This window comes from Pelodiscus sinensis, chromosome 14 (genome assembly GCF_052426305.1).
Source record: "Pelodiscus sinensis isolate ZL-2025 chromosome 14, ASM5242630v1, whole genome shotgun sequence".
In the NCBI taxonomy this organism is placed as follows: domain Eukaryota; kingdom Metazoa; phylum Chordata; order Testudines; family Trionychidae; genus Pelodiscus; species Pelodiscus sinensis.
The window spans coordinates 25,355,623-25,498,344 of NC_143065.1; the positions used below are offsets into that span (position 1 = coordinate 25,355,623).

At 44.8% G+C, this 142,722-nt stretch overlaps 4 protein-coding genes across 16 annotated transcripts; 2 read left to right on the forward strand and 2 right to left on the reverse strand.

Annotated features, from left to right (window-relative positions):
- Nucleotides 1–5,469: 5,469 nt before the first annotated feature.
- Nucleotides 5,470–58,764, reverse strand: SLC30A4 (solute carrier family 30 member 4). 2 transcript variants are annotated; one of them, XM_075897167.2, is made up of 8 exons: nt 58,366–58,764; nt 57,170–57,683; nt 42,643–42,789; nt 21,245–21,398; nt 20,776–20,977; nt 20,361–20,466; nt 10,920–11,054; nt 5,470–8,211 (listed from the first exon to the last, which is right to left on the reverse strand). In XM_075897167.2, the coding sequence occupies exons 2-8, from the start codon at nt 57,564–57,566 to the stop codon at nt 8,057–8,059; spliced, it is 1,296 nt and encodes a 431-aa protein (XP_075753282.1). In that variant the 5' UTR covers nt 57,567–57,683; nt 58,366–58,764; the 3' UTR covers nt 5,470–8,056. The 2 variants fall into 2 exon arrangements, with proteins under 2 accessions (XP_075753282.1, XP_075753281.1); XM_075897166.2 differs by having other exon boundaries at nt 58,119–58,764.
- Nucleotides 58,765–81,948: 23,184 nt separating this feature from the next.
- BLOC1S6 (biogenesis of lysosomal organelles complex 1 subunit 6) lies at nt 81,949–93,666 on the forward strand. 5 transcript variants are annotated; one of them, XR_012895752.2, is made up of 8 exons: nt 82,154–82,310; nt 82,427–82,500; nt 83,041–83,185; nt 84,449–84,536; nt 86,085–86,168; nt 88,372–88,458; nt 89,177–89,376; nt 93,348–93,666. XR_012895752.2 is itself a non-coding variant. In XM_075897163.2 (7 exons), exons 2-7 carry the CDS (start codon nt 82,437–82,439, stop codon nt 89,294–89,296), a joined length of 588 nt encoding a protein of 195 aa, XP_075753278.1. In that variant the 5' UTR covers nt 81,949–82,054; nt 82,427–82,436; the 3' UTR covers nt 89,297–93,666. The 5 variants fall into 5 exon arrangements, 4 of the variants coding, with proteins under 4 accessions (XP_075753278.1, XP_089638174.1, XP_075753277.1 ...); XM_075897163.2 differs by lacking the exon at nt 82,154–82,310 and adding an exon at nt 81,949–82,054 and having other exon boundaries at nt 89,177–93,666; XM_089782048.1 differs by lacking the exon at nt 82,154–82,310 and adding an exon at nt 81,952–81,989 and having other exon boundaries at nt 89,177–93,666.
- A 10,651-nt stretch (nt 93,667–104,317) lies between these two features.
- SQOR (sulfide quinone oxidoreductase) lies at nt 104,318–126,894 on the forward strand. Of its 6 annotated transcripts, XM_006135041.5 has the most exons (11): nt 104,964–105,146; nt 110,003–110,044; nt 111,264–111,514; nt 114,495–114,665; nt 115,161–115,214; nt 118,240–118,434; nt 121,453–121,662; nt 122,154–122,337; nt 123,313–123,380; nt 125,970–126,148; nt 126,657–126,894. In XM_006135041.5, exons 3-11 carry the CDS (start codon nt 111,281–111,283, stop codon nt 126,712–126,714), a joined length of 1,353 nt encoding a protein of 450 aa, XP_006135103.2. In that variant the 5' UTR covers nt 104,964–105,146; nt 110,003–110,044; nt 111,264–111,280; the 3' UTR covers nt 126,715–126,894. The 6 variants fall into 6 exon arrangements, with proteins under 6 accessions (XP_075753275.2, XP_014434995.2, XP_006135103.2 ...); XM_075897160.2 differs by lacking the exons at nt 104,964–105,146; nt 110,003–110,044 and adding an exon at nt 104,318–104,339; XM_014579509.4 differs by lacking the exon at nt 110,003–110,044 and having other exon boundaries at nt 104,963–105,251.
- A 4,221-nt stretch (nt 126,895–131,115) lies between these two features.
- LOC102462063 (nicotinamide riboside kinase 2-like) lies at nt 131,116–135,826 on the reverse strand. 3 transcript variants are annotated; one of them, XR_012895751.2, is made up of 8 exons: nt 135,579–135,822; nt 135,273–135,363; nt 134,848–134,893; nt 134,512–134,698; nt 133,183–133,254; nt 131,911–132,017; nt 131,559–131,645; nt 131,116–131,320 (listed from the first exon to the last, which is right to left on the reverse strand). XR_012895751.2 is itself a non-coding variant. In XM_075897161.2 (8 exons), exons 1-8 carry the CDS (start codon nt 135,602–135,604, stop codon nt 131,315–131,317), a joined length of 627 nt encoding a protein of 208 aa, XP_075753276.1. In that variant the 5' UTR covers nt 135,605–135,821; the 3' UTR covers nt 131,116–131,314. The 3 variants fall into 3 exon arrangements, 2 of the variants coding, with proteins under 2 accessions (XP_075753276.1, XP_089638175.1); XM_075897161.2 differs by having other exon boundaries at nt 131,559–131,650; nt 135,579–135,821; XM_089782049.1 differs by lacking the exon at nt 131,559–131,645 and having other exon boundaries at nt 135,579–135,826.
- Nucleotides 135,827–142,722: the final 6,896 nt, after the last annotated feature.

Here is a 142,722-nt window from a genome sequence, read left to right on the forward strand (position 1 = left end):
GATCAGCTGTTTGTCGGCTCAGCACGGCAGCCATGTACATTTAAATGAAGCCGCGATTATTTAAATCGCCGCTTCATTTCCCTTTGCCTACAAACCTAATCTACATGGCTCCGTCGATGGAGCCATGTAGTCTAGACACAGCCTTACTCTGAAGCCACATAACTAAAATAGGCATTTCATTCAGCACTTAAGTGACTTGGTCTTGTACCGCTATCACCAGCTGTTTTCCAAAGAGCAAACTGCCTGGGTTCTTTTGCCCTTTCATTGCAGTGCTTAACAGAACAGAATGGAGAGAAAGAGGAAACATATAGTAGTAACATGACAGGAAAAGGGAACAAAGTGTTCTCTAGTGTAGGAGACTTGAGATCCAGATTGGTAGTGATTTTTTATTTAGGGCCCTCTTTCTAGTGGCTTTATCGTTATATAAATAACAAAACACAAAGGGTCACTGTTATCTTTAGCATCTCCCAAAAGTGTGGAAGACCCCTCTCAAATTAAATTAGTCTATGATTCCTGCACTGAGGAGTCTACAAGCTGTGGAGCAATTAGAGTAGAAAGACAGTAGGGGGAGCAAGCCATTTTAGTAAGTGTCTCCTTAAAATCTAGGGTGGTGCTCTAGGAAAGCTGCTTTCTCCTGATTTGCTTTAGAAAAGTAAACAGGAAGGAAATTTTCAAATGGTATTAGATGCTACTGACTTTCTATGGGAAGTGGGTATCTCAGCTCTTTTCAGAGGAGTAGCCGTGTTAGTCTGTTTCAGCAAAAACAACGAGGAGTCCTGTGGCACCTTAAAGACTAACACATTTATTTGGGCATAAGCTTTTGTGGGCTGGAGGGAGCCCACTTTGTCAGATGCTTTCAAACTGACTGTGTGACCATGGTGGCACGGGCACTGGTAGAGATCTCTCCCAGCGCTCTGTGTAAACCACCTCCACGAGGGGAGTAGCTAACAGCACAAGGAGCGTAGCTCCCAGCACTGTAGCCAGAGCCAGTCTGTCCATAGGATGATAAAGGGTGGCCACCCTTTACCATCCTGCGCTTTGGGGGCCCTCTGGTGGCTGCCTCAATTATCCTATGGACAGGTCTGGTGCTGGGCAGCAGAGGGGTCCCCTCCCCCACATTAACCAGGGTGGCAGAAGCCGTAGCAACCTGCTCCATCCCACCCCACCATGCCACCCTCTCGTGGCCCACTGCACTTGGCTTCTCCACGGCAGCAGGAAGCAGAGTGCCTGAGTGCCATGGTGCTCCACTTCCTGCTGCCGCAGAGAAGCAAGGTACAGGTGGCTGGGAAGGAGGGCACCATGGTGGAGCATGCTCTGGCTGCCAGGTTGTTCTGCTCTGGCCACCATGGTAAGTGTGCAGGGAAATCCTGCTGTTGCTTGGGCCTGGTAATCCCATAGCTCGGGAGAGGGGTAGGGGCTGAAGGCGTGTGGTGGGGGTGGAGCAGGGCCAGGAATGGGAAAAGAGGTGAAGTGGGGACAGAGAGTGGGCAGAGCAGGGCTGGAACAGGGGAGTTGCCCCTGGCACCTGGCCACAGGCCCCCCTGGAGATGGCCCTGGTTATAGCTTGGTTCACATTGGAACTTGCTGCACTTTGGGGGGAGGGGAGTTCACACCCCCTCAGCCAGTAATTAACAGTGCTGTAAGAGCCAGTGTAGACTTAGCCTTAAAAGTAAAAACAGAACAGAAAAGAATAAAGATCACCTGCCTCTGAGAATTTTTTATGGCACGCTGACCAAACATAAAGACATAACAAAGTAGATGTTAACCACTGCCAAGTAGGAGGTCAGACACACCTACCTGAATTATCAGGCAATCTGACTGTAAAAATAGACAATGATTAACTGACACATACAGGAAATAACTTCCCAGAATTGATTGTAAACTAAATTAACCTCTTTTGCAACAAAGTATGTCATGTCTCACTAGTCTTCATTTATGTAGTAGTTAGTTCTTTAAGTATTTGGGTCAGAATAATGGTCCAGTACCCAGTGCCCAGTTGGATCATAGAGGCCCCCATTGGTGTTGCCACCTGGTGTGCTGGTCATACCACATAGCCCGCCTGCCTGCCTGCTCTCTGGTCTGCCCCACAACCCTGTCCTTCTGAGTCAGAAGCTCTGGTCTCCCCCAGCCAAGGCACAGAGTTGTGGTAACAGTCCCCCCATCAGAATAACACAGATGCTAAACTAGCTTGGCTGTCGGAGGGCTCAGACATAAGGTCATTGACAGCAACCATGAACACAGCCCCGAAGAGGACCAAAACCCAAATAAATCTGACTCGCTCTATGTACAAGTTTTACAAAATGTGCCCTCTTTATCAATGCAAGAGAGATATGCACAGTGGTTGCTTCCCCAAGATAACAATTATTTACACTGGGTTTGATGATAAACAAAAGTGTTTTTATTAAGTATAAAAAGCAGGATTTTAAGTGATTGCAAGTGAAAACGGACAGATCTAAGTAAATTACTAAGCCAAAATAAACAAAACATGCCAATTAAGTCTAATACACTAAGGCCTGGTCCATTCTACAGTGGAAGGTTGAATTAAGATATGCAACTCATGAGGATCATGAGTACCAGTGCTGATGGAGATGTCCTCTGAGTTTGATTTAGCAGGTCTTCGCTACACCTACTAAATTGAACCCCAGAAGATCAACTGCCGCAGTGTTGATCTTCTGCATAGTGTTGATACAACCTAAGAGAAATTGTTTCAAAGTATGTTCCTCGCTCCTTGTCCTTGATTAAGGTAAAATCTATCAAGACAGAGTTTTTTCTTTCTCTCTGGCCTAGGTCTACAGTTCTTTAGAGTTTTTGTTTTGAGGTTTCTTCACGTGTTAAATTGAGAAGACAGTTTTAAAAGCCAGATAAAGAAAAAAAGCCTGATTGCTTTCAATTCCTTAAACAGACTTTCCTCTCAGCATGGAACCCTTTGTTAGTCTCCCATCCTCAAGGAAAAAAATACCAAATTCAAGATGGATTCTAGTGTCAGATGGCATGATCACATGTCTTTCTAGGACCAACCACAGTTTGGGCTTACAAGAAAAACAAAACTATTTACAGATCCAGCTCATCTGAAGAAATGGATCTTACCCATGAAAGCTCATGATTCTGTGTATTTTTATTAGCCTCAAAGGTGTCCAGGACTACTTGTTGCATTTACAGATCATTATCTAGAATACTAACCTCTTATGTTTCCAGAGTATCAATAATGGCCTCATTACCACATTTGAACTTATAAATAGATCTATGCTTCATATTTCTAACCTCACATATAAGAATGATATATGCACAGAAATAGAATATACACATTCAGCAGGCTGTAACTTTTAAAATGACATGTCTTATGATGCATTTTGCCTAAAGTGTCTTTGAATTATGCATCTTCATATTCACAAGCCAATTTTCATAAAGCCCCATGGTTCAGAGTGAATAAACAGAACAGCCTTTGATCCACTCCCCTCAACTCTTCTCCCCCCCCCTTCTCTGAGTGATGCAAACTGAAGGACTGGTGGAGGGGGGTCTCAGTCCCTCTCGCACTCACCAGCAGCAGTGGGGAAGCAGAGCAATGTGGCCCCAGCTTGCTCTGCTCCTCCAGCCGCATCGCTCCGCTTTTCCCTCCAATGTTGGTAAGCACAGAGAGGGGTGGACCCCTGTAGTGGGAGCCAGCCCCTCCTGCTCTGGTTAGTCCCCCAGGCTACCCGGCAACTCTTGCCTTGCTGGCTGCTGGCCATCCCTTACCCCTCCTGCACCTGGCATTTGAGGAGGGGGCATGTGTCCCCTAATGTCCCCACAACGTTGCTCCTGAAGAAGGTGGTTAGGGAAAGTGTGGAACCCTTACTGACTGGGGATGGCAACCTAGCAACAGATTATGTGGAAAAAAGCTGAAGCACTCAATGCTTTTTTTGCCTCAGATTTCACAGACAAGATCAACTCCCAGACTGCTGCGAGAGTGGCACAGTATGGGGAGGCGAGCAGCCATCAGTAGTGAAAGAACAGGTTAAGGACAATTTAGAAAATCTGCACGTGCACAAGTCCATGGTGCTGGATCTAATTCATCTGAGGGTTCTGAGAGAGTTGGCTAATGTGATTGCAGAGCCTTTGGCCATTATCTTTGAAAAAAATGTTAGTGGTCAAGGGAGATCCTGGATGATTGGAAAAAGCCAAATGTAATGTCCATCTTTTTTAAAAAGGATCTGGGAAACTACAGACCAGCCAGCCTCAGTCCCTGGAAAAATCAATGAGCAGGTCCTCGAGGAATCCATTTTGAAACACTTGGGGTACGTCGAGACTACATCCCTTTTTCGGTAAAGGGATGTAAATTAGGCACGTCGATATTGAAAATGAAGCCAGGATTTGAATTTCCCGTGCTTCATTTGCATTATGGCAGCCGCCACTTTTTTCGAAACGGGACTTTTTTGAAAAAAACAGCAGTATTTTCTATTTTTGCTAGATCAGACAAATCCTTGCTTTCTCTCTAATTCAAAGTGTTACATGTGAAGCCGACCTGTGTCCTGAGGTGAGACGGATAAGCCGGTGTGTGTTCTGCCCTTGGCAATAGCAGATCTGTGAATTCTGTGTGTCCAGTAGAACAGGGGCTGGGCACCCCAAAGGGATGCTTGAGAGTTAATTTGTGAAGAGACAGCAGGGCCTGCATGGATTGAGAGGGGAGTATTTAAGCTTTCTGCAGCCAAGGTTGTTAGGGAACTGACCCTCGAGAAAATAAGACAGATCTTTCTAATGCAAAGGGTGTAGGGTACCCAGGAGTGCGACATACCTCACTATCTCCAGGAAACATCCCAATTACCTTCTGTAATACACATTCCTACTTTAGTGTTTTTATACCTTTATTCCGATTAATTTATTTCATTGTTCTGAGCATTAAAAACAGCAACAAATATATTACTGCATTGCTATTACCTTGGGGTTATTATGTTATAAAGGCTAATAATGAACTGCCCTCAATACAGTGCTCACTCAAGTAAAATACAAAGGGATAAAAGAAAACCCTTTACCCTGACTATTTTGTAAAGACATAGTAAAAGTCTGGAGGCAGGACAATCAAATATAAATTTTCATTCAGTGATCCACACTCAGTTATTACAGTTGAGTGTAATTAGAAGGAGCTACAAGAATTATCTGTATTTGAGAGGTATCTATGAGATGGGACAATGGAATCAGCAGTCTAGGATGTCTCCAGCCTTTTGTTGCTCTTTTCTGTATCTCTTTCCCAAACACAGTGTTCCAAGAATGGTCTTGCTTGGTACTTAAAAGAAAGAACAACCTTTAACATGTGTGTATATCTTTAGAAGCATAAGCACTATGAGGAAGACAAAAGACTGATGACCCTCTACACAGAGGTGAGCCAGAGATCTAACTATAGTACCTCAAACTGAGTTAACCTAAGACTTCATGAAAGGAATACTATAAAACATATTTGAAAGAGGAATCAAAAGAAATAGGCTGGAGCCAGCATTATAAATAAATATTTTATAAGACAGGAATGTGTAGTTTAATAACTGGTTTAATATATCCAACGTAAAGCAACGTATGTTTGTTTGTTTTTAAACAAATGTATAGTACATCATACAATAAAAAACTCCAAATACAATACAAGTTTATCATACTCCAAGTTCTAACTACATTGACTGTAAACCACAACTTCATAAAATCCTACTTGACTAGCCAATATGTGCAAAATACCTGGTTTTCAGAAAGTTCATATGGAAAGGATACACCAATTTTTCATAAACTGTGATATGGCTTAATTGGTGATACACGGTATGAACTGAAACATTAGCTTCCCAAAGACACTGGTACTCTACCTCTTAGTGGAAGGTGCTGGCATACTGTATTGTCATGTTCCCCTTCTTTATTGGAAGAAATACAAACATAATCCAGTGTTATGTGCGCTTTGTCCAAACTAATACTGTGCTGTTAATTAGTATCTCTGAAATTTTACAATGGGAGTCTCTACCTCAAGAGAAAGCAAACAAGCCGTGTTTTAGTCCTAACTGCAACTACAAATCAGTTTGATGAAAATATGGAACAACAGCAAGTCTCAAAACAGTTGGTTGCCTTGGTATATACAGCTGAACAGCAAAGCTGTCAATGTACGGCAAAAGTTATCTTTTTTGATTCATGCACAGAACTGTTGTTGATGGGAATGAAAGTTCTGGATAGAGCTCAAAGTGCAACAAAAATATGAGGCCAAATTCTGGTTTTATTTTCAGCTTTTGCATCCTAATTTTCTTTAGCCTTTAGTGAGGAGGATACATGGTGGTTATAACCACAGGCAGATCTGAATCAGAGTTTAAATTTGCTCCCTATAAAGTGAAAGTGCAGAGGATCTATAGACTGTGGGCACATCTACAGAGCAAGGCAAAAGTGCAACTTCCATGATAGTCTACTTTGAAAGTCAGTGTGTATCTTAACTAGAAACAATTAATTTTCTCTCTCAATTGCAGAACTGAAATTGAAATACCTTAATTCGGCTTTTGGTGCTATACACACAGCAGGAAATGGAAGGAAGAACACTTTCCCTTCAACTTCCCTTACGTCTTGTGAAATGAGAGTTACAGGAATCGGAATGAGTAGTCCTCTAGCTTGCCATTATTTCAAAATAATGGCTTGCTGTGTAGATGTGCTCTTTGTTATTTCAGAATAACGTTGACATGCCCCTCGAGATTCAGTTTTATGGGTTTTGTAGTACCATGAAACACAACTAGGATGTCCTACCATTCCCATTCCTGATTGCATCTTCCATATACCAATGCAAAAAAAGGCCCACCAGAGTGTGATCCATGCAGAGGAGCTAGCGGCTCTCTACCCAACACAGATCAGGAAGGAGGATTCTGGCAGAAGATTGGTAAAAATAAAAAAAGAAAAATGAATTATAGAGGTCATGGGTTTTTTAATAAAATGAGGCTCCATGGTATAGTTGATCACTAACATTTCACTGGAATTCTCAACATCATATATCATGTACAGAATGGTTTTCTCTAGAGGAAATGCAAAGATGAAATTAAAAGATTATTACATTTCTAGGTTTGTGGAACATAATGTATCTGAAATCTCTCCTCCCTACTTTCCTCTTAGAATATCTATAGAATGTTGCACATCTGATTATACGAGAGTATATTCATACTTAACGTGGTTTTATAATTTTCTTTTCATAATGCAAAATAATCATGAAAAATGTTTCCTACAGCTCATTTATTTGTTCTAATTAGAATTAATGCTAATTAAGTGGCCTCTGAATCAAGTTAAAATATTTTAAATATTTAATTTCACTAATAATGAAATCATTTTAAGAGTCAAAACTTTGTAAAATAAATAAGTGCTTGTAAGGTATAAATGCCATACTAAAATAAGTGGAAGGTAACTGATCAGTTAAAACATTTTCAGTCCAGTCCTGAAGTCTCTAATTTGGCATTTGAAATTTTGCCTGGATAAGGACCTCTTGATTTAGACCTTTGAATTCCAGCATTAAATCTAAATTTCTGGTATGAGTACAGTAAATTCTATATTTGGCAATTTTTCAGAAGAGAGTTTATCAAATAGTTTAGCTAGCACTGCATACATTATCTTCCAAGATAATATATTAAAAACTGCATTATAAAAATACTGTATAACCATTTTAGGGATCTTTATGTGTTATGGTCCCCTGACAATCAACTTTTTCAAAGTTTTAAACTCCAATACTGAATTCTTTATGCTCCATTTGGAACATTAGTGGTACATAATTGACAAAGGACAATATTGAAGTGAAATTCATGAGGTATTTGCAGAGCCATATCACAGTCTGTAAACAATACTGTGGAAATACCTTTGTCTGAAAATCATATCAAACTGACAATAAGTTGGTAAGAACGAGAGAGAGCAAATACATTTCTCTATAGGGCACCTCCTGCACTTTTTGCTGTACCAATTCTGGCATCAAATACTGGTACAACTCCACACCTTAGGGATTCCAGGCAATCATTTTAGTTTTGCATTTATTGCTCTTTAGTCTTTGACTACAAGATAAAGAATAAGGCAGCAGTTCCCAAAATGTATGAAATTAGGCACTGGAACTCTGACAACCTGTACAAGTCTTGTTTACTTCTTGCTTGTAACTCTGAAGCTGGACAGAACATTTATACATTCCAAATGTGTGCAGCAGCAAGTGTCTGGCCTTAGACTGAACCTCCTCCCATTTAAGTGAACTACCTGGAACTGGAAAAATGAAGAAAATTATCAATATTTCAAAAATCTTACAGTTCATTGGTTTCACTGTGTATTGCAGTTGCCATGTCTGCCCCCTCTTCTTCATTTGCCTCCAGTATCTGTTCATTTACTATCAGATTGTATTATTATGGGCTGTTAAGGATCTGATTGCAGAATCAGGGCCTAACACAGATAAAACTAAGACTCCAATAGCCAAAAGAGATCAAGAATTTTTGTTTCATGTTTTCCAAGGATAATACAAAAAGGGATTAGTATGATAAATACATTACTGTGTTACATAATAACATTGTACATAGTTGCTAAACATAAACCTTCATGCATTATAGGGGACAGATATCTACTGTTTTAATTTAGATGGAATATATGAGCCCAACAATCAGTGGTGTTGACATAACCCAGTCACTCCAACATTAAACAGATTTAAACCAGCTTCATAGTGTGGTATTCAGGCTACACCTACATAGCATGTTTCTTGCGCAAGAAGCTTTTTGTGGAAGAGATCTTCCGTGAAAACTTTTTGCGCAAAAGTGCATCCACACTACAAAAGTGTATTGCAAAAGCAATGCGCTTCAGCGCAAGAGAGCGCCCAGACTTCATGGATGCTCTCTCGCAAGAAAGCTCTGATTGCTATAAACAGAATGGCTACCAGGGCACCTGTGCTTCTTTCAATAGGCTGTTTTTGCGCAAAAAAACCCTGTTTTCTGTCCACACACACCTTTTTGCGCAAGAGCTTTTGCGCAAAAAGGCTTATTCCTCGTAGAAAGAAGAAAACCTATACTGCAAAAGGCCCTCTGTTCTGTCGATTCACTGTAAATTTACTTGTGCAAAAACATGCTTGAGGTGTGGACGCGTTGTAGATTTTTGTGCAAAAACGACTGTTTTTGTGCCAAAACCTGTAGTGTAGACATAGCCACAGAGACCACAGCCTGCTTATCATGTATCATGGGAAAAACACCATTAAAAATCCTTTTAACTTTTTTATGAGCAACATAAAAAAAACAACCCTGAAAACAATTAAAGCATTTGAAAGGTAAAATGTTAAATAAGGTTTTCATTTTAACAACATTCCTTTTCCCTTTAGCTGTATAAGTTTTTAGAAGGAAAAAGACCCTTGTCTGATAGTCTTTAAGATAGTTTCAAAGAGAGTCAGAACTGTTCCTTTTGAGGAAAAGAAATTAGTTGAGATGGGCTGGGGCTGTCATTGCTGCTGCTGTTAGTCTGTTTCCTAAAGACCAAACAAAACAAACACATACCAAAGGGAAGAGAAAAGAACATACCAGATTCAGCTCCTGTCTCTGGTGTGACTTTCACTTGCAAGCTCACCATTGCGAAAACACAGGCACAGCACACGATCTTACCAGCCACTCCAAGACTTAGCAAACTTATACCAACATTGGGCTATTTAGGGCACTGAATTTCTGGTTTTAGGCTTACAATTATGTTGCACAGAGATGCTGAGATCAATGTTCCCTCTTATTTTTTCGATCCATGTGTTCCCATCCATGTGCAGAATAATTTTATATGCACTGAGACATGTGTGAATGTGCACCATCAGTAGAAACAACAAACCTAGCTGTGGGTGCTCTGCTAATCAGTTGGGTGGCATCTGAATCTCTCCAGAGCAACCGCACAAGCATCCTGCTTATAGGGAACACTGGCTGAAATTTTCTTTTCCCTGGGGATGCTCCCCTCTCGCTCTGCCCTGAGCCTCCACCCCACCTCTTTGGCCTCACTCTCGCTCCACCACTTCCCTGCCCAGTCCTCCCTCTTCCTGAGGCCCTCACCCACTCACTGCTCAACCCTTCCCCTCCAAACTCCTTCTCCAGCCACCAAACAGTGGTGGCAACTTCAAACATATGTGGCCTAGAACCAGCAGGAACTTTTCAGAATAAATCTGGAAAAATCAGGCCAGTTAGCTGAGCACCCACTATTTTTTTCCATGGGTGCAATATCAGAATTGGGTGGTTAGCATAGAAAAGACTGTGTTGGTCTTTATTCAAAGGATTTTATTTTGCTTTATCACCTACATTTTTTTTGTGACAGAAAAAAACCCACTGCAAAACCAACTTTTCTTTTTTTAGCAATCTGATCAAATGGTATTTGCTCCTGATCTTGTGAGCAGTTAGTTTTCTTGCAAGGCTCTCTATAGTATATCTATGATAGGAGAAGATTTGTATATAGGCAGTCCCCGGGTTACGTACAAGATAGGGACTGTAGGTTTGTTCTTAAGTTGAATTTGTATGTAAGTCGGAACTAGTACATATTGTAGGGGAAACTCTAGCCAAACATTTCTCCAGAGCTCAGTTTTATTCTCCCACACCTCACTTCCCTCAGTCCTTTATTCTCAAGCTGAGGTGTCTGCTGAGAAAAGCCGCTCCACATCTCCCTGGTCTGCTGTGGGGGGCGCTAGCTTCACGTCTCCCTGGTCTGCTGGGGGGAAGCAGCTAGTGCGGGGTTGCCTCACCCCGTTTGTAAGTAGGGATCCGATGTAAGTCGGATCCATGTAACCCGGGGACTGCCCGTATTTTAAAAGCAAGCCATTTTCTATGCAAAGGATAGTTAAAGCATTCTTCCCGAAATGGATACATTATGGCTCAATTTAATCAGAAGCATAAAGACAGAGTCAAAGTCCTTAGTGCAGCTAAGGCTTATCTATAACTGTATCACAGTAGTAGGCATAATATGAAGTAATTTACCTAATTGCAAGTGGACTATGGCAATAGTTTTTCCTGCAGTGAGAGACCAAATATTTAAATCCTCTATTGAATAAACATCTTCAATTTTCATTAAGTCTTCTTTAATGCGGTCCACATTCAAATGCTTTGGAACCCCTACAATATTAGAATGAGAGAAAATTAATTGTTTCTAGTTAAGATATACACTGACTTTTAAAGTAGACTATTATGAAAGATCACAAAAAGACAAACAAATAGTTCTTGTAACATTTAAAGTGCCTAGTTGTATCTAATTATCAGTGAAGAACATAGGAATTGCCATACTGAATCAGAACAAACTTAAAAAACAAGTAATAGTCTTGCAGCACCTTAAAGACCAACAAAACATGTAGATGGTATCATGAGCTTTTGTGGGCACAACCCACTTCTTCAGATGACTAGAATTATTAAACGTCAAGTTTCTAAATAAATAGGGGATGTGGGGAGAAAGAGAGAAGGAAAAAGAAGGGAAAAAAGGAGAAAGAAATAGGCAGAGTGTCCATGCTACATTATTTCAAAATAATGTCAAAATGCTGTCAACCTGGAGGACTTCTTATTCCAACTCCTGTAGCCCTCATTGTACATGTAAAGGAAGTCGGAGGACGAGTGCTCTAATTCGAAATAAGTGCTGAGTAGACACTCCCAATTTTGAAATAAGCTACATAATTGATGTAGCTCAATTTGCATAGCTTATTTCAAGTTAAGCCCTGCTGTGTAGACTCATCCTAATTGACTATATCTTTCCCCTTTTTTTCCTTCTCTCTTCCCCCCTAGTCCCCTATTTATTTAGAAACTGGACCTTTAATAACTCCATTCGTCTGAAGGATTGGGTTGTGCCCACAAAAGCTCATGATAACATCTATATGTTTTGTTACTCTTTAAGGTGCTGCAAGACTATTGGTTGTTTTTGGTTGTTTTTCCAGTTAGAGACTAACAGAGGCTATCCCTCTGAAGCTTTTGAATCAGAACAGTAATCCTTCCAGTCCAATAACATAGGAACTGCCCTGTTATCTCAGACCTGGGTCCAATTAGTCCAGAATCCTGTCTCCAAGAATTGCTTGCACCTGTTATCCCTAACAATCTCATCCTACCTCCTGTTAGCTTACATCTTGAAGTACATACCTCCCAAAATTATATTTTGTGTGAGTGTGAGAGAGAGAGAGAGAGAGAGAGAGAGAGAGAGAGAGCGCAAAAGCTGGATATTCTTGTTCACTATACAACTGTCCCCACCATCTCTGAATCTTCCATGTGACAGTGCTGTATACAGATTAGGGATGTAAGTGACTTGTTGACTAGTCCCTCGACTAATTGCTCCCCTTCCCCTTCCTGCCTTTATTAGAAGGAGCAGGAGCCGGTGCTGGGGGAGCCGGCTTAAAAGCTGGTTCCCCCCAGCACCATCTCTGAGTGGGGAAAGGGAGGCAGGGGGGTAGCAGGGACTGGGCGTGTGTCGAGAATTAGCTTATTCCCAGCTTGCACCCAGTTCCAGACACTGTGCCTCTGGAACCTGATGGCTCTTAATACGTTTAAAAATCAGAAGCACAGCGGGGGGACTAGGCACAAGCCGGGACAACTGATCCTTGGTTCATGCTGGGTTCCCCTGCTATGCTTCAACCTTATAAATGTATTAAGAGCCTACATTTAAAAGGCAGAGCCACAGCGGGGTTAGCTCCTGGGGCCGGGAGCTAACCCTGCTGAGGCTTCTCTGCTTATTGACTAATCGAAATTTCACATCCCTATACCAGATACTTCAAAGAAAGATATAAAACCCCCTCATGATGGACAATTATGCAATAACATGTGTCTGGGGAAAGTTTCTTCTATAGCCAGGTAGTCGATGAATATCACTTATAAATTGATATAACTTATAATTATTTATTTTAGCTAATGTAACTGCAAATATTATTCATGCAACTTTTTCATCCTTTTTAAAAATATTCCTAACGTGTTCTTTGCCACAGTGAGTTTCACAAGTTAATTATATGTGGTATAAAAAGTTTTTTTCTTTTATCAGTTTTTGAAATTTGCTACCTTTTTAATTTCATTGTGTCATGAGGGGAAAAAAAGAAGCACCAAATGACATACCTACACCAGTCACTAAGTAATATATACATCCAACATGCCACATCTTAATATCCTTTCTAAATACTCTTAAACCAGTGTTTCTTAAACTGTATTCCGCGGCATGAGGCTCTCGGAGGTGTTCTGCAGAGAATAGAATTCAAAATGGTGCCCTTAAAGGAACAGGCAACCTTTTTTTGGGGGGGAGGGCTCAATAACTGCCCCTGACTCCCCCCCCCCCCAACAAAAAATCCTTGGTGTTTCTCATTAAAAAAATTATTGTTTGGTGTTTCTCGGTCTTAAAAAGTTTAAGAAAACTGTCTTAAACCTTTTAAACATACTATGGAAGCTTTTTGGTCACCCTTTATATTGAGCATAAATCATTTATAAAGATTAATATATGACTACTAAAACTCTATGAACATGAACATTCCAGTCAGAAACTGGAATTTTTGCCTCATGGTAAGTCTCAATATTTCAAAATTTAGTTTCTGTTCTGAAGCAGAATGGAAAAGCAAATTATTGAAAAAATACATGGAATAAACAATTCCAAAACATTTCAAACTGTAAATGGCAACATGAAAAATGTTGGCAACTTTTATCAAAATAATTCTACGTTAAGACATGTTTTCCTCTTGAAATGACATTTTTTTCTTTTCAAATAACACTTTAAAATGAAAAAATGTTTCCAATTCACAATTTGGAACAAAAAACATTGCTTCATTTCAAAACATCAACTTGATACAAATTCTTTAATATGATTCTCACAACTAGAAAAAGTTTTAAACATTTCCATAATGAACAATATCTCAATTTTCACTCTCAATTTTCACAAAAACTTCATTTTCCACCAGTAAATTTGGCTAGCTCTATATGTTACAGTCATTAGGCATGTATGTTATATGTTATAGATGGTTTTAAGATCATCATTAGCAACTGTTATAGATGATTACCAGACATGGTTTAAAAACCTTCTCATCTATGAGAATCTATAACAACCAATTTAATCATTTAGTAAAACATCTATTAATCAAGCTATAAATGGAAACTTAATATAAAGTGTGACCAGTTTGTCAATAAATCTCACTTATTTTCATTCCTCTTCTCTGGACCTTTTTTTATTTCTGCTCTATCTTTTTAGAAACAGGATGACAAGGACCGAGCAATGTTTTCATTGATCTATTTCCATTGACTCCTCTGTCTTTCAAGGGTTACAATTAATTGAGAACACATCAATATGTAGAAATAATCCACTATTTTGTTGCTGCTCTCTTGTTCATTTACTGTAGATGGTTATAAATATATTTTTCCAATGCTATTTTTACAGTTTTCCAATTAATAATTTTACTACAATATTAAAATAATCCCCATAATCATCCCTAACATATTTTAAAAATATTATACATATAGGTACTCTCCAGTCTTATGGTACAGTAGATTATTTTAATTACCATATATACTCAAACATAAGTCAATTCATTCATAAGCCGACCTCTCCCAACTCACAGACAAAAATGTTAGAAAGTCAATGACCCATTTGTAAGCTGACTCTGTATCGGCATTGTACAAACTTCCAGTCCCAGCTTGTCGGCGTCAATGCAGGCTGAGGGACACACTGGCTGCAGGCACTGAGCCTTTCAGCTCCCATTGGCTACTCTTTGCCATTCCCAGCCAATGGAAGCTGAAAAGCTCCATGCCTGCAGCCAGCATGTCCCTCAGATTCTGCAAGCAAATAAATCTCCCAGCGTGCCAGCAGCTTGCCCTAGCAGGCTGGGAGCCAAAGTTTGCTGACCCCTGTTGTAGACGCAATTCAGGACTCGCTTCTTTTTTAAAAAGAGCTACGGTTTTACTTTTATTGAAATTATATCCACATGAAATGTGACCCTTCCACTTCACAACGTGCTAGACCTTACTAAGGAGATTAAATTTCGATGAATTAACTAATCAAATAGCCAATGGGATTTCCATCGACTATTCGATTAGTCCATAAGGACTTCCGTGTTCCGCCTTTGAAATGTACAAGACTGAAACGCTGCACAGAGTCTGGGGTCAGTGGGGGACTCAGAGTTCCACACTGGCCCCAGGCTCCACACTGCACTTCCTCTTTGAAATACACAAGAGCCTCTATTGGGGACCCTTGTACATTTCAAAGTTGGTACGTCCCATGGAGCCCAGGGCCAGTGGGGAGTCACCTGCTGGCCCCAGGCTCCATGCGGCGCTTCTGCTTTGAAATGTACAAGAGCCCCAGTGAAGGAGCTTTTAAGCTGGCTCCCTCCAGCACCACCTCCTCTTTCCCCACCTTGCTGCCTTTTTGTGACAGAGGCAGCAAGGAGGGGAAGCAACTAGTCAATTAGTGTGTCGACTATCCAATAAGCATTTGCTTATCGGATAGTTGACTAGTCGATTAGTCGTTTACATCCCTAGACCTTACAAGACAATCAAAAAATACAATGAATGACAGTACTATGGCACTGTTGTCAGTCTGTTCTTGAATAATTTGAGCTCTTTGTGCATGTTGACCACAGGACCCCCTCTAAGTCTCTAGGCAATCTGAAAATAAAATATGCAGAACTGAAATCTTTAATAAAATGTAAATAGTCTGTTATCACCCCCGACATGCCAGTCTGCAGAGCTTCTTTGAAATAAACAATGAACAATTGTAATCTGACAGTGGTAAAGTAGGTAACATTCCTCTCTAAAGTTCTACAAAATGTGTAAATTATTTTCTAAGATTTTCATGCTAGAATTTAACATGAACAACAGTGAAATAAAAAGAAAATGGTCTGCTTATGATGAAGCATTTAAACTTAAAGTTGTTGAATATGCAGAAGCAAACAATAATTGGGCTGCTGCCCGTGAATTCTGCATCCATGAAACAAGTTGGAGAATGGCAAAAAAATAAAGCAACACTAAAAGACATGCCAAGAAGCAACAAAAAATGTCCAACAAGGTGCGCTTCATTTCCTGGGCTGGAGAAAGATCTCAATGATTGGGTCGTTGAATGTCGACAAAATGGGTACCTTGTCACTAGAACTGGAATTCGTCTGCCTGCTTTGCAAATGTAAAAAGACAACAAATACAAGTCAGAAAAGCCATTAGTGTTTATAGTATCAGCAGGTTGGTGTACTCGTTTCATGAACTGCCATGGTCTCTGTTATAGGCAGTGAACAAGGATAGCACAAAAGCTGCCAAGAGATCTTGAAGAAAAAAAGTGAATTTTTCCAAAAGTTTATAATAAAACCTCAAAAGGAATATGCATTTGAGCTGTCACAAATAGGAAATATGGATGAAACACCAATGACATTTATCTCCTGAGCAACAGAACAGTAATTGGTGTCAGTGAAAAACGGGTTTAATTAAAACCACTGGTTATGAAAAAATCCATTTTACAGAGGTTTTATCATGTTTGGCCAATGGATCAAAGCTCCACCCTGTTATTATTTTCAAAAGAAAAGCCTTGCCTAAAACCATAACATTTCCTGGAGGTGTCATCATGCGTGCACATGACAAGGGATGGATGGATGAAAGTGGTATTGCTGAATGGCTGGAAAAAGTATGGATAGGAGTCCAGGAGCACTTCTCAAGAAACCTTCTTTGCTTGTTCAAGGCGCACAGGATGGATGAGCTGAAACATGTGGCCAAAAAAATGAAAATCGCTTTGATCATAATACCTGGTGCAGGGGTGGGCAATAATTTTTTGGTGTGGGAGGGACATTCCAAGATTTTGGAAAGTGGTCAAAGGCCACACTTTTCTGTGGAGGGGTACAGGGTCTAGGATGGAAGTTGGATATAGAAGGGTTGGATACAGGGTAAGGGAGACAGTGTGAGGACTGAGAGGGTATTTGGGTGCAGGAGGGGGCTGTGACCTGGGTCAGAGGGTACAGGTGCAGGGTCAGGGAGGGAGTGTGGGTGCAGGAGAGGATTCTGGCCTTGGGGAAGGATTTAGGAGGGGGTATAGGGTCTGGGAGGGAATTGTGACCTTGTGCAGAGGGTTTGGATGGTGTCCTGGGGGAGGGAGTTGGGATGCAAGAGGGGCAGGAGTGCCAGAGGCAAACTCTGGCTGGGAGGCACTTACCTAAGCTCTCCTGGCCTGCAGCACCTCCAAGGCAGGCTGGGTTCCCTGCCTGCTGCAGCCTCAGATCGCTTAAAACTGCAGACAACTCTCTCCATGTGGCTCTCAGCTCCAGGAGGGGGAAAAGGCTTGCGCTATCCCCATCACCCAAGCTAATCTCTCAGCTCTTATTGGCTGGTTGTTTCTGGCCAATAAGAGCTGAGAGATTGGGTAGAGTCAGTTGTTTCTGGCCAACAGGAGCTGAGGCTTGGGCTGGGGGCAGGGAGGTCACTTGAAGTCTCCCCCTCCCTCCAGAGCAGAGAGGCATGAGGAGCAGCCCTGTGCTTAAGTCATTGGCCATTGCGGGCCTGAGGGTCCTGGCAGGGTGTCTGCGGGCAGGATCCAGTGGCTTGGCAGGCCGGATCTGGCCCATGAGAGGTATCTTGTCCACCCCTGACCTGGAGGCTTAACTTCTGTTTTATAACCACTTGATGTCTGTCTGGAAAAAAGTGTTTAAGGACAGGCGACACAAAATGTGGTCTAACTGGATGTGCTCAGGCATGACGAAGTTGACAAAAGCTGGGAATTATATGAAGTCCGAAATCAATCTGGTTGCCCAGTGGGTCAAGGATGCGTAGGAGACCATTCCCTTGGAAATGATAGAAAAATCATTTAGGAAATGCTGTATCAGCAATGCACTTGGTGGAGCAGAAGACGACGCCATATTTGCTGATGACACAATGGAGGCTGATGATAAGGAATCGGAGGATGACATTGCTGCCATCAATGACGACAATGCAGGAGCAGCTATGACTGAAACTGAGTTTAATGAACTAGTGAACTGGAGACGGATTCAGCATTTGAAGGATTTTAAGACTTTAAATAAGTGCATTAGAATGATATGAGACTCAAACATGGATTGTAATTTTGATGACTTGTGAATACATATTTGTTCAGTTATTGCAGCAGGTTTTTTGTTAGATTGCATTAAAATAAATCTATTAAAACTTCTGTGTTTTTCTTCTGACTCCAACTTTTAGAAACAGCAGAATCCACAGCATGGTCACTTCTCAAGCCAGTGGGACAAACAGCTGGCATGCCAAGACATTAGAGTACTTGGAGCATCTGCAGGCAAGGAGCCTGTCAGCTGCCATTCATCATTCTGGGTCAACAGGAGCAGCGGAAAGAGGTAGCAAGCACGTCCCCTGGCCTGCGCTGCTTCCTCAGCTCCCATTGGCTGTTGTTCACGGTTTCCAACCAATAGGAGCTAAGGAAGTAGCGTGGGCCAAAGGATGTGCTGATCTCTGCTTCCCACTGCTCCCGATGACCCAGAATGGCAAACGGAAGCGATTGGGAGATGCTTCACCTATATAAAACCTCCTGGCGCACCAGTGGTTTGCCCTGCTAGGCTGGAAATTGAAGTTCCTGACTCCTCCCCACACTGGAAAAAATATGTGAAGCGCAATAACCTGATCATAAGCCCACCCCCACTCTTTGCATAGGGAATTTTTACAAAAAAAATCTGGTTTATGAACGAGTATATACTGTATATATATTTAGCAGTCTAGCCTATATGAATTATCTCCGGAACGGCTGTCTTGTCACAACTTAAATGACTAGTTTGTTCCAGTATCTCTTCTTGAACTCAGTATTTGAGACTGTCTCAGATTTATTAATTGCAAAGAGCAACTCTAGGATAAGCAACTACCCATTGTCCATTCTGGTGAAGGCTGTTGCAAAGTTACTTACCTGTTAAATAAGCAAGTGCCTGATGGCTGTTTCTGCTGCATTTCTTACCCCAAGGAATCTGGACCTAAATGCTAATCTCACACAATGAGTTGCCACTAGTCCACTGTGCCAGCTTTTAAAATGCATACAAAAAATAGAATCTAGCTGCTAATATTATGCAATCAAGTTTTAAAATTTAGTATTCCCACTTTAACAGTGTGGCTTAGGTTAAATGCATTTTGAAAACCTACTGAGCCCCATAGACACTGATGTTGAACAATGATCTCTGACAAAACAAACCAATGCATATTTACTTTTTTGGAGCTGCTAAAACTGAGTTGAAAAAGTTCCCAAAAGTACATGATATCTAAGAACTACCTTTCATCGCTTATAGTTAATTCAGGAAGACTATGCAAATCACTAGAATTCAAATATGAAATCTGGTGCATCTGTTAGTTGTCTTATCTGTTTTCTTAGGTAAAATCTAAATACCATTACCCTGGAACTAATTGAAATGTCTTAATTGTAGGCACAGTCATTGTTTTTGCCCTCTCAATGAACTTTTTATTTTATTTATTAAGATAAAAATTGACTATCAACATTGGTGAGGCCCTGTTCAGAGTTTTTGAAATGAACCATAATTCAACAAAGCAGAGTGTTAGATACCCAACAACTTTAGGGTGATAGCTGCATTAGTCCTTTCTCCCTAACATACCCGCTTCCCCACACACACACACTATCATAGTTGCATTTCCACTAGGGGTAGTAACATTTAGACTGCTAGTTAAAAGAATGCACTGGAGGCTGCTAACATTTTAACCCCAATGTTGTCTAGCTCTGCTCTGCATAGGGTAAGATGACATAACAGTTGAAAAACAATGACGAATCTGAACCCGTGCTTCTACTGTTGATACCACCAATAGAATTGCAACAATGGTGCAAAAATAATGGTGGAAAATTTGAGGAGTAAAAGCCTGTGTGCGCAGCTTTTTGATCCAGATTTGCCTATTTATAAGAATTTTAATGTTCTAGATAAAGTAAAATGTGAAATCAGGTGCTTGGCTGTGGCAGAGAAGCATATAGTAGGTAGGGGGTGGAGAAGGGAGAATATCGGAGTGCTGTGAATTTCACTTTTGCCTTCCAAATTCTGCACAAGCTGTGTGCCAGGTACGCATCTAGCAACTTGGCACAAGTTAAAGTAGCCTGAACACTGCTCTAAGATATACCAGCTCCCAGTGACCCAACAGTGGGGCAAAGGGAAGCCCCAGCCCTGCCAGAGTACGAGGAAGGCACCAGGACCCTTATAACACACTTGGACACCCCTACACTGGGGCAATCCTCTGATGGCTGGATAAATCAGCCCTATAGCCAAGTTCTGCTTGATGCCATGTAAAAGTTTGTAACCCATCCAAGAATCTTGAACTATGATGTCTGTGATCACTTATTCAATATAATTTAAATATTCTTAGTGAACATTTTGTACAACAGATAAATAAAGAATTAGCCATTGCCACAAATTTTTACTTTAACTGCTAGCTGAGATGTAAAATTAAAGAAGACTATCACAGAATTCATAAAGATCTTACCTTCCAGTATAATAATGCCTGTATCCCTGATGATCCGGACTGTCGTAAAAACCACAAGTATTGAGAATATGTAAGTACATATGGGGTCAGCAATCTTGTATTCTGGCTGCAAGACACAGATTAAGAGTTTGTAAGGAAACAGGCTTCTTGTAAAGATTTTAAAAAGACTAGGTCCAGTAAGAGTCAGCTACTTTTATCTCACACTTTATTTTATATTTAGTTCCATTGAAGAATATTTTAAAAATATGTGCATGATAGAGGTCTAATCTGAACTCATGTTCTGAAAATTAACTGAATACTGAATATTTCTGTTTCTTACATAATGGCTCTTTACAACTAGTATGAGAGTTAACATTAGAAATGTCCATAGTCAGAAAAGACTAGTCCACAGTTACAAATACTAGCAACATCCTACCTTGAAGCGGACGATGTATGCAGCTACAAGCACACCAATACTTTGTACCAAGTCCCCCAGGGCATGTACAAATGCTGCTCTCACTGCAAGGCTGCCGTGTCCCTGGCTATGCCCATGGGCTGTGTTAGGAGTGTTTGATGGAGGTACTTGGGAGTGTGAATGGGAATGAAGGTGACCTGACTGATTCAGTAGAAATCCCATTCTGAAAATGAGAGGAAAAGGAATCAGAGCAGAGGGATTATTAAGTATTTTGATCAAAGGATGGAGAAAATATTCTGATTCATTACTACTGCATGTCTCATTTTTAGAACATGAAGAGACCCCAAAAAAACCACACTAGCATACAAATAAAATTCCAAGGTGATTGAAACTGATTCAATACAAATTAAATTACAGACTGTGAATAAATTTATGTATTGCATTTTGTAAATGTATACAAGGAATCTTAATGTAGGGAAACGGAGCTTACATCAAGTTTACTGCAACACCAACGGCTGCTGTAATAAGCATTATATCTCCATTAATTTCATAGTCCATATGGATAGTTCTTTGAACAGCTTCATATAAGAACACCACCATTAGGATATATACCAGCAAAACACTAATGATGGCTGACAACACCTCTGCAAACAAAAAGGAAACAACATTACAAGAGTGATCTATAGATCTACTATATTCTATTTAAAATTTCATTTGTTGTTTTTTAACCATGCAATAATTGATTTTCAGTAGATTGTTATGCCTTGAAATATGTTGTGCATCAAGTCATATTCAGAAGATACTGTTAGCAAACAGAACAATTTGTGCTAATTAGATAATACACACACTCATGTCAGTTTTGTTCCTGGAAATATATTTACTCTGTTGAAGTCAAGATACCTAAGTGGGTTCAGGAGATGCCCATTCTAGATAGAAGCTTTGCCTAATGAAGTTGCACATAAAGGACAGATCAAATATGGCCAAAGGCACTCTGAAAGGACTAACCTTTTGTAAACTAGACACAGTTACTTTTTAAATGTACGCTATAGCAATCTCATTTTTTTTTTGCATAAACTATTAATTAATGCTGTATTTTTTAAGCTTTCTATATTCACTGTTTTGTGCCTTAGATGGAGACAAAGACACGAGAAGGTGATAATCACTGTACTATACAGTACAAAATCAGAATACACAATGACAGCAAAACTCTTTAGGTATGTGTGTATATACAATGTTTTGTATAGTATTATTAAAAAGTGTGACCTAATTTCTAAATAAATCTATTGTATTTGCTATTATATGCTGTTACCTAATGACTAACAAATCTCTGCTTTCAAAGAGATGAGAGTATTGTTAGCACTGACGGCATTGCATTTTGGTTTTGTAATTTTAAATAGCTTGCAGGGCCTATAGAACCAGTTTATGGGTGCTTTTCATTTATTCTACATCAAACGAAAAAAATTTAAATGAATAAACATAGCAATCAAAGGGCCTGATTCTGCAGCGCTTGGCAGCTTTTGTAAAGCTACGTCTACACTGGCATGAATTTCCGGAAATGCTTAAAATGGAATACTATTCCGTTTTCAGCTTTTCCGGAAAAGGAGCGTCTACATTGGCCACGGAGTTTCCGTGATAACGATGCGCTTTTCCGGAAAAACACATCTACATTGGCGGCGCGCTTTTCCAGAAAAGCAAAAGCCTGGAACCATTTTGAAAAGGGCAAAGGCCGCCAGACCTTTCCGGGGGTGGGGCCGGAGCTCCGTCCAGACGCATGGTTAAAGGGGTCTCGCCGGGCAGCCGTTGGTCTCGTGCTCCTGTGCCTTGTGACCTCTGCCAGGGACTGGCACCCTTCACAGGGTCGGTGGTTGCCCTGTGAGTTTTGGGGACACCACCCTTTGGCCCCCAACAGCTTTTCCCAGCGTCTTCTTTTTTCTGCCCTGCAGCCGTGGGTGGCCATGTATCTGCTCAGGCCCCTGTTGGACCTGTACAGGTGCCTGGAGCTCGTGCTGCAGGCTGGTGCCCTGGCGTTCATATACCAGGAGGCAGAGATCGCCTTGGACTCCCTCACCAGGGAGGTCCTGGCAACCGCGTGGCATCAGCACCCTACCATAGACCGGCCCATCTGGACTTTGGAGACGAGCACCGACTGGTGGGACCGTGTGGTCCTCGGACAATGGGACGACCACCAGTGGATCCGGAATTTTCAGATGAGGAAGCGAACCTTCATGACGCTGTGCACCTGGCTCACCCCCGCGCTGCAGAGAACCGCCACCCGGCTACAGGCACCCATCCCCGTCAACAAGAGGGTTGCCATCGCGCTGTGGAAGCTGGCCACACCGGACAGCTACCGCTCGGTGGCACACCAGTTCGGGGTGGGAAGATCCACCGTTGGAGTGATCGTCATCCAGGTAAGTCCCAGGGGGAGTGGGATGGGGGGAGGGTGCTCCACTCCAGGCCCAGGGACACCCAAGACTCCAGGCTGGGTTGCCCAGGGGTTTCGGCCGTCCCTCCCTTGCACAGGCCCGCTGGTGGGGGGGGGCGTGGGGTAAGGGGGGCCCTGGGGTGTGTGTGTCTGTGTGTGTGTGTGTGTGAGGACAGAGGGAATCAAGGGGGGGGACCCAAGGGAGTGCACAGTCACCCCTGGCTGTATGTAATGTGTTCCCTTGTGTTTCTCTGCACCCTTCTGCAGGTTGTCCACGCCATCAATGACGTCCTGGTCCCGAGAATCATCCGCCTGCGCGACGTCAATGAGACTATGGCCGGCTTCGCTGCCCTCGGGTTCCCCAACTGTGGGGGAGCCCTGGACGCCACCCACATCGCCATCCGGGCCCCGGAGCATCGAGCAGCCCACTTTATGAACAGAAAGGGGTACTGCTCCATCGTCCTGCAGGCCCTCGTGGATCACCGGGGCCGCTTCCTGGACATCTACGGCGGCTGGTCCGGCCGGGCACACGACGCCCGCATCCTCCGGAACTCAGGACTGTTTCAGAGGTTGGAGGCGGGAACCTACTTCCCGCGGCGGGACTTGACTGTCAGGGATGTGCCGATGCCCATCTGCATCGTCGGGGACGCGGCCTACCCCCTGATGCCCTGGCTCATGCGGCCCTACACGGGGCAGCTGGACCAGAACCGGGCCCGGTTCAACGACCGCCTCAACCGGGCCCGAAACCCAGTGGAGCTGGCGTTTGGACGCTTAAAAGCCCGCTTCCATTGTTTGCTCACCTGTCTCGACATGGGTGAGCAGAATGCAACAGAGGTGCTGACCGCGTGCTGCGTGCTTGGAGCGCAGTGGGGAGGCCTTCCTCCCTGCATGGGTGGCAGCTGAGGCACAGACCTTGGACCAGCCTGCCACAGCTGCCATCCGCCAGGCGCGCCAGGAGGCGGTGCGCATTAGAGAGGCCCTGGTGGACATGTTTGCCCAAGCCCCGTGGCAGGGTCGCTTGGGTCACCCCAGAGTACTCCGTCCCAGCTCCTACCCTTCCCCACCTCCTCCCCTTATCTCCCCCCCCCCCCCCAATAGTATAGTAAAGCGTCGGGTCACAGCACATTGGCCATCATTGAGTCTGTTCGTCGGGTGCGTCGGGCGTAGTTAGGGTTTTTCTTTTAAGTTAGGCTAGGGTTTCGGCCACCATCGCCGTCCTGAAGAACAGCCAACAGGATTTGGGACTTGTGCGGAAGGCTCACATCAGTGCCATCTTCGATGGATCTCCTGGCTCTTCCTCACCTGAGGCCCGGAAGGCCCAAAGGATTGACATGGCCAGCTTCTCTGTCATCATCCGTTGAGGGATCTCCTGGCTCTTCCTCTCCTGAGGCCCGGAAGGACCAAAGGATTGAGGTGGCCAGCAACACCACAATCGTCCTCCCTGCGCCTAGACTATGTTTTAGAATCTGTACTGTACTGCATCTTTTAACCATTTCTGCTTGTTTGTTGCTATGTAAATATAGTTTGTGGTTTACATCTTTACTGAAAAGTCTCAGTATTTCTTTATGCGCCGCAAACCAATGACCACTGAAAAAGGGCCACCCCCCGGTGACAGAGTCATGAATTTGTTGTCCACAGTTTGTAACCCTGTTAAGTTGAAGTGGCTAATTGGCATCTCACATAATTTCTGTACAGTTACTAGAGGAACACAATAACCACACAAGATTCAAGTGAAAACAGAACTTTTTATTTACAAAGGAGGGGGGGGGGACCTTTAACTGGGAGAAGGAGGGGGGGCAGTTAATGGGACGGGTGGCCCCTGCAAGCGCCCCTGTGGGGGCGGACCTGCCCACGCTGGGCAGACCGCATCGGGGCAGCCTGCACGCTGAGGTGCCCACGAGTAGGAGCACGAGAAGGAGCACGAGCAGGAGCACGAGCAGGGTCAGGTTCAAGAGCAGAAGCACGGTCAGGGTCAGGAGCAGGGGCAGGGGCAGGGGCAGGGGGGGGGGGCATGGGCTGTGCTCCGGGAGGGATGGCGGGGGCATGCGGTCCAGCCATGCCGTAGTGGATGGCATGTATTAAATGTGCCGTCAGGGTGCCCATTGTGGCGCGCATCTCGCGGCATTCCTCCAGGAACGCAGCCCATCCCTCCTGCCACCACTCCTGGTCCCTCTGCACATGCTCCGCAATGGAGGTCTGGATCCCCTCCACCGCGGTGACATGACGCCGAAGCAGCTAGTCCCGGTGTCGGAGCCTGTGCCTCCAGGCTTGGGCAGCTGGGGGTGCCACTGCTGCTGGAGTCGCGGGTCTGGTGCTGGGTCCCGCTGCAGGGAAGAGAAGAAAGGACAGGTCAGTCAGGCAGGCCGTCCACTGTCCCCACACCTCATGCCCTCCACCCCGGAGCCCAGGTGACCGCACAGTTGTGGCTTGGGCCCACTCGGTTCCCCTCCTGCTCCCGTGTTGTATGTTGGCAAGGAGGACCGCCCCTGGGAGTAGGGTCCTCCCTCCAGTATTGTAAGCACCGGTCTGTATCCTGGCCCCGTGCAGGGCGGGAGGGTGCTTGTGCTGCGTTCACCTGTGGAACTCCCTGCCAGTGGACACTGTGAAAAGCTTAGGGCTAATCAGTGGTGTTTGACAGGGAGCGAGATGCATCCCCACGGCAGTGCCTGGGAGCACACCTGTCAGTGGCAGTCTGGGCTCTCAGATCTCCTCGCGTGGGATATCTCCTGGACAGAACCAGAAGGGTGACTGGGTGGGGGGATGTCCCATCCTTGCAGCAAAACTCAGGGGCCCTTCTCCCTCCCACTATCCCTCCCGCAAGCCTGGTAGCCCAGGGACAGGTCTGGCCACAGTGGGGACTTCCCTCGGGGAACCCGCCAAGGCACTGGGAGCAGGTGAGGGGCTCAGTGGGGGTCCACGGTCACAGGACTGTGACGCTGCGCTTATCCCAGGAGCAGCTGGCTGTGCCTCACAGCCAGGCATGGGACAGTGTGCCGTTCTCTGGGCTGCACCCCTTGGTGAAGCTGCGGGCTCTGGGCTGAGTCCCTGGGGCCCTGGCCGGTTCCAGCCGGCATCCACCCTTCCCCCGGTCCCGCCGAATGTGTGCGAGGAGCACGGTCCCAGGCGTGCCCTGCAGCTGCCTGCCACTGCCACCTGCCGCTTGGTCACCAGGCTGCACGTGGTTGCACGTGCTGCTAACTGCCTCATGCTACGCAGCGTGCAGCTCACGTGGCCTGAGTGACATGCTGTCCCCCTCCCCTCTCCGGGCACCTGGCTCTCCCTCCCCCCCGCCCTCCGCCCCCCACCCTTTGGGAGTGTAAACTGCAAAGACTCACCAGTGGGTTCCTCCCCGGCCACAGAGGAGCTGCTGGAGGGGGCCTGCTGGGTGGCAACGCTGGCCTCCTCTCCCGACGCGCCGCCACTGTCGTCTCCCTCCTCTGGCTCGGTGGGAGGGTTGATGGAGGGGTGCTGGCAGGTGTCTACAGAGACAGCTGGGGCTTACGGGGCTGGCTCACCCAGAAAAGACTGCATCCTCTCAAAATAGGGGCAGGCATCCCCTCCCCTCCATGGCCCGCACGTACGCCAGCCGCAGCTCCTTCACCTTGGAGCGCACCTGCTCGCAGTTGCGGCTGGGGTGGCCTTGCTGGGCCAGGTTCCGTGCCAGACGGGTGTACAAGTCTGCATTCCAGCGGCGGGACTGCAGGTCATGGAGACCCTCCTCCTCCTCCCACAAGTCCAGGAGGGTCTCCAGCTCCCTGGGGGTCCAGGATGGGGCCCTGCGTTTCCGGCCCCTGGGGGCTTCCTCCCCTGCCCCGGGTGACGGTGGCTGACGATCACCTGGAGCTGCCATGCCTGCGCTGAGGTGGCTGGGCAGCACAGTTGCCACGTGGCAGAGCTGGGAAGGGTGGTCTCCGGGGGGCTCCTGCCACGTGCGGCCAGTAGCGTGCGGGCTCTTTAAGCCCTCGGGTAACGCGGAAGTCCGCGGCTTCTACGGGGTCTCCCGCAGTCCAAACCGCTTTTTTCCATTTCTTCTGCTTTTCTGGAAAAGCTGTCTATACTGGCCCTTTTCCGGAAAAGCTTTTCCGGAAAAAGGACTTATGCCCGAGCGGGAGCAGCGTACGGTTTCCGGAATAGCGGCTGATTTTGTACAGTACAGCGTCGATACTTTTCCGGAAATTCAAGCGGCCAGTGTAGACAGCTCGCAGCTTATTCCGGAAAAGCGGCTGCTTTTCCGGAATAAGTGGCCCAGTGTAGACACACCTTAACTGTTTGTGCCCAGAGGGCATAAAACCCTGCCATTCTGATTTGGTGACAAACAGCCACTTAATACTAGGATTAACGACAACACAAGATGCAAGAAAGCAGCCAGCCTCAATACTAAACAACCAACATCAATCTAAACTTTCAAGTAACTCTTGTAGCTTGTAAAAGAAATTTTCTCCAATATATGCAAGTTAGGGCACGTCTACACAGCAGGGCTAAAGCCAAAATAAGCTATGCAACTTGAGCTACATCAATTGCATAGCTTATGTCAAAATAGCTTATTTTGGCTTTTGGTAGTGTCCACACAGCAGGAAGTCTGAGAAAGAGCACTCTTCCTCCAACTTCCCTTACTCCTCATAAAATGAGGGTTACAGGAGTCGAAGTAAAAAGTCCTCCAGCTCAATACTATTTTGACATGTCAAAATAACTGCTTGTAGTGTAGATGCAGACTGTGTTATTTAAGAACAACATCAGTTATTTTTAAAATAACACTGCTGTGTAGATGTACCCTTACTGAAAAGCCCATTCCTTAAGGTTGGGGAGCATTTAGAGATTTCTGTTTTATGCAAAATCAATTCAAAACACTGAGCATGAGCAGTAAGGCTTGACACATAGGGCCTTTATGGGGACTTGGGAAGAAAGAATCCAAAGTTGTCCAAGGTTGTAGCATAATTTAGGGACACAGCTCTTTCCTGTCTAAGCTAACCTAGGGTTGTTGCTATACTTCAAAGGCAAAAGCACCGCAGCTTCGGGTCAGCTGGGGACTCCCTTGCTGACCCCGGGCTCCGTGTGGTGGCGTTTCAGAGGCAGCGCTGCACAGAGCCTGGGGTCAGCTGGGGACTCCCCTGCTGATCCCGGGCTCCGTGTGGTGGCGTTTCAGAGGCAGCGCTGCACACAGCCTGGGGTCAGCTGGGGACTCCCCAGCTGATCCCAGGCTTGACGCGGTGCTGCTGTCTTGAAATACCATGAGGAGCCTGACGCCAGGCTCCCTGCAGCATTCAAAGTGGCAGCATCACATGGAGCAGCTGACCCTGGCTCTGTGCGGTACTGCTGCTTTGAAGTACTCCTCTCCCCTCCCCCCTGCTTTGCTGCCTCTATTTGATAGAGGCAGCAAGGAGGGGAAGCGACTAGTCGACTATCCTGTTGACTATCCAATAAGCATTTGTATATCAGATAGTCAACTAGTCCTTCACATCCCCAGTCTAAACTAAGGATGTAAAATCCCATTTAACTGGTTAAACGTGAAGTTGAACTGGTTAACCAATTAAGGGGGAGTGGCTGGAGAGACCTTCCCCCTTGTCGCGGCCAGGCTGGAGCGGTCCCCCCCGCTGCAGGCTCTCTCATCCCTAGTCTAAACTGTAAGACCAAATTATTTAGCCATATTGGGGGACTATCATGCTGTAGCACAGAATGGTGGGGGGTTTTTCAGTATAAGCAGGCTCTTGAAGCTAATCTACAATCCAATAGCCAGGCCAAATAGCCAGATGCAGAACAGATTCAGAGAGAACAATCTCCTCGCATAATGAAGCTATCAAATGTGTCTTCAGAGGGTTCTAATGCATCTTTCTTCCCCAGGAAGGGTGAAGAATTGAAAGGTCTATCCGATGGAGGAGTCCTCTTTGCATTCTGCCATAGGGTGCTTTGTTCATCCTGTGCAGAACTCTTGCACAGAGGAACCTCACTGGTGCAACTGCTTGGGGAACCTCCACCAAAAAGGAGCAGCTAGTGTATAGATTAAGGGTGGGCAACAATTTTTTGCTGGGGGCCACTTCAGAAATTTATGACCTGGCCTGGGGCCACTCTGGAAGGAGTGGGGCCTCAAGTGGAAGGGGCGGGGCCAGGATACTTCCCTGCTTCCCCACCCACAGACCATGATTGGTCTGGGGTGGGGGAGCATGTGAAAAGTCTTTGCCCCTCCCCCCCCAGAGGTTCCCCCTAGGCGCCCATGCCCCTGACGGTGGGAGACTTTGCGTGCTCCCCCTTTTGCCCCCAGGCCAATCAGGGTTTGGGGGCGGGGGAGCAGCAGGGCCTCTGCGGCCTGGATCAACTCACTTGGCAGGCCGAATCCAGCCCATGGACGCTCTTTTGCCTACCCTGGTGTAATCAGATACTATAATTCAACTAGCCTATAAAAACTGGAGCTGATTATCTTAGAATGTGCATTTTATAAGATCCACACAGGTAGTTTTTAGAACATGTTACTGTAATGAAGCCATGAAGAAAACTCAAATGGGAGAGGCATAGATTTGTTCTTCACATTTACTATTTTGCTCTTCCTCTTGCTTTCCTGATAACAGGATTGTAAACAACCTGTGTTACTTTGGTACCATCTGGGTGATATTTTTTGTATATTAGAAAACAGGATTTAAAAATTGTTGTTAAAATGGTTTCTGTTGACATAATTGATTGGCTTCAACAACAGATGAACATTCTAAGCCCTATCCTCAAGTTTTAGCAAAAGAGTTTTTACAGGAAAGCTTAACTGTTTCTTAAAAACTGGTGGAAACTGTGGGGGAGGTGAACAATTTGAGTCTATCCAAGATACATATTATTTCAAGCAATCCCCTGTTGCACAATTTGTTGGAACCGGTTATAATTTTGTCCTCTTCCATTTTATTTGTAATGTTATTGCCGGCTCATAGCTTAATATTACACACAAAACAACTATATTAAATGAACGTTGCTAAGGTTGCAAAGTTAAGCATTCAGAAATTTGGGAATTAAGGTGCTGTGCAATAGTAATTTGCCTCCCTTATTTGCATACATTATGATACAATCTTTAATTACATGGTCCTGTGCTATTTTTTCTCCACAGGACTCCTGCCTAATTCAGTGCACAGCATGGATGGTGTTCACTTAATAAGCAGCTATTCAGTATTTTATTTTTTTCCTCATTGCTTAGTGTATGTCTAACACACACACCTACTGGGAGTGGTTCATTGTCTCATGTAGTGGCACTTAGATCACTTACAGAGAGAAAGAATGAGTCTTTTCTACAACATTAGCTGAGAGCCAGCTGGCTTTCAGCTCCAGTGGTCAAGGTTTGTGCACTAAGCTCCAGCAGTCCCTGGTTTGGTTCCACCTGTCAGCATTGCATATGGCCCAAGCCTTTATTTACTGCAAAATATTCAAACCCTGCTCATGAACTATACTGTGCTGCTTCTTCGCCACAGTATGCTATACTTAACACCAGCAAAACAACTTATTTTTAACACAGCCTTGTTCTCTGAAACATTTTGCCTGAAGTGATCCAATAAAATTCAGCTTGAGGCAGATCCCTAGCATGGAAAACAAGTCAAGTCTGGCAAAGTATCATAAGTAGCTCAAATGGGTACATTGAGGAAATCTTAGGAGATGGTGCCACTAGATCAGCCTATAAATCAAAAGGCCTATATACAGGTTGGAACCTCTCTAATCTGGCTCTCTCTGGTCCAGCAACATCCATAACCCAGCATGATTTTAGATGGCCAGATAGCCATTTGTCGGAGTACAACCACCTGCTGGATTTGAACCTGGGTGCTCCGGAGCTTAGTATAGAAGTCTCTACAGTGTGAGCTAGAACTGTCAGCCTAGGCTGTAGAACTCTCTCGTTCTTATCTCTCACTATAAGTGATCTAAGTGCCACTGCATGGGACAGTGAACTACACTAGTTGTGTAGTTTATAATGGGAGCGGACAAGTTTCCTGCAGTCCCATAAAGTCTGTTGCTGTTATTTCGCTCTAATTTACCCCTAAATGTCTTCTAAGAGCCCAGTAAGCAGTGGAAGTGTTGGTAATGCTGCTAGACCAGTCCTGGGCAAAATACAGCCCACGGGCCAAATCCGGTCTGCCAAGCCACCAGATCCCCCCTGCGGATGCTGCAGAAGCCCCAGGCAGGCTCCCCACTTGCCTCGCCCCACCCACAGACTGCTCAGAAACACAGCTGTGGGGTGTTTTTTCTTTAAAAACAGTGAGTCCGGAGGGAAGGGGACTGGAAAAGCTTTAGGAGCTACTCCCACCCCCAGCACAATCCCATTGGCTGGTTTCTGGCCAGAAACTGGCCAGTGGTAGCTGCCTGTTTCAATGACAGGCTGTCATGAAGCACAAGGGGCTCCAGAGCACATGGCTAAAGCCTATGCAGGGACAAGGCAGACAGGAAGGCTGATTCAGGAACAGCTGCTGTCTGGTAAGTCTCCTGGCAGAGCCTTCTTCTGGCACCCCAGTCCCTCCCTTCCCCAACCCTCTGCCCCCACTTCTGCTCCCTACTCCACATACCCAAATCCTCTGCCCCCCTCCTGTACCTATATCTCCTCCCAGATCTGGCACCCCAATCCCCTTCCCCAGATCACAGTCCCCTCCTGCCCTAGCTCACAACCCAAATCCCTGCACCTTCTCCTGTACCCCAATTCCCTGCCTTAGGTCACAATCCAACCTCCTCCACCACACTCCATTGCCCCAGGTCACAACTGCCTCCTTCACCCAAATACCCTCCCTTACCCTAAGCTCCCTTCTGCACCTAACCTCCATCCCAGACCCCGCACTTCCTCCATTAATATCATGGAAGAGTGCAGCCCCCGACCACTTTCCGAATTCTTGGAGTGGTCTCCACATCAAAAATTATTGCCAACCCCTGTGCTAGACAATATTGACCTCCCGTGGTTTGGCAAATTATCTGATAACTGTCTCAGTTCTCCCTGGCTGTGTCTAGACTGGCCAGTTTTTCCGGAAAATCACCCGCTTTTCCGGAAAAACTTGCCAGCTATCTACACTGGCCGCTTGAATTTCCACAAGAACACTGACTTCCTACTGTAAATCAGTGCTTTTTGCGGAAATACTATGCTGCTCCCGTTGGGCAAAAGTCCCTTTTGCACAAAAGTTTTGCGCAAAAGGGCCAGTGTAGACAGCTGAGATTTGTTTTGCGCAAAAAAGCCCCGATCGCGAAAATGGCGATCGGGGCTTTTTTGTGCAAAAGCGCGTCTAGATTGGCCACGGATGCTTTTCCGCAAAAAGTGCTTTTGCGGAAAAGCATCCGTGCCAATCTAGACGCTCTTTTCCGAAAATGCTTTTAACAGAAAACTCTTCCGTCAAAAGCATTTCCGGAAAATCATGCCAGTCTAGACATAGCCCCCATGTACTAGATCTATCAACAAGGACAGTATCTCTTTTATGGCTGCAGAACGGATTGTTTCTATCAAAGAATTATCCTCATTTCACTCATTCAACACTAATGTAAAAAGTGTGTTCTGCACAAGCTTTTGATGTCTCCACTTGGTCCATAGGCTGAATTTTAAAATCAGATTGGCAGGAAGAAACTCACACCAACGCACTCAGCTGTTCAATTTGTCACTGCTGGGATAAGAATCAGTATTATAAAGCTCTAACCAGATTCTGAGAGGCAGTAATCATGATCTCTGATGATTTCAGAAAGATATCCATCTTTAAAAAATCCTGGAGTTATCCATGCAATTTCAGGAATTCTTTATGAAACAGGAAGATTTTTCATGCTGATGTCCTTAAAACAACAGTTTCATAGATTCATCAGTCATGTGAAATGCTGGCATGTGAATTACATTCCATTACCGTATACCAGCAGGATGTTTTATTATTTTTGTTTTAATTCAAAGCAATTTTCTCTGTAGCTGCCTGAAACCAGTGTTGTTTCTAGCAATAAATTATAATGAGATTCCTGTTTTGTCATATAAATTTGGTCTGGTTGCAATCCTTCATTTCTCATTAAATTAACCAGGCACTGTCTAAATGGATCAATCAATTTTGTAGCTATTGATATATTGGAGAACTGCCAAATACTGCATTTGTAGATAAATCTTTTAGCTAAAAAGAGCATCTCCCCTTAAATCATGGTTAAACTGAAGGAGTTTTAAAGGTGTACCCCATTCTAAACTTGCACATACTATCCATATTTAACCCCATTTTTCTAGCCATCCTAGGATCCTGAGTTTATCCATTTCCTTTTCATCGCTGCAAACAGAATTAAGTCTAGACACAACATACATTCTGCATTTAAATAACATTGGAATAGGTGAAAGCATGGCTGATTTCCTCTGAAATAAAAACAGATAATCAATAGTGTTAATGTGCTATTAGACACTGCTGGAATGGTTTTACAAATGGAAATCTTCTCTCAAGTATTGGAAATTCAGAGTTCCAAACACTGAAGTTATACTGAACCGTAGAAATACAGTTAATTGTATTTGTAATGTTGCCAATGTTAATGTTTATATAGGCAACCTAAAAATAAGTGCAGAGTGAATCAGTTTAAGAAGCAGTGAGATAGCTTTAATGCATATCCTCAGCATTTTTTAAAGGATACACCTACACGGCAAGCTTATTTCGAAATAAGCCATTCCGGAAGACTTAATTCCGAAATAGCATTTCAACATTGCAGGGAAGCCTCTAAATTAGTCCAAGGTAGGCTTCCCTAATGTAAACATGATATCTTGATTTTGAGCCCCAGGAGGCCCGGGGGAGGCATAACTTAGAACAGCCCTGGTGAGGGGCTATTTTGAAATAGCAGCAGTGGAGCATCTACACACACCTTATTTCAAATAGCTATTTTGGAATAAACAACAAATGTTCTGGTAGCACTTTATGGACTAACAAAACATGTAGATGGCAGAGATCTTACCTTAAGCATTACAAACATAGCTTCCCACTTATCACCCCTGATTAGCCATTCATTGACGCAAATAGCTATTATCTCCCTCCCTCCATCCCTCCCCCTCACCCCACTTTCTGTACTAAATCTGATTTGTCAGTTTAATAATGTATACACTTTTTTCATTGTATTCCTTTGGTATATATGGTCATGCTAATTCTCTTCCAGAATCTGATCTGAGGAAGTGGGTTGGCCCACGAAAGCTCATCACCTATTAAACCATCTTGTTAGTCTTTAAAGTGCTACATAGTTTTTCCTTTTGTTATAGCATCTTAAAGACTGAGTAGTTTAAGAGGCTGATAAGAACCATTAGTTTGCACTTGGAAAGGAAGATGACCAACACCAGATTCTAAACAGACATCAAGAACCATTAGCACCTTCATTGTTTGGTTGGTTAATAATATGCGAGCCATCCCATAGCCAGATTCAAACCATAGGCATGAGAATTAAACTTTGTGAATGAAGTTAAGCTCCAGTCCTTCTCTGTGTACCAAGTAAACTCTTCCAGACCACAATAGCATGATCTAAGATATTATAGCTCCATGCATGCACAAGAATATGGAATAGTTGGGTTTAAAAAAAATAGGGATTGATTATCACACCAGTATAAATGAGGAGCAACTCCACTTGAATTAGAATATAAGAATAGTCATACTGGATCAGATCAACAACTAGCCTAGTATCCCCTGTTCCAACAGTGGTTGGAGCCAAATGCTTCAGAGGGATTTAACAGAATTTATTGAGTAATCCATCCCTTGTCATCTAATCTCAACTTCTAACAGGTTTAGGAATACTTGGGGCATGGCATTTTTCCTGACCATATATAGTATCTTCAGGGGGTAGCCGAGTTAGTCTGTACAGGAAAAACAACAAATGGTCTGGTAGCACTGTATAGACTAACAAAACATGTAGTTGTTATCATGAGCTTTCGTGGGCACAGCCCACTTCTTCAGATGACCGAAGTTTTGAGTTTAGGATGTCCAGACCCAAAATAAATAGGTGGGGGGGAGCGAAGAAAGGGGGTGGGAGATAGGGAGCTAGAGGGAATCAGTAAGTATCTGAAGATTGGGTAGTTAAAAGGAAGCAGATAAGAATCAAAGTCAATTGATAGTATCCTTCTTGACATAGGAGTCTACACAGAGTTGTTTGCACCTTCAATGAGTGTTAAGTTGATAGTGCCCCAACCACCCTTCATCATGATTGAGTCTATTAGCATGTGAACTGAATTTGCGGATGAACTCTAATTCCATTGTTTCTCTGTGTATCTGGCTAGTAGAACTGGTTTCTGATAAGACAGCCTCTTGAAGATCTTTTAAACAGTGATTAGGAAGATTAAAGTGTTCCCCAATAAGTTTCTGTATGTTTCGTTTATGTATTTCTGATTTGTGTCCATTGATTCTTTCTTGCAGAGACTGTCCGGTTTGTCCAATATATATAGCAGTGGGGAATTGCTGGCATTTGATGGCATAGATCAAATTACTGAATGTGCAGTCAAATGACCTTTTGATTTGGTAGCTTATGTTGTTGTTTCCAGTGATGAATTTGCTAGTATAGATATGTGGGCAGAGTTGGCACTGTGTTTGGTTACAGGGCTGGGTTCCTGGATGTTTATGATGTGGTTGTGTGGCATGGTTACCGGAAAGAATCCAGGGGGGAAGAGGGGATTGTGTGTAAGCAAGAATAGTCTTTTCTCCCAAGGCCTCTGACAGGGGGGGTATGTCTACACTACAAAGTTAGTTCGAACTAACGGACGTTAGTTCGAACTAACTTTAATAGGCGCTACACTAGCGCTCCGCTAGTTCGAATTTGAATCGAACTAGCGGAGCGCTTAGTTCGAACTAGGAAAACCTCATTTTACGAGGACTAACGCCTAGTTCGAACTAGCTAGTTCGAACTAAGGGCTGTGTAGCCCTTTAGTTCGAACTAGTGGGAGGCTAGCCCTCCCCAGGTTTCCCTGGTGGCCACTCTGGCCAACACCAGGGAAACTCTATGCCCCCCTCCCGGCCCCGGACCCCTTAAAGGGGCACGGGCTGGCTACGGTGCCCGTGCCAGGTGCAAGCCTGCCAGCACCCAGCTAGCAGACCCTGCACCTGGCACGGCACAGAGCCACCCACCCGATGCCCCCCAGCCCACCCCCTCTTGCCGGGACCAGGCTGGCGGCTCCCGGGAGCTTGCCCTGGACCGCAAGAGGCGGGCACCTTCCTGGGCTAGTGCGGACATCGTGGACCTCGTCCACGATCTCCTCACTAGGCACAGGAAAGTGGCCGTCTAGGGCAGGAGAGCTGCCAGCCTGGCCACCCAGGACCAGGTGTGCATGAAAATCAAGGGGGTCCACTGAGACCCCCGACCCTGAGCCCTGAGCTTACAATGGCCGTCCTGGGTCAGACCAAAGGTCCATCTAGCCCAGTAGCCTGTCTGCCAACAGCGGCCAACCCTAGGGACCCTGGAGGGGATGGACCGAAGACAATGACCAAGCCATTTGTCTCGTGCCATCCCTCTCCAGCCTTCCACAAACTTTGGGCAGGGACACCACTCCTACCCTCTGGCTAATAGGACTCCATGGACCCAACTTCCATCACTTTATCTCACTTCCCTTTAAACTCTGTTCTAGTTGTAGCCTTCACAGCCTCCTGCAGCAAGGAGTTCCACAGGTTAACTATTTGCTTTGTCAACAACAACAACAACTTTCTCTTACTAGTTTCAAGCCTGCTACCCATTCCTTTCCTTTGGTGTCCTCTAGTCCTTCTTTATGGGAACTAATGAAGAGCTTTTCTGTATGCACCCTCTCCACCCAACTCCTGCTTTTAGAGCCCTCTATCCTGTCCCCCCTCCGTCTCCTCTTTTCTAAGCTGAGAAGTCCCAGTCTCTGTAGCCTCTCTTCATATGGGACCTGTTCCCAACCCCTGATCATGTTAGTTGCCCTCCCCTCTCCCAGCCTTTCTCTTCCCCTCTCCCACCTCCTTTTCCCAGTCTCCCCCAGTTTTTTTTCAATAAAGACAGAGTCAATGTTGGAAGAAACGTTATCTTTATTTTGTACATCAATAAGAAGGGGGGCTAAGGAAGGGTAAGTGGAAGGAGGTGAGGGAGGAATGGGGTACGAGCCCCCGATGGGGAGGACTGGGCTGGCTCTGCGGGCTTCTGGGGGTGGAAGCTCTCCTGCAGCCCCCCAATTACTCCCTCTCCGCAGATGGCAGCCTGCGGCAAGTGCAGCCGGGCTGATGGCCGAGTGGTGTGATGTGCCCAGTGTGGGCACTCAGGGCACTCCAAGCCAGAACTTCTTTGCAAGCGGGGCACCCCTTAGAACTGTGTGTCCGGGGTGGGGGTCGGGACCCTTTAAGCGCAGCCCTCGGCTAGCCTGAGACAGCATCTCCATGCTCTAAGTCCTCCTTTTATGCCCTGCCGGCACTGCTTCCGGCCATCCTTAAGCCCTGTTCAGAGTCCACTCAATGTGGACTTACTAGTTCGAACTAGCAAAACGCTAGTTCGAACTAGTTTTTAGTTCTAGATGCGTTAGTTCGAACTAGCTTAGTTCGAATTAACTAATTCGAACTAAGTTAGTTCGAACTAGCGCTGTAGTGTAGACGTACCCTGAGGGATCATTTTCCAAGATGGGTTGGAGATTGTGTATAATGTGCTAGAGGGGTCTGAGTTGTGGACTATAGGTAATAAGTGGAGTTCTGTTATTTTCTCTTTTGGGTCTGTCTTGAAGTAGTTCATGTCTGGGTACTTTTTTGGCTCTGTCAATTTGTTTTTTCACTTCTCCAGGTGGGTATTTCAGTTTTAAGAATGCTCTGTAAAGATCCTGTAGGTAAGGTCCCCAACCTTTTGGAGCTGCTGGGCACCCGGGGGTGGGGCCATGCATGCGCCGTGTGCCCAGGGATGGTACCACGCATGCGCCGTGCACCCAGGGCAGGGGCTGCGCATGCGCCAGGCACCCAGGGCGCAAGAATGGCTCAGGCCAGCCCTGGTCATGAGAAGAATCTCTTGTGTGTTCCATCACCAGCTCTTCAGCTGACTTGTGTGAATTGGGCACTTATACCAGAATGATCAAACATGGAAGCCTCAATTAAGTAGGTCAATCCTTGTACATGTTTAAACTCTTACATGCCCTCAGCAGTAAAATGAAGGAAACAATGCTTAGATCTCTCACAGAGATACAGGCAGTCCCCGGGTTACGTACAAGATAGGGACTGTAAGTTTGTTCTTAAGTTGAATCTGTATGTAAGTCGGAACTGGCGTCCAGATTCAGCCGCTGCTGAAACTGACCAGCGGCTGACTCCAGGAACCCCGAGGCAGAGTTGCTCTGCCCCGGGCTTCCTGGAATCAGCCTCTGATCAGTTTCAACAGCGGCTGTATCTGGACGCCAATTCCGACTTACATACAGATTTGACTTAAGAACCCCAGGCGTCCCCACGTCAGCTGCCGCTGAAACTGATCAGCGGCTGATTCCAGGAAACCCGGGGCAGAGCAACTGGGGGAGACCCCCAGCAGACCAGGGAGATGCGGAGCAAACCCGCGGAGGACCCGGGCGGAGGGGACCGCCCAGACGCGCCGCAGTCCCCCCACCCAGGTCCTCCGCGGCTTTGCTCCGCGTCTCCCTGGTCTGCTGGGGGGGAAGGGGGGACCGCGGAGCAGCTTTTCTCGCCCCGGAGGACGCAGGCGGCGGGACCGCGGGCGTGTTTGGGCAGTCCTGCCGCCCGCGTCCTCCAGGGCGAGAAAAGCCCCGTTCATAAGTGCGGATCTGACATAAGTCGGATCCGCGTAACCTGGGGACTGCCTGTACTATGAGGTTCCTTGAATTAATGTTTTTAAATTCTTGAATGAGAAGCATTACATAGAATAATTGATTTAGAGCCAATTACCCTCCCATGGAAAAGCTGTGGAAAAAAATCGCTGGGACATAGTTGTTCTTACTCTACTTAAACTCTCAACTATTTGTTGCTAGTGTAAAAGAAGCGCAGTGAGATACAAGTCCTCTGCTGAGCCCAAAACAGTCTTAGTGAGAGTGTCCAGGACTGCCAAATATTTTCAACAAAACAGTTTTAAAAAACAGCTGTTTTTTTAAATGAATTTCTCTAATCCTTCATTCTTGTCTTAGGTTGGTCTCAAGTCACTTTACTTCTATCGACAGATTATATACATTAGTTTTTTAGTTCTAAATGCATACAAAAAACTCCGGAAAAGTTTTTTTTTAAATGAGGCTTAAAAACTCAAAACATTACTTAAGAAACGTCTGTGTGTATTCAAAGTCCCCCAAAAGTGCTCTGTGGCAAACCTGAAAGGTCATGTTTCAATGTAAAGGTAAGGTAACCCCTACAACAAAATTAAAAACTCTTGAAAGAAATGTTTCTAATGGAAATGCTGGCAGACCCTTTCTTGTTAGAGCCTCAATGAGCCTTGCTACTGAAAGTATTACACGGTATTGCTTGAGAGACTAATTGATGGCAAAGTGTTATAGGGTTAGGTGATGAAGCTAATGAATCTGCTACCTACTGCTATAAAATCTGAAATATGAATTGTAAATGTAATACCATTATGTAAGCACTGAGCTTAAAAAAAAAAGACATTTAAAATCACAGTAAAGCAGAAATAGTAAAATCTGATATTTCATAAAACATAAAAAGTTAAAAGTTCCTGTTAAAATGTTTACAATTCACGACCTGCAATCACACATTATTAATTCAATTAAAACATAAAAAGCACTTCCAATCTTCACAGTTGTTTTACAGCCATGAACTAATTAATCTTCTTAGAATTGAGGTTATTTAAAAAAATCTTATATTTTTATGCCTAAAATAGGAAGGGGTTAAGTAATTTGCTCAAAGACCACAGAAAGAATCATATCAGAATAAAATCAGAACTCAAGAAAATGTACCATATTAGGAGAAATGGTATTTCATTTCCCCTTTGTGTTCCTGGAATGTCCTCAACATAACAGAACTACTGCTGCAAAGTGAAATAAGACTGTGTAGGAGAGCCTTGCACAAAGCAGAGTTCTTTGTGATGCGTCTCTCCCAAGTAGCATGTAGTAGAGAGGAAAGACAGCATTGTGATTAAGCATTGTCAGACTCAGCATTGAGAGACCCGGCTCTTCCACAGACTTCCGGTGTGAACTTGAGCAAGTAATTTAATCCCTTTGTATATCACTTCCTCCTCTGTAAAACAGATCTATATTTCCTTTCTCTTTTGTATCTAGGGCTAGACTGTGATGACCACCACCCACAGTGAGTGGTACCTTATTTTCACAAGGGACCCCTCTGAAGTCAACAGAACTACTCAAAAAGTAAGGTACTATTCAGCACAAGTTAGGGCATCCAAATCTGGTCCACAGACTGTAAACACTTTGGGACAGTGACTATCTTTTACCATATTTATGTGTGTGTGTGTGTGTACCACACCAAGCAGAAGAAGGTCCTCCAGGTGCTTCTGTAATACAGATAACATTGACATAATGATAGAGGTTGTGGTGGGCCAGAGAGGTATACTTGTCTTAATAGACTTCCTCAATCAAAACTGAGAGGTGTACAGAGGCCCTAGTTGCATGAGCAACCAACAGAACTACAGACAGTGAGAGCCTCGTCACTGGCTGGTAAGAGAAATATCCTATTTTTACCCTTGTTAGATTTGTCAGGCAACACCCATATCCTGGGAGAAACATTTAGATTACAATCCTTAAAAATCACATACTCGTCAGAACCTACTTGAAAGAAAGCCAAATAAACTTTCATTCCTAAGAGCTAAAACAATCATTAAAAACTTAACTCTGAATTTTCCAGATTCCTGCCATCAAGTTCCATGGAATCAGGATTGGGTTTACTAGAGAAGTGATGTTAGGTTCTTCTGGACTTTCCTTTCAGGCCTTAGTCTAATAGCATCTGTAAAAGTCACAGCTAATTCAGGTTCAAATAGTAGCAAAGACATGACAACCTGTTTGAGCAGCTCAAATTCAACCATGAGCTCCTCTACAGTCTGTAACTTGAGCTGTTCACCCAAGTTCAAAGTCAAATTACCTTATCTTGCTGAAAAGTTTCAGAGTGTTAGTCTGTAACTGAAAAAAATTAAAAATCAGTAAAAAGTCCTGTGGCACCTTAAATACAGTACTAGCAAAAAGTGTAGATGGTATCATAAGCTTTTGTGGGAATAAGTGGGTTGTGCCCACAAAAGCTCATGTTACCATCTACATTTTTTGTTAGTCTCTAAGGTGCCCCAGGCTTATCTTTGCTGCAATTTTATCCTGAATCAGCTAACGAGGGTTAGTTACTACAAGTTAAGATCACACTCTTTGCAGTAAAGACTTAACTGACGGCTTTACGAATCAATGCTGGTATTTCTACAGCCATATATGTTCAACATACCTCTGTGTAGATAAGTCTTTAGACTAGAAGATGCTCTCAGGTGATAATGACTCACTATGCTAAGTTATTTGTAAGGAAAAGACTGTACTTTTCCTACATAATTTAACATGAGATTATCACAGTGACATGAGTTTCATAAATAGGCTTCTAAGGTACAGTTATTTAAAAAAATACTGCCAACAGAAATAGAACCGTCTCTACATCACTCATCTGAATGCACAGCAAAGTAGTAAAGAAGAAAAAAGTTAAGGTTGACATGCCTGCCCTTTTGGGTATTTTATTAAACTTTTCAGTGATGTTAGTTCTCATGAAAGGTTACAATCTGACAGTCAAGGAGAACATTATCTCCTATTTGGCCATACAAATAGCCAGGGCTCGCCGAACCGCTCTCCGGCTCTTCCGGGTTACAATCTACTCGCCCGTGGCGAGTAGATTGTATTATTTGTCGAGCCCTACGAATAGCTATAGCACAAGTTGCAGCAGTGGAACCTCCCCCCAGAAACCCTATCAATGTACCACAACCTTGGGCTGGAGAGACCAGGTCAAATCATGGGCCCCAGTGTGTCGCTAGGGAAAAGCCCTGGTGCCAAAAAGCCAGCATAGCCAGCTTTCTGCCACCTGCTATGAACAGAGAATTGTAAAGGGCCCTTCGTATATATGACAGTCAGGCCTCTACAATGTGATTTACATATCCTCATTTCTGATTTTGTTATTTCATGCTCTACACCAGTGTTTCCCACCCGGTGTTCTGAACCCCGGGGTTCCGCAAAGCAAAAATAAGGGTTCCGCAAAAAAATTCCATTACAACAATATTGTATGATTTTTAAAAAATAATTAATATTTAAGAATTTATTAATTTTATTGAAAACAATTTTCATTTGTGTTTGCCACAATAAGTGTCCCTGTGTAATGCCAGCTTAGCCAGAGAGTGGGGACGATGATGTCACTACTCAGCACTTTATGCGCAGTCAGTCAGTGGTGTGATCGCCTTATTTGTGGTCTACATTTTCAGCTCCATATACAAGATTGTTATTAGGTGTTCCACAAAATTATTTCGAGTTTAAAAGAGTTCTGTGGCCAAATAAAATTGGTAAACACTGCTTTACACTATGGCTCTGAAGTCTGACTTGCAGACTTTCCTTGTAGTTATCATGTACAACACTGCTCTAATAGTAAAATCTGGCAGCTACATACCAAAGCGATGAAATCCAAAGGTAAACTTTTTTGTTGGTGATTTTGAAGATAACCACAAAGCAAGCAGAGTCAAAAGGATACCACTGAGGTCAGTTAGCATATGAAGTGCATCCGTCATGATTGCTAAACTATTAGCAACATATCCACCTGAAAATGAAATTGGAAAAGTTAGGGCATGTGAGATGAACAACTCTGTAAAATATCCTTTTGGTGTAGTTTGCAACAAAGTGTATTCTGAATGGTGCATTGAGGAAGTAATAGCACATCTTATGAAGTGTGGTGATGGAGCTAGTGGCTTTTCCCATTTTAATCAATGTGCCATGTTATTTCTTAAAGCTACCATGGTGATAAATACAGTATAAATACTTAAACAGATTAGGTAAGTAGAAAAGGCTCAGTCTTCCAACCTTTACTCACGCAAGTGGTCACACTAAAGTCAGTGAGCCCATTTGTTTGAATAAGATTCTGGAGGATCAGGCCTAAAGCAGCTTAATGTCTTTTATCTTTGTTATTTGTGTGTGTGCGCGTTTAAGCAACTGATTAATTTATTAAGCCAAGACTGCTAAGGTTTTTTTTTTTTTGACAATTTGAAACATAGGCAGAGCTCCAATGAGTAAATGGCAAAGAAATTCAACCTACCCTGGTTGGTTTTTTTTACATTAAATCTTAAGCCTCATTGTTCCCTGTCCCAACAGCCATTGCCAATCCTTCCATTCTGAAATATTTCTTTCTGTTGCTTCGTAATTTAACTCCCTTCTTGTAACTGTAGGCTATGCTGAGAAAAATTTCATCAGATCCAAAGGTCAAAATGATCAATTTGCCACGAAGCAGATGTAAATATCTTTACTGCAGGGAACGAGTTAACCTAATAAAGATGTAGTCTTCCTTACCTTAGACTATCTTTTCCCCAAAAGAGAGTAGGGCCAAGCTCTCTTACATGCATTTAATATAAAGCTAATGTGAGATATGCACATGCACTCAGAAGAGACAACACCTTCAGTTTCAGTTCAGCAATGGGTCAGGTCTCCCCCGTGCTGTGGAACTGGAAACAGCCTAAAATTGTTCAATCTCTAGCCTCCAAAGTAAAGGCACTCCCCGAGTGCAAACATCCAACTTACAAACAAAAGCTCACCTGCAGCCTCAGAGAGCAGGCAAGAGGCACAGATGTTGGTGAGTAGTGCAGGTGCTGGATGGAGGATTCCAGAGGACAGGGGGTGGTCATGCAGCCAGCGGCTGGAGAGAAGCAATGCTTTGAAGGGGAAACTGATGCGTCTCTCCAGCTGTTGGCTGCATGGCCACCCCATGCTCCTCAGGGTCCTTCAGCCCATGCTACTTGTTGCCTCCTGGAGTCAATACAGCACAAAAATAATTTGTATAAAATTTTATGATTTGTTCATCTTTGTTTTGGTTTCTTAATTTTAGCAAAATCAGCTTAGAATCTTCTTGAGGAAAACAAATTACACCTCTTCCCATATGTTCTGAATGAATTTTTTATTTGCACAATTTTAAACATGTTGCATTTAGAAATGGCAAGCTCAGCTTTTTTTATAGTCTTCAATGAGGAAGAAACAATTTGACAAAATTTGGTTCCGTTTGAAACTTACAAACATTTAGGCTACGTCTACACTGGCCCCAAATTCCGGAAAAGGGATGCAAAGCAGGTAAGTCAGCATAGGGAAATCCGCGGGGGATTTAAATATCCCCCGCGGATTTAAATAAACATGTCCGCCGCTTTTTTTCCGGCTTGGGGAAAAGCTGGAAAAAAGCGTCTAGACTGGCGCGATCCTCCGGAATAAAGCCCTTTTCCGGAGGATCTCTTATTCCTACCTGAAGGAGAGATCCTCCGGAAAAGGGCTTTATTCCGGAGGATCGCGCCAGTCTAGACGCTTTTTTCCGGCTTTTCCCCAAGCCGGAAAAAAAGCGGCGGACATGTTTATTTAAATCCGCGGGGGATATTTAAATCCCCCGCGGATTTCCCTATGCTGACTTACCTGCTTTGCATCCCTTTTCCGGAATTTGGGGCCAGTGTAGACGTAGCCTTAAAGTATACCATTTTATGCATGTGTATGTACTCTGTTTTTCTATTGATTTTTCTCAGAATTTTTTTAAGGACTTCTCCATTGAGACACATTTGTTCTAGACAATTCAGGTAGGAAACTGCATTTTAATAGGGCTCACTTAAGGCCTCCTAATTTTAGGATTCTTCAAACCATGGTACCTCACTTAAAACCTTTTTGGTTTAGGATGAATGAATTACAAGTGCGTAAAATTTCTCTTTAAAAAAGATTTAAAAAGAAATAATGAGGAACTCTAAATGCTAACATCAGTGTAAGATAAAGATTGGAAAAGCAAGCTCTCATAATTCAAGAAATTAGACAAATGAAAGTTCTTAATGTCCAAATGTTCATTCTTAAGCAAAGGCATAAAAGCAGGCTATGTCAACATGGTTGGCAGCTTGAAAAGAGTCATCATCAATCCTTATCAATAAAGGGTTCACTGTTTCATTACTGTTTTCACTGAGACATGAAGGACAAAGATCTAACTCACGTAGGGTGACCAGACAGTAAGTGTGAAAAATTGTACCACTATTTTTCCCCAAGGGAGGGTGGGAGAGTATAACTGCATATATAAGACAAAGCCCCTAATATCAGGATGGTTCCAATAATATTGAGATTTCTGGTCACCTTAATCACATGGGTGAGTGGTCACAAATACATTCAAAATGTCAGTAACAAAAACAAAATTAGAATCAATCAGTAGATACAATGTGGGGTGTTTTGTTTTGTTTTTGGTTGGTTGGGTTTTTTTGCCTCCTGATGCAGCGCTATTCACACAGAAGTACAGGCAGTCCCCGGGTTACATGGATCCGACTTACATCGGATCCCTACTTACAAACGGGGTGAGGCAACCCTGCACTAGCTGCTTCCCCCCAGCAGACCAGGGAGATGCGGAGCGGCTTTTCTCAGCAGACACCTCAGCTTGAGAATAAAGGACTGAGGGAAGTGAGGTGTGGGAGAATAAAACTGAGCTCTGGAGAAATGCTTGGCTAGAGTTTCCCCTACAATATGTACCAGTTCCGACTTACATACAAATTCAACTTAAGAACAAACCTACAGTCCCTATCTTGTACGTAACCCGGGGACTGCCTGTAGTCAACTCAGCCAGAACACTCAATCTTATAGAATTATAAATGGCTCGTCAGACTGAGAAACAATAAACATTGTAAGCCTAAAGTGGACTGAGGTTAAGCAGTTTGTGCATAATTTGAAACAGTCCTGCTGGTCAGGATTTCACAGATTCAACTGCAGTTATCTCAGAGTCTAAAAGGGCCTTCTACCACTGGTGATATTCCCCCACATTCAATCTGTCACAGCTTATCTGTATATCTTGTAACCTCTGAGGAGGATTTTGGGGATGTAGGCATGTAGGTTCCTGTGATGGGGTAGACAGACCACATACTGCAAGGAGAGGGATAGTGACAGCCTCTAGACTCAGATGGCCCTGCCCCACTGCATCTGCAACAGTGGTCAGTCAGAGTGGGGAATTAAAAGGAGGAGACCTACTCCAGTTCAGGGTTGAACAAGGAGGAGAGCAGAGCTCTGCATCTGATGCGAGAGAAGTCTCTTTGCAGCCAGATACTGAGGGCATTGCTACATTACAGGGTTTACAGAGGCACAGCTGGATGGGTACAACTGCACTGTTGTACTCTCAGTAATGAAGCCATCCTAAGTCAATGGGAGAGAGCTTTCTGTCAGCTTAACTACTTTAGCCCCTATGAGTGGCAGAAGCTACGTCAACAAGAGCAGTTTTCCCACCAACACAACACTGTCCACACTAGCACTTATTTAATAATAAGTGAGTTAATCACCCCACGGGTGACACAAATTGTGCCAACGTAAGTTATAGTGTAGATACAGCTTTTGCCTAAGATAACTTACTGGTTGGATGAACCTCGTGGCAGAAGGGACAACAAGACCTTGGGGGACTGTTTGAAAATGAGCTCCAAATGTAATGAGGGGGAAGGTCTTACTGAAGATTCATCGGATGCCCCTGGTTTAAAGTTGTGTTTTTCCTGATTTAATACCCCGAAACGACTGCTGTGTATCTTGGTCAGATGACTAAAGCGCTGCTACATCAACCACTGCAAAAGACAGTGAACCTACCTACATGCAGCTGGGTGAGTCATGCCCTTCCTCATTACAATCCCGATGTCTCAAAAGGTCACAGAAAACTGATTGTTACAATATCCTGTAGGATCAAAGCAAACCTTTGCAGATGACTAAACACTAATTTTCCTCAGAATGTTTTGAAACATGAAACTCAGGCGTGTCTAGACTACAGGGCTTTTCCAGGATACCAAATCCAGGGAACATGTCTGCTCTTCTGCTTTTTTTTGCCGAAGAACAAATGCACTCTTTCAAAAGCCCTGTCTTCCTCCTCCCACAAAGAAAAAGGGCTCTTCCGAGAGAGAAGGCTTTTTCAGAAATTTGGCCCAGTGTAGACGGGCCAAATTTTAGAAGAGCCTCTTCCAAAAAAACTATTGGAAAAAGGTGTGCAGTTTGCGTACCTTTTTCCAATAGATCATTGTAGTGTAGACATAGCCTCAGAGCATGGGCCACAGACACAACTTAGGAGAGGAGGCTTGGTTAGGTAGTTAGGCCCATTGTTGAGGGGCTTTAGCCTAGAACTTGGGAGACCCAGTTTCAGTTCCCTGCTTTGCCCCAGACTTCCTGTGTCTTTGGAAAAGTCATTTAGTATCTCTATGCCTCAGTGCCCCAGCTGTAAAATGGGGCTAATACTTCCGAGCAGAGTTGTATGGATAAATAACTGAAACAGTGTAAGGTACTCAGCTAGTGTGCAGATGGATGGGGACCATATAAGTGATTTAGTTGGAGACATCCACCACCTTGACCGAGCTTAGAAAGTAATGATGCAATGCAAAAGCAAAAAGCAATGATGATCTAATTGTGATTAAGGTGTAGTTTATTTTAAACACACCCTTTTTCCAGTTCTGTCCCTAAATCAGATGTGTGGTGTACACATGAGCATGAGTTGAATCTGACACTATTCAGAGGCCATGAAATCTCAAACAGACTAGCAAGTGGCATGGTGAATGATACAGAAGTCACCCCATTGAGAAATGTGAGGCTCAGATCCTCAAAGTTCACATCAATGGGATTTGAGCAGCTAAATGCCTCTGAGGATTGGGATGTCAGTGACTCCAACAGCAGGCGCAACAGGCTCTGACAGAAATTCCATTAAGGAATGGGACTGGTACATGGCTAAAATTCCCAAATTCATTTTATCCAGGAAGTCTCATACTACATCAACCTGTCCTTATGATAAGGTATTTTCTACACCTAAGATCAGACTCCGACAAATTCACTTTTCAATCATGCTGAACCACTCACAGTCAGAAAAAGAAAAACCAAGACCGAGCAAGCTATCATTCAGCCAGTTCTCTGTAATATGTCCACAATTAAAAGCCTCATTCCTAATTAGATCATGGATTGTGGCAATGACTAACCATGCATTGAAGCAGAAGCTAAAAGGCCAGGTCACTGTTTGCCCTTACCATGCAATCCTGGGATAAGGCCTCTGATGAACCTAAGTGGAGTAGATAACAAATGTCAATTACCTTGTGTATGCCTGACAAATGGACTTTCTCTTAGTTTTTCCTTGGCACGCTTGATAACATATACATTTTTTAGATTTGAACAATGACATTGTCAAATATACCACAGATGGGGTGCAGATAAAGTCCTTATTCAAACGTATAATATCAACAAAGGTATAATGTGGAATCAATTGCAGTTTCCACTGTATAAAATGAAGCTGCTTCACCACCACCATTTTCTACACTTACTTTTAAAAACTAATCAAGTTTAATCTTCCTGTTTTCAAAATGTTATTTTTAGCTCTGTGGTCCCCAAACTTTTGAGGCTCGCCCCCTCTTATCATTCTCTGTGCCCCCTCCCCACCATTCCTCATCACACCTGAAGCCAGTCACCAGAGCAGGGTCACAGCTTTGGATGAAGAAACACACACAGGGGAAAGGGGGCCAAGTCTGGAGCCACAGAGGGGGAGGATGCGGGTCTCAGGCTGAGAACAGGGCCACAGCCAAGGGCAGGCCTGCAGACAGGGGATGGCAAAGGTAGCAATTGCTCTGGGGCCTGATGATTCAGAAGGGCCCATGGATCTGGCTGCTGATGCTACCAAAGCATCTACGAGCAGAGCCACAGGCCCTTTAAATGGCCACCACTGCAGCACACTCCAAGCAGCTCTGAGGGCTGTCTGAGGAGGGGTGCAGCACACTCCAGGAAGTGCTGCTGGCTGGCAGTCTCAGACCCGCCACTGCCATTTGCAGTCCTGCTCCTTCCAGGAGCACAGAGCCACTGCCCTCCCCCCACCTTGCCCGGGGGCCTGACAAATTTGATGGCTCTCCTGGTCAGGGGCCAAGGTTGGGGGCAGGAATAGGAGCAGAGCCATAGCGAGGCAGTGGCAGGACCAGCTTCTAACTCTGCTCCCACTTCCCATCCCTCCCCCTAGCCTCCTGCCAAGACTGGGGGTGTCACCAGAGGGGAGCTATACTGACACTGTGGGGACGGGGCTAGGCATGGTGCCAAGAGGTGGGGACACAGCTAGGAGTGGGATTTGAGTAGAGCTACATGTGGCTCGTGAGACACGGTATTGTCATATCACTTTCTCCACACAAAAGCACAGGTCAGAGGAAAATGGATGGTAGAAATAGTCTGTGTTCTTCAAGAGTAAAAGTGACACCGAGTGCATGAACTCCAAAAGACCTGGCCCATACATTGTGGTATATAAATGAAAAGTGAATAAGATAAATACTATGCCTTTTAAAAATGGTTAAATATTGGTGATGATGTAATTTTTAATAGCTTTGTATCCAGTCATGTGACTTTCAATGTTTCTTTCATATTCATATCACAATAAGCTCTCAATGAATAAATGGCAAAAAAAACGTAATTAATGCAGAGTTAATGCTAATGATAGCTCATCCCTTCCAGCATCTCAAGTTCAGCACAACTCAGTGTCTGAAAACTAAGAAATATAGAATTAAGGTAAATGCCTACATGCAGGGCCGGCTTTAGGAAGTGCGGGGCCCCATTCGAACCATTTTGGCGGCCCCCCCCCCAGGATTTTTTGTTAAGCAAAAGAAAAGAAAAAAAAAACACCACAACCACACAAATATATCACATAAGATTTTAAGATTGCCTTAAGTGTAGGTCAGATATTTTCAATTGCAAACTATCCAGTTTTTTCAATAAAGTTTACTTTTTAAAAAGTTACCAGAGAGCGTTGCAGTTTTCTGTTACATTGATTTACTTTTTAAATAGCAAAAATTGAGTCTTTGTTAAGAAAGTGTCAATTCTGTGGTCAAGTTCCAGTCCTTAGTGATTTCAGCACCAATGATTTCACTAGGTAATATGGTACCTCACCACCATTGCCTCCTTTGCACTGCCCTTCAACACTTTGCCTGCATGTTGAGTCCAAGGTCAGTCTACACAAGATTTTATCAATGATTTTTGCGCAGGCAATCACTGAGACAAGACAAGGACTCTCAATTGAGTCTAGTCAGTCAGCTCTGCCTTTAAACACTGAATGTAAAGGGTCAGATATAATTGAGGATTCCCAAATAGACTCTACACCACCAGAAATAAAACCTGTTTCCATCTTCTGTGACTTTCAGTTAGATGTGACAGTTGATTAACAGATGGCAGTAGATAGCTCATTCAGACCACTGGCTGATAATAGTTAGTCACCCTGACCTGTCATTAACCAGAGTCATGGACTCACCCTACTCTCCATTATCTCTATGATTCTCTGATGACCTGTGACAAAAAAGGAGGGTGGAAAGGGAAACTGAAGGGAGAGACCTCTCTAAATTCACCAATCAAGGAGCAGTATTGCCAACCCAAAAATCACAAGGAACGCCTACACAAAGTTATGAGACTGATCTATAAATCATAAGATATTTTAAAAATAAAACATGTTGGATTTTTATTGGCCTTTTGTTTGAGTATTTAGGGTTCATGTTTTAAAGCTTTCCTCCTCAGCTGTAAGGCCCAGAAGTATAGAGAACTTTTTAAAAATGAAAGCTGAGATTCCTACATAATCAATTGACTCCAGGTCTTTAGAAAAACACCAAATGTTTTGAGACTCATGGTAAAACAATGGAGGAATTCTTGTGAGCCCATACTTTGCCCACAGTATAAATAATAATAATAAAAAAACCACACACACACACACACACTATCTTCTCCACTAAACATCCTAATGAGATACTGCAAATGAGGAACTGAATTAAATGAGGAAATGAGCTCCTGATATGAACAGGTATCAACCTAGTTTTTCATAATTGAGATGGGTTATCAGGAATCATACATGACAATATGAAATCTTTCCACTCTCAAGTCAGCATAGTCACAAAACACCTATAATTTCGATCCGTGCATTTATTGGATAGTGAAAGAGAAAGGAGGGGAATTAGTGTAGCTAAAAGTTCAAATTAAAAAAAAAAAAAAAAAAAAAAAGCCTGAAGGAATTAGGACTGGGCTCCTACATCTCACGTTTTCAGAACTGACTAGGACACTTATGACCAGATTTTCAAAGGTGTGTAAAGAACAGATCGATATCTTTGAGGATCCGAGTTGGCAACTGTCTCTTTAGGAGTTTAATTACCTTTGAAAATCTGAGCTTAGATTTCCAAGTCCAATTTTCAAAAATGACTTTAGTCACTCAAGTGCTTTTGAAATTTTTAACTGGGGGCCTAAAGAGACAAAAACAGACAAAAGGCAGGAGATATGGTATTCCTTTTAAAAATGCGTGACATCTATTTTTAACTAAATTTTATATTATTTTTCTCCCGGGGCAGCTGACCCCCCCACCATCACCTTCCTGCAGATCTATCATCTTATGCATGTGCAAGATCTGTGAGAGCCGTCCCATGACTCTGCAGTTAGTGTCTGCCGGCTTCTGGGTGGTGTCTCAATGCTGCCACATTCACCTCCAAAGAGGGGGCTTCCCAAAGCAGGCCCTTGCTGCAGACCCCCAAGGCATCCACAGGTCCAGTCTCCTTTCAATAGGCCCACTTCCCAGGGTTCATTGATCTTGGATCTGGCTTCCATCCCCTCTCCAACCTTTGCAACTGCCCAGAGGTGCTCACCTTCCGCCTTATCCATTCCCATCTCATTCACCCCACAGGGACAGTCTCTGCCTCACTTGTCCTAGGGACTGTTCTACCGAGACGCAATACAAAGTTTCCATGTAAAAGGACTCAATACAAAGCTAAAAACTTCAATGGGAGAATGATTAATACAGAGATGTGTCTACATCTGCTGCAGGGAGACACCTCTGCCTGCCTCCACCCCTCTCCCCCAGAGTCTACAGCCCCATTGCAAAGCGAGGGAGTAGAAGGAAAGAGGCTGAGGCCCATCAATGGGACTGAAGCTGTCATGAGCAAGCCATGCCCGGGAGCCATTCTCCTGTCCATTGCTGGTGCAGTGTTGCTTCAGGCACGCTGACATGTAGTCACTTCTAGGGTGGGCTGGACAGCTATTTAACACCTGGACAAGGTTTCAGGAAGGGGGCAGTGCGGGCTGCCTTCCTGCAGAGCCCCCATCAGAACTACTGTGCCCTCCTGGCTTAGGAAGAGAATAAACAGGAGGATTGGAAACCAACCCACCCAGTCTCACGTCCCCTAGGCAGGGAATGAGCCATCTACATTAGGCCCTAGCTGGAGTATCATATCCAGTTCTGGGTGCCACATTTCAGGAAACATGGAGAAACTGGAGAAAGTCCAGAGAAGATCAACACAAATGATGAAATGTCTAGAGAACATGAGAGATGAGGCAAGGCTGAAGAAATTGGCCTTGTTTACCTTGGAAAAGAGAAGACCGAAAAGGGACATGAGAGCAGCTTTCAAGTATCTAAAAGAGTATCATAAGGAGGAGGAAGAAAAAATTGTTCTGCTTGACCTCTGAGGATAGGATGAGAAGCAATGGGCTTAAATTGCAGCAAGGGAGGTTAGGTTGGACATTAGGAAAAACTTCCTGCCTGTCGGTGGTTAAACACTGGAATAAATTGCCTAGGGAGATTGCAGAATCTCCATCACTGGAGATATTTAAAACCAGGTTAGATAGACACCTGTCAGGGATGAGCTAAGGCAACTCAACTTTGGAAGCCCCAGGGGCCACACTGATACTTACAGAACATGCTGAGGGCCTCAACTTAAGTGTGGTTCCATACGCAAGCAAATATATACAAATAGCTTCTCTCACACGGACAGGCATGAATACAAAGATTAAGGCAAGACTACACAACACACAGGCCCCATTTAAGTCGGTTCTGCGGATATGAATAAGATACAATATTTACCTGATTTCTACCCATGTGACAGCACTTTTCATGAGTAATGACAGTCCAAGAATTTAACTACAGACAGTCCCCGAGTTACGCGGATATGACTTACGTCGGATCCGCAGTTATGAACAAGGTTTGCTCCGCATCTCCCTGGTCTGCTGGAGACCAGCAGACCAGGGAGACGGGGAACAAAGCCTCTGAGGACGCCGGCAGCAGGACAGCCGCGGCGCGTCTGGGCTGTCCGCTGCCCGCGTGCTCCCCGGCTTTGCTCCCCGTCTCCCTGGTCTGCTGGTCTCCAGCAGACCAGGGAGACGCGGAGCAAAGCCGCGGAGGACCCGGGCGGCGGGATGCTTCTCCCTAGTCTTCTGGGGGGGGGGGGCCGCAGCTACTATGCCCTCCCGCCCCAGCAGACCAGGCTTTTCTCCGGACGCCTGTGGTAGAGCAGCTGGGGCGCTGCCGGTTGGTCCCGCAGCGCCGCTCTGGGCGCTACTGGACCAACCCGGCAGCGCCCCAGCTGCTCTGCCCCAGGCGTCCCCAAGTCAGCCGCTGATGAAACTGACCAGCACTGACTACAGGAAGCCAGAGGCAGAGTTGCTCTGCTCCGGGCTTCCTGGAATCAGCCGCTGATCAGTTTCAGCAGCAGCTGACTTGGGGACGCCTGGGTTTCTTAAGTTGAATCTGTATGGAACTGGCATCCAGATTCAGCCTGTTGAAACTGATCAGAGGCTGATTCCAGGAAGCTCAGGGCAGAGCAACTCTGCCCCGGGCTTCCTGTAGTCTGCCGCTGGTCAGTTTCAGCAGCGGCTGAATCTGGACGCCAGTTCCGACTTACATACAGATTCAACTTAAGAACAAACCTACAGTCCCTATCTTGTACGTAACCCGGGGACTGCCTGTACTGAAACACATATCAACAGAAGATCATTACACTGACTACTTTTTTGTTTCGGCTCCCTCTCGCCAGCCACGTGTTGATTCCCACATAAACCCAAACTGCACCGCGGGGCACTAACAAGCTGGCCATAGGCAGCATACCAAGTTATTAATAAATATTTTATAAACCTTGACCTTTTCTCTCTGCTGCCATGTCTCCACTCCTTGCGCCATCATCTCCCCTGGTGCCTGCTGCCCCCCAACTCCTCACCTTCCTCTGCTGTCCTGACTCCTGCCCTTTTCACTGCCCTCAGCCCTCCTGCGACCTGCCCCCCTCCACCAGCCCTTCTTTCCCCCGTGCCCACTCCTCCAGTAGCCACACTCTGATCATGTGAACTACTCCTCTTCTAACACCTCTCTCTACGCACCTGCCCTGCCTCTCTCCTCTGGTGCTGGTCCCTCCCCTGCAGGTGTCTGCCCTTCTGCTTCACCCCAGAATCACCTGGCATCTGCACCTTCCCTTAGCCCTGCACCCTCCTGGTGCCTCCCCCTTCCCTTACTGCTCCTGCCCCCTTTTTCCCTGATACCAACCCCCTCACCACTCTCTGCCCCATTCTCCTCCTGCCCCTCTGTGCCCTCACATATGCCTTGCTCCATCTCCATCTTTCTCATACCCACCCCTCTTTTCAAGCCTTCACTCAGCATCTCCCGCTCTAGCCCCCAATGCCCTTCCCTTCTCCTCTCCTCTCCCAGCATCACCCTGTCCCCCCTCTCATTGACACCTCCCTTCCTGCCCTTTCCGTCATTGTCTGCACTTGGCCCCTTGGCATTTGTCTCCCCTCCCCCCACCCAAGCCCCTTCTCCTTCTCCTTCCACCCCTCCCCCTCTGCCTCCTCTCCTCCGCCCAAGCCCCTTCCCTTCCCCCTCCGCCGCCTCCTCTCTCTCGCCGCCGCCGCCGCCGCTGCCGCCACACGAGTGTTCACTACCTTCTGCCTTCCCCATTGCGGGGCCAGAGTCCGCACTCAGGCCCTGGAGGCTGAACCCGGAGCCAGCGAGGCCCTGCAATGTGCTTCCCAGGAGTTTCAAAATCCTGGGTCGTGACATCACATCATGGCCCAGGCGTCCTCCCCGCCCACATGCAGCACCGCACATGGACAGCAACAGGCGGTGAGGAGGAGCAGCGCACGACAGGGACATTTCGGGGCCAAGGGGGACGCTCTGGGGGTGGGGTGAGGGAACGCATGGGAAGGCCGGGGCCTGCTCCAGGCAGAGCTGGGGAGAGACCCAGCTCCGCATAGTGGTGGAGCAGGGCCCCGGCTCTGTAACTCGCTGGCACTTCCCGGTGCAGTGGCGCAGGGCCCCCTTAGGCTCGGGGCCCTATTCGGCCTAATCGGCCTAAGGCCGGCCCTGCCTACATGACCTTAACTCTGCATAGAGCTGGCAGTATCCACTGAGAAAGGTCTATATGCATTCTAGTTTCTATCAGAGTTGTAGGTGTATCTGTAGTGAATGGTGGAGGCAGCAGATGGAGTAGGTTGGTAGAGGTGTGTTTCTGATAGGAGAAGATCTGAAGATTACTTTGAGGCGTGTCATAGAGCTGTGATTATGATATTCAAAGATCTGGATCTGAATCACCCCATGTGTGTTATCACAGGAAAGAGGTGTGTGCGCATCTTGAGACTCCAGTCTGTGTCATTTCAATATAGAACTGTGTAGGCTGTGTCAGAAGCATGGCACTTGGGTGTTCTCACCCTGGGTATTGTTTGTAGTGAGGTGGGATACGAGAGAAGTCTGGAGATTTAATGATGGGCAGAGAAATAATAGATTTAGGTGGTATCCTGTGTGAAAGCGATGTAAAAAGTATGAAGTGTCTCCTAAATTTTACAAGTGTGGTATTCTGTCAGGGGAACAGGCTCAGTGTTCGAGCATATGACAGGTGCAGGGAGCACCTCTCTCTTACTTGCGCACACTCTGCCTTTTCATTGTAAGTGAATCTGAGTAATTATACAGATATTTAGACTTGACGGGGTATAGGGATGAAGAATAGCTGCCACGAGGCCCAGCAATTTAAAAGGACCCAGGGCTTCCAGCCGCCACCACCACTACATCAGCAACAGCAGCAGCCTGAGTCCCAGGCCCTTTAAGTTGCTGCCAGAGTCTTGGGTGGCAGGCACAGGGTAGCACTGAAGGACTGGCTGGGGAAAGATTAGTCTCCAGCCCCTCCCTTTCCACCTAAGGCCTCACCCGCTATGAGGACTTAGAACCAGCCTCTTTTCCCTCCCCTCCCCCCTGCCCCCCTGCCCAGCACCTTGCCTAGAGCCTGGCAAAGTCTGACCACTTAAAATAGTTGAACTTTAAACAAAAAGCTGGTCTTAATCTTATCTATTAAGATTACAGTTGCTGTTCCACTGTAATATAGTCATATGTGTATAGATTTACAGACTGCTGTATCGTGCTATTTCGGTTAAAATGTTATAGATCTCTTGAACATGAACTGGAAGAGATAACATGCTTTGATATCAAAAGAGCTCATCAGAGATCAATAAAAATTGAACTTGAAAAATGAGCTTATTACTGTTTTGAATGAATCTGTAACAGGAACAATTTTGGAGTGAAAAATCAGCATGTTTTTCCCAATTCCAACTATTAACGACGTCTGGAATTTTCAGTAAATCATATGATCAGAGTAATCCAAAATCATTTGTTGCTTTAAAACAACATACAATAGACACTTTCATGTTGCTTATAATGACAGCTTAGGATACAAAAATAACTAGTTCAGTGTAGATGTTAGTCCATTAGGGAGATGCAAAACAGGAAGCTGTAAATGACTGTAATCTTTACGGGATTTTTTTCCCTTTCAATGATAGAACTAAATTATATTGCTGAATGATGTATCTGGAAACTAATATAAATAATGAGGTTTGAAGGCCCTAAAATCTTATATAGACACTGGTATTATGCTATTAAAGGGAAACAAACTGAAAATGTCTTCTTTGTTGATAAGATCCTCATAAACATCAACCAGGGAAGAGTTAATGTTGTCAGTGTCCCTTTAAACTCTTTCCTTATGCTAATTGCCTGCTGACTCCCTTTACCCTGAGCACTCTCTGGACTTTATGCTGAAATCTGTGGGTCTCAAACCAATACACAGTCTCCTTTAGCAAATAATTAAAAGAAAATTGTGTAATAAAACAGTGTCCTAAAAAAGCACAGAGGCATTTTTCCATTAACCCTTGAGAAAGTAAGAAAACCAAATCCAACTTACCTATGAGCTCTCCAATCATAAAGAATAGATAGAGAACTGCAGCCAGGGTCAGTCGTTTTTTCACCTTCCTCTGTTTTGATAGTTCCCTCTGTTTACTGCAATTGCTGCAAGGGTCTGTCCTGGAGGAGCTAGTCTGTGTGCTTCGCAAAGCAATATCCCGGTCCAGCAAAGAATCATCGTCGGACTGCAGACCTAGGTGAGCCCCATTGACAGGTATGTCTGGAGCTGCATCCGAAGTGTCATCAGAAACTACCACTCGCAACTTGTTAAACCGGGGACAGTCCTCCTCACCCACTTCTTCAGAAAAATCAAAGGCACTGGTGTCGTTCAAGAACAAGGGATCATCGTTCCTTCTCAGCATAGATTTGATGCTGCTCCAGACCTTGGACTGGGCCATAGTAACTGCAGCCAGGAGCTGGGTGTTGCTGCTTAGCTGCAGCCAATTCTCATGCAACTTCCCCTGGCAGGCAGAAATGCTTCATGTCACCGGCCATTCAGGACATTTCCTCCAAGCCTGAGGAAATCAGATAGTCACACGTTCAATTCATAAATCCAAGTGAAAATGCACCTGTGAGTGGGGGGTTATTCCAGGTAATCCTGTACTAACCAGCCCTCTTCCCGAACCTCTGACTCAGGCTGGACTGACCACCTCCAGGATACCAAACAGGCAGTAGAAGCACACACACAAAAAACCAGAATCGATTTTAAACAGCCCCGTTCGTGTCCCTCCCCTGGCCTACTCGCTGTGCAGCTGAACAGCGAGCACTGACTACAGTAGCAAAGGCGTGTTCGATACCGACCGAACCCAGCCCTCCTCGCACAGAGCACACGGGAACAAATGGTGACACTCTCCTGTTTAAAATTATGCTGAACAGCTGTTGCTCAGGAATCTCAGGTTTGCATTGCTGAAAAACACAGGCAGGTCCACCCTGTGGGAAGGGCTCAGTACCTTGGTAGGGCTAACAGCACCCCCGCCTCCATGCAATTCAGATCCCTCGGGTGTGGACTCGGGTCATTCTCTGAACTCCCTCGGAAGGGGCAGCACCTCGCCAGAAAAGGCTGCCCTGGTGCCGGGCAAAGCCAGCTTGGGACAAGCCACGGGAGGATCCGGGCTTTCCAACAGGAGCATGCAGCAATCCCTGAGTGAAGAGGGAGGAACCGCACCTCCCTCTGCAAAGCCAGCGTCGGGCGTTTACCCCTTTGCTCCCGGCTGCTGCATCTCTCTCTCTCTCGCTTGCTTTCAAGACAACCAGGCTTGCTACTGCTGCTGACTCGCCGGCCATACAGGGCGCATGCGCCGGCCCCCGTGTCGGGGCCGTGCGGGAGAGAGGCGCAGTAGCTCGGAAGGGGGCTGGCTGGGCGCATTGTTCGCATTCCTCGGTCGGCACTCAAAGTGGCGCGCGGTCTGCAGCCGCCTCTGCTATGCCGCTGGTCCCAGCCTAGCTTGGCACAAGCCCTGCGGGGTCTCCCGCTGGGCCTCTGCCTCGCCACGCGCCCGTGGTGAGCAGGCTGCTGGCTTGCACGCCGGGGACGGGGCGCAGAGAGAGAACCGCGTCGCATGTCCTGTGGTAGGCTACACAGTCTCCCTGCAAATCAAAGGGTTACACAGCGAACCCTGGGCTTGTGGCAAACTGGGAGTTGTAGGCAGCGGAGGCTCCTGGGGTCTGTAGTGAAGTTGTCTGAGATGGCTGCCTCTACAGAAAGTTACAGCTTTTCCAGTCAGGCCAGTGGTTAGATATATAACTATCGATCTCGGACCTACAGCCCAAATGTTTAAAGTGCTTTAACTCCTGATGCCTGCATGCAAATTGAGGGGCTGTGTCCTTGTTTAACTGCATGCTTGTACTTGGGTGGGATTGGTCCTGCCTTGGGCAGGGGGTGGACTTGATGACCTCCTGAGGTCTCTTCCAGTTCTATGCTTCTATGACCAAATGTCCCAAGTGGGCTGTGCCCATGGAAGCTCATGGTACCATCTACATGTTTTGTTAGTTTATATAAAGTGCTACCAAACCATTTGTTGTTGTTTTTTTTCTGTAACAGACTAACTCGGCTATCCCCTGAAGTTCCGATTTTCTAGAGGTCATCCCCTTTCATCGGTTAACCTGTTATCCCCTGGTTGCGTCTCAACTGGCATGATTTTGTGGAAATACTTTTAACGGAAAAGTTTTTCCGTTAAAAGTATTTCCGCAAAAGTGCGTCTAGATTGGCACGGATGCTTTTGCGTAAAAAGTGCTTTTGTGCAAAAGCATCTGTGGCCAGTCTAGACGCGATTTTGCGCAAGAAAGCCCCGATTGCCATTTTAGCCATCAGGGCTTTTTTGCGCAAAACAGTTCTTTCTTGTCTACACTGGCCCTCTTGCGCAAGTATTCTTGCGCAAGAGGGCTTTTTCCCGAGCAGGAAAGTATTTGCGCAAGATTTTGTACATTACAAAGTCAGTGCTCTTGCGCAAATTCAAGCGGCCAATGTAGACAGCTGGCAAGTTTTTGCGCAAAAGCGGCTCCTTTTGTGCAAAATCTTGCCAGTCTAGATGCACCCCCTATGTTTAGCTGATTAACCAGTTAAACTGGATTTTACATTCCTACTATGTGGATAGGAAAATGGCTATTCTGGGTAAGTATATTCATTAATATTTCACATATTTGTAATGTGGTTTGAAAGACTTTGGCTAAAAAAGGCACAAAATAAAACTAAATGTTCTGTTACTGTGTAACCAGTTACTTCTATGCAAGCCCACTTTACCACACAATTTGCACACCAATAGGATTAACATAAGGACTATATATATATAAAGCCCATATTGTTTTTTGAGGTGTGGAATTTTAAGAAGCCCAGGAGTCTTGAGAGATTTGCACATATCAGAGTCCTCTTTGAGATGGCTAGACTGCTTAGTACTGAAGTCATGTAAAAAATGTCTTGAAAGTTGCATCTTGTTTCTGTTTTCCCCAGTACTTGTGGCAATAAAGGCAGGATTGTTTACATTCTGTTTCACATGCCTGTTCATCTGACCTGGCACAGTAATATAATCATTTTGCCACTTTGGGGAGCCCTCTGTGCACCACTTTCCTAACTCTACTTAATGAAGTAAGGGGTGTGAACTGCTTCCCTTTGAAGCTGAGAGCTTTGCCACTGATTTAGGGGGGAGAATACAGTCAGGTGCACCTAGCCTTTGCAGACCCCTACAGGATGCCTTGGAGTCCCACTTCCCCCCAGACTCCAGCAGCAAAAGTAGGTGCTTTAGCCTAGTCTAAAGAGGCCTCACAGAAGCAGGAAATTGGAGCCCATTAGACTCAGATAAAAAGTTTCAGAGGTTAGCAGATCAGTTTTTTTTCTGGGACAACAGGAGAGAAAAAAGGGGCTTATCTGTGGCCTGGAGATAGATAAAAGGAGCCTGCTAGGAAGAAACCCATGGAAGTAACAGCAGTTAATTAGACTAATCAGTACAGGGTTGCTGTGTGTAGGATTCTTAGGTTGGAACCTGGAGTAGTGGATGGGCTTGAGTTCCTCTGCCACCCCCAGGTAAATTGTCTTAATTTCCAAAGAGGGAACAGGGCTTAGTTGGGAACCCAAACAAAGGGCTGAATTTAAAAGGCCAGGTGCTGGGGCAGAAGACCCTAACAAGGACAAACAGACTGTCTGTTTATGGGACTCTTAAATGTCCTAGGAGGGATTCATGGGACTTTTTGATTTGACTGGAGAGACAAATAACTGAAGAACCCACCAAGGGCAGAAGGGAATCTCCAGAGGTCCCAAGGAGTGGGAAAAAGACTGCAATATGGCACCCAGCAATAAAGAGGTGCTCAGGAAGTCAGTGTCACTCATCACATAGAAGAATTAGCTTCTAGGTATAAGGTTGGCAAAGCTATTAATTGTAATTAGAAAAGTAAACTTGAATATGTTACATACTGATATGTCAGTTGTATGGTGTTGTAAATAAAGGTGTTGTTGAAACTGTCATTTTTAATGTTGTATACAATACTCAGAAGCTGATATCTTAATTCTGGTGCAGCTATGGGCAGTAATTTTTGCAAGAGGGCCACTTAATTCATTTTGGTATGTGGTCATGGGCTGGCTCCACTCCCCAGAAGGGGCGGGGTCTGGGACAGAAGAGGCAGTGCTGGGGACTATCCTCCCCTCAGAATTGTCTGGGACCAGAGGCTTTGAAGTAAAAACACAGCAAAGGGTTTGTGGCTTCCGGCCACGTCACTACTGCATTGCCTGACAGCCATCCTGGGTTGCTGCAGCTGTTTAAAGGGCTCGCCGCTCTGGCCCCTACTGGGGTAGTACCACGACTGGGAGCCATGAGCCATTTAAATAGGATCCTGCTGCCTGAGACATCGCCTGGACATTTGGTGACCCGGGCAACAGGATAGAAAGCAGCCAGATGCTGTCCACGGGCTGGATCAAAGTGTTAGGCGGGCCAGATTCAGCCCCCGGGCCACATCTTGCCCAGCCTTGGCCTAGAGTGACCCCTGTTCGTCACAAAGAATCTCCATTTTGCCAACTGGGAAGTTTAATATTGGCTTCAATAGCATCAGGAACTGGCTCAGTGCCTACCAGTAAAAGCAGTGAGTTCTTCAAATACCATTGTAGACATAATTTTATTAACAGCCCTTAATGCATTTTTCATCTATGTCAAATGTTTTGCTGCACTTTCAATCATTCATTTTGCTATAAAGATACTTTGCATTTAAACAGTTTTTTCATTGCTGAAGAAGCAAAATAAATATGTAGTGTCAGGCTCTTACCCAGCAATTGACTCCACAAAGTGATTAATACAGGAATCTCCCTATGATAAGAAAATTCCTAGGTTCTGTTGTTCCTAGATTGGTGTATTATGACACCAGTAGAGCCACTGAAAGAAGGCTACCAGAAGTCCGCAGTCCTAGCTTGAACTTTTAACAGCCCTTTAACAATTGTGTTCCAGCCTGATCTCTGTAGGTAGGTCCTACCCTCCCTCTGTTCTCCACACAAATTACAATTTTATTTTCTCACTTATTTCACCATCCGTCTGCATCTCTTCCTGAACCTCCAGGTATTATAAGAATCCCAGATTCCCTTCTCTGTACCTCCAGATCTCTGTTCCCGAGCACCTACATATCAGTCTTGACCTACCCAAACAATTATTTGTATCATCTCTCTCCAGCCGATCTCTGTTATTTTCAGTCCTATCTAGGCATTAGGGAGCCAACTGCACAGGCACCTGTGCGCACGCACACATGGCTATTTTGCCTCCTTTTATTGGTTTTCATGACAGTCTGCATCTGTGAGTCTGATGGTGACTCCATCACGACACTGGAAATGATTTGGGCTCAGGGGAACAACTACACACCAGGGCTACGTCTAGACTGGCATGATTTTTCGGAAATGCTTTTAACGGAAAAGTTTTCTGTTAAAAGCATTTTCGGAAAAGCGCGTCTAGATTGGCAGGACGCTTTTCCGCAAAAGCACTTTTTGTGGAAAAGCGTCTGTGGCCAATCTAGACGCGCTTTTCCGCAAAAAAGCCCCGATCGCCATTTTCGCGATCGGGGCTTTTTTGCGGAAAGCAAATCTCTGCTGTCTACACTGGCCCTTTTGCGCAAAAATTTTTCGGAAAAAGACTTTTGCCCGAACGGGAGCAGCATAGTATTTCCGCAAAAGCACTGACAATCTTACATGAGATCGTCAGAGCTTTTGCGGAAATTCAAGCGGCCAGTGTAGACAGCTGGCAAGTTTTTCCGGAAAAGCAGCTGCTTTTCCAGAAAAAGTGGCCAGTCTAGACACAGCCCAGGAGACAGGACAGGGTATGTTCAGCTCAATGTAAGGGACAACTAAAGAAGCTCATATTTACTGTTACCCCCTTTGACTTGAGTGGTTAGTTGAAGTTTGGGGCTCTCTGCCAGTGTTCCAGTGAAGAGTAGAAATTATGATGGAGCCTGGCATTTTCTTTGATGCAATCTTGTTTATGTATAAGGAAGGTACAAAGTCCTGTTTCTGTGAACATAGCAGGAATCCCCAAATAGCAGGAGGCAGTGCTTTTGTTTTCCTTTCCAAGACTATCTTTACAGGCAACACTACCCTTAGAAATCTTTCTATCAGGGCCACATTACTTTTCTGACAGGCTGAGTCTGCTTCTGACTTTCTCTTTTCTGGTGCTGTGTGTGTCCCTGTGTCTCATCCATCTAAACCAGGCCTGCACAACTCGGAAAGCGCCATATTACTCCAAAGAAAACAGCTGCGGGTCGCAAGGGTAGGTTTGTGGGGTGGTGATACTTTATTAAGAATTTTTCAACTAAATCAGGCTTGCACAACATATGGCTCCCAATGCCCTTACCCTCCCCTCTCCCAGCATCACCCTGTCCCGCCTCCCACTGACACCTCCCCTCCTGCCCTTTTCCTCATTGTCTCCACTTGGCCTGCTGGCATTTGTCTCTCCTGCACCCTGCCCCTTAGTGTCTTCATCTTTCTCCTGACCTGCCCCCTTCCCCTGAGCACAAGCCCCTGCCTTCTGCCTGGTTTCTGCCTTCCAGTTTGCGGGGCTGCCGGAGCCTTTTTGAATCTGGCAGTCATCAGCCATGATGTCACGATACCACGTCACGCCAGTGTCCTGGCATCTGCTGGCATCCTGCCCTCTGGCTCACGCCCCGCCTCCTTGAGCCAGAGCTGCATGCAGGCAGCCTGGCAGCGAGAATCGCTGCACTTCCCCCTCCCCGGAGGCGCTCCACTCCTCCGCCCAGCCGGTGGATTGGATGGAGCCGTGCCGCCCATAGTCGTCATAGGCCGCATGTTGTGCGGGCCTGATCTAAACACAAATCCTTACCCTTAGTGGAAACTTACTCAGGAAAACCTCTCTGCCTGTGGGTGTTACTTTGGCTACACCTAGACTGCAGGCTTTTTGTGCAAGAAGCTTTTGTTGGAACAGATCTTCCGCAAAAACTTCTTGCGCAAGAGAGCGTCCACACTGCAAAAGTGCATCGAAAAAGCAATGCACTTTTGCAAAAGAGAGCGTCCAGGCTGCCTGAATGCTCTTGCAAGTAAGCTGTGATTGCTATGGACAGAATGGCCACCAGAGCACCTGTGCTTTTTCCTCTTCCCCGTCCACGCCTTTTTGCACAAGAGCTCTTGCACAAAAAGGCGTTCTTCCTCATAGAATGAGGATTACCAGTTGTGCAAAAACTCCTCTGATCTTTCGATTTACTTGTGCAAAAATGCACTTGAGGTATGGACGCTCCGCGAGTTTTTGCAGAAAAACAACCCTTTTTCCTCAAACTCTGTAATGTAGACATAGCCTTTGTCTTGCAGCCTCCTATTTTTTCTAACTTTTAACATAAAATAAGGGGCTGCACACCCTGCTCACTATGCTCACCAACTTCCCACTTGGTCGGGAAGGGCCCAGGGCTGAGGCCGCCCCAGCCCTGGCCCTCCTCCATTCCCCCCGGCCACCAGGGAAGGGCTGACCCCAAGGCTGCTCTGGCACCTGTTCTTCCCTCCTCTTTCCCCCGGCAGCCAGGGAGGGCCCAGCAATTCCACTCTCCCCCCCTGCCGCCACCTCCGCTGGCCCTGGAGTTGTCAAGGGAGTTGTTTTTTCCCGTGCTTGGGGCAAATTTGATCCATATACTCATCCTTTATAAGTTGTATCATGTTTTTCAGTTTCCTCGGGCCTAAAAAATGATTAATGGAAAACCTGTGCACAACTAATTAACACTTCAGAAAGCAGAGATGGTTTTTGGAAGAATAAAACATACTTTCAAATGAAAGAAAAATAAATTAGTATGGTTGATTGGGAAAGTATGGGCCAGTAGCTGCAAGTAGTGGCAAAGAAAATTGGCTCTGTAAAAAGTAAGGCAAAAGGAGATAAGCTTTGTTTTGGATATTGAAGTGATAAAGTTGATATATCATAATTTCATTTGACTTTCAAACAGAATACTTGTTCTCGGTAAGAGTGATAACCACTCAGCAGGAAATAAATTGATCTCTCCCACTTCTGTTGTAACTTAATTCATCCACATTTATCTTAGTAATGTTTTTGGAAAAGATATCAGGTAACTTAAAGTGAATCCTTTGGAAATGAGTAAATTAACTCTAATATTTCAGCCTTTAACTGCTTGTATGTTGGAGTCAACGAGGTCATACAAGGTCAGATTTTGTCCCAAATACAGGGGACAAAGAGAAAATCAGTTTTTACCTGAATAACTGAACAGAAAGGGCGAGTATATAATATTTCAAACTATGGGTCAGATTAACATCACTTTGTTTAAGATATGATTCTGTTTGACTTTAATTTGTCTTCACTTCGTTGAATCTGATAATATTTTCTAAAATGGGAAAGGAAAGGACTGAAGTAAATTAAACTGTTGTGACTGCAGAAATAACTACCGTATATTCCGGCGTACAAGACGACCTCTGAAGTTAAAAAACATCCCCCAAAAATCGGGGGTCGTCTTGTACGCCGGATGCCCCGCCGCCGGAGCCCCTCCGCGGCTTTGAAAGCCTCGGGGGAAGCCGGCGGCGGGGCATCCCAGGCGCGCATGGGCTGCCCCCCCACCGGAGCCCCTCCGCGGCTTTGAAAGCCTCGGGGGAAGCCGGCGGCGGGGCATCCCAGGCGCGCATGGGCTGCCCCGCCGCCGGAGCCCCTCCGCGGCTTTGAAAGCCTCGGGGGAAGCCGGCGGCGGGGCATCCCAGGCGCGCATAGGCTGCCCCGCCGCCGGCTTCCCCCGAGGCTTTCAAAGCCGCGGAGGGGCTCCAGCGGGGGGGGGGGGGGGGGCAGCCCAGGCGCTCCTGGCAGCTTTGCTCCCGGTGCCTCTGGTCTGCTGGGGACCATCTCCAGCAGACCAGGGACACCGGGAGCAAAGGAGGCGGAGGGGCGCTGGGGTATAAGATGAAACCCTATCTTTTAATTAAAAAGATAGGGGGTCGTCTTATACGCCCAGTCGCCCTATACGCCGGAAAATACGGGTATCTGTACTTTCTCAAGTCACTTAAAGTAAAAAAGATAGATATTACTTTAACAAGGTTCAAAAAGAGCTAGATAGATTCATAGAAGTTAGATCCATCAATGGCTATTAGCCAGGATGGCTAGGAATGATGTCCCTAGCCTCTGTCTGGAAATGGATGTCAGGAGAAGGATTACATGATGATGTGTTCCCTCCCTCTGGGGCATCTGCTACTGGCCACTGGTGGCAGACAGGATACTGGGCTAGATGGACCTTTGGTCTGACCCAGTATGGCCATTCTTATGTTTCTTTAACACATTTGAGTTTCATTGTAATTAAATCACTTTCTATTCAAAACATGTGATTAATATAATTTGTTCAGGAAAAGTGGAGGAGAAAAATAAAACAGGTTTAAAAAACAACAAAGCCACACATAGGAGTGTGAGTTTCAGGGCAAAACCAGATTCCTTCCAATTTTTTTTTAAATTCTGACCTTGTAAGCTTTTATTCATTTCCCCTTACCTCCTAATATGGCAAAAATCTGCATGTCCTTTAAATATTAACGGACAAGGGTTTTTTAATATGTCACCTGTCATTTCTTCTTTTACTTCAGAAAGGTTGTCAGAATCATTTTATTTATGATTAAGTTAGCAGAAAACAGTTAAACCAACAAGAATAATGGGAAATTGTTAGGGTGACCGCCTGTCCCTTGTTTTAAGGGACATCCCTTGGTTTCCTTATTTCACTGATTTGTTGCATGAATAAGGGAACACTGAATCAACCCTTTGCAGAGCAGCACAAAGAAATGTAACTCTCTATTTAAACCTCGTTGTCAGTGTAAAATTCAGGCTTAAAAAACCCTCATGTTTTAACAAAACCTAAAGTAAAAACAAGTGTTTAAAAAAAAAGTCAAAACTTCTGCTTTTGTGTCATGCTAAGGCTGCAGTGAATTTCACACCTGAAATAAAAATCATGGATGTGGTTTCTTGTTTGAGACTCTGCCTGCTACTTCTGTCATTTCTGGAAAAGGGAAGGTTCATTGATGAACCACGTAAATCACAAATGCTTGCCTCCATCTGGCACTAGTATATTTTATTGCAGCGTGTCATTGAGTACTGTATGTGGGGAAGGGACTAGGGATGTTAGATATCGTGTAATTGACTAGCCATGTAACCATCTGAAATCTTAGGCTGTGTCTAGACTGGCCAGTTTTTCCAGAAAATCAGCTGCTTTTCCAGAAAAACTTGCCAGCTGTCTACACTGGCCACTTGAATTTCCGCAAAAGCACTGACTTCCTACTGTAAGAAAACAGTGCTTTTTGCGGAAATACTATGCTGCTTCCGTTCGGGCAAAAGTCCCTTTTGCGCAAAAGTTTTGCGCAAAAGGGCCAGTGTAGACAGCTGAGATTTGTTTTGTGCAAAAAAGCCCCGATCGCGAAAATGGCAATCAGGGCTTTTTTGCGGAAAAGCGCGTCTAGATTGGCACGGACGCTTTTCCGCAAAAGTGCATCGTTATAATGCGAACTCCGCACCAATCTAAATGCTCTTTTCCGAAAATGCTTTTAATGGAAAACTTTTCCGTTAAAAGCATATCTGGAAAATCATGCCAGTCTAGACGTAGCCTTAGTGTATCAGAGGCAGCAGTGCGGGGTGGCAGGCAGGAGCTGGTCCGCCAGGTGAGCCAGTTTAAAATCCAGCTCTCTGTGCAGACCATGAAATATAGGGATCAGGCAGGAACACAGTTTTTCATAGGTTGCTGGAAGAGGGATCAGGTTAGGATTTAGGACTCCTTGCAGAACTCCTTATGTTAGCTCTGATGGTGTAAAGGGGCCAGAAAGCCAACTGAACTGGAAACATAGGAAATCTCTCATTCTATGGCTGTGATTATGAAACTTTTTGGGCTACAGCCCAACCCACTCAACACAGACCTTTCCATGGACCTCCAGCCAACCACCCATGATGACAAAATGGAGGAGGGAGTGGGTGTGCAGAGTCTGGCTGGGAGACAGGGTGCAGGAGTAGGCTGAGGATTGGGGTCTGGCCAGGAAGTAGGGTGCTGGAGTGAGCTGTCTCAGTAGGAGGAGGTGTTTGAAGGAGAGGGGGTGCGCAAGCTGGACATGAGGGAGCTGGGGGGTGCTTACCAGGCTCCATGCCTCTCAGCCTCCCACTGCTCCTAAGTGCCCACACCCCTCCCCTGCTCCCATTGGCCAGAATCATAGGCAATGAGAGCAAAGGAGAAAGCCTCCAGGCAAGTGGTTTCCTGCACTGCTATTCCCTCCAGCCCTGAGAAGGGGGAGTGGCACACTGCAGGTGAAGGGCGAGCCCTGACCACACTTTGAGAACCACTGTCCTAGGGAAATTCCTGTATGAATCCACAAAGGGTAGACTATTGTGTAGCATCAATGGCTAAGTAAAAGCCTAACACTGTGTATTTATTTTTCTTCAGTAATGAGTATTTTCAAATGAATTGTTGAAAATGCAACAAAACATTTCATAGAAGAAAGGCATGAAGAGCTATGAATGAAAATGCATCTACAGCAGGATCTGAACTCATTATTTTTATTTATTTATTTATTTATTTATATTTCAGACACAGAGCCAATTCCTTATCCTATTGAAGCCAATGTTAAAACTCCTGACTGGCCAAATCTTGAAGTCTTTGCTCAGTATATGGTCTCCAGTCCTCACTCAGGCAAAACTCACAGTCGTATTAAAGTAAGACGTAGAGACTTTGAGAGTTGGACTCACTGATTTCAGCTGGAGAAGAATTGAGCCTTTTGGCCTATCAGTTAACATCCATGCAAATTTGCCACCTCTGCCAATAGAAGGAGCCTATATTCAATACTATACAAGCATATTAAAGATTAGGCAAACAATTTTATCATGAAAATAAGACACCAAATAAGTTTGAACAAAATATGTTCCCAAGCTATACAAACAGAAACACTTTTAATGGGGATCATACTTAATTAATGTGTCATACGCCTCTTCAGTAAGTGCGAAGAAAAGGACAAGATTTTTCCTACATTTTTACTGTCTCCCTAAATGTATTTTGCATACGTTTACCGATCCTCTTAAATAATAATGATAGTGCTTTTATTAAATTTGTCTTAATTCACTCCTATAATTTTCAGTTCTTTTCAACAGCTTGTAGCAAATTTTGGAGTTAGACAATCAAGCCAACAAGCTCACAAAAGCTCATCACCTAATAAACCATCTTGTTAGTCTTTAAAGTGCTACATAGTCCTGTTTTTTGTTTCAGCTACACCAGACTAACACGGGTACATTTCTATCATCAAGCCAACAAGTAATTATCTTTATTAATTTTACCTAACTAGGAATTTAAATTACAAGTTTTAGGGTTCATTTAACTTCACTTTCATGTTTCTGTTTTCATTGGAGGAAAGCCTTCCTTGTTCCTCCCATGGAACAATGATTTGGTAAATCTTTAATGGCAGAAAAACTAACATGTTCTTTAATCTTTTAAGTCATATAATTCACTTGGCTTTGGATGAGACTTCAGGTAGTGTCATTTAGGTTTCTCGGATTCCTTTTGAAGCACAGGATTGGGAGGGATTTTCTAATCTGAATACATACCAATACTTAATAGTGATCTGTAACTGAAGAAAAATATGTACACTATTTTATAATTATTAATCACCAATACTGTTGATAAAAATATTATTGAGCAACAGATAATCTCAAATACCCAATTTTTTGCCTCCAGAAATTCCTGTAAGTCTTTGGTAGGATAGGTACTGATTAAGGATGTTCAGAGGCAGGTAACTGACTAAGTGTGTAGTTGATATAATTTGTATTGACTACATAATTAATCGATAAGGAGAAGTGGGGCCGAGGAGCTACTCCTGCTGTGGCTCTGCAGTGGCAGGCATCCCAGATCCAACTACATTTAAACTACAGCAGAGCCGCAGCAGGGGTTTATTCCAGATTCGGTGCGAGCCAGGACTGAGCAGTCCCGGCTCACACCAGGTCCAAGACCACAACGCCTCTGCCTTTTAAATGTATCAAGAGCCACCTGGTTCTTACTACATTTAAAGGGTAGAAGCACAGCAGTCCTGGACCTATTCCCACTATGCCTCTGTCTCCCCTGCTCCCCATCCTGCACTCTGGAGATAGTGCAGGGGGACCTGGCTGTTAAGCCAGCTCCCCCCAGCACCAGCTCCTGCTTCCCACCCCACTTTGCTGCCTCTGATACAAAGGCAGCAAGGGGGGTAGCAAGTAGGCAAATAGTGACTCAACTACCCGATAATCTAGGCTTATTGAGTAGTTGACTGCTCGCTTACATCCCTAGTATTGATTGAGTTTCATGGTAATAGGTACTGTATGGGTTTATTTGCAGATATGAGGACTTGTATCACAATCATCAATCCATGAAACATTAAAAATATTTTTGATTTAATGAACACATTAAACAATTTGATACATTACTTAAGTGCTGTTTTCAAAAGATAGGTTGAAGCAAAAAATTAAGTAGAAAGAGAACTTGATTAAAATAGGAAAACTATTAGGGGTGTATCTACACTCTACCATAGCTCAAAATAAGATACGCAATTTCAGCTATGCAAATTGCATCTATCTTATTTTGATCTTATTTCAAAATAGCTTATTTCATAATTTGGCGCTGTTTACACACTACCAAATTTCGAAATAACCCACTATTCTGAAATGTCCCTTACTCCTCGTGGAATGAGGCTTGCAGGAATAACTGGTGCACTCAAAATATGTGGAATAGCTATTTCGGGATATCTCTGGTATCCCTAAACAGCACTGCAGTGTAGAAATAGCCTAAAAGTCAGGAAAAAATGCATGGACAGGCTATGGCTGGTGTTTTCCCATCACTGTAAAAAGCACTGAGACAAAATCAACATTTTGATGTCCAGACAAAAATGATCTTTTAGTAGAGGCCAAAATTAGTAGAATCTTATAACACACACAACTGCTGATAGACATCAGTAGGAGAAGGCAAAACACAACCTTACTGTTTTTCACATTTAGGTGTCTGCTGTGCCCCCTGGGGAACAATACAGAACAGACACGTTGTTCCCATCAAGACCTCAGGCAGCTTCTGCACCCCTCTTCCTTGCCAGCCCAGCCCACCCCCACCTATAGCACATCCACACAGCAGTGCTAAAGTCAAATTAAGCTATGTACCTTTAGCTACATCAGTTTCATAGCTGAAGTCAAAATAGCTTAATTCAGCTTTTGGTTCTGTCTACACATCAGGAGGTCAAAGGAAGAACACTCTTCCTTCGACTTCCCTGACTTCTTGTGAAATGAGGGTTACAGGAGTTGGAGTAAGAAGTCCTCCAGCTCAACATTATTTTGAAATAATGGCTTGCTGTATAGACACACAGGCTATGACTACACTTCATGCTTTGCTGGAAGAGGCAATGCAAATGAAGCATGGATTAGCATTTTCTCACACTTCATTTGCATAATCTCTTCCAGTCTGTTTTTGCACAATGGGTTTTTGCACAAAAACAAGCAGTGTAGACTTTTTTTGTGTGCAAAAAGAAACGGCAGAAAATATGCTAATGATGTTGCAATTTATGCCAGTGAGTCCCTCATTAGCATATTTTCTGCCAAAAGAACTCTGTGAAGATGTAGCCATATTTTGTTATGTCAAAATAACATCAGTTATTCCAAAATAACGCTACTGTGAAGATGTACCCCCAGTGGGGCCACCAGCACTCAGGGCCCCATGGTAAGGTGGGGAGGGGCAGCTCTGCACACCCAGAAGAAGCAGGGCTATCAGAAGTCCGTCCTTAACACTACCCTGGCCACAGCACTGCTTCCCCCAGCTATGTGCCAGAGCTGAAGCTGGGCCTCAGTGTTGTTCCAGAGCAAGCTGCCCAGTATGCAGCTCACCCTGGCCACAGCATCAGCCCTGGAGAAGCTGGTGGTGGTGCCTGGCTGCTCCTGGGGCAGGCTGCATGATGAGCAGCTTGCTCCATGTGCCAGAGCTGGGACTAACAAGGCCACAATCAGGCAGCATCCTGTCCCTGGAAGCTCCACAGTCCGGCCCTCATCTGGCTGCAGGAAGGCCTACGGTGGGCCTCAACTCCTGCTGTAGCACAGATAGAAGGGGAGGCCACAATTCAGCTGTGGCAATCCTGGCCCGGTCCCTCGTCCAGCCACTGTTGTCTGGATGCAGTAGCCCAGCCCCAGCCCAACCAGGTAAGGTAATCTGTCCCCTGCTCCCCTTCCCCGACATAATCTACTTTCCACCCCAGCAGCCTTCCCTTCCTCCTGCACATCCCACACATCACAACCCCCTGCCCTGAGCTCCTCATATACCCCAAATCTGACCCTTATGCACCCCCACAATCTCAGCTCCCTTTCATAACACTCTTGTACTCCTCCACACCCCAACCCTGTGCCCTGAGCCTCTATATACCCCAACCCAGATTCCTGTACCCCCACATCTTCAGCCCTCTGCCATAAGATTGACAGAAGACAGCCTGAATGTGTGCATGAAACTCGATTACACCAGTTATGATATAACTGGAGTTATGAGTACAATGTTTCATTTATGCTATTATTAATCATGTCAGTTATCAATAATATTAAGTTGTATATTTTCAGTCATGCAATTGGGCATTTTTATACGGTTTTGTTGTCCAATTGTTCTGAACTTTGACGTAGTTTGGCTCTTTGGTTTGAAAAGGTTGCCGACCCCTGTGTTAGATCATAGTATACATGTAAGAGGTCTATTCAGGTCCTTATAAATTTGCTTAGAGCTGACAAGCCCAAATGGAGACAGGCACAAGTTACAAGTTTCATAGCTCCATGTATTGTCTGAGCTGGAATTCAAGATTATGGCACGCTGCTTTCTTCTTTCTCACTTTGCTTCTGTTTTTTGGATCAAAGCTGCTTCATGTGGAATTGTGCCCTGTGCCAAACGTTCCCCTCCAGTCTGAATGGGATTTTTCACACTCCTCCCAACTTTTCACATTAATGATAAACTGCTTCATACAATATTTTACATATAGCATGGTACGTAAGGTTTACATATCCTACCATAAGAGTCATACACATATCAATCCATAAAATTTGTGATGGCTTTACCCAGCGGGATCACCCTTCATGATAATATAATAATTAATCCTTCCCAAAAGATACAAAGGAGCCAGAGGCAGGACTCTTCCATTCACTAGAATCTGATCAGGATGGAGTGGTTTCAAATAACATATTCAAAGCCAATAACTGATTGATTAGATTGATGAGGCCACACTCATCTCACTCCTAAAAGGTTCTCTGCCTGCTCCTGAAAAGTGTTGTATAAAATGCATCGCACAATAGTCATGCTTTGAAAGATTTGAAAAATGAGGCTATTTGAATATTACATAAAATAGAGAGTGTGGCAGGAACTGCTAATAGCTTTCAAACCACAAGAAACTTTGTAAATACACCAACCGTATTATGATAATGAAAATTACACTGAAAACTTTTAAATCTCTAATTTGCGATTCATCAGTTTCTCAAAAGTGTATGCAGTGTTAAGTGCCTGAGGGAGAGATTTTCCTGTTCCTTGCCAGTGATTTTCTCACACTCAATTAGATCAGTGTTTTGCAAATTTTGTTATAAGATTGATTTCTTACATATGGGGTGAAAAAACAAGCCTCTCTTGATGTTAATTGGAAGACTCTCCTGCCATGGATATTTCATTTGTACTGGGTGAAAAGGCTGAATGGAGCATTTTAATTTCTTATACAGTTATTTGAATGTAGTATTCAGCAAAAGCAGAACTGTCTATTGAATAGTCACAGTTCTGGATATTTCCTAATTGGGAGGTGACTTTAATGAAAAGTAGGGGATTGCTCCCCCTGCTTGCTACACTTGCCAATCCCTCATCCCCAGAGCACCTGGAAGAGGAAAGGGAGGAGGCCACAGGGCTCTGGCCCTGCTCTGGAGCACCAGGGACAGGGAAAGGGGAAGGCTATGAAGCTCCTGCCCCTCTTCCCCAGCACCAGGGAGGAAGGAAGTTGTTCAGCTCCAGCCTCCCCCCACCACCAGAGAGGAGGGAGGCCACACAGCTCCGGCTCCCCTGAGCAGCGGGTAGGGGGAGGCTGTGCAGCTCTACCCCCCAAGAGAACCAGGGAGGGGGGAGGCTACGTGGCTCTGTCCTCCCCCGAGCACCAGGGATGGGGGAGGTTGTGTGGCTCCCTCCCCACCTAATGGAGTGACTGGAGAAGCCGCGTGGCTCCCATCCTGCCCCCCCAGACTATCAGGGAAGCCGTGTGGCTACTGCCCCACCCCCTGGAGCACGAGGGAGGGTTGGAGGAGACTGGGTGGCTGAGGGCCAACACAGGGGCTGCAGAATGCAGAGTGATGCATGCCATTATTCTATTGTCCCGCAGAAAAAGTTCCTTTATATATATAGAAAGAGAGCGAGAAACAATCCCTGAAGTGGGACAGCTGGCAAGACTGTTTTAATTTGTGCATGGCTGCCATGGTCCCTATGGACCTTGTGGCAGCTGGAGAATAGGCAGTTGGAGCACATGAAACCCAGGACACACTCATCTCTAGAATACTCAAGGAGCTGATAGAGGACGTATCTGAGCCTTTAGCTATCATCTTTGAAAAATCATGGAAGATGGGAGAGATTCTTGAAGACTGGAAAGGGGCAAACATAGTGCCCAGCTATAAAAAAGTAAAATAAGAACCCAGGAAACTACAGACCAGTCAAGTTTAACTTCTGTGCCAGGAAAGATAATGGGACCAATTAATTAAGGAATTCATCTGCAAACACCTGGAAGATAACAGGCTGATAGGTAATAGCCATCATGGATTTGTAAAAAACAAATCATGTCAAACCAATCTGATAACTTTCTTTGATAGGATAATGAGTCTTGTGGATAAGGGAGAAGTTGTGGACATGGCATACCTAGACTTTAGTAAGGCGTTTGATATGGTCTCGCATGATCTTCTTATCAATAAGTTAGACAAATACAACTTAGATGTGGCTACTATCAGGTGGGTGCATAACTGGCTAGATAACTGTTGTCAGAGAGTAGTTATTAACGGTTCACAATCCTGCTGGAAGGGCATAACAGGTAGGGTTCTGCAGGGGTCTGTTTTGGGACCAGTTCTGTTCAATATCTTCATCAACTATTTAGATATTGGCATAGAGAATACACTTATTACGTTTGCAGATGATAGATAACAGGGAGGGGTTGCAAGTGCTTTGGAGGATAGGGTCGTAATTCAAAATGATCTGGACAAACTGGAGAACTGGTCTGAGGAAAATAGGATGAAGTTTAGTAAGGACAAATGCAAAGTACTCCACTTAGGAAGGAACAATCTGATTCTCACATACAGAATGGGAAGTGACTGTCTAGGAAGGAATACTGCAGAAAGCGATCTAAAGGTCATAGTGAACCACAAGCTACATAGGAGTCAACAGTGTGATGCTGTTGCAAAAGTAATTATGATTCTGGGATGCTTTAACAGGAATGTTGTGAGCAAGACACAAGAAGTCATTCTTCTGCTCTACTCTGCGCTGATCAGGCCTCAAATGGAGTATTGTGTCCAGTTCTGGGTGCCACATTTCAAGAAAGATGTAGAGAAATTGGAGAGGGTCCAGAGGAGAGCAATAAGAATGATTAAAGGTCTAGAGCAGGGCCAGACTAAGGGGCGGGTAAGCCGGGCAGCTGCCCAGGGTGCCAACCAATAGCTGCCATCAGGCGCCGCACACCCGGCTCCTGGTGGGCTGCAGTTGCTGCCCGGGGTGGGGGCCGCGTTAATCCATGAAGTGCCCTTTTCCCCACTGCCGCGGGGCCCTGCGTGACCAGGCGTGGCCCACCCAGGTGGCCCCGGGCTGCGTGCCAGTGGCGGTGGCCGGGCAAGGAATGCGCTGTGCGCCCACCCGCGCGCCCCTGGGGGCGGGCCCTCACATGCGCCATGCACCTGGTGCGGTGCCACCCGCCCGGGGCGCAGGGCACCAAAATGGCTCAGGCCGGCCCTGGTCTAGAGAACATGACCTATGAAGGAAGACTGAAAGAATTGGGCTTGTTTAGTTTAGAAAGAAGATTGAGAGGGGACATGATAGCGTTTTTCAGGTATCTAAAAGGGTGTCACAAGGAGGAGGGAGAAAAATTGTTCTCCTTGGCCTCTGAAGATAGGACAAGAAGCATTGGGCTTAAACTTCAGCAAGGGAGGTTTAGGCTGGACATTAGGAAAAACTTCCTAACTGTCAGGGTGGTTAAATTGCTTTGGGAATAAATTGCCTAGAGAGGTTATAGAATCTCCATCTCTGGAGATAATTAAGAGCAGGTTAGATAGACATCTCTCAGGGATGGTCTAGACGGTACAGAGTCCTACTGTGAGGGCAGGGAACTGGACTTGATGACTTTTCAAGGTGCCTTCTAGTTATAGTGTTCTATGATTCATCCCACTCCTGAAAGGTGCTCTGCTTGCTCCTGCCACACTCTAAAATTTAGCTCCTCAAAACCCCTGCTTAGTGTTACCTAATTGTGTAAGTGCCTACATTCTTTACATGCCTAAGTTTCCACTAATAAAGACTTTTAGGACAGCTCAAAGGCTGTGGCTAGGCATGTACACAGCCATCTCAGTCCAGATGCCTAGCTTACTCCTACACCCCAGTAGCATTCTCAAATGAAGCATTGCCCCACCTATCTAATGCAGCACCTGATTCAATAAGGCGTTCTCAGAGACTGCCTAACAGATCAGGGAATATGTAAAATTCCCCTAGTCAGGCTTGCTTACCAGGGGTGAGAGGTGGGGAAGGGGACAGCTACGTCAGGGCCCGGCAATTCAAAAGTGGTTGGGGCTCCTGGCAGAATGGCATCTTTAATTTGCCTCCAGAGCCTCATGCAGCACACTCCAGGCAGTGCGAAGGGCTGGCATGCTCCAGGTGGCACTGACACTGAGGGCTGTCTTGAGGAGGCTAACTCCAGCCCCGCGCCTTCTACGTGAGACTTTGTCCCTTCCAGGGGCACAAAGCAACCACCCTCCTCCTCTGCCTTGTCCAGGGGTCCAGAAGACTGTTGGCCTCACTGGCCCTGGTGGTAGTACCAGCAAGTGTGCTTCCCATTATACCTCTCAGCCCAAGGATTTAACCAGTCCAGGACTGGGTTCAAGTCTCTATTTTGCCTAATGTGCCTTCATTAGTTATCCTTGATATGAAGATGACGTCTGCCAGGGAAAAGGTCATTGTTGAGACTTGAGATGGCTCAGGAGTCTAATCTGTACTCTACAGTTTTTTCCAGGCATATGATCTTTAACTTTATGTACCCTCCTCTTCTCAAAAAAGTTATATTTGAAATGTTTTTACTGTTGTACTTTGATTTGTTTGATTTTGAAGGATTATAAATAGCTGATTATTTAAAACTACTTTTAAATCGTACTTCCAGATACAGAGATATTTTTTCATTGCTTTAATTAACTTTAAAGAAATTATAATAATGCATTGCAAATGGTTTTATGAGTCATAATTGCATTTAACACAGAAAATCCTTTAAAAAATGCTGAAATAATTGATATAGTTTTGCAGAAGCACACAGGGAATGTTAAATTTCAACCACCTACACACAATACCCCCCAAATACTCACAAATCTGTATCCCAACACCACCAGCTCCTGCCCATTGAGCTAACATCAAAATATGAACAGTAGGCATCCCTGACAGCATTCCTACAGGTATTTGTATTATTTATCAGAGCCTTGCTGGCTATTCAAACTTATGAGCAAGTCTCCACACCTCAGCCTCCCACCCATTGATAAGGTTTTTCCCTCTTGTGCTCATAAATATTGTGCAAAACACAACGTGCGGTTATAATGGCTGGAACATTTTTTCTGTTGTTTCCAAATGATTCCATAAACAGAGCTATCTGTCTTTCAGATGGTCAAATGACTTGACTACCTTCCTGCAGCTACTCAGATGATAGGTACAATGTTTCTTCTTTTTGTCCAAGACACTGGTATATGGTTTCATTAACCAGAACATCAGAGGATAAGACAAGTCTCCCAGTATAACTGTAACAAACTCAGTACCATTAATGTCTATAGTATTCCTGCAGGCAAAGAGTCCCTTTTGCATTAGTTTAAATAGTATTGCGTTCTGAAAGTTCCTAGAATTATGGACCTTCCCCAACCACCCTGCATGTGTCTGTAAACCTGCCATGGTGGTCAACCCATCCTTGGAGCACAATGGATTAATAACCCTTTGGCTACATCTATACTGCACTCTCTTGTGGAAGAAAATATGCAAATGAGGCGAAGTGGTGAATATCGCCACACCTCATGTGCATACTTAATGAGCTGCCATTTTTGTGCCAGGGGCTTTTGCGCAAAAAGAAGCCGTCTACACAGCTTTTTGTGCAAAACCCCCCTCTTGCACAAGAGCTATTCTGCTTGAAAAAAAGTGGCAGAAAGGCTCTTGCACAAGAGGGGGATTTGTGCAAAATGGAGCTGTGTAGACGGCTCCTTTTTGCACAAAAATGGCTCATTAAGTACGCAAGTGAGGCACGGTGATATTCACTGCTTTGCCTCATTTGCATATTTTCTTGTACAAGAGAGCGCAGTATAGATGTAGCCTGTTTATAAATTAAATGCCCTAGATGTATGTACAGGGAAAATGATAGGCACTTAGGGTCCATCAGTTGTCTCAGTACAGTTCGGGAACCTGTTATACTAAATCCGTGGTCCCCAACCCGGTGCCCGTGGGCGCCATGGCGCCCGCCGGGCTCTTTACATGCGCCCGCGGAGCAATCTGGGCTGGCAGGTGCCAGCCCCGGGCGCATGGCCGGTCCCGGCCCCGGCCCCGGGGGTGCCGCGCGTGCCCTTGGCGAGTCCGGCTCCGGCCTTGGCCCCGCCCCCGCGGGCACCGCACGTGCCCTGGCCCCGGCCTTGGCCCCGCGGCGCTTATGGGGGGGGAGGGCGCGCCGGCCCCGGGCGCGCGGCGCTTGCCGGGGGGCGCCGGCCCCGGGCGCGTGGCTATGGGGGGGGCCCCGGCCCCAGCCCCGGGCGCGTGGCTATGGGGGGGGCCCCGGCCCCGTGGCTATGGGAGGGGCCCCGACCCCGGGCATGCGGCTGGGGGGAGCCGCCCCCGGGCGGGCAAGTGTCCCCGCCCCCTGGCGCCCGGCGGGCGACCGGCCACGCCCGCTGGCGCCCGCCAACCTGAAAAGGTTGGGGACCACTGTACTAAATGAACTGAATGGGACCTTTTTTGGGGGATAAGGGAAAACACCACTTTTACTGAAAAAATATATCAATACTGCATCATATGCATATAATCAGGGCTCGCTGAACCGCTTCAAAAGAGTGCTTGCTTTTTGACTCCCCAAGGCTGCCCTATAGGGTTGCCAGATACTTTCACAAAAATCTTGAACATGGCAGGAAAAAAATTGGTTGAGGAAAAAAAAAAAATACTGCACTTTTAAATTCCCCCGCTTCGCCCGTCAGACATGGCAGGGGAAAAATGTCCCCACCGGCCTTCGGTCAGAGAAAAACAGAAAATACCGGACATTTTCTTGTGCAGAAAGCCTGCATTGTAGACATAGCCCTTGTGTTTATATGATGCAAATAGTAAAAGGAACATGCATTCTGTGGAAACACAGTTAGTTCAATTTATACCTGATGTGCATCAAAAACTTTTGATTAGTAGCTGCCCCTCCCATGTATCCATGGCCTAAGTCTCCTTTATGGAGCTAGCCCTTGGGCCAACCACAAATTTGATCATCTGTTCCTTATTTCTTTAATCCAAATTCCATAATTTTTACCTGACATGGCACTTTTCTGATATTACTTTTTTGAACAAATAGATTTGCTTTCAACAAATAATAATCTCAAAATTAGTTTGCATTTGTTTTGGTAATTACAAATAAACATTTTGGGAGAACCTGTATCAGTATAACTTTTAGATATACTGACCTAACCAGTCTGTGTCGACAGTGCTAATAGGGCTTCTCCTGCTGATATGGCTACCACTCCCTCAGGAGGTGGATTAACATGGGGTAGTAGCATCTTCATTAAAGCACTACAGCACTGTAACTGTAGCACTGTACCTGAAGTCTAGCCGTACTCAGATTCTGGCTCCTGAGCCACAAGTGGCTCTTCACTAGTCTGTTGGTGCTTTTTGCAGTACATATTAAAACACTCTGGCTATGTCTAGACTACATCCCTTTTTCGTAAAAGGGATGTAAATTAGACGTATCACAATTGCTAATGAAGCGGGGATTTAAATCTCCCACGCTTCATTAGCATAATAATGGCTGCCGCTTTTTTTCGGCACGGAGCTTTGCCGGAGAAAAGCGCCAGTCTAGACGCTGATCTTTCGGAAAATAAATCCTTTTCCAAAAGATCCCTCATCCCTCTTGCAATAAGGGATAAGAGATCTTTCGGAAAAGGCTTTATTTTCCGAAAGATCAGCGTCTAGACTGGCGCTTTTCTCCGGCAAAGCTCCGTGCCGAAAAAAAAGCGGCAGCCATTTTTATGCTAATGAAGCGTGGGAGATTTAAATCCCCGTTTCATTAGCAATTGCGATACGTCTAATTTACATCCTTTTTTCGTAAAGGGGATGTAGTCTAGATGTAGCTTCAGTGATTTAATTATTAACCAGTCTGAGTTATTAAGCAATCAATATGCTTTTATTATGTTATTAACCAATGAAGTTACCAATTTATACTAAATTAGTAATTTGGATCCTGTGAGAATTATATATATATAAACCAAGATATTTCCCATCATTCACACTAATGTGGCTCTGCTAGGTGACCATTGATAGCTAATTTGGCTCTTGAACAGCTGTCTGAATATCCACTGTTATAGAAACTTTCACCTTTTACTAAGAATATAAACAAAAGGTTCTGAAGACTATCTCTATCCCTATTGCACTCTGTTTCTATTTCTCTGTGGTAGCTCCACTTCTTTGTCTGCCACATTGTTTAGCTGGGGTTATGCTTACATCATGCCTTCCCCCCAATGAAACTGGGAGACAAAGCTCTGTCTATCCCTTCATAGCCCCTCAACTCCAAGGTGCTGAGCACTTCTATCAGGGGACAGAGCCCTGCCAGTTAGAGCTGTTCTTAGGATTTATGTGGCCCTACAAAGTACTATTAAACTGATGCCCCAATGGCAGCCGGGGAGGAAAGAGGTAATTTTGAAAAATATGAGTTTATAATCTTCAGCAGCACTGATATTTTAAGGACATTTTAAAATAAGGACTGAGTATACATGTTAAATTGCTTCATTAACCCTTGACTAACTTTCAGTGTTCTGTTCATAGGCTTGCTAGAAGGCCATTTCACTTGTAAGTTAACCAGTGATAGAAATGTAGCCTTGTTAGTCTGGGGTAGTTGAAGCAAAATGCAGGACAATGTAGCACTTTAAAGACTAACAAGATGGTTTATTAGATGATGAGCTTTCGTGGGCCAGACCCACTTCCTCAGATCAACCAGTTCATCTCTGGAGGCAGACTCCGCAGGCTGCAGCCGCCACAGAACAGGGCTAGGAAGAGGTGGCTGGGTGGACAGTACCACCCAGTGGTGCCCCAAATGGTCAGGTTCTCTACTGGCTGCGTGTTCTGGGCATGGGTAAGAACAGCCCTGACCCTGAGCCCCCACTGCAAAGAACAGCAGCGCGGGGGAGGCCTGCAAGGCTCATGCACAGCAGAGGAGGGTGATGCTGGCATTTGAAAACGGGCCCTTCCCCAAGACCAGCGATCCCCTCATGGTGACAATCCATTCTCTGAAGAAGGCATCTGCGAGTAGAGACAGGCGACGCCCACGAACAGTGCTGGGCCTAGGACCACCCCACCTCCACCTGTTGCTTAGGGCCGCGTCCTAGCAACCAACAACGTCAGGTGACAGCCTCCGTGGAGGCGGGGTCACTTCCGGCCTCGGCTCCCATCTATATCCGGGGTAGCGGACGGTCAGAGACCACCTGCTGGGCGGGGTGCTGTGGTCAGGAGGGCCCGGGGCGCAGCTGCCTCCGCGGTCCGGAACGTACCACCCCGTTCCCCCTCCTGCTACGTGCGCGTTAGGCGGCCCCAGCCCCGCTCTGCGCTCCCGAGCCGGGGCAGCGCCTCTGCGGTTCGCTTCGCCCTCCCCTCCCCCTCGGATCTAGCCGCGGAGCCGCTTCCCACGGGACACTGGTCGGGGAGGGGACTGGCGCGCGCGCCCGCCCCCTCAGCAAAATCCCGGCCGGACCAAGCGCTCTCCGGGGGTCGCGAGCCATGCGCGCTGCCGTGGGGTAGGGGCGGCGAGCGGCCGGGTGGGGAGCTTGGGTGCCCCTCCCCCCCCCACGGGAGGGAGCAGCGGCTGCCGGGGCTCGCGCGCTCATGCCGCTGTGTCGCTCTGTGCCCTCAGCCGAAGCGCCATGGAGCAGCCCGAGGGGTTCCTGCCGGAGGCCGCCGCCCCGCGGCAGATGGACCCCGCGCTGGGTACGTGAGCCGCGGCCGCACGGAGCTCGGCTACGGCTCGTTAGCATCGTGGTGGCGCCTGTGTGGCAGGCCGAGCTTCGTGCAAACGTTGCTCTCGTCACGAGGGTGCGGGCAGGTGGGGGGGGGTCTCTCTGCCCGGCTCTTTCCTCGCTTTTTAAGTGGCCACGTTGCGAAGTGGAGCTACGGACGCTGCCCCCTGCCCGTAGTTGACCCGCATCCACTTCTTGTGTATGCGACTTCTGGAAAGGAAGCGCCTTCCGCGTATCTGAATTGGTTTCCCTAGTTGAGAGGGGCGCAGCGAGCACTGTTGTCAAAATCTCACCTTTCTGCCCTCTTCCCACAGGGCATGCATGGCTTTTGCAATTGAAACCTCATATAATGTCGGGAGGTGAATGGAGCATTGCTTAATTGTTGATATGCCACTTATACTCCATTGCTGAACCTCCAACTTTTATTTCAAAATAGAAAATCCATTAGTACTAGCAGATGAAGTGATGGCAATAGTTCTTAGCAGTTTATGGTTGCTGCTTCTTGTTACAGATTCCATTGAAGCCTCTCCAGATGAGGGACTCATAGAAGATTTGGCTATTGTAGATAAGAAAGCTGTGGAGCAACTAACCGAAGGATTGATTTCTTATTATTTGCCTGATCTTCAGCGATCAAAACTAGCTCTGCAAGAGCTCACGTAAGCAAACTGAAAAAAGCAACTCTATAATACATGCATTTCCTCTCCAGAATTTCTTTAGTCAAATCCCCATACTTTCCTGTAGTATGGTTTAACATAAAATAGACTTTTATGTGCTTTGAGTGCAGCACTTTGAACAGTGAGATTTGGCAGATTTTAAATAAAATTTTAAAAGAGCTGCCAGTCAGGTCTCCTGATAGGGAGAGGGCAGTCGACCTGGGGCACAGTGATTCAAAAGGGACTGGGACTCCCAGCTGCTGCTACCACAAGAGTAGTGGTGGCCATAATCCTGGGCTCTTTAAATCACCATGGCTGGCAGGGGGGTTGGTGCAATGTGCTCTGGATGAAGCTGAGGGCTGCCCAGCCGGCCAGCCCCTCTGCCTGAGGCCCTGCCCCTTTTGAGAGCAAAGAGTATCTCTTTTATCCTGCCTTCCTCCCAACCTTGTCCAAGGGCCTGGAAAATCGGTCCACCCCCATCGCTAGTCAGGTAACCTACCAGCAGTTGAAATGGAGGGCAATTTTAAATTTAAAGCACTGAAATCCATTCACCCAGTAACAGCAAAAGATACATCCGCTTTTTAAATGTGTTCCACCCTCCTGAGAGGGGGAAAGACATGACCTTGTGCTGTACAACTTTATTTGGAGAAAAACATTCAGGTTTTGGGATGTTCTATAAAACGTGTTTTCAAGAAAGACTTTAAAACATTTTTCTTGCCTGTATGAAACCCCAGACTCTAATTTCAATTAGCATATCTTTTTGTTTTGTTACTTAATTTTTAAGGGTCCCCTATGTGTTCATTATATGGCTTTGGTGTAAGACACTGTTTGGGATTTCCAGCTAATGTGGACTGATATCTTTGCAGTGCTTGGAATCTTCCAAATAGTGTACAAGAACACTTCAGCAGCAGGAGACATAGCAGTGTCCTTTATAACTGTTTAATTAGAATTCATTTAAATATCAGTTTAAAAAAAATCTGCAAAGACTCTGTTCCTAAATCTGCTTTGTTTCCTGGTTATTCCTTATCTACTATCGTGACGAAAATTACTTTGTACAAAAGAGTTAATTTAAATTTCCCCTTGGAATATTTTTTTAAAATAAAACTTACTTATGGTATTATATCTTCATTAACAATCAATATGTTAAGATTTCAATGAAGATTTCAGTATTAAAACTCAAAATTGCAAGTTCTCTTTAATCAATCCAACAGTTTATTTAATCTGATTTCTTGTGTGTGTCTTAAAGTCTTTGTATTTTTGTTTCAGACAGAATCAAATAGTATTACTAGACACGTTAGAGCAAGAAATCACAAAATTCAAAGAATGTAATTCTGTTCTTGATATCAATGCCTTGGTAAGTGTATTTTATTATAAGTTTGCCTGTGGTGTAATAATAAACTTATATCTCATACATGTATTGTTTTTCATCCTCATAGGAAAATGTTATAAATATATTACTACAGGCAGTCCCCTGGTTACGTACAAGATAGGGACTGTAGGTTTGTTCTTAAGTTTAATCTGTATGTAAGTCGGAACTGGCGTCCAGATTCAGACACTGCTGAAACTGACCGCCAGTTCTGACTTACATACAGAATCAACTTAAGAACCCCAGGCGTCCCAAGTCAGCTGCTGCTGAAACTGATCAGCAGCTGATTCCAGGAAGCCCGGGGCAGGGCAGTTTCAGCAGATCAGTTTCAGTAGAAGCTGGTCAGTTTCAGCAGAAGCTGACTTGGGGACGCCTGGGGCAGAGCAGCTGGGGTGCTGCTGGGTTGCTCCAGTAGCGCCGCTCCTCGGTGCTACTGGACCAACCCAGCAGCACCCCATCTGCTCTGCCCCAGGCGTCCTGATTCAGCCGCTGCTAAAACTGACCAGCAGTGGCTGAATCAGGACCTGGGGCAGAGCAGCTGGGGTGCTGCCGGGTTGGTCCAGTAGTGCCTAGAGCGGGCGCTGCAGGACCAATCGGCAGCGCCCCAGCTGCTCTGCCCCAGAGTCCAAAACAAAAGCCTGGTCTGCTGGGGGGGGGGGGGGGAGCACACTAGCTGCGCCCCCTCCCCCAGCAGACCAGGGACACGGGGAGCAGAGCCGCAGCGGCAGCGGGGTGCCGCGCCTCTGAGGCTTTGCTCTGGCAAAGCCTCAGAGGCGAGGGACCCTGCCGCTGCTGCCGCTTCAGACTGGGTGCCTGTGGTCTGCTGAAGCGGCAGCAGCGGCGGTTCCCCGCGCCTCTGAGGCTTTGCTCTGGCGGTCTCCAGCAGACCAGGGGCACCAGAGCAGCTTACGAACGGGGCTTTCTCGCCCCGACCTCCGGGGCCCGAGAGCTCCGTTCATAAGTAAGTCGGGGACTGCCTGTAATAATAATTACATCAATAGGTTTGCTCTTTGTAAATTGGAAGACACACAGAACTAACATGACTCTGTTAAATGGGAAGAGGACAACGTAGAGGACTGCTTAAGTCTGTAGTATGGGTGGGTGGGTGCGCGCGCGCACTGCAATAAAAGACCTACAACATGACCACTTCTGGCCTGAATCAGCTTTTGTGGGCTTGCAGGGTTTGGGCTGTGAAGCTGTAAAAGTGCAGTGAAGACATTTGAGATTGGGCTCTGAGACTTTCCTCCTCACTGGGTCTCAGGGTCCAGATTCTAGCCCAAGCCCAAATGTCTATACTGAAGTTTTATGGCTCCCAGTTCATGACCTGTAAGCCCAAGTCATTTGACCCAGGCTCGCTGTATTCCTGTCATGGGTCTTTTATTACAGTGTAGACCAGGGGTGACCAACCCATTCTGGACAAAGAGCCAAACTAGCAGTGGATATAGTGCGAAGAGCCGGGGCAAAGTTATTGAAGGGGGGAAAAAAAAGGATTGTCCCTTTAAGAAACACATTTAAAGGTTTTTTTGGCCACATCAGGCTCCTGCTGGCCGCCACCATCTTGAAAATGCCATTTTGAATGGCCATGCTGGATGGCTCCCCTGTCCAGATGAGCACAGAAAGGTAGGGGCCATTTTCAGGGCTGCAGGGTGGCTTTGTGAGATGCACTTTTGAGGGGGAAGAGCTGCATGTGGCACACGAGTTGTGGGTTGGCCACCCCGGTGTTGACATATTCTTACTAGCTTGCAGATGAGGGATTAGTAAGCATAGGTAGTGGGTAGGTATGTTCGTATATAGTCGAGTACATGATTAACCAATGAGGCGGGCAGGCAGAACCAATACACGTAGGCTACGTCTACATTGGCCCCTTTTCCGGAAGGGGCATGTTAATTTCAGCGATCATAATAGGGAAATCCGCGGGGGATTTAAATATCCCCCGCGGCATTTAAATAAAAATGTCCGCCACTTTTTTCCGGCTTTTAGAAAAGCCGGAAAAGAGCGTCTACACTGGCCCCAATCCTCCGGAAAAAGCGCCCTTTTCCGGAGGATCTTATTCCTACTTTGAAGTATAAGATCCTCCGGAAAAGGGCGCTTTTTCCGGAGGATCAGGGCCAGTGTAGACGCTTTTTTCTGGCTTTTCTAAAAGCCGGAAAAAAGCGGCGGACATTTTTATTTAAATGCCGCGGGGGATATTTAAATCCCCCACGGATTTCCCTATTATGATCGCTGAAATTAACATGCCCCTTCCGGAAAAGGGGCCAATGTAGACGAGCCCATGGTGAATTGGCTTTTAAGCCGGCCCCTCTGCAGACAGGGCTGCTTTGTGGGATGCCAGCACAGCCTCTGTCCGCAGGAAGCTGGGGATCCCCATTAGACAGGGGTTGCTGCCACCCCACACTGTTGCTTCTGTGTCAGAGGCAGCAGTACAGAGCGGCAGGCAGGAACTGGTCTGCACTGGGAGCTGGTTTTTAAACTAGAGGTAGCAGTGCAGGATGGCAGCGGGCTCCCCAGTCATGGGGCCAGGAGCACACTGGCTGCTGCCCCCCCCCCCCTCCCGCCCGAGACAATTGAATAGACTCATAGACTCCAAGGTCAGAAGGGACCATTATGATCATCTAGTCTGAGAATAGTTGTGTAACCTAGCATATTTTGTGCAGTTACACAACTATTCAATTAATCACTATCTAACATCCCTAGTAGTGGGTCCAACTCTAAATTTAGATGCCAAAATCAGTGCATAAAGATTTGCATATATTACAGAGCTCCAGTAACAGCCATGGGGTGCCCATAGCACTCAGGGATTCTGATTCACTCTTCTATCTTTGCTTAGGTTGCGCCAAGAGATCAGCATTTGGTCCTTTGATTTAGTTGCATATTTTTTGAGTTTCTTGGGGTGTGTCTAGACTACATGCCTCCTTCGACGGAGGCATGTAGATTAGCCAGATCGGAAGAGGGAAATGAAGCCGCGATTAAAATAATCGCGGCTTCATTTAAATTTAAATGGCTGCCCCGATCTGCAGATCAGCTGTTTGTCGGCAGATCGGGGGAGTCTGGACGCGATGCCCCGACAAAGAAGCCTTTCTTCATCGACACAGGTAAGCCTCGTGAAACCAGGTTTACCTGTGTCGATGAAGAAAGGCTTCTTTGTCGGGGCATCGCGTCCAGACTCCCCCGATCTGCCGACAAACAGCTGATCGGCAGATCGGGGCAGCTATTTAAATTTAAATGAAGCCGCGATTATTTTAATCGCGGCTTCATTTCCCTCTTCCGATCTGGCTAATCTACATGCCTCCGTCGAAGGAGGCATGTAGTCTAGACACACCCTTAGTTATAACTTGAGGGGATATTTTAACAACAAAAAAATTCAAGTATACTTCATGAATGCCATAGGTTAAGGCAAATGAATGTCTTGCAGAAATTGTATATGCAGTTGTGACATGTGAAGCCAACTTTGTTTGTAAGAAGAATTTTAGGCAAATGTAAGGTAGGCTTGAGATTAAGTGTAGAACTATGCAATGGAGATAAGCTTCAGCTGTGTTGGGATGTAAAACTGAAATCTAATGTGTACAAGTGATCCTTTCTTCTGCCTTCATTAATATTTAAATAATTATAGTAATTTGTGCCCTTTGATATATAGTAATGTTATGAAAATTTGTATTAAAGTTTTTATAGTTAAGATATTAAAATATTCAAGACTTGTCTCCAAACTGACTGGTCTTCGGCATATTTTTGAAGTTACTATCTTAGGGTATAGCATTCTATTCCAGGCTAACTAATATTTTGATGCACTGAATCTTACCGTTCAACTGTCTTATGTTTTTTATAGTTTTCAGAAGCTAAACACTATCACAACAAGTTAGTGAATATTAGAAAAGAGATGATGATACTCCATGAAAAGACGACAAAACTAAAAGTGAGTGGAATGAGTGTTGTTTCCTTGTGTCCGCTGTCTATTGATGTATAATTTTAATGGCATACTATTAACATACACTCAATCAGTATTTTTAATACATTAGGAACTTGAACAAGAATCTGGCCTTCTAGATCCCGCTCTTCTTTGTGTAAACTTGTTTACTCTGTTTTTTCAATTGCACTGAAACTATCCATGGCTAGTTTTAACCTTCACTTAAATGTTCTTACACTAAAACATATTTGTATATTAGCATCACTGGTGGTGATGAAGCAGATAGAAGCTAGCTTTTCTTAATGGAAGTTGAGGCTGAGAATTTCTTCTGCCTCTCCATCCTTGAATATAACACTCAAACGGGACAACTTCTGTCAGCATGGTGGGCTGCTGTATATAGCAAGTCTGACTAATTCAGGTGTTAAATTTTGTCCATCAGTCCTTGGCTAGAAACTAAGTCCTCTGTGGAGGCAATGACTTCCATAATATATACTCCTCTCGTGTACATAGTGGGATGTGGAGGAATCCAGTTAATCTCTCCCCTAGATAGATCCCCATGATATAGGACTAGGGAAAATGACAGGAAAAGAAGATTGAGGGAAGAACCCTCTCATTTAAGAGGGCCAGAGGTTTTTGGCAAGATCTCAGTCTTGTGTGCATGTGTGTTGTGTTAACTTAGGATCCTAACCCCACAGAACTTCTGAGTGATTTTTTTTTTCTGGTTCAGAAAAGAGCACTTAAACTTCAGCAGAAGAGGCAGAAAGAAGAACTAGAACGAGAACAGCAACGTGAGAAGGAACTTGAAAGAGAGAAACAGTTAACAGCAAAACCAGCTAGAAGGACATAAAAGCCTGTGCATACCTCAACTTGTCCAAATCAATTATTTTTAAACTTTCTGGACTTGTTAAGGCAGAATCTATTATACTGGTGAGCTAAAGTTGTTATTGGGAAAAGTCTCTTGTACAGTTTTTTAGAAATTCCAGAATGCTAAATAACCAGTTGGTAAATAGCCACTTTTCCATTTCAACCATTCAGGATGCCTTCCTTTCTAATGCTATGCAGTTTAATATTAATCATAACGTAAATTTAGTTTTGATATATGTAGGGGAATTTAAACATAATTTTAAGTACATATCTGTTCACTTTCATCTTTCTGATGTTTTAAATATTCACTAAGAAATAGGCTGTGTATTCTTTCAGACAAAATGTTGAATGTGACTTGTGCAGTTCTGGGAGTTCAGTTTGGATCCATGGACTTCCACAGCTCTGTACTCCTTTGAGGTTGCGTCAGTTCAGATTTGTCTAATTGTTGACGTCATTGGTCACAAGTAATAGCCTTTTATGCCAATTTCGGTATAGTGGTTCTACCTCCCCCCGATTGCTATGTAACTGAGCATGTATATTATTGATCATGTGTGAGAAGTGCAAATGTCCTTATTTTGGGATTCTTTCCTCCTCTCCTACACTTCACACGCAGAGGCTGATGGTCTCCCCAGTTCTTTAGAAACTGTTCCCTACACTATATTTGCTGAAATAAAGGGAGTATTTAACCCTTCTTCCTTGTTATCAGATCTTATCATGGTTTGAGATGATCACTTCTGACTAGTTCCTAAGCCCAAAAGGATGAATGTTAAAAACCTGTGAAATTAAGATGGGCACAACCACATGCACCATACAAGAGTGATACTACAATGAATTGCCGGCCCTTGTGCTTGGATAAGCATTTCCTTTGATAGCTAAATCAGATTACTGTAATTTGAAGTACGGATGTAAAGGACTAGTTGACTACTTGATAAGCCTGAGTTTTCTGGTAGTCGAGAAGACTGCTTGCATTCTCCCCTGCCCCTTGCTGCCTCTTTATCAGAGGCAGTAAGGGAGGAGATCAGGAGCCAGTGCTGGGGGGAGCCAGCTTAAAACCTGGTTCCCCTAGCACCATCTGTGCAGTGCTGCCCGCTCCCCACACTTGCTGCTGCCTCCATTAGAGGCAATGGGGTAGGGTCTGCTTCCATGAAGCAACCCCTGTCTGTGGCAACCCAGTTGCAGGTGGGGGCTGCTTTGCAGCAGCAGTCCCTATGTGCGTGGGGTTCCATTGGGAAGTTGGGATTCTCTTCCCCTTTCTCCTCCCTCCCTGTGCAGCAACTCTTAGCTGGGCAAGCATTCCAACTTAGTTCCAGCTCACGCTGTGTGCAGGAAACAACCCTTCTGTGGCTCTGCAATTTAAAACATAGTAGAAGCCGGGGGCAGGTTGCCCAGCTCTTACTGCCTTTTACATTTCAGAGCCGCAGCAGGGTTTGGTCCCACATCTGACCTGAGCCAAAACTGAGCTGGGCAGCTTATCTACTAATCAAATTGCCAACAGAATTTTTATCGACTCCTCAATTACATAAATACTTGCATTTTAGCATCCCTAAATTGACAGTACTAGTTAGAGGGAGATGATGAAATCAAGTCAGTTATTGTTTAACAGATCTTAATTTGTTCAAAATTTGTAGATTTCATTGCTCTCTCTGTAACTGACACTGATATAAATTTTCAGGAAAAATTCCTGCGGTGTTATATTGTTTCGTGCAGTTGACCCAATTTTAACTCTTAGATTTAATTGAGAGACTCTGTTTCACATGGTTAAACATTTTCACCAGTGCTGATGAGAGTTAATACTGAAAAACTGTATCCCAGATGCTCTTAAGCAAATATGGGGTAGGGTTTAATTACAAATTTTCTGAATGTGTAACTGCTTTCTTACAGAATTGGTAAAAGCCTCTTGTTTAATGTATATTTAACTGTATAGATAAGCTTTTAACTATTTCATTTCTGCCGTCTGATAAAGTAGTTATTTTACATCTGTACCTTTTAAAATAAATATTAGTAAAATAAATGTTGTCACCTGAGCTGATATATTTATCAGGAAGATAAACTTTGTATAAACTATAACAATGACTGGCAAGACATTTAAAGGGATATCAACTTTGAAATATAATTGGTTTTTAAAACATAATTAAAACTAATTTCAAGTACTACAGTAAAACTCCATTAATCCGGCATCCAATGCTCCGGGACTCCTGATGGTCGGGCACCAGCAGGAACCCGGAAGTGCTGGGGCAGCTGGACAGGCTTCCCCCATTTAGCTGCTGCTGAAACTGACCAGCAGCTGAAGCGGGGAAGCCGGGAGCAGATCATCTGGGGTCCTGCCAGGTTGGTCTAGTAGCGCTGCCTCTCGGGGCTGCGGGACCAACCCGGCAGGACCCCAGCTGCTCTGCCCCGGGCTTCCTGGAATGAGCCGCTGATCTGTTTCAGCAGCGGGTGACTTGGGGTCCCCTGGGGCAGAGCAGCTGGGGTGCTGCCGGGTTGGTCCCGCAGCGCCGAGGGGCGACACTATGGAACCAACCCGGCAGCACCCCAGCTGCTTTGCCCCAGGCATCTGGATTCAGCTGCTGCTGAAACTGACCAGCAGCGTCAGTTTCACCAGCAGGCTGAATCTGGACGCCAGGGGCAGAGCAGCTGGGGTCCTGCCGAGTTGGTCCCGCAGCGCCGTCCTATGGCGCTGCGGGACCAACCGGGCAGTACCCCAGCTGCTCTGTCCCAGGCGTCCCCAAGAGCAGCTGGAGTGCTGCTGGGTTGGTGCCGTAGCGCTGCCCCTTGGCGCTGCGGGACCAACCTGCTAGCACCCCAGCTGCTCTATTGCAGGCATCCCCGATTCAGCTGCTGCTGAAACTGACCAGCAGTGGCTGAATCAGGGACGCCTGGGGCAGAGCCGGACTATCGTAAGGGGGGGCTATGTGGGGTCTTGGGTGGCATCCCCTCCCACCCCAATCCAGACCCCTCATAGCCCCCCCTTCTGATAGTCCGGCATATCTGATAATCCGGCACCCCCTGGGTCCTAAAGGTGCCAGATTATCGGAAGTTTACTGTATATACACTTGGCCTGATTCCTCAATATTTATGATGCTACAACCAAATTTTCCTATCTTTTTAAATGGTTTTCCTTTCTCTTGTTGAAATAGGGAAATAGCAAAACTATATGTAAAGTGCCATCCAATTCATAGTGTAAACGGAGGAGGTGAGGGGAGAATACAGCAACTGAAAAATTAGTTATCTAAGTAGATATTTGTAGCAATAATAAATTTTTAAAAATCAAGCAGGTGTGTTTATTCTTTTTTTAATTTACTTTTTATCCTGTAGCAAAATTGTTGACCTATGTTTTAGGTTTTTGAAATGCATTTCTAAAAAAAAAAGAATGCTAAAATCTATTTTTGGAACATTGTATAAATTAAGTTTAAAATTAACTTTTCTTTATCTGTATTGCACAATTAGATTTTGAAAATATATTTTAACTATTTTTATAGTAGAATACTAGATGTCAGTCAGACCAAATCAAAATTCACTTGCATTGCTAAATTTTATTTTGTTCTAGCAAAGGGAGACAAAAATGTCAGGCTGTGGCAGCTTTCTAATAGTTACAGATTAAAAATGTTTAAACAGTCCTTATTATGCAGAGTATAGATATTCAAACACTGAAATTAATGAATAGGCGGCTTACATGGTTCATCATTTTGGATTAATTTGTCATCTGTTGAAAGTTGACAAAGTTTTATTGAAGAACCTTAAAGCAGCTGCAAAAAAGGGGGGAGGGAGGAGAATAGCAAATAAGCAACTGAGACTTTATTTTTAAAAAAGAACCCTGATACAGTGGGGGATTTTGGCAAGTGTGAAATTTGATATAACTTGGGTTATATCAAATTTAAAAAAATATATAAGATACTAGTTAGAGCTGTAACTAAGATTCTGTAGAGCAGAGAACTAAGTGGCATCCGCACAGGGAATGTAATATTTTGCCCAGACTTCCAGGAAGTCTCTCGATTAATGAACAGGGTTTTCTTTCTCAAATTGTCTTGTTGCAGTTAAGTCAAACCAATGTGACATGGAGAGGAAATATTGAACCCAACCGTTTTTTCTAGAGTTCAGCCTCGCAAAACTCTACTTGTCTGGAGAGAGAGACTGTGTTTTTTTAATAGGCAAGTAAAATTCAATTTTTTTTCCATTATCCAAATGGTAAGAGTGTGTGTGCTGGGGTGTCTTTTACCCAGATTACTACAGTACTTAACTACCTCACAGGTGTGTTGTGAGGATGAACATTTGTGAAGCACTTTGTCTAACCACAAAGTTGTACTGACTTAAGTATTGTTTTCCAAGTCATTAAAACTCCCTATTGTGAATGCAGTTATACTGATTGCTTATTTATATTGATAGTGTGCTTTGGTAAAAATCTGTATCAACAAACACCTTTTTCTTGGTTATAAATATGTTCCTGCTGGAGGAATGCAACCAATTTAGCAATCTTTTAAGAAACAAATACAGTTAAATTTTTGCTACTTGCGAGTGTACAAAGCTTGATTTTTATTACAGGCAGTCCCCGACTTACGTGGATCCGACTTACGTCGGATCCCTAGATACGAACGGGGTGAGGCAACTCCCGCACATGCGCAGCAGCATTCCCGGGGCTCGCTCACCTGGGTCCTAGGATCCTCCTCCTCCTCGGGCCGGCTCCGACTGGGGTCCCGCAGAGCTGCCGGGCAGAGGAAAAATGCCTCCCCCACCCCCCTGCCAGCAACAGGCTGCTGAACAGACAAAAGCAGCCTCTCTGCCCCTCCTCCCCTCTATACATGCCGGGCTCCCGGAGCGCAGCAGCTTCCCCGGGGCTCGCTCACCTGGGTCCTAGAATCCACCTCATCCTCCTCTTCGGCCGGCTCCAACTGGCCTCTGCCTGCAGCAGCTGGCCACAGGGACAGGGATCCCGCAGAGCTGCCGGGCAGAGGAAAAGTGCCTCTCCACTCCCGCTGCCCCCTTCTCCCCCGCGGCCTCGCATCCTGCACGCCTCCTCCCTCCCCCCCTGCCAGCAACAGGCTGCCCCCTCCCCTGAGCAACAGGCTGCCGAACAGCAGACAAAAGCAGCCTCTCCGCCCCTCCTCCCCCTATACATGCTGGGCTCCCTGGGCAAACAAAGACTCCACCAAAACAAACAAAGTGCTGGCCTCATTGTGTTAGCAAAAAAAGGACCCTCCTCCTAGAACCCTAGGTGGTGTGTGGAAATAAAGCTATTAGCTCAAAGCATGGTGCAGAGCTGTTTGGTATTTGATGAGTTACTCCTTTAGTCCTGAGATTGTCACAGGGACAGAAATAGATGTGAAATCTTCTGAACAGGGGAACAGACAGCAAAACAAACATTAGAGGGGAGTTAACCTTTCCCTATGCTATCCAAAACTAAAAAAAATGTTTGGCTTGAGTTTCCCCTACAATATGTACCAGTTCCGACTTACATACAAATTCAACTTAAGAACAAACCTACAGTCCCTATCTTGTACGTAACCCGGGGACTGCCTGTACTTGCCCTAAGTATCCAATTTGCATTTTAAACTGCTAATGCACATCAGGTATATATTCATCTGTTCTTAAACGTTAATCTTCTGAGGATTCCATACAGAAATGAATAGTAGTAGTAAGTCATTCTCTTAACATGGTTCCTACTTACCAATCCCTAGAATGCCTTACCATTCTTCTTTTTTTCTCAATTCAATTTTTTACTTAATTTTTAATTCAGAAGACTTTGCACTTCATCTCCTACATATCAGCTTCTTAAAGATGATTAAGAAAAACTTAAGCACTCTGAAGATTCACGTGAATTATTCTCACTTGTTTCCTATTAATTACAACTTTGATATTAATGTAGCATTTGTTTGCAAGCTGTTCAATTTCAGTATCTGAAAAGGTACTTAATTGACAGTGCTGCTGTAAACCAATTTTACTGCCACTTAATAAGCATATGCAGTACAGGTTGGATCTCCCTGGTCTGGCACCATTAGGTCCAGACTAGTAATTTGCCAGTCCAGGGGATGTCTGCCACCAGCTCCCCAGCCCACTACTGGCTCCACTTCCGGCCCTGGCAGGTCACCCTGCTGACAGTCCCTGCCGGGCTGCCACAGACCCAGCCCTCTGCTGCACTACTGTGTGCCTCCAGCCCCAGCTCCCCTGCAAGGCTGCATGCAGCCCTAGCTCCCTGTCCAATAGGGCTCTCACCTCTCAGCCACCATGGCTCTCTCGCCCAGGAACATTCATGGTCCTGCCAGACCACAAATGTCAGACCAGAGAGTCCAGGTTGCATCTCCCTAAACAGGCACTTCAGATTCCACCATTGCTGTTTCTTCTGTAAGTTGGTTATAAAATTTAACAGCTCGGACCTTGGTCCTGCTGAAGTCTATTCAGGTGCTTAATTTTATTATGAGTTTTATTATTATTCATTGACTTCATGGAGTAAAATTAAGCACATGAGTAAGCCCCCTGCAGAACTTGCAGGCGCACACAGAGCGAGTAATCAGATAAGCTAATGGGGCTATTCATGCCAGTTAGACCTGTTTAGTTGTGTTTAATTTAGAACCTGAGCCTGCAAAACATGTCACCAAACCAATGAAAAGAATAGAAAAGGTGTGAGTTGACTAAATGAGAAAGTAAAGCTCTTCCTTGTAATGCATGTATTGTGTTTTTATATACATCAAAAAAGAATAAGTGCCTTTGGCTCTATGGAGCAGTAGCTATTTTTTAAAAAACATACCACTAGCAAATTCCTGAAAAATCTCCCTTTGCCTAAAAATATTTATGGCTTCTTTTGTTGCTCATTTTTGGCTAACGTTGGGAAATTGGCAAGGGTCTATCTTAAATAGTCAAAAACCATAAGTGAGGCATGTGCAAAAAATCACGGGATTTTAAAATAATAAATCAGGGGAGAGTGTTCTGGATTTTGAGTCCTAGATTTGTTTTTAAGTTTTCCTCTACAACTATCAGAGGTAACCATCTTTTAAAATGTTAATGCTGAAATTCTAACAATCCATGAGTGGGAGCTAGAGCTTTGTGAAAAACACAAAGTATCATAAAATTGTAGTACTATTCATTACTGACATTTTAATTTTTCCTTTCATCATACTTATTTGGCAAGGTGGGGTGAGTGGCAGCTGAGAACTGGAGATGGTGGAAACTAGCTAAAGGAAAATGAGTTGTGGTGAAGGATTTGAAGGAAACTGATGAACCTTTGTTGTTTAGGCATATGAGAAGTACAAAGGTGCAAATGAGTAAAAGACTAAAGAGTATCCTCTACAACAGGTTCCATGTGGGAGCAGGGGATGTTTCAGACAGAATAGGTTCCTGATAGAAGCCAAAAAAAAGTGTAATAGGAATCATAGGCTATGTCTAGACTGCAGAGGAAATCTTCTGCATCCAGGAAATGCATCTGCTTTTCTTGGAACAGTTTCCAAAAAAGTGGGCACGTTCTTTTGGCATCCCTGTATTCCTCATTTAATGAGGAGTACGGGGTCTTCTGTAAGAGGAGGTTTTTCCCACACTTGGGCTGGTGTAGACAGGCCAAATGTCGGAAAAGCCTCTTCTGAAAAAACAAAAAGGTACATAAATTGCACTTCGCAATTTGCGTATCTTTTTTACACTCTCTCTCTCTCCTCTCCCCCCCCCTTCCCCTCTCCTGCAGTGTAGACATAGCCTTAGAGCACTAGAACTGGAAGGGACCTCAAGAGGACACAGAGGCCAGTCCACTGCCCTCACAGCAGGACCCAGTACAGACCATCCCTGATGTCTGTCTAACCTACTCTTAAATATCTCCAGAGATAGAGATTCCACAACTTCCTTAGACAACTTATTCCAGTGTTTAACTACCCTGACAGTTAGGAAGTTTTTCCTAATGTCCAACCTAAACATCACTTGCTGCAATTTAAGCCTATTAAATGCCTTATTAAAATCTAGGTATACCAGGTCCACTGCTTCTCCCTTATCCACCAGACTCATTATCCTGTCAAATAAAGCTATCAGATTGGTTTGACATGATTTGTTCTTTACAAATCCATACTGGCTGTTACCTATCACCTTATTATCTTCTAGGTGTTTGCAGATTAATTCCTTAATTACTTGCTCCATTATCTTTCCTGGCACACAAGTTAAACTGACTGGTCTTTAGTTTCCTGGGTTATTCTTATTTCCCTTTTTATAGAAGTGTACCATATTTGCCCTTTTCCAGTCTTCTGAAATCTCTCCTGTCTTCCATGATTTTTCAAAGATGGCTCAGGTACCTCTTCTATCAGCTCCTTGAGTATTCCAGGATGCATTTCATCATTCCCTGGTGACTTGCAGACATCTAACTTTTCTAAATTTTAACTTATTTTTTTATCTTCTAAACCTACCCCCTTCCCACTAGCATTCACTATATTAAGCATTCCTTCATCATCAGGCTTCTTGGTGAAGACTGAAACAAAGAAGTCATTAAGTACCTCTCCCATTTCCAAGTTTCCTGCTACTGTTTCTCATTCCTCACTGAGCAAAGGGCCTACCCTGTTCTTGGTCTTCCTCTTGCATTGAATATATTTATAGAAAGTAGTTGTCTTCCCCTTTATGTCTGAAGCTAGTTTGAGCTGATTATACTCACCCTTCCGAGTATAATGTGGTGAGGAGTGAGATAAAGCCAGGGATAGAATATAGAAAGCCTAAACAAGCAATTACAAAATTTGGTACAAAAAGGATACCTGGAAACAGGTTGGGATAGCTAGGCAAGTTTTGCTGCAGCATTTTGGATAGAAGGGTGCACACTAAGAAGCAGGGAATTTGGAAAGGAGGCGTTTACAACACTTGAGGTTAAAAATGACTGAGGTATGAACAAGAAGCAATTATAAAAGAAGAACTTCTAGGGGTTACATTGGTATTTTCATATAAGTTGAAGATAATGAACACAGAGAAACATTTGACATCACCTGCAACCTCTTCAATTTACAGCAATAATTTCCTCTGAGATAGTGTAGTTGAAGGCAACATGAAAGACATAGAATACCTACTCACAATGCAGCGTGCTTTGGCTGATGCAATCTGAGGTGTGTGGACTGAGTGTGAGCATGTGCAAACAAAATAGATGGGTTCTCCTGTATGGTGCCACTGTTCTGTTGACGTACTTTTCTAGTGTAGACAAGACCTCATTATCAGTCCAAAAAACTTCTGACTCATTGTCACTGTCTCTTCTCAGATCCTCTGGGTACAGTATGTGTACTTGGAAAAAACTGTTTACACATCAACCATAATGCATCCTTCCTTGAGTTTTTCCTTTTCTAATGTATCTAAGTTATTCATAGATGTACTAATTCACTCAGTTCAAAACAAAGGTCATTCCACAGTACCCATCATTCAAGTAATATGTTTTTGCTATAAATGGCTGGTATTCATTATTACCATGAGACCTCCATTATGTTGGTTTGCCTTTGTCCTGACTCTAGCTTCCTCTTGCAGTGTTTTTCCAAAAGTTTTCATATTGATTTTTAGACCAAACTTCTAATTGTTGGAGTGCCTCAAACATCATTAATGGGTTTTCTTTCCCAACTTTAGGTGACTTTGTGTCATCATTTGGTCTGAATTTCTGGGCTGAGATCCACAAAGACACTCAGACACCTAAAGCCTTATTTACACTTTTGGCAGCATGTAGGATACATATAGCTACACTCCATAAATAAAAGCAGCCTGCAATTACACTGCAGGGGGTAGTTACATGCCCCCATGAAAGGCTCAGGTAGGTAGGAGGTGGAGCCTTTGCTGGTAGTACCTGGAGTCTCGCTGCAGTGGGGGTAAGGCTTTGGTAGCAGGGATCTTAACACTGCCGAAAACAGTAATGTGGATGGGGGAGATACTACTTGGGCAGGCAGAGACACACAAGTTTCTGGTGGGTCTACTCACCTAACCAGTGTCTCATTGACTAATGCTAGTTATGTCCATGCTAGCAGAGCATGCTGTGTCTGTACTCTACATGCTACTTCTATCTACTCAAAGCCTGTTTTGTCCTCACAGCAATCCACAAAATTGCTGCCAAACCTCACAGACACCTAAACTCAGCCAATGCCCATGTCTTCAAAGTAAAAGTTCCTTAGGCACTGATGTCTCTGAACATTTGCACTGCTGTCTACCATGATGCATCAGTCCTAGAGTGATTCACGAACTGGGGGAAGAAAGGCATTTAGCTACCTAAGTTGTGAGTAGGGCCCCCAGTCTGGTAGGCATGCTCAGAGGCTGCTTACCAGATTGGATCCCATTCAAAATCTAGCATGTGGTGGGGAATCTTTTTGGGGGTCAAAGGCCACTAACCCACAGAAAGATTAGTCAGGGGCAACATGAGAGAAGCAACCCCCTTCTTCCTCCCTTCCCACCCACCCCCCCAAAAAAAAACCACTCCTACAACCCTCACTGACCTAGCCCCTAAGCATGAAAGAGGGAAAAAATGCCTTCACAGAAGTGGCTCCCAGTTGAGAAGTGGTGTGGGGGTGACACTTCCCTCAAGCTCCAGCCCCATGGAGGCGGGTGAGAGGTGCAGAGCCTCAGGGCTTATATCCAGGGCTGGATTAACTTCTGAGGGCTCAGGGCTAGTGGATTTTCTGGGGCCACTCTGGGCTGGAGCCAAAAATGGGAGGTTTAGTGTATGAGAGGGATGTGGGATCTGGACAGAAGATAGGATGGCGGGGGTTGGGTCTGGTTAGCAGAGGATGGGGTTGCAAGGTCTGGGAGGGAGGAGGCAGGGGTAAGGGTGAGGGGAGGAGATGGTGCTGCCTACCTGGCACAACTCTCGAGGGCACAGCTGTTTTCCTGTGCCAGCAGGAAGTGCTCCATGCAGGCACTTCCCCCTGCCGCTCTCATTGACCATTATTCCTAGCTATTGGGAGTGATGGGGGCGGTGCCTGCTGTGAGTGCTTTCCTGAAGCACAAAGCACCACTTCCTCCCTGTTGCCAGGTAGAGCCCATGGGCTGGATGTTGCTTGAGCCTTGTCTTGCTTGAGTCTCTGTTGGGGGAAGCCCCGAAACTCATGGGCCCAAACAAGGCAAGCTGCAGGCTGGATCTGGGCCATAGGTCTCCATCTCTGATCTAATTGGCAGAAGAGGAGAAGGTGGCATTGCCTGCCTTATAACTTTTAGCCCAGTGATCATAGCACTTGCCTAGGATGAGGGAGATTCAGGTTCATTTTCTGTTTCACTGTCACAGTGGGAGGAAAATTTTGAATTTGTGTTCACCTCTTATCAAGAGAGTAGGCTATGAGACAGTCTGATGTAGGGCTCCCTTAGTCTCTCCTGTTCCACTGTGGATAAATGATGAAGGAAAGAGGGAGCGGGGGGTCTTCCACTATCTAGACAGTGCCCTAGCCACTTGACTACTGAATCAGTCTTGTTGTCTAGTCCAAGGACTGTTTCAGTATGGGTAAATAGTTAAATTATCATTGAGCCAGAGAGTGAGACTGGTTAGGGTATTCCCTGGCTAGTGGGTGAAAATGAGTCCAGTACCCTTCAATAATATTGTACTTACGAAATTAAAAATCAAATACACAAATACAAAATGTGGCATAACTGGCAAAGCAGATCTGCCAAAGGATCTGCAGGATCTGGGAGAATACAGTGAATCACAAAATGGCTAGGAGGCAACAGTGCAGTTGCAAGGAAGGCTACTATCATAAGGAGGGTATTAGTAGATGGTTGCATGTAAGACAGGTGAGGTAATTATCCTGCTCTATTCAGCACTGAGACCTCAACTGGAATATTGTGTCCAGTTCTGTGCACCACACTATGGACAAGCTGGAAGAGTGTTTCTGTGAAAGTCAGTGGAAGGTTACACAATTTGGCAAAGTCTAAAGAATTTGTCCTGAGTCCAGTTCTGGTAACACTTTAGGAAAGATGTAGACACACTGGAGAGAGTCCAGAGGAGAGCAACAAAAATGCTAGACATTTTAAAGAACCTGCCTTATGAGTACAGAAATTTAAAAAAATCATGTGGGCATATACTGTCTCAGGAAAAATGACTAATGGGAGACATTGATGATAATCTTCAAATATGCTCAGGGCTGTTATAAAGAGGATAATGATCACTTTTCTCCATGTCCACAGAAAGCAAAACAAGAGGTAATCTGCAGTGAGCAGATTTAGGTTATAGATCAGGATCAACTTTCTAACTAAAAAGACAGCTAAGTATTGAACTGGATCATTTCTATGATTCTATATAAAAGGCATTGTTTGCTACATGAGTGCTAGGATGCCAGCAATTTTAAGCTAATACCCCAATGTGTAACTGTGAAATTTAAGTATCAGAGGGGTCTAGCATATCAGGAGAAGGGAGTTACTTATCAAGTGTAGGACCTGTGTTAAATAGGTGAATTTAGTCAGGGTGGATGTGGTTCACTTCTAGTGCAGAGATTACCCTGCTTTCTCATTTATTCTCACTAATTATGATTGATTTCACTGAGATTTTAATAGCTCCTTTTCTCAAATGATGTAATAACCACAGTCTCCATGTCAAGAATGTGTTGTCTACATTTGTTTTTCAGCAAATACTGTACAATTATCATACAGGTTGGCATGTGGACAGATAGGATGTATTGTAGATTTTAGGGTTTCAATAATCAGGGCCAGAACTTGAAATTGAGGCCCTTCCCTAAGCTTAAATATGTAATAAGGTTAGAGATCCTCAGGCAGCTTAACCTTCTCTATTTCCACAGCAGCAGGGATTTTGTATTTTGCTGAGTTCAGAACTGAGAGTTACGTAGCTTTAAGACACATTAACTAGCTGTCACACATATAAATACATCTGTTTCATGGCATGTTTCTGGGTTTCAGCTAAGGATGTGAAAAATTAACTGGTAATCAGTGGGGACTGGAGCAGCTCCCCACCTGCCACTGGGAGAGGGCTGCTCCAGCTCACGAGGGGACCACCACAGACAGGGGCTGCTCTCACCTGGAACAACCTCTGTTTGCGGGGAGCCCAGTTGTCCCGTAGGCAGAGGCCTCTGTCCACAGAGAGCCTGACCCGCTGTGGACAGGGGCTGCTCTGGTGCAGAGCAGCCTCTGTCCGTGGCAGGCCCAAGTGCCCCATAGAGGGGATCCAGAGCAGCCTCTGTCTGCAGTGAGCCTGAGTGCCTCTTAGGCAGGGGCTGCTCTGAAAGAGGCTGGGAGCCACAAGCAAGTGGCAACTATAGCCCCCACATGAGAGCTGGGAACCATCAGCCAGCCCCAGTGTGGGGCTGGGAATGGGATCCCCATGGGGCTGGGGTCTGCTCCAGGTGGGTTGAAGCAGTCTGTCCATCCCCCTTCCCCTCCCCCCCACCTGCATCCTGCTTAGTTGGTTAAATGTTAGGTTAACCAGGACTTTACATCTCTAATTTCAACAGATTCAGAACCTGTAACAAGTCCACTTTTATTATACATTCTGAATAGCTCAGTAAGTGATGTTTTAAAGTTGTGTAAAAATTGGTTTTATCAGTGAAATTGTAATAGATTAATTGGTCTGAGATTTGTTGTCAGTTTGTTACTTTTCAATGATACAGCATTTCACACATTATATAATGTGGATGACATGGTTAGAGATGAAAGGAAATTTCTTCTGGATTAGGTAACTCTTTGCTTATTAAACATGCATATAAAAGTGATTTGGTTTTTATTGTAGAGTTTTCTTGGATGTTAATTTGTATTGATTTATAATTTTAGGTTGTTAAATGATTAATAGATGGTATAGGAAAGAGATGTGTTAGTTAATCTTTTCTTATAGTAAATGTAGGATACTGATGATTTTTCATTATTCTTAAAGTGCAGGTTTGGATGTACCAGTTTCAAATGCAAGTTGTTTTATTGCTGGGAATAGGGTGGCTCCCATGGAAGAAACTCCAGTCAAAGTCTAAGTGATTTATGTTAAGGAAGTGACTCAACTGTGGTAGTTATGGTGGTTTTGCTACTGGCAATCTCTGTAATTGCTCCTGAGTCTAGCTATAAATTTAGGGAAAATAGCTACAAATAAAATACACCTCATGTGGTCTTCTTTGCCCACACGGAGAAGCTTCTCTGCTCACCAATGTTTGCTGCCGTTTTAACCTTCCAAAGTGGATAGAGGATGACATGGATAGCCTGCTTGGGAACATATTTTGTTGATTTGTCTCTTAGTTCTACTTTTTATGGGGGAGTGATACAATTTAGAGGCTTCAAGGAAGAAGTACATTTTAAATTTCTCTATAAAGAAACAAGAATTGAAGAAATCAGACATGACTAGTAATTTATAGTGGCTTTTCTTCTCCATTTCCTAAATCTACCTATTATCTGTCTATGATAGTGCTTGCTTTCTGTTAGGCACTTTCCAGAGAGACTAGAAGGAAAAGTCTCTGTGCAGGGGAGCTCACAATTACAGCTTAGATTTACGTGCACTAGCAGACACATTTAGGAATGGGAAATAACACATACTTTCCTCCCCCACATCTGTATTATGGACTGGTACTATTTGTGTTGGAACACTGTATCTCACAGCTATTGCTGAGAAATGTTTAGCTGTGCAGACCCTGAGCTCTCCTCGCTGAGGAGTTAGGGTTAAAGTGGAATAAATGACAGCCCTGGCCTTGGAGATTATTACATACTCCTATGGGACAGCATCTCAGATTAAACAGGTGGTTGCAAATGTAACACATCTATTCCTAACTAAATTGAAAACAATGTTTCCTAATTATCACCCAATTTTTCTGTGCAATTGGGTAATAAAAACATCAGGCCAGTTGGTGTATTTGTGGTGAACCGTTTGGACTTCCTAGGAAGGCAAAACAGAGATGAGGAACAGATTCTTAGCCCTCACTTCTAGTTTGTCAGGGGACCAGTCTTTGTGAGGGAGCTGTGCAACTGTAGCCAATCAGATGCCCAGACAGTGTACTGTCTAAAAGCCAAACAGCAGTCATGCCCTCTGCAGCCTGCCCACTAATCCTGCTGGGACACTACAGCTGCCAGCCACCTCAGGCAGCACTAACTTGCTGCTGGAAGTTTCCCTCTACTGCTAGAACAGGTGTCTTCATGCTAGCGTACGTCCACTGCTTGTAACATTTTTATCAGCGTAATTACCATACCATTTTAAATGATTTGGTGAAGACTGCAAAGTGCCCCGTGGGAAACCACAACCCAGGTACGGGGGGGGGGAGGGGGGGAGTTAATTCACAAACTCTCCTTGTGCTGGGGAAACGAATTCTTTTCCTCATAGATGCTGTTGACGATGAGTCCCCGGGGACCAGCATGCAGGGAATTACTATCTTTCCAGCGACAAGGTGGGAGAGGACTGGTAAAGGTTTCACTGGAACAAGTTCTGCTGCTGACAGAGACAAGCTTTTGAGCTACACAGAGCTGAGCTCCTGCGCGGGGCTGAGACAGAGCAGGCCGGGCTGAGGACCCAGGAGCTTTCAGGGCAGTTGGCTCGCGATCTCCTTCCCACCGCGGCACGTGCCCCGGGACTGGAGAGCGCCTCGTTCAAAGGCGGAGGGAGGCCCTGGCAGGGGACCCTGCATTATTCTTGCTTCCAGCTGGCGGCTCCATGGCTCGCGCCTGCCCCCGCGGATCCCAGAGCACTTGAGCGCTAGGCAGGAGACGGGCTTGCTCCTGGCTTCGGTGCGTCTGTCCCGCTCCTTGCTAACGCCCTTGGGCCGAGCCAGGGAGCCCGTTGGGCTCTGGGCAGAGCCGCGGCCGCGGTTGTGCAACAGCTCCGGGCCCCACCTGGGCTCGGCCCCTCCCAGCTGATCGCGCCTGCTGCGCACGAATAAGAAGCGCTCGCTGTGGGCGGAGAAGCGGCAGCAGCAGCTCGGTGGGGCCGCGCATTCAGGGCTCCTACAGCGCAACAGGCAAGCGGCCGCGGGGGTCAGGGCGGGGGTAGCCGAGCCGTGAGCGAGAGCGCCCAGCTGCGCAGCCCCATGCGGAGCGGCCGCGGGCTAACGGGGGCATTTCTAGTGAGTCTGCCCGCTCTGGCGGTCGCACCCGCTGCCCGGGAGGAACGTGGGTCCGGGGAGGGCTCCGCTCATTGGCAGCTGCCCAGCGGCGCTCCGCGCGCAGAGCGAAGCCCGGGCAGAGACGTGGAGCTGCCCGACACCCCTTCGCCCTCGCCGGGCTCGGAGTCGAGCCCCGTTTCGCTCAGGCCGGGTGGAGCCGGACCCCTCGCCCAGCCCTGCAGCCGCTGAGGTCGTTGCCTGCCTTCGCAGGGAGAAGCCCTTCCCCTGGGGCAGGGCGCTCGGAGGCATGCGCCGCGCTGTGCCTGGGCCAAGATACCAGCGCAGAGCGAGTGACTGCCAGCTGGGACGTCACGCCTACTTTGAGTAAGGGGGGGGGGGTGTTAGCTGGGGCTGCAGGATTCATCTTCTCTTCCCTTCCCTCCTCCCCCCGCCCGAGCTCCGAAAGTATGACGGGAAGTGTAACTTCTTGTGAAACAAACGGGCTAGGGCTGCCAGTTTGGGTTGGATTCGTTCTTGGAGGTGCCATTGCATGTCATCTGTGAGCCCTGGTGCACTGCCTCGATGGGAGTTTGCGGCTGTGAGACTTACACACTTTGTGAGTGGCCCAGAGCTTCCGAATCACTCTCTCTTCTCTCCTCCCCCCCCCCCCCCGTCAGTTAGCAAAACCGGGAAAGTTGCTCTATTCAGCCTTGCAGCGTTGTCGCTTTCGTTCCCCCTCCCCAAAATAGTATGATGAGATCTGTTGATTAGGGTAAGTACCCATGCTATAGAAAAACTCTCCCCGAGAGGTAGGTTTTAGTATGCACAAGATTAGTGAATGTTCATAATAGGAGTGTGCCCATGTCCAATTCAGTAATCTGAGCTGTGTACCCTATAGAATCAGCATTCTGGTTTAACAGTGTTAATCTGTGGCCAGCTGTGGAGAGCCCTCCTTTCTAGCAGGCTCTTCATTGTGTGGCTCTTTGAACATGTGCTGTTTTTTACATGACTCTTGGTTGCCCTACATAAAGTAACTTAAAAAAAAAAACTCCAATGGTCCTAAGAAACCATTAGAGCACTTTAGAGACTAACACAAATATACAAATAGTATCATGAGCTTTTGTGGGCACAGCCAATTCTTCTGGTGCGTAGTCATCCCCGGATTTTACAGCTTGCTTTGGAAGTATTTATTCTGTGATGTGTTGCTGGGCCCACCCAATCTGTTGGCAGGAGTTTTGTTCTGATGATGATTTTTCGCATTTTGTATGTTCTGTTTGTTGCTGGCGATATTCCTCTGCCCTGAGATAGGGCTCCTTTTAAAGCAGGGTTTTGCAATAACCATGCCATGGCCTGGTACAATCCTTGCAACTTCCCTTACACAGTTTAGGAAGGCAGCAAGGCAGTCCCTTCCCTAATATAAAAAAAGTTGAGAAACCTAAAGAACCTACCTCAGTTTACATGATACTGAATTACTACCAAACATGCTGTTTAGTGTTGTCAGCTCTTTGGTGGATTAGCTAGTACATGTGAGGTGCTGGTGGAGATGAATACTTATTAAATAAATGGCTGAATGTCTACAAGGGGCAGACTTCATGTTTAGCATATGCTGATATATGAGTGTAAATGTGCCCCTTGATTCACTGTTAAGATAGCATTTGTGCAGTTGACCCACTTAGGTTTCATAGGCCATGTTTTTGCCTTACAAATTGATGGAAGGCAGAGCTGTTGGGGCCCAATCCTGTAAATCTCTGCTCCTGTGCATGACGTTGGTGGGAGTAGTTCTTCAGAGGTCTGTGAGACTACCATACCACAACAGTTATTGGAGCAGAGGTTTTGTAAATCAGGAGTTGAATTCAAAACAAAAGGAACCTCCCCCTCCCCCACAAAAAAAAGTCCCATGCCAGCAAGGTTTTGATCACTTTAATTTGAACAGTGTTGTTTAGTGGATAGAGCACTGGATTAGGATTCAGAAGAGCAAAGTTCTAGTCTTGACTCTGTGGCTGGCCTGGTGGGTGACCTTGGGAAAATCACTTTGTCTCTGGGAAACTGAGTCATATATCAATAAAATATGGCCAACAATACTGACTACCTTTGTGAGGTGTGTTGAGATCTACTGATAATACAATTTACTCATGTGTGTAATAAAAACACCTAGCTCATCTATGCCAATTTTTTTGCAGGTTTGATTGTTAGGTCTAGTTCCCCTGAAAACCAGTTGCTGAAATACTAAAAGCCTACCTCTGTGTTGATAGCAAACCTTGTCAGGCTACAGAAATAGGCCCTAATGTTAAGATTTTTGGGTGGCCAGGAGTGGAGTCATTGAATTGGAGCAACTTGAGGGAACCATGGCATGTAATGGTTTGGGAGATAGGAGTTGGCATGCTGTAGCCTTCAGAAGGCCCATTCAGTAACAAACCCCTTTTCCTCCGTAGTACTTGTGACACTTGCAATCCTTAGAACAAAGAGTGACTTTTCTGTTGACCAATAAAGTCCATTTCTCGCAGTTGTGATAACTAAAATTATGAATATTAACCACAGGCAAATTGCCCCTTTCTGCTCCTCTCAAGACCTGAAAACTCACTGTCCTTTAACTATTCATACAGTCTGAGCTCACCAGTAGAGGTTTTCAAACAGGAACTTTTTATGGCAGTTTAGCATAAACTGTCTTCTGGGGGTGGTGAGGGCATTCCAAAAGCTGGGAATTATTTAAGCAGTGCAGACACAATCCATCAGTCACGTGAACTAGCATCTCTAAGGCTATATCTAGACTACATTCTCTTTCGAAAGAGGAATGTAATTAGGCAAATAAAGTGCAACTGAAGCGTGGATTTAAATATCCCATGCTATATTTGGGTCTGACCACTTTTTGGAAAAAAATTTTTGAAAGTGAAAGCGCAGTCCAGATGCGGTTCTTTTGGGGGGGGGGGGGGGGGGAGCAAACCCTTTTTTGAAAGAACCAGTACTCCTAGGAGAAAAAATGAGTACGGGTTTTTTCAAAAAAGGGTTTTTTGAAAGAACTGCATCTAGACTGTGCTTTCACTTTCAAAAAACCCTTTTTTGAAAAAGTGCTCAGATGTGAACATGCAAATGAAGCATGGGATATTTAAATCCCTGCGTCATTTGCGTTTTTGATTTGCCTAATTTAAAATTGGGACACAAAATACAGACTGTGCCGGGGAAACACATTTATTATGGTACCTCAGCAGCATAATTAAGCTTTAAGGGACATTTAGTGTTTTAAGATTCCAAAAATCTGGAGGAAAAACATTTGCAGGAGAACATGCCAATCATATTTAAACACTTGGTTAGTACCATGATAGTATAGTTTACCAGAAATGAAGTTTTAGTAGATGGGTGTCAGTCTGGCTCTGACCTAAGTTTTTGTGCTGTATTTGAGTAAATATCAAAGTACATGTCAGCAAAATGACAGCGGGAAAAGAGATTCTAAAACCTTACTAAAAGCATTGTTAAAATAAATATTCATTTTTCTGAGAGTGACAGCTACAAAGCAATGAGTAGTTTCTTTTACTAGGCGATTTGCTCTAAGGTGCAGAAATTAGACATATCGCAATTGCTAATGAAGCGGGGATTTAAATCTTCCCCTGTTTCATTAGCATAAAAATAGCTGCCGCTTTTTTCGGCACGGAGCTTTGCCGGAAAAAAGCGCCCGTCTAGATGCGGATCTTTCGGGAAAATAAAGCCTTTTCCGAAAGATCCCGTAACCCTTATTTTAAGAGGGATAAGGGATCTTTTGGAAAAGGCTTTATTTTCCGCAAGATCCGTGTCTAGACTGGCGCTTTTTTCCGGCAAAGCTCTGTGCCGAAAAAAAGCGGCAGCCATTTTTATGCTAATGAAGAGGGGGAGATTTAAATCCCCGCTTCATTAGCAATTGCGATACGTCTAATTTGCATCCCTTTTTCGGAAAAGGGATGAAATCTAGACGTAGCCCTTGTGTACAAGCATCCTAAAAACATTTGGGGTTTTTTAGCTGTTACTATTCAAGAGAAAGATCTTGGAGCCATTGTAGATAGCTTTCTGAAAACATCTACTCAATGTGCAATGGCAGTCAAAAAAGCAAACAATGTTGGGAATCATTGAGTAAGAGACAGAGAATAAGACAGAATATCTTATTGCATCTGTATAAATCTATGGTATGCCCACATCGTGAATACTGCAGAAAACAAATTAAAAACAAAGTGATACTCTCTCCATGGTTTTTAAATGCTTTGAATTGGCATACTGATCCAATCATAGTCTGCAAGAGAAATATTAATTTGCAGTGTTTTCTAGGAAGGATAGATATTTGCCCTTGAAAATATCCTACTTTTTTGAAGGAAAGGGATGTTTCCCCATGGCTGACAAAATCCTGTCTCAGATTTTCAGTTTAAATACTGTCAACCTTGGTTTGGAGATTTCAGGGACTACATAGTTACTAAATGGGTGGTTTATTTTAGGAATCTGCAGAAAATTTTCAGGCCTCCAAGGCTAGGTCTACACTGTTGCTCTTTTTTCTGATTCTTTTGTCAGAAAAGGTTTTTCTGACATTTGGCCCATTTAGACTGGGCCAAATGTCAGGGGAAAAAACCCTCTTTTGGAAGTTCCCGGAACAAGGACTACAGGGACTTTCAAAAGAGCATGTTTGCTCTTCTGCACAAAAAAAAAAAAAGGCAGAACAAATGCGTTCCCTGGACACAGAACAGTCTTTCTGTGTAATCTAGACGTAGCCAAGTGAGAGGTTCACTTGAAGAATAAACCTAATTTTTATTTTACAGGACTGTTTCCTGTGGCTCTGGCACAAGTATCAATTTTATAAGGTAAACGAAGTACCTAAGCAAGGCAGACAGTTTGTTTTAAGCCTTAAAGTAAATTGCCTGGGAGTGGCAATTCCTGTTCTCTCCAAGCCGTGCCATGGAGGATTACAGGGAAACCCTGAATTCTATAGTTTCCTGATAGGATGCCCTGTTAAGCATATTCTGTTTCCAGAACATGAGAAACTCAACATATAGATTTTCATCTAATGACATGACTTGAGGAGCTGAGGATATACTTAAAAACTTTATGAATCGTTATGATTAAAATTATAGGAGTTGACAAGATTGTCACCAGTAACAGTGTGGTTTAGTAGGAAACATTTTGCTATTCTAATATGCAGAGGGAAAAAAAGTAAATTGAAGTTATAAATGATTAAACTATTGAACAGGCAAAAAGTGGGGTTTTTCCCCTCATTTAGCAGATATACCTGTTAATAGTTCTTATAGAGAATTCTCACAGTGGGCTTTTTTCTGCTGTTAACCCAGTATCAATATACATGACTTTAACTGCAATAAAAGATCAGATATATCTTGGTAATGCTTTGTAACTTGCTGTGACATTTATTCTAATCGGTTCAAGAGTGGATGGGCAATGATATGAACTCTGTATCTGATAACACTCCATGTCTAACTTGCAGACCTAGATGGTATAAAGAGATTGTAGACAGGGAAGTGAATCTCTCTTTAAAAATACATAATCAGTTTAGGGCCTTACAGTTAAGGGCCATGTTGTTCCACTGATTTCCATGTGCTTTCTTCATCACCAAGACCCAAGCTGAGAGTCTTTCATTTCTTCTGCATGAGTTGTTAGCAACACACAAATTCCAAATGCACCATAAAAGCAGAAATTCTTGGAATAGCTGCTTGTGAAGTCCGAGTAGAGTAAGAAGAAATAAAATGCTTGTAAGCTTTTATTTATTTTGGTTAAAAAATGTACATTCTTCTTTGAGTGGTCCCGGTAGGTGCTCCACTCTGGGTGCTGGACGCACCAGCACCCAGAGTGTAACACCCACGGGGACACATCTCGAAGAACCACCGTTACTGCACAAGATGAGTAACTCTTTCTTCTGTGAGCACCTATCCTATGCTCTGGTGGTGCTTATATTTAAAACACAGTCAATTACCGTGAACTCTAGAATCCACTACCAACCAACCATAATTAATTCCCATAGCACATGTAGTCCCTCGTTTATTCTCACCAATGCCTTTCCTTATCTTGTAGATTCACATTTACTGAAGATGTTAAACATGGGAGTGGTATCCACCTGCTTCTGTGTCCATTCTTTTGTACACATGCCTAGACCAGGTGTGCATAAAATGAGCTATTACCAACTACACACTGCAGCCAGGTGTGCTGCTAAGGATTACTATGAAGTGCTGGTGCTGGGCGGCGGCAGCGGTGGAATCACCATGAGCTCTCGGCTGAGGCGGAAAGTGGGAGCTGAAAATGTGGCTGTTGTTGAACCAAATGAGGTAAAAATCCTTTTAAATGTAGAGAGCAGTACTGGCTTTCCTTACTTGAGGATGGTTTACGTGTGTTCTTTCTCCTTCCTTCCTTCCCTCCGTTATGCAATTGAGAATTACCAACCCAAGCCTACCAGCAGGAAAATACTGTGTAATACACCATAAAAATTGCCTTTAGCCATGGGGCATGTTGCAACATTTACAAAGCATGTATCTTTCTATACAGCTCCTTTGACATGCATTCTAGGTGAAGGTTCAGATTTTCAAAAAGCAACATCATGTTGTTCCAGAGAGGAAGGCAGGTGCCTCGCACTTAGGGTAAGCAGCTAGCAAGTGTAGGGGAAATTAAGATGGAGTGGAGGTGGTTTTTTGAGGGGGAGGGATCGAGTTTAATAGGCATCCTACATAAGACAATGCTCCTGATTAATATTGGGACATATTGCCACTAGGGATGTAATAGTGTAGTTGATTAACCAATTAGCATTAACCTATAAATGCTGCTCTATAGCAAAAGCTTCTGAAATTGTGTTCCGCGGCACACCAGTGTGCCACAAGGCAGTCGGAGGTGGGCCGCAGAGATATGGTGACCATATGTCCCTTCTTTTTCCGGGACAGTCCCAGATTTAAAGACACCCAGCACTAGTGCAGTGCAGCAGCAACTCCCTGCCTCCACCCAGCATGTAAGTGGCTCCCTTGGTGCTTTGCACAGGCAGCCAGGGTCGCTGCCGGTGGTGTGCAGTGTCCAGAGCTCCGAGCAAGCCCCTCCCCCCACCATGTGGTCCTTCCCTCCTGCTGTGGGACTGCCTCCTCTGTGTGCTGCCAGCCTGGCCTCCTTCATCCACAGGCAGCTGCCACCATTGCCGGAGGGAAAGGGACACTGGTTGGAGTCAGTGAGCCGCTCCTGGGAGCTGCCACCAGAGTCCTGGCAGAGACCACGCAGAGCCCGGCTGGAGCGCTGCAGAGTGGGGAACATTCGGGCTCTGCCAGTGTGCTCTGTGCATGGCCCTTTCTCTTCCCCCACCCCTCCCCCACTTCCTACTCTGCTGGGGGAGCAGCAGTGCATGGACCCGCTCGCTCTGACGCACTCCACAAACCAGATCTGGGAGAGTGGGGGCTTTCTCCCCTCCACCGTGCCCCCACACACTCCTCCTAATGGGAGCCAAAGCTGGTGCTGGGACTGGAATGTGGCAGTAACATTAGCACTGCAGGCTGCCCAGCTCCAGGCCTGGCAAGCGGTACTGCCTTGGAAGCAGCTGGGGCCAGAGCTGCGTGGACTTCTGGAGCCCGACCACAGACTCCAGCCCCGCAAACTGGAAGGCAAAAAGTGGGGAAGGGGCTTGGAGAGAACTAGGGGGAAGGAGGGTGGGAGAAGAAGGGGCTTGTGCTGAGGGGAGGGTGGCAGGGCAGGAGAAGAAAGGAGAAGGCACCAAGGGACAGGGTGGAGGAGAGACAGATGCCAGGCGGCCAAGTGGAGACAATGAGGAAAAGGGCAGGAGGAGGGAAGGGAGGTGTCAGTGGGGGTGGGAGGGTGGAGGGGACAGGGTGATGCTGGGAGAGGAGAGGGGAAGAGCATGGGGGGCAAGAGGAAACAAGGGGAGAGGAAGGTAGTGGGAGAAGGGTTGAAAGGAGGGGTGGGCATGAGGAAGGCGGGATGGAGCAAGTCACGTGTGAGAGCACAGAGGGCATGAGAGAAACTGGGGCAGAGGGTGGTGAGGAGATGGGCATCAGGGAGAAAGGGGCTGGGGCAGTGAGGGAAGGAGGAAGCACCAGGAAGGTGCAGGGGTAAGGGAAGGTGCCAGGGGATTCTGGGGTGAAGCAGAAGGGCAGCCACCTGCAGGGGAGAGACCAGCACCAGAGAAGAGAGGGTTTGGTAGGGGCCAAACTCATCACCTGTGGGTAGGAGGATAGTGGGAAAAGTTCTTAGAGGTGGTTACTTTTACTTCTGGTCATGTGTCCATCTTGACCCCAAGAGTCGGGGCATAGTAACCAGAATCTATGGTTAGAGATCAGGAGGTGTAGGCAATGTGTCCCTAACTTTGATTCAAAGGGGCAAGCATCCCCCATTTAAAAAGTGTAAGAAACGCTGCTATAGAGACTACATGCATTTCCCCCTCTCCCCTGCCAGTAAAGTTTTTAGCAGGCTGGCCAGCAGCCCTGCTCAGTCCTGGCTCACACTGGGTCTGGGACCTACACCTGCTGTGGCTCTGCATTTAAAGGGTATTAAGAACCAGGTGGGCAGGCAGCCCAGCTCAGTTCTGGCTTGTACTGGGCCCAGGAGTCAGACCCAACCCTGGACAGGGGTTGCTGCTACCCTGTTCTGCTGCCTCTGATATAGCCAGTGCACTCCAGCCCCACTCCCGAGGAGCCCCCTGCTACTCCATGCAGGCAGCCAGCCCACAAGGGGAGCTGGTTTTTAAACTGGCTCCCCTTGTAGATCATCTCCCACCTGGCACTTTGTGTTGCTGCCTCTGCTATAGAGGCAGCAGCATGGTGTGGCAGGGGTCTCCTTGGGAGTGGGGCCAGAGTGCACTGGCTGCCAGCCCCCCCGCCCCCCCTTTGGGAACCATAGAATAGTCGAGTAACTGATAAGAATTCATGAGGTTAATTGACTATTCAGTTAACCAATATTTAACATCCCTAATGGCCACCTTACTCACACCCTGCCTTAGGACTAGGGTATGCAATCAATTGATTGGTGGGCAATTACTCAGTCATTCTTGTCCTTGTGTTTATGAACTTTGTGACACGATTGGAAAGTTTATCTTCTAAGAAATGAAGTATTTTCTTGGATTCCAAGGTTACGTGTCTCATGCACTGTATCACAGTCAGTCTTTCTCTTCCTAATTATCTCCACAGGCAGTCAATATCCCTATCTCTAGGGGATCATGAGACACTTTTTCCCTACTTTCCCTGGGCCTCAGTAGCTTACCTCTGCAATACTGTCCTCTGTTAAATGAAGGTAAATGGAGATGTGAGTTCTTTCTTTCAGAAACATTATTATCAACCCCTCTGGACATTGGTTGGTGCTGGTGCAAAACAGCTGGCAGCCTCTGGACGTCCAACAGAGAGTGTGATTCCTTCAGGTGTAAAATGGATCAAATCTAGAGTTACAGAGTTGGATCCAGACAAGAACTGCATCTATTTAGCAAATGACAAAAAGGTAAGTGACAATGATGAATATCGGTGAGCCTTAAAATGGTATCAGAAAAATTTGCTTCTGATTTCTCACTCCATGGAGCTCCCATAAATACAAAATGAATTTCCCATCCTGTAAGGATGCCATGGCAATGACATGCTATGCTATTCTACAAATCTTGAAAATACTTGTTATACTGATTGTATTATAACAATTGCCTGTGTGTGGGTTTTAAACCACCAACCAAAAAACCCTCCAGATCAATAGTTTTCTCTCCAGGTGGCAAGTATCAGCATGTGTTAAATTGGATACTGCAAAAATATGAAATCACCTTGCTGAACAAGGGAGTAAATTTTTTGAATGTTCAAAGTATTTTTCATCGTGATGGAATGCTTTATTTCATGCCTTAGCATTCAATTTATACTGCTTTATTACCTAGTTATTAGGGTTTTTTAAATAATGAACATTGCCTCAAAAGGCTAATTTGTCTAAAATGTATTTTTTTTCTTTATACTGTAGATATCTTACAAATATTTGATAGTTGCCCTTGGACTTCAGCTGCATTACGAAAAGGTATTCACTTTAAACCAAATACATTATGCAATTAATACCAGTAATAGAAATTGCACTGTTTACTTTGATCTCTAAATGTAATGGCTTTTCAATACAGTATATAAAGTGTAACTAGTTTTTGCAATAATAGCTTTCTTGAATGAATAGTCAGGTCTTTCTCTTTGTATATGCTTTAAATTGCACTAAATAGTATGGGCTCCAATTTGGGGCCCTTCTCATACCAGTAAACATAAATCACCTTTTTAATCCCAAGACAAAGCTGTCTTATTTCTTCATTGTGCCTTTCCAGAGATCATATGGGTGTACACAATGTATTACATATAGAAATAACTCTTGGCTGGCTGAATCAATAAAATGTATGACTGCAAGAGCTCTCAAGGTCCAGTGATTTGCTTGATTGGGAGCCTAGCTTCATCAGTATTACCAACCCTTCTGGTCCATGCTAATAGAATTTCTTCCTGAAGAAGATTTGCAACTGGTGCAGCTGCCTGCCACCCTACTTACCATGGGCCAGGCATGACAGACTGGCAGGATCTCCCAAGTGTGACATTGATTAGGGGCAGTTCCTGCTGGGGTGTGTGTAGGGGGAGGGGTACGATGGAACCTATTCTGGAACTTGGAATGTGGTAGTGTTAGGCTGCAGTAGTCCAACTGGTACTGGTGGCAAATCTAGCACAGGTACTTTTTCCAGTGCCACTTTCTCTTAAATCATTACATTGTAACAGGCAAGTACAGTCTAAAGTGTTGAGCCTATAGATATTGGTGTGGGAGGTATATATGTAATCTACATGTAATGCTCTCCTAAGCCTGGGTGACACTGTGATAAATGATACTCAGTGGAGCTGTGGTTCTTCAAAGCACAGTGGAAACAATTTATTTGAATAATCACTTTTGAGTGAGAAGCAGCTTGTTGCTTATCTTAAGTAAACTACCTCCTCCGTAGATTAGTTCTAGTCTGAAACCAAACTGAATACTATTCAGTGTGTGTCAATGGTTCTGTGGCACAACCTGATAACGACATGTACAATGGATACCCAGGGACAGTGGAGTGTGGTTAAAACCAGTCACCACTTGTTGAATCTTGTTTATAGCTAGATCTCAAACTATTTAGGTTTTTAAATAATCAAATGATTAAAATAAAGTTTTCAGCTACCAATTTAGGAGAGAGATTGCATGGCTAGCATTTTGAAACTATACTTAGCCATCCAACCTTTCTCTTATTTGTGGCCTAGCAAGGGGGGCAGGGCTGGGAGCCTGGACTGGCAGGGGTTGCCTGCTGAGGGGACCACAAGCTGTGCGGTGCGAAGCCAGGTAGGCTGGGAGCCACATGGCATGGAGGCAGGCAGGGAGGGTGCAGGAGGAGGTGAGGTCGGGGTGCTGGGGGTGGCCTGCCGGGGGAGGGGGGGGGAAGCTGGTTGGTGGGTTGCCAGAGGTGGGGGTGGTGGGAACCTGAGCTGGCAGGGGCGGTCTGCCAGGGGGGCCATGAGCCGCGCACAAAGCAAGGTAGGCTGTGAACCACACAGTACGGAGGCAGATGGTCTAGGTGCAGGAGGTTGCGGGGGTGGCCTGCTGAGGGGTCTGTGAGCCAAAGCTGCTGGGGGCAGCCTGCCGAGGAGGGGCGGGAGTGGGTCAGCAGGCTGCTGAGGGGCTGAAACCCGGAGCTGGCGGCACAGAGGCAGGCGGGCTTGTGTGTAGGAGATGGTGGGCTACCTGCCTCATTGGGGGAGCCAGGCGGCAGAGAATGTGTGCGCACCCTTGCAGGAGCTGGCAGGGACAGCCAGCACGTGTGCAGGAGGGAAAGTTGAGACTCCTGTGATAGACAGACAAGAATAGTGATGACTTAATAGAAAGACTGTCTCATTAAAGCCTACAAGACTGGTCCTGCTAGATCCCATTCTGCAAATATTTGTATGTGGGCATAACCTAATGCACTACAAATAGTACCAGAACTTGGTTACAAGTCAAAATGACATGTATGTTCACTGTAGCGTAGGGCTTAGTGCTGCAAACATTGGTGCACATGTGTAACTTTTTGTGCTGCAAGGCAGCAATCCCAGAACTTCCTGCAGTTGCAGGAGGTTCCAGGACCAAACCCAGTTCTCCATTCTGCAGTGCCGCAGACATAGGCTCTAAGCTGCTAGTCCTTGCTGTCCTGGGAGGGACAATACTTGCTCTTACTCTGAATGGCTGCTCGTGGGTACTTTTCCTGACTGCAGTAAGGCCTCCGCGGGCTGGATCAACTCGCTTGGTAGGCCAAATCCAGCCTGTGGAGGCCCTTTTGCCCACTTCTACTCTACCTGCAAAAGCTTCCGTTCTGTCCCTTCCCTGTCCACTTGGAGCTAGACACTCCCTTTGCTGGGGTGCTTCTAAGAACAAGGAGACATCAGATTTCACACTGCATGACATGCCTTACATGGCTGTAAAATTGGTAGGGCCCTACTTAACTGTAATCAGGGCATAATTCCCTTCCTTGTAAGAGTGTCCTGAGGGTAAATTGCTGCTCAAATAAAGCAATGATGAGAGATGTTTCGGGATACAAATAGTCTACTTTTAAACTGCCCAAGAGGTCTTAAGTTCTGCTACATATAGCCATCAGATGACAAATATTTTGAAAAATAAAATTTCCTTAAGCTGTTGTGTTTACTATTACACTTCAGTCACTTTGGACAGTGAAAACAAGTCAGTCCTCTTTACTTCCATGCTCTCACTATGCACTAGCCCAGTGCTACAATATTTTATATAACACAAACGCACTCTGCTGGCAATGTTTATGATTACAACTGTTATAATATTGGGCTTTTTACTTTATACAGCTAATTTTCACAAACACTCACTTTGGAGAACTGCCCCCTCACAGAGCCCTTTTTAAAAACTAAGGTGTAGTGGAAGAGATCTACCATTAGCTAAAAGTTTAGTTTCCCAAATGCTCTATGTTCTAGATTACAAAATATCTGAAGAGGAAACATTTTACATCGATTTGTTCTACCTAGATTTTTTTAATAAGTCTTGTTTTCTTTTGTTTTAGATCAAAGGTTTGCCTGAGGGTTTTAATTATCCTAAAATAGGTTCCAATTATTCAGTCCATACAGTAGAGAAAACGTGGAAGGCTTTGCAAGACTTCAAGGAAGGAAATGCCATTTTCACTTATCCAAACACTCCAGTGAAATGTGGAGGGGCTCCTCAGAAAATCATGTACTTGTCAGAGGCCTATCTAAGAAAGGTACGTATTTCATCACCTCCCTACTGATGCCCGCTAACAATGCTGGAGATCATATTTACTTTATGGGGACCATGTTGAAATTTTGACAGAAATAAGCCTGGAGGTGAAAAAGATGTTGTGACTTACATTAAAAATGTAACTGGTTTGCAGATTAACTTCTCTGAGTTGCTATTGCTATGAAACTAACCATCAGGGCTCACTGCAGCTGAAAACAGGATGCTCTAAGCCGGGGGTTCCCAAACTTTTTGACACAAGGACCAATAAATCCATTCACGAGCTTTTGGAGGACTGGTAACATTCATTTGCATATTCATTAAGCAAATGATGAATATTCAAATAAGTTTTTTCTGGTCCTCCCAAAGCCTCCAGTGCCAGCGTTAACAAAGCTTTTGATACAGTCACCCACAATATTCTTGCCAGCAAGTTAAGGGAATATGAATTGAATACATGGGACTGTACGATGGATAGAAAGCTGGCTAGATCAGGGCTTCCCAAACTTTTACTTTAGTTGAACCTGTTTTTTTTTTGTACTGTCTCTTGCAGCCCAAAAATATAAAACCATATTAATGAAAAATGAATAAATTTTCAGTGTTTCACCTGGCTGCATACTCCATCCAGCTTGTGCCAGGGCTTGGGGGACCCGGTGCCGCAGGAGCACTTCAGGAGCAGGAGCACTTCAGGAGGCGGAAGCAGGAGCAGATTGGGGGTAGGGTATCTGGCTAAGAGGGAGGGTGCAAGGAAGGGTAGGATTGCCAGGTGTCCGGTTTTGTACCGGACAGTCCGGTATTTGAATGTTTTGTCCAGGAAAAATTGAGAAATTACCAGACATAAAATGCCTGGTATTTTCTAATTAGGTAAGTTTTATTATAATTAGGTGTATCAGTCAGTCCTTAGCTGTGAACTGCCTGGCTGGTAGATGTTCTCACGCTGCCTCTGTGTGCCTACCTGCCAGACAGTTCACAACTACTCGAGGGAGGGTATGTTGGGGGAGGGGAATCCCCGGCCAGACTCACTGGTCTGCCAGGGTTTGCATGTGCCCAGGTCAGTCCAATTTCCCCTCCCTCCTCCTCCCAATCTCTCCAGTCCAGCCCTGCTTCCGGCAGCCAGTTCCCCGCACCCCCACCAATCTCCCCTGGTCAGACCCCCCTCCCCTCCGTCCTGCCCCGACCAGCCTCGCTGCCCCCATCCAGCCCTGCTTGCGGCAGCTGATTCTCCCGTCGTCCTCCTCCTCCTGATCTTCCCTCAGCCAGCCTCCCCCGGCTCCTGTCCAGCCCTGGTTCCGCCGCTTGCCTTCTCTGATCACTGCCGCCGGACAGCCCCGCTACCCCCAACCCTGCTTCTGCCGGCCGCCCCCCCAGATCTCTGTGGGACAGCCCTGCCGCCCGCCCACATGCCCGGATCTCCGCAGGACAGCACCCGCTGCCCCCAGCCCTGCATTCGCTGGCTGCCCGCACGCCTGCCCAGATCTCCATGGGACAGCACCCGCTGCCCCCAGCCCTGCATTCGCCGGCTGCCCGCATGCCTGCCCAGATCTCCATGGGACAGCCCCGCTGCCCCAACTCTGCTTCCCGGCAGCCTGTTCCCTCCTCCCCCACCTCCTCCCAGCCCGCCCCGCTCTGCTCCCCTCCCAGCAGCCATGCTGAGGCCCGGTATTTTTTTTCACGGCCCGGTATCGGGCCGTGGCCCATAGTTTGGGAAACCCTGCTCTAAGCCACCATTGTGGCTCCCTGATGCTGTAGCCAGCAGAGAGCCAGTTCATTCCCCAATGTAACTTTCAGCAGTCCAAGGCCTTCTATTCCGGGGAGCCAGACTGAGTGCAGCAGGGGATAACCACACTCCTTTCCACTCATTTACGTTGGCTTGGAGGGAGACATGGTGTCAAGTTCTCTAGCTCTGTGCTAGATGGTGACTTTCCTATGCTGTGGGAGTACTCAGTGGCTAGCCAAGTAAGCTTTATGGCACCAAAGGAGCTATCACAGGACCAGGATCTGGCACCAAAGGAGCTATCACAGGACCAGGATCTGGCCTGTAATATATAAACAAAGGTTTAAAACACCAATAATGAATAACCCTGTATTTTTATAACACTTTTCATCCTAAGGAATGTACCCTGCTCTTGGAATCCTACACACATTCTGCTGACAGAAGCCACTTAAATGCACTAGCTATTAAAATGTGCCACACAGCTTAGGAAGTGAAGCAAAGAATATGATTGTACCCAATTGAAAGTACAAGGGGAATCTGTGTAGACAGAATGAAATGACCAAGTAGGAGTCTGGCCAAAACACAAGGGTTAGCATTCTAGCAAACAGTGCCAGCAGGGGAACTTTAATAGGTAAGTATTTAAACAAGGGGCGGGGAACCTTTTTTGGGTCAGAGGCTGCTGACCTACAGAAAAATCAGGCTGGCGGAGGGGGGGAGGCTGCACACAAGGGAGAAGGAAAAAGGCATTCCTCGCATTCCCCTCGTACATCAGAACCTAATAGATTGTGTGCTCCAGTCCTGTGGGTGGGTGGCATGGGGCTGGAGCACTGGCATGGGCTCCCCCAGTGTGTGTGGGGGGGTGGGGGGAGGGAGATCCCTGAGCCTTGAGGGCCAGATCCAGGCAAGCTGGGGGCCACATGTGGCCCCTGGGCCTGAGGGTCTCCCCCCCCCCCCCCCGATTTAAACCCTCTGTTTTGCATGTCATTCAAAACGCTATGCTCCTTAATTCTATGCTAGGACACTTACTTAGTACTCAATGGTGATACCCAATGATGGATCGCTACCACACTTCATGTGGCATCAATGTATTCCTAGGAGCTCTCAACCAAAGAACCAACCTTACCTAGTTTCTGACAAGATAACTGAAGGGATCAAATGTTGAAATGATTCAGCTCCAATCATTCAGTTAAAATGTGTAACATCAGAAAATTTAAAACAGCTGCAGCTAAACAGTATGCACTCATTTACAAGTGTTTCTATCCAGTTCTACTACTTTTGTGCTCTGTTTGCTGCTAAATTAATTTTTCTATCCAGACAGGAAAACGAGCCAAAGCCAACATCATCTTCAATACTTCACTTGGATCCATTTTTGCTGTAGAAAAGTATGCCAATAAATTGCTGGAGATAATTAAGGATAGGAATATTACTGTTAACTACAAACATAATCTCATTGAGGTTCGAGCAGACAAACAAGAAGCTGTATTTGAGAATTTGGACAAACCTGGAGAGACTGAGGTTTATCAGGTCAGTAAGGGAAAAGCTTTCAGTTGGGTCTTACATTTCTCCCCCCCCCCTTTTTTTCCCTAAACTATCAACTGAGATTTCCTCTTCACCTCCCAAATATATTTGAGTATACAGAAAACTGAGTAACTTCAAACACAAACAAAAACAGGCTATCCCAGTTTAAACTGGCAATCTTCCCTCTTAGACCTCTGAGCAGGATCTTCACACTCAGTGGGGTTGAATGGTGAGAGGAAGTTCAGCTATGACTACAATTTTTTCAGTAGCACAGCTACTCAGTAACTGGCTACCAGGCTTTAAGGACATAGCAAAGATGTACTCAGAAATACTAAGCTGAACCTTACATTTGACTGTAACAAGGCTAAAGAGCCTTGTCTCCCTCACTGTTTAAACTTCCCCCTCCCCAGATCTGACCTGCTATAATAAAGGTATGTGTTTTAATCTTGTTCATTGAATTCATTTATTTAGCTGTTTTTGTTTCTTTCTGTGCCCAGTATGAAATGCTTCATGTCACACCACCTATGGGACCGCCTGATGTACTCATGAACAGTCCCGTTTCAGATACAGCTGGCTGGTTAGACATAGATAAGGAAATTCTGCAACACAAAAAATACCATAATGTGTTTGGTCTTGGAGACTGCACCAATCTTCCAACATCAAAAACAGCTGCAGCTATCGGTATAGTAGTTCAGTGTCCCCTTTAGCATTTAAAAAAAATTACCAAAAAAAGTTACATGTGCATGTTCCATTTTGGAAAAAACAGACTTAAGCCTTGTGGTAAGAGAGAAACTTTTAACAAAGGAATCATTACAAGCCCATTTTAACAGTTTCCTGATACTTACAATATGGCCTACAGATAACACATTTCAACTGTGTATGTAATTTCAGAACTGTGGTATCCCACAGCTCTGATCCATGTTTTCATTTGTCCTTCTGGCACTGACATGGAGTACGATAAGCTATGAAAAATGAACATGACTGTCATCTACTCCATCCTTCAGTCATGCAACTCTTTGTAATGTGTCTCAAAGTACATGCATATGCTATCTGAGTGCTCAGACTGTCATAAGCAAATGATCCCATGGTCAGTGACTGCAAGTACAGAATATGAACTGTACAAAATACATGTTAGGCCTGTGCCTATCATGGCTGAAATATGAATGTAAAATACTGTGGTTGTAGAATATGGAAATACAATAATGGTTTAAGGCTACAAAAACTGTATTTATTGGTATAAGAAAAATGTGCCCCTAAAATGAATGATGTATCAAACTAAACCCAGCGTAGACAATGTTGCTATAGCTTGTCACAGCTCCCTTTTTAACATATCAGCCTGATGGAACTTTAGCATACAGCTTCAAAAACCATTTTGGAAATGAAAAACTCCCCCCTCCTGTTTCTCCAAATAGGAAGTTCAAACTTCACAAACATGCACCAATATTTGTTGTGGGAATAATGAGAGAAAACTAAATCCAACTAGATAATTATACTGGAAAATATACAACTTTTAAAAAACTTAATTATTTGTATTAAACTGGATGGTACTGTTTCCATGTACTATCATATTACAGTGCAAATACTATTTGTAGCAGGAAAATGCTTCAGCTGCAATGTAACCGAAGTTGTATAACTGACTTTTTATCTCTTATGTAGCTGCCCAGTCTGCAGTGCTAGATAAAACAATTTCTTTGGTAATGAAGAACCAATTGCCAACTAAAAAGGTATTTTATTTAAGAAATTGCCTTATTAGAATTATTCTCTAACAGTAGTTTTTTATATAAAGTGGGTAGAAAGCATTGTCCTCATGTCAACATTAGCCGATGCAAAGGAACAGACAATATCGTTCTCGCCTCCATCTAGTCACAATTCTTTGATCCTGAATTTTTTTTAATTATTTTCTAAAGAAAGGTATTGAAGGAAGAAAGTTAATTGTAAATTCAGAACGTTGTCAGTTACCCTGAAGCCAACATTATGATAATCCTATGGGGAAATGTGTAAAGATTATAGAGAATCCAAGAAAACTAAAAGTAGTTGAGGGGACTTAAAACTAACGAGTGTTTATACAAGATTCTCATATCAGATGAGTTTTGTTTTTTGTATTTAAAGGCCAGCAAGCTGCACAGTACCAGGGGAGGTGGACGAAAGCAAGACCCTTTACAAATTGACAGTTTAACCTTAAATTTTCACCTCCCTGTACAAAACCTAGTCTAGCCCCAAGGATACACTGGCTTTGCTGACTAAGTAGGAAGACGACGAAAAGTTGTCTGCACTGACCAATAATTGTAGTCTTAAACCACTCAATGTACTACCTGCTAACCAGCAGTGCATTAAGCAGTGTGACTACACAACTATTGTTTTGCTCTACAACTTTCTCCCCGGGGGAGAAGTCTGAGCAGTGGAGTGCCTTGTTCTAGTAGCATTTACAATTTTATTTTTTGTTAAACAAATTGATGTTGGAAAACAAAGTCAAAGAAATGCCCATTGCATTTTCGAAGATTTGTGACCAGCTGCCAATGCTTCAAAGGAAAGTGCCAGATGCCCACTGTAGGCAGCTGTTAAACCGCATCTCCCTTCTGCACATAGTTGGTCTCATTCTGTTCTCTATACGTAGTGCCTAAAGGCAAACCAAATAAGGGGGCCTCTCATGCTGGGCGCTTTACAGTTGAAAAATGTGGCCACTAGGAGCTTCTCTTGTGGCTACAGCTTCCTGGGCTGACTTTTGGAAGACTGGGCGGGGGAGGCAAAGCAGCAGCCTCTCCCCCTCCCTGTTGTTCCTGGATACACTGCTCTAGCATTGGTGGCCCTGGCAACCAGGAGCTATCAGGTCCTATCTCCCCTTTCTGGAGACACATGGGACGCAATGTTGGAGGAGCAGGAGCTCCCCACCTTTCCAGGAGTAGTGGAGCTCACTTATGGGCTTCAGCCCTAGGATTACAGGTTGGCGCAGACTGGCCACTGGTTTGGGCTCCAGTCCTCTGCTCATGTAGCTTAGGACAATATCCCCCAGTCAATGGGGCTTCAGGCTCTTTTCTCCCACTGCTTCTCCTTCCATCCAGGGCTCAATTTGTCTCCAGGCTTGCTTCAGTGGAATAAGTCTGCTGTGAAAAGTGATACTTGTATTTTTTTTTCCACAACAGACTTATGAAATAGGAATAAATAAATTACAATGACTTAGGCTATGTCTGGACTGCAGGCTTCTTTCGGAAGAAGCTTTTCCGAAAGATCTTCTGAAAAAACCTTCTTCCCAGAGTGTCTACACAGCAAAAATGCATCAAAAAAGCCATCTGCTTTTTTGAAAGAGCATCCACGCTCAATGGACACTCTCGCATTTAAGCTGTGATTACTATGGATGAAGTGGCCACCAGGACACCACCTGTGCTTTTTCCTCTTCTTTCAAAAGAACTCCCTCTTCCCCATCCCCACACACCTTTTTCCGAAAGAGCTCTTTCGGAAAAAGGCTTCTTCCTCAGTCAGGTTTACCAGTGTCGGAAAAAACCTCCTCTTCCCTCCTCCTCCTCCTCAACATGATTGCAGTGTGGACATAAAAACGCTGTAGTGTAAACATACTCTTAGACATAAATATGCATATATATATATATATATATATATATATATATATATATATAAAAATAATAAAAAAATTCCCTAAAGTATTTTAGGAAATAGTATGAAAGTAGCCGCCACCAAATAATTTGCCCTGAGAACCCTAAACAGAAATTGGGTTGTACCTTTGAGACTGAGATTTAATATCCCTCCCAAGATTTGTTAGCATTAGCTATATCTCTCCGAATACACTTGCTAGCCATAAAAATGTCCTATCCCTCTTTGAATCATGCTAAATTCTTGGTCTCTGAGATCAACAGGATACTTTCATATTGGACTGGAAAAGTAGATCCTTTCTTCATGAGTTTTGAATGTGCCACTTTTCAAATTACACTTTTGCACAAGGGAGAACAGAAGCTCCTGTCTAGTGACTATTGGCTCAAGTTCAGAGGGAGGGAAAGTAGTTACATCTCCACACAGCCACAATACTGTCATTGACTCTGCAACATTTTTGGCAGCCTCAGAAGGATTGAATGATTTCTGTTCTAGGTCAAGGCTGAGGCCTATTGGTACAGCATTATAGAGAAACTTGTATTGGTATCTGTTTTGAAAAGCTCAGTTTCTAGTGTCACTTGTGCTGGAATCTTTCACAACCTCAAAATTCATTTTGAAATTTTTTTTGATAAATCCCATTGTCATAGCTTGCTTGTATCACTTTCTTTTTGTGCAAACTGTACATTATTATGAAAAAATGCCTTTCATTGTAGTATGATGGATACACTTCCTGTCCCATTGTAACGGGCTATAATAGTGTGATTCTAGCAGAATTTGACTACAATGCTCAGCCTCTGGAAACATTTCCCATTGACCAGAGTAAGGAGAGACGGCTCATGTACTACATGAAAGCTGATCTAATGCCTTTTCTTTATTGGAACGGACTACTAAAGTAAGTATTCCAATATATACAAATGAGTTTTGGCTCCTGCGGTGACCCTATTAATAACACACCTATAATACCTTTGCAACTCGTTGAATAATCTCATTTTAAGCCACAGTACATCAGAACACTTCTGGCTTTTTATTCCATCACCATCTAGTATTGCTGGATTTGTCAGCCCAAACAGTTTAAACATTCCCACTTTCTCATTAAGAGTGAGACTGTTTGTCTGTCTTTGACCATTCTAGGCATTTTATGCTGTCACAAGAATAGTTTTCCCCAAATCAGGGCTGGAAATAATGTTACCACAGCAAAACCCCATTGTGCTCTTAGAACTCTTCCATATGTTTCTGCTCATCTAAATGCAAACTAGTAGTAAAACCATGAAACTATCCCCAAAACCCCTGCTCCTTGAAAGAAAATTTGAAGTACTGTATTTTTACCTGCTGTTGTGGTAGCTATCTAATTTATGTAGCATACACTGGCTAAGACTTTTTTTTCCCCCCCTTCTCCTTAGGGGCTACTGGGGAGGACCTGCTCCTATAAGAAAACTAATGCATCTTGGTTTGAAGTAATGATGCAGTCGACTGTGCTTACTGGCCAGAACTAAGTGTAAAAAAAGAAACCATTTTAATATGCATGCATTTTGTCTCAAGAAGCAAACACTGCGGTGGATATTGCACGTGGATGTATGTAAGGCCCATTTCTTGAGACTTAAATCTTGAATTCAAAATAAATCAAGATGTCCTGTTAAATGTCATTGTGATTTATGGTGGAAACAATAGGGTGGAAGTGACATCAGCTATCATCTATTAATGATGGATACAGCATCAGAATGGTGTCTCGAGGCATGAGTGTAAACCCAACTCTAAATAATTGATTGTGGCTTTAATAAGATTCCACTTAGGCATATTGCATGTGATTTGTTATCTTAGGTACTTAAGTAAACTAAGTGAGTATGAAAGGATGGGAGCTACAGTTCATAGATGGTATATCACAGATTATGTATCACTTTAAACTTTTCCCATATCCTCTATTAGTCTGCACAGGCAGACAAGTTATCTAAATCCTAGTTCAGTTCAAAATATTGGGTCTCTATCGTGGAATAAATTACCTGTTTTGAGGTAATTGGGCTATCACAGTTGTCATTTCAGCCATCAGTATGATTGTCACTTCCTCAAGTTTGTGGAAGTTCGGATTTCACAATCATAGAACAGGTGCCTACATCAATTTTTCCTGACAATCTCAGACTAGCTCAGAGCCAGACTTAAACTGACATGTAAGGGGAAATTCAGCTGTATGCAATACTGATAGTTGAGTGAGACCTCTTTTATTCATTAGTTTCTCATGGCATTCATAGTTTGTCATATTAAAAGGATTTCATTCCCTTAAATACTTGTAACTGGGGTATGCCTCCTGCTGATTCTATAATTCAAACACTGCACAAAGCAGGGACTTCTTGTATTCCTCCACTTTTTTTCTCCTCTCCCCCACCACACAGTGGGTCTTCACACCCATCCCCCTCCTGCTTTCCTATCAGCCCCCAGTGAGACTTGCTGGCTCCTTCCAGGGCACAGTATGGTGTCCCAGGACAGAGGCACAAGGCAGCCTGTCTTAATGCTGCTAGCCAGGAGCCACCCAGATGAGCCAACCCTCACACTGAAGCCCCTTCCCCCACAGAACCTGAACCTCCTCTCCCCCCCCCCCCCCATTCAGAATCCTTTGGCCTTACTTCTGCCATATGAATTCTATATGAACCAATGTGAAGCTGTCACAAAACTCATTCTACTCAAGTGTGGGAAAAGTTAAAGAACAATGGTGGCAGGTCTAAGTAAAAAGCTCCATAGGAGTAAAGGAGAGCCAAAATGAAGAATTTCAGCAGTTGCAACTCTAGGAAACTAAGGATAGAGTTCTAGCTACAGTACTTACATCAGAGTCCCTCACAATGTTCCTTTTGGAGATAAGGAACAAAGTAGATTAGCTCAGTGTCAGTCTGTGATGGAGAAGAGACTAATTTGGATCTCTCAGTGCTCATTAACATCCTGCATTTCCAGTTGTCAACTCTGGCTAGTAGGTTAGATGCTAGAACTGCAACTTCCACCATTTGGAAACAAGATCAAAGGTAAGACCATTAAAGTCATGAAAAATGGAGGAAGAGTACTGAGGCATGCTAACCTTCTTCTCCCTTTGTTTGCAACACAAAATGCTGTAGCAATAGCCAGCAACATCTATTGCTGTGTCTATACTACGGAGTTTTTCTGGGATTCCAGAGGTATCTGAGAAAAATTCCACTGCATCCAGGGAAGGTGTCTGCTCTTCTGAAAAAAAAAATTCAGAAGAGCAGATGCACTCTTTTGGAAACCCTGTAAACCTTGTTTCACAAGGAAGGAGTTTTATAAAGTTTTTCCAAAATTTGGCCCAGTCTCAGCTATAAAAAAGTAAGCAAATTTGCATACCTCTCTGAAAAAAAGTGTAGTGTAGATATAGTCTAGGTTGGAGAAGTAAGTCCTCAAAAGCAAAGAAATGCAATAGTTACAGATTAAGAGCAAAGACAGATGTACCCTATGTACTTCAGTGGGAAGACATGACTAGTTTTCCTTGATCAGGCTTAATCAAGAAAAACAGGATAAAGGGGAAAGTCTAGGCAGGTCATTTGTCATTTACACTAGTATTTGCCAAATCTAGTTACACCTGATTTACCCTGGTACAACAGATGAAAATAAAGCTCTAAATATCCAGGGTGAGAGCAAAAGCAAGACAAGGGACAGTACTTGTGGAAAACCCACTGTACTTGTGCCAAGTGTAGATGAACTGGCATCTCCAAGAGGGTGCACTTCTGTAACGTTAACATTTTGGTTTTATGCTCAGCAGAAGAATCTGGAGCTGTGCTGTTTCATGGAAATGTAGAGGTGGACAACCTACAATAAGCTAAACCTCTGTCAAGATCAAATAAACCTATAATTGTTCAGAGTTGTCAAGTTTTTTTCTTATTTGGAAGGTTGTTTTATGGGAATTCCACAACTTCTCATGGAAACCTGTTCCACAGATTGTTTTCCCCTAGTATGTAACCTAGGTCTCAATGGGCTTAATTAGAAGCAATGACTACTTGTCATGCCTAAATGGACATGGAAAATAACTGATCAGAGCTCTTAAAAGCATTTAACAAAGTGTGCATAAGTTCCTGTCTTGTCTTCTTTTCCCAGGCAGAAACATGCTTAGAGTTTTCTGTTGTCGAAGTCTCCACTTTGTCAACAGCTGGCTGCTACACTCTAAAAACTGGAGTTTGCATCTATGGATAAAAGAGCAGTCTCTTATCACAAGTTGAGACTTTTTTTTAAATAGAGGGAAGATTTACTATTAGTCAGAACATGGAGAAAGTACATTTTTCTCTAAAGGAAGCATTTTATTGGAGTAAACATACCAGTAGTTTGTGTTACATTGGAATTTACTCTGTCCTCTTGTGCAGGCCTCTAAAGTTGTAGTAGATAACCAGACAGAAGGGATTGAAATTGGCTAACCCATTGGAAAGGGAGTTTCCTCTCTCTTGAGTCTCAACTGCCATCAGCTGCTATGTAAGACATGCTTACTTGATTAGCTCCATTAACATTGGTCCTATTCTTGATAAATTTTTGCCTCTAATTTCTGCTACAATTCACTTGAAGTGGGTTTTACCCACATCAGCGTTCCTTCTCAGCTGCAGGGCAACACAGCTTCACATGTGATTATTAGCCCCACCCAGTTAGTCAGCTCTATTTGGAGGGGGTGGGGGCTATTGGCCCTGAGCCTCTGACAGGGCAGGACTGAGGAATTACCTGTGACGCTTTACTGCAGCACAATTTAGAGGGAACATGGGCCCTAACACATGGGTTAAGGTATGTCTACACTGCAGAGGGTTTTTTTTTTTTTTTTTGGAAAAAAGTTATTTTTCTGAAAACTTCACTTACATCCACATTGCAATCGCATTCTTTAAAAAAAAGAAAATCACAATGGGTTTTTCCAACAGGAAGAAGCCTTTTTCCAGAAAAAGGTATATGTGGACAGGGAGTTCCTTTAAACGAAGAGGAAAAAGCACAAGTGCCCTGGTGGCCACTCCGTCCATAGTAATCACAGCTTAAATGCAAGATAGCATCCATACACCGTGGACACTATATTTCAAAAAAGCAGACTTTTTATGCGCTTTTGTTGTATAGATGTTCTTTTGGAAGAACTTTTTTCAGACGATCTCTTCCGAAAGGAGCCTGAGGTCTAGAGATAGCCTTAGTCTTTAAGGTGCCACAGGTCTCTCTGCAGGTAGAGTAATATCGCTATCCTAAGACTTTTACCAGTTATTTTGTGTGTTCCTGTACCATAAACTTAACACCCTCCATGGCTAACTTTTGGTCATGCTAGTTTGAAGGTTAGTGATAAAGATGTCAAACTAGTTCTAGGTTCATCCTGTTAGTGTTTGCTCCTATAATATATTCCCATGCAAGTAAATGGAAGTGTGCATAGGGGGGAGGGGTGTATTATAAAGAGCAAGTATCAAATTCACCTTATTTTCTCCATTACTACCAACTTCAAGATAGACACTGAGTTTTAGAAAAAAGTATTCTATTTACCCTACCAGAGTTCATTTCACTACAATTTTTTTTTAATCACCGAGTTTCTACAAGTTTACCTGCCCTTACTACATACTAGCACTCCGTGGTATCTGAAGTGTACTGTCACTTCAATGCTAAAAGAAACAGCATAAAAATAAACTGATGGGGAAGTATAAAAAGTAAAAAAAATACAACTAATGTAAAAATACAACTGTAATTTAAAGGTATGGGGTTATTTACAATGACACTGTCCTAATACTTTCAGCTGCAAGTGTGCTATTAAATTTAATTCAAAATAAGCCTAAAACAAACAAAACAAAGCCCATTCCAAGGGCCCAACTACTTTTCACGGTATCTCAGATACAGAAGCTTGTCTCAAACTAAGCTACAGAGACATCATGGATGGGAAGTGCTTTATTAAAGGTCACGTTTTACTCCATGAGTTTCAAGTGAAAGCTGAACAAGTTCAATTTTAAAAAGTGAAAAGAAAGTCTTAACAGAAGCTGAAGCTTAACTAGCAAAGTCTGGTATGCATAAAAATAAGTTAATGTTAACAGGCTTCTTTTTAGATCACAGGAATCCACCAGCTGCTTGTCTAGCTCTGTAAAAAGAAGGAAGTTTTAGTGTTTGACAATATACATTTACACACAAATTTAAGCTTATTTACTAAGGTCTACACAAGTGACTGATTTGTCTTCCTGTCTGACAGTGCACCAGTTTGCAACTGTTAACCACTCTTGAATTTCTGAAAAATTTTTAAGTCAAGATTTCTTAAGTGAACAAGTAAGCCAGTTTGCCACTGTAGTTAAGTATGTTTAACCATTAAGTTTAGTTTTTACCTGCATAATCAACAGTTCTTCAATCTTGTTCTGGAGCTGTCCATGAACTTCATTAAAGAGTTCCTCCTTTGATTTTGTTCCATCCAACTGAACTTAAATATTTTTTTTTAAATGTTAAAAATGAGATTTCTGAATTAAAACATCCTAGAATTACAATCTCATTAAGTCTCCATATTTTTTAAAGAGGCCAGGAACTAGACCAATCGCAAAGAAATTTAACTACCTTACATGCATCACAAGCAGCACTGATTCAGATCTACTCCCTAAATTATATCCCCTTTCCCAGTGCAGACACTAGAAACAAACTTCCCTATACATAAATCTTGAGTTTCCACAATCCAGGAATACTTACCCACATCAACTTTGAGGTCTTCCATTATTTTCTTATGTTTAATATACATGGGCCAGACATGGCCATCAAACAATCCAGGAGGATCTGGTACAGTGTAATTCCTTGAACTAGAAATTAAGAAATTAGTACATAAACATTTCTTGTGTTATATAGTAAGAAATCTAGATCCAGTGCACTCAATCTCTTTACTCATAACCAAATCAAAATAATCTTGACATTAATTCTGATTTTTTGTCCATGGTGCGTTCTGTATCCGCTGCAAAGTAATTGAATAAAGTCACAAATAAATAGAATGCAATGTAACATTAAAGGTATGTTAGGTTGCAGCTTCTTATTTGCAGATTCTACATCAACTGACCTTACTTGACATGACAAGATTAGTTCATATGAAGAAATGCTATAGTCTTAAAGCATGGGATGAGGCAGAAAAATAACTTTCATGTTTTAAAAGTCAAGAGTGTCCAGTCTGTAGCAGAGGAAGGTAAAGCAGCTGTTTTCACCAGTAGAGATGTAAAATCCAGTTTAACTGGAGAACCAGTTAAATGTAATGATGGGGCTATTCCAGCCAGGATGGCATGACATCTTCCCCACCTCCTACCCCAGCTGCAGACAGGGCCTGCAGCAGGCTCCAGGGGACAGGAGCAGCCTCCAACAGTTAACCATTCATACCCACATTTACCAGTGAGGCATAACCTACTTTCAGGAAGGAGTAAGTTTTTCCACTACAAAGATTGCATTCCTTCCTTAAAGGATTTTGCACCAATACTGCTATACCAATGGCTAAAATCTGGCCAAAAACCTTAGCTCCTGGCAATGATAAGAATCAATAACTGTATACTATTCATTTGAATGAGCAGAGTACTGACTGGCAATTGTACCATTACAGAAAACTACTAATTTAGGCAATTCTTAAATCCTGAAGGCACAATAATGAAGACAATAGCAAGATATTACCTGAAGTCCAGAAAGCCCTATCCCAAACATTTCAGACCACAGTGGTTGTTTGGACTCTCGTTCTATAAACTTTGTGGCCCATTTCGTTACCTGTTGGCTTTTAGTGCCAGCTAGCATGTTTCTAGAACTTTGAAAGAAAGTCTCAGCTACCAAGGATACTATGCAATTAAATGCCTAACCTAAAAATCTAATGCCTAATCTAAATCTGTCTCGCTCAAGCATACCCACCACTGCTACCTATACAAATAAAGCTTTAAAAATAAAAATGTAGTAATTCCCATGTTACCTTATCACTTTAAGGGGGGAAAAAAAGCATACCTCCTCCTCTTCTTGCATTCTTCATATGGAATGGAAAGAAAGTATCGATGGTCGAATATCTCAATCAATGGTCTGAAAAAGAAATTCTCTAATTTTTGTACATTTCACAGCTACTCTGTTTGATCTGCTATAAGAATTAGAGATGCAACATTAGTGGGATTTTAATCTTCCTTTGATGTATTTCTCACTAGCAATGGTCAAAAGGGTACCCTATTACATGACCATGTAAGGACAATAACTATAATTTTATGTCCCACTTTTAAAAGTTTAGCAGTAGAGCTGAGTTAAGTTTTTTAAAAATATGTTTTACAGGTGACCCCTGACTTACAAACAACCTGACTTACAACCCCCCGAATTTACAACCTTTTTTTCCCCATGCGAGATAGCTCCTAAAAACCCCCAATTTACGTCCGTAGCTCGCATTTATGACAGTGTATGACGCAGACGCCACACATCATCCCAAAACAGGAAACATACAAAGTCAGTCATACTCGCCCGTCTGCAGCTGCTGCGTAAACAGCACAAGTCTCCACCACATTGGAGTTCACTTTTTAGTTATTTTTGTGCATTATTTGAACAATTTAGTTTCGTTTTCCTCCATTTCTGTAGTCAATTTTGGTATTTTTTAGGGTATGAAACCGATTTCCAGGAAAGGAACTGCCATTTATAACATTGCGCCTATGGGAAATAAGGGTTTGATTTACGACCATTCTCCAGGAACCAATTAGGTAGTAAGTGCAGGGGTCAGCTGTATTAATGTTGGTTTATTAAAGCCAGCTCCCCTAGCAATGTCTCCGCAGTGGGGCAAGGGAGGCAGAGGCGTAGCGGGGAACCTGGTGTAAAGGGGACTCAAGTAGTCCCTACTCATGCTGTTGCCCAACTGCTGCACCTCTGCTTTTTAAATGTAGTAAGAGCCCCAAGGCTGAACAAATAAAGCTCTGAAGCCCTTACTACATTTAAATGGCAAAGGCGCAGCAGTTGGGATCTGGCACAAGCAGAGACTGCTTGTGTTCCCACTTGGCCTCTTCCTTTTAAAGGCAGAGGTGCAACCAGGATAGCAAGTGCCCCACTCCACCCTTATCAACTAATTGATTAGTTGACAGAAATTCCACTGACTACTCGATTAGTTGAGTAATCAAAATTTAGCATCCCTAATTAGTTTCAAACCAATTTTGTATTTTTCATAACTACCAGCAAACAGAAAAATCAGTTATTTGCCAAGTTCTAGTTTTAAGTATCATATTTTGACTTCCTGCAACATTACCTAATAGAAAATACATATCAAGCCAGAATTACAAGATGACTGCCAGCTAGTAAGTCTTTCCTTACCTGTAAGTGTATAGAAGGAAGCCTTCTATAATAAGAAAATGGATTGTTTCCTCTCTCTCCTCTGAAAACTGAAATATGTTGGCATCCAAGTTGTTATTGATGCCATGTGAGCGTTCAAACTTGATTGGGTTTTTCATCCAAGAACTGATGGTACTCATCATAGCTTCCATATCCAAGGCACTAATAACTAAGACAAAAGCCCAGAAAAGTAATTAAGTTTTATGAGTAACAGACAAGTCACCAAGAAAAAAGCAGCATACCCCGGATAGATACATCTAGTTTCTTATCCTATTAAGTTACAATTCTACATAGACGGCTCAATAAGCAGAGCTTTACCATCATACTGCTTAAATCCATCTTCAACTTCTATGTCATCCTGGGGCTGAAATAGTGATAAAGAGAACAGGTTTAGTCTGACCAGCTATGGCAAAGCTCAACATTCATTTTAAAGCAAGATTAAAGATCTGAACTTTAACGCCTCCCCACCCCCACCAGGTTTGTTCCTAATAAGATAAGAAACAGTAACGAGACTGTGATAAAGCACTTGGCACCTTTATCTTCCCACTAGCATGGAGCGCTCCAAAAAAGTGGAAAGTCACCAGAACACTGCCCAGGAGCTTATCCACCGCCACACAGCTGGTCCCAGCCCACCCAACAGTACATGGTGCCCTAGTGACAAGCAACTCTGGCCAAGAGCGGGAAGCAGAGTGTGGGGCTCAGGAGTCCTGGCTCATCTACAGCCTCCCCCACCGGCCACTTACCTTGAAGAAGTCATCCTGATGCACCACGCTGCAGTTGGGCAGGGCCTGCCTGAGCTTGTGGGCCAGCGTGGTCTTGCCGCCATTGGTGACCCTAGGGCCAGACAGGGACCGTTAGACGGCGCTGGGCTCAGGACGCCACCAACCCCAGCCAGGTGCGCGGATGGCGCCGCCTCACTGCGCGGCTACCGCAGACCACAGGCGGGGGGGGGGCGTCACCAAGGCCTCCTCACGAGCCCCCACCCCGCGCGCACCTCCTGCCCACAGATGAACCCCCCCCCCCCCAACGCTCCATCCCCCGGCGCTCACCCGCCGATGCCGATGACGATGTTCATGGTGCGGCGGCGAGCCGCCCGCGTTTCCCTTATAGCCTGTTCCTAGGGGGAGTGGGGCGGGGGTCCGGAGAAGGAGAGGGAGGGGAAGAAGAAGGTGAGAGGGAGAGAACAAACGTCAACTGCCGGGCAGCGCCATAGTCCCGGGGAAGGGAGCAGCCGGCCGTCGGTGCCGCACCGAAGCGCTGCGCTTTGCAAAAGGAGGGAAACAACCGCCGCGCCAGGATTCCCTCACGCTGCAACCGACCCATTGGGCAAGAGGCCCAGCCGCGTACTCGGGCTACAGCCAATGAGAGCACAGCACCGCCCACGCCACAACATCCGTTGGCTGGCGGGCCCTCGGCTGCACCCAATTGTAACGCCGCACAGATCCCGCAAAGCCCACTGGCTCGGCCACCTCACGCGTCGTCCAATCAGAGAAGGGGACCGCACACCTCAGCCACGCCTCCGTGAGTTGGAGGGGCACGCTGTGGCCCCGCCTCTCTCAGGCCACGCCTCCTGAAAAGCCGGGCGCTAATGAGCGAGTCTGGTTAAGCGCTGCTGGGATGGAGCGTTGGCTGGGGCAGCTGCGGGATAGGAGAGTAACTGATCTGGGGATCCCCCAAGGCCAGTTCTTGGGGCTCGCCTGCCTTCCTGATAGGGCTGCAGAACAAGGAGCCGCTAGTTCCAGCTGCAGGGGTTACCTAGCTCCCTAACACAGTGCGAGGCCGTACCTGGGGGTAGGAGCATCTGGTGCCTACGATGGGAGGGGTGCAGAGAAGAGCCGCGGGGAAGGGAGAGGGCGTCCCATTTTGCAATTAAAATTTTGGCAGGGGCACTGGGGAACTGTGAATAGGGTGACCTTTCTCTGTTGTATAGGAGCTTCAGAGGAGTAGCGGAGTTAGTCTGTAATTGGAAAAACTTGAAAAACAACGAATAGTCTAACAGCATCTTAAAGACTAAGAAAACATGTAGATGGTATCATGATCTTGCGTGGGTACAACCCCCTGAAAGAAGTGGGTTGTGCCCACAAAAGCTCATGATACTGTCTACATGTTTTGGTATAGGGATAGAAATGTAGCCGTGTTAGTCTGGGGTAGTTGAAGCAAAATGCAGGACAATGTAGCACTTTAAAGACTAACAAGATGGTTTATTAGATGATGAGCTTTCGTGGGCCAGACCCACTTCCTCAGATCAAATAGTGGAAGAAAGTAGTCACAACCATATATACCAAAGGATACAATTTAAAAAAATGAACAAATATGAAAAGGACAAATCACATTGCAGAACAGAAGGAGGATGCGGGGGGGTGGGAAGGGGGAGGAAGGAAGGTAAGTGTCTGTGAATTGCTGATATTAAAGGTAGGGAGAGTGGGATGTTTGTGAGTTAATGGTATTACAGGTGATAATTGGGGAAACTGTCTTGATAATGGGTGAGAAAGTTCAAAGACTTGTTAAGTCCCTGGTGGTAAGTGTCGAATTTTAACATGAATGACAGTTCAGAGGATTCCCTTTCAAGTGCAGATGTAAAAGGTCTTTGTAGCAGAATGCAGGTGGCTAAGTCATTTAGAGAGTGTCCTTTCTGGTTAAAGTGGCAAGAAACTGTTTTCTCTTTGTGATCTTGTCTAATATCTGTTTTGTGGGCATTAATCCTTTGGCGAAGTGTCTGAGATGTTTGTCCAATGTACATAGCAGACGGACACTTTCGGCACATGATAGCGTAGATTATATTTCTGGATGCGCAGGAATATGTGTTCTTGATCTTATAACTCACTTGGTTAGGTCCAATAATGGTATCAGCAGAATGAATATGTGGACAAAGCTGGCAACGGGGTTTGTTGCAAGGGAAGGTACCAGGGTTGGTATTAGTGTGGTATGTCCTGTGGTGGTTGGTAAGAATCATCTTGAGGTTAGGTGGTTGTCTATAGGAGACTATGGGTCTGTCTCCCAGAGCCTCTTTGAGTATGGTATCCTGTTCCAATATAGGCTGTAGTTTCTTGATAATGTGTTGGACAGGTTTAAGTTGGGGGTTGTAGGTGATGACAAGTGGTGTTCTATTGTTGGTTTTCTTGGGTCTGTCTTGAAGTAGATGGTTTCTAGGTATTCGTCTGGCTCTTTCAATTTGCTTTTTTGTTTCTCTGGGTGGGTAGTTGAGATTTATAAATGCTTGGTAGAGATCCTGAAGCTTCTGGTCTCTGTCAGTGGGGTTAGAGCAGATGCGGTTGTATCGAAGGGCTTGGCTATAGACGATGGATCGTGTGGTGTGTTCTGGATGGGAGCTGGATGCATGTAGGTAACTGTATGAATCAGTGGGTTTTCTGTAGAGAGTGGTGTCTAATTTTCCATTGTTGATTTGTACGGTGGTGTCCAGGAAGTGGATCTCTCGTGTAGAATGGTCCAGGCTGAGGTTGATGGTGGGGTGTAGGTTGTTGAAATCTCTGTGGAATATCTCCAGTGTTTCTTGGCCATGTGTCCAGATCATAAAGATGTCATCGATGTACCGTAGGTAGAGGAGGGGTGAAAGGGGACGGGAGTTGAGGAAACGTTGTTCTAGGTTAGCCATAAAGATGTTAGCATACTGTGGGGCCATGCGTGTACCCATGGCTGTGCCGCTGATCTGGAGGTATAAGTTGTTCTCAAACCGGAAATAATTGTGGGTGAGAACAAAGTTACATAGGTCTGCTATCAGGTTGGCAGTAGTGTCCTCTGGGATAGTGTTTCTAATTGCTTGTAATCCGTCTTCATGTGGGATGTTGGTATATAGAGCTTCTACATCCATGGTGGCAAGGATGGTATTATTGGGGAGGTTATCGATGTTTTGTAATTTCCTTAGGAAGTCAGTAGTGTCTCGGAGATAGCTGGGGGTATTGGTTACGAAGGGTTTGAGAAGAGTGTCTACATAGCTGGATAGACCAGTAGTGAGCGTGCCAATACCAGAGATGATGGGACGTCCGGGGTGCCCAGGTTTATGGATCTTGGGAAGTAGATAGAACAATCCTGGTCGGGGGTCAGAAGGTGATTCTGTGAGGATTTGTTCCCGAGTAGCTGTGGGGAGGGACTGTCTTCTGTTGTATAGGGACAGTCCTAATTTTCAGAGGTTTGTTCTATATAGGCACCTATTTCCCTGCAACCTTGGTGCTGCTCATTTTTTACATTTGCTATCTGATCACCCTGGAGGGGAACCCCCTATCTCACCTGCATGACAGAGCTGTGCAGAACTCACCCCACTGCCTCCAGGGCTTGCCTCAGAGAAGTACTATTATTATTATGTATATTAATTTTATTCCAGTAGCAATCAGTGCCATCAGTCATTTGAGTGTTCAGTAGAGTACAAACAAATCAGAGAAGACCTTGCCCCTAGCATAAAGGTTTTACAATTTAAGGAGCAGGTGGCAGGGAGAGGGACAGATTCATTCAGCTTCCTAATAATGTTAATCTAACACTGTTAGGATACATTCCTGGATACATCTAACACTATTAGGATATATGGCCTGGATGCATTCCTTTGTGGCTTATCTAAGCTATAAAATGAGAATAATACCCCCCCACCCATTGGCATTGGAGTATTGGGAAGAATAGTTCATTAATGTTCTTGCAAGACAAGAGTTAAATCTTACTACCATCATTATCACTTGTTGCTAGAAACACAGAGGCTACGTTTACACTATGAGTTTTCTCGACAAAAAATTTGCTATTGAGGGGCTCATTTGCATGAGTTGCAATCTCATTTGCATATTTTTCTGCCGATCCATTTTTGCACAAGGGGTTTTTGCGCAAAAACAAGCAGTGTGGACATTTTCTTTGGTTTTGCGCAAGAAATATGCAAGTGAGGCTTAGCGTGGAATATCACCAAGCCTCATTTGCATAATTAACGAGCGGCTGCTTTTTGCACAAGAGGCTTTTGCACATAAAAGAGCCATCTACCCTGCTCCTTCTTGTGCAAAACCCCCCTCTTGCTCAATACTGTTCTTCCTGAAAAAAATATTTCTTGTGCAAAACCAGTGCAGTGTAGACATAGCCTTTTTGTGCAAAAATCCCTTTTTCTGCAAGATTGGTATACCTCCTTTTTTGGGGCATAAGGATCTTGTAGAAAAAGGGGTTTTTGTGCAAAAAGAAAACATCCACACTGCGTGTTTTTGCGCAAAAACCCCTAGCGCAAAAATGGATCAACAGAAAATATGCAAATAAGACAGTGACTCATGGAAATGAGTCCCTCATTAGCATATTTTTTGCTGAGAAAACTTGTAGTATAGACGTAGCCAGAGAGCATGATTCCAAAATATAACGCAGATGTGAGCAGAAGCAAAACTGAAATCCATAAATCATCATAATATAAATGTACTCCTCTTCCAAAATAGGTACTGAGTTAATCAGTCTGTAAGGCAGTCTTAACTCTTTTCAAGAGTCTTTTAAATATATACATTCAGACATGACTCTAAGAAAGCATAAATGTACATTTTGAATAGCAGTCCACACATCTATCAGAGAATTCCATTGCAAATATGCTTAAGAACCTTTCCTCCACAGCTATCCCAGCAATATTCATATGATTGAGTTACTACCAAACAAATGAATTTACCAATTCAGTTCAACAGGAGGAAAAACAGGGAACTCCTAATTCCCAACATAGCTGCAAAATTGTATAATCCGATCTACAGTAACTCTTAAATTGCACCCCAAGCAGAGCATAGGTTAAGCAAGAACAGAAGGAAGCCAAAAACTGCCCAGAACTCAAAGGTAGAAGAAAAGAATGAACACTTGGTACAAAATTAGAAAAATCCAATGAAAAGTTTCAAAGCCAAAAATATTTAGTTAGAAGTATTGTAACTGAGGCTGGACCACCAGAAATAACACAGTAAAACTGTTTTTATTACTGGTCTTGAAAAAAACATGGTGCAGCTGCAGTTCTCAGATAATCATATGATAAATGTAATGGGCAGGGTTTTGTTGTTGTTTTGATACCAGAATGACACCCACTGTTTTCAAAATGTGCAACATGTAACAAAGGTGACAGCAGCATAGCACTTTCTGCATTTTGGGATAACATTTGTGCTGATTTATGTCCTGTGAAACCAGTAAGATTGTTAAATGAACCCTCAAATACACTAGCAATTTGACCAGGAAGCAGGCATGGTTTAAGGTGTTTAGCTCCTATAGAATCAGAGTTAGAGAGGTCCACAAAAGTCATATACAGGCAGTCCCCGACGGCTGCGGGTTTGCTCCCGGTGCCCCTGGTCTGCTGGGGACCGTCTCCAGCAGACCAGGGGCACCGGGAGCAAAGCGGGTCCCGCACCAGAGCAAAGCCTCAGAGGCGAGGCACCCCGCCGCTGCGGCTTTGTTCCCCGTGTCCCTGGTCTGCTGGGGGGGGGGGCGCAGCTAGTGTGCCCCCCCCCCCAGCAGACCAGGCTTTTGTTGTGGACCCTGGGGCAGAGCAGCTGAGGCGCTGCCGGTTGGTCCCGCAGTGCCGCTCTGGGCACTACTGGACCAACCCGGCAGCACCCCAGCTGCTCTGCCCCAGGCGTCCTGATTCAGCCGCTGCTGGTCAGTTTCAGCAGCGGCTGAATCAGGACGCCTGGGGCAGAGCAGATGGGGTGCTGCTGGGTTGGTCCAGTAGCGCCAAGGAGCCGCGCTACTGGAGCAACCCAGCAGCACCCCAGCTGCTCTGCCCCAGGCGTCCCCAAGTCAGCCGTTGCTGAAACTGACCAGCACTGACTACAGGAAGCCCGAGGCACAGTTGCTCTGCCCCGGGCTTCCTGGAATCAGCGGCTGATCAGTTTCAGCAGCAGCTGACTTGGGGTTCTTAAGTTGAATCTGTATGTAAGTCAGAACTGGCGGTCAGTTTCAGCAGCGGCTGAATCTGGACGCCAGTTCCGACTTACATACAGATTCAACTTAAGAACAAACCTACAGTCCCTATCTTGTACGTAACCCGGGGACTGCCTGTAGTCTAAACTCTGCCAAGAGGGGCATTGTAGTCCTGAATCTTAGCTAAATTAAACTAAACAATTTAATAGGGGAGGATATAGAATGTGGTCATTGATGAAGGTCTGTGGATGGCAGTTGGAATTTGTCACTTGGATTCCAACAGGCAGTTCTTGGATTCCCAGGTTCTGGAAGATTTGCAGAAAAGGGAGAGAGACTATAGAAGGCAAGGGGTAGTGTAAAGCTATACCCTCTTTTTAGTGGCTTTTTTCTATTCCTCCTTCAGACCTCTCAGTGCACTTACTTTGTACATTGTAGATGATTTTTTCAATAGCACTTCTGTGATTTAAGAGTGCAAGTCCCATGAACTCTCAGTTGGAAAGTCTTTGGGACTTTTACTTTTTGGATTTTGACTTTTGGAAATCCTGTTCTATCTAGGTACATATATAATTCCCATCATTGTACTCTCTGAATTCCTCCTAAGTATTTGAAAACAGAAATAATGGTCTCTTTCTCTCTCTTCCCTCCTAGACTGTAGGGCTACATACATCTACACTGGCAGCTTCTTGCACAAGAACAGTCATTCTTGTGCAAAAACTTGCCTGCTGTCTATACTGCACATGTGTTCTTGCGCAAGTAAATTTACAGTATAGTGTTGTAAAACAGGGCTTCTTCCAGAAGAGTTACTCCTCTCCCCATGAGGAATAAGCCCTCTTGCGCAAGAGCTCTTCCACAAGAGAGCAGTGTAGACAGGCAACATGAATTTCTTGCGCAAGAAGCCCCTATGGTTAAAATGGCCATGAGAGCTTTCTTGCACAAGACAGCGTCCACACTGCCATGGATGCTCTTGCGCAAAAGCACATCTCATGCACAAAAGCACATGGAAGTGTGGACGCTCTCTTGTGGAAGATTTTTTTCACAAGAACTCTTCCTCAAAAGAGTTCTTACGCAAGAAGCTGCCAGTGTAGACGTAGCCTAGGAGAATGCCAACTCAAACCAAGTCATACTACTTTCCTACTTATACTCACCCCCATTTTCCCAGCAATTTACATGCAGTCTAGGTACTTATATAGCCACCATCACTGTAGTATTTAAGCATCTAAAATAATTAATTTATCCTCTCAACGTCTCTCTCAGGTCGGGAAATACAATACCAATTTTACACACGGGGAACTGAGGCACAGAGAGATTAATAAGTGACTTGTCACACAAAAAGTTGTG

Coding starts and splice junctions, on each gene's coding strand:
- BLOC1S6 (XM_075897162.2), top strand. Junction 82,501..83,040: donor GCAGATGGACCCCGCGCTGG/GTACGTGAGCCG, acceptor TTCTTGTTACAG/ATTCCATTGAAGCCTCTCCA. Junction 86,169..88,371: donor GTCCAGATGAGCACAGAAAG/GTAGGGGCCATT, acceptor TGTTTTTTATAG/TTTTCAGAAGCTAAACACTA.
- LOC102462063 (XM_089782049.1), bottom strand. CDS start 135,604: ATGAACATCGTCATCGGCATCGGCGG. Junction 134,894..135,272: donor ATCAGGATGACTTCTTCAAG/GTAAGTGGCCGG, acceptor TCACTATTTCAG/CCCCAGGATGACATAGAAGT. Junction 131,321..131,910: donor AGACCTCAAAGTTGATGTGG/GTAAGTATTCCT, acceptor TTCTTTTTACAG/AGCTAGACAAGCAGCTGGTG.
- SQOR (XM_006135042.5), top strand. CDS start 105,813: ATGGGAGTTTGCGGCTGTGAGACTTACACACTTT. Junction 114,666..115,160: donor ATTTAGCAAATGACAAAAAG/GTAAGTGACAAT, acceptor TTTATACTGTAG/ATATCTTACAAATATTTGAT. Junction 121,663..122,153: donor GAGAGACTGAGGTTTATCAG/GTCAGTAAGGGA, acceptor TTCTGTGCCCAG/TATGAAATGCTTCATGTCAC.
- SLC30A4 (XM_075897167.2), bottom strand. CDS start 57,566: ATGGCCCAGTCCAAGGTCTGGAGCAGCATCAAATCTATGCTGAGAAGG. Junction 42,790..57,169: donor TATGATTGGAGAGCTCATAG/GTAAGTTGGATT, acceptor TTTCATTTTCAG/GTGGATATGTTGCTAATAGT. Junction 21,399..42,642: donor CTTTGGATTTCATCGCTTTG/GTATGTAGCTGC, acceptor TTTTGTTTGCAG/AGGTGTTGTCAGCCATCATT.